At 32.8% G+C, this 144,179-nt stretch overlaps 1 protein-coding gene across 1 annotated transcript; it reads left to right on the plus strand.

The window, feature by feature from the left end:
* Nucleotides 1–29,712: 29,712 nt before the first annotated feature.
* UNC7_2 (Innexin unc-7) lies at nucleotides 29,713–111,132 on the plus strand (the record flags this gene model as incomplete). Its single annotated transcript, XM_035734035.2, has 3 exons — nucleotides 29,713–29,863; nucleotides 87,924–88,563; nucleotides 109,863–111,132. 3 exons carry the CDS (start codon nucleotides 29,713–29,715, stop codon nucleotides 110,257–110,259), a joined length of 1,188 nt encoding a protein of 395 aa, XP_035590126.1. The 3' UTR covers nucleotides 110,260–111,132.
* Between the last annotated feature and the right edge of the window lie 33,047 nt (nucleotides 111,133–144,179).

Below are 144,179 nucleotides of genomic sequence, written 5' to 3' on the forward strand. Positions count from 1 at the left end.
GTTATAAAATGGCAATTTCGAATTAATTTACTCGGGATGTAAATATTGCATCAAAGACTAGACAAATTTTAGTCCAGGATGGCAACAGCCGGAAAATATAAACTCTGATTATCAGCTATAAGTTGAATAGTATATTGGTATAGATGCAATCAGTTATCATTGCACACATTATAGAATATTCTGAGTGCATTCATTTTAAAGACGAGGAAATACATTTAAGAATGTTTCTAATTTTTAAAAAGTAAGTACTGTCAGTGGAGTTCAACCATATCAGATGTGAGAAAGTTACTTACCTCAGAAAATGGAAAATAATCTCATAATCCCCCGAATCGATTGAAATTAGACATGTACATCACTAAATCTAGATTCGATGTTCCAGAGGTTAAGGGTTCGCGCGTGTGATCAGCGTTCTTGGTTGCGGTTCCTTTTGGCAGAGTCGTGAATGTCCACTGCTTAGAAGTCCCATACTAGGACGAAACAGTCTTACTGGTGTTTCTGGTTTTTAATCGTAGTCTAGGTAAGATCAAATCGTGATTTAGACCATGAGAACGAATAGTACTCAAAAGGTTTTTGTTTTTCATTGGTTCATCAAATAATGTGTTTCTCTCGAGACGAACTTTTACAAAAGCAAATGAATGGTTCTGACAAAAAGAATATTTTATTGGTAACCTCAAAGAAACGATAGTTTAGACGATGCTGGTATCATATTTTATAAATGTTATGCAGAAAATCATGCAAATTAGAAAACGTAACTGGGTGATAAGAACAAAATATTTAATCGTAGGCAGATGGAGAGTAATGTGAAACTTTAAAGTTAGTTGTCTAAAGTATTAAAGAGGCTCCACTTTTTTTTTACTGTGCCAAAGTATGACAAGATTGCTTGACAGCTAGTAGAGTGCCTCAAAAAATATCAAGTTCAGTATCAATGCGGAATGTTTACTAAACTAATTATTTTAAAGAAACCGTTCACTGATAAAACCTCGGGAAGTAAATCCACAATTTGATTGTAAGAATCATAGTGTACAAATACGTTGCAATTTTTTTGGATCAACTAGTAAAGCCCATTACCTCCATTAGCTTTCTCAGGACGGCAAGCAATATTGTACATCCAATCGATTAAAAAACAACATATGAACGATACAGAACATATCGACATGAATTAGAGACTGAGAGTTTCGATAGTCTAAATGGAGTTTAGTAGAATACAAATAGGATTGCTGGTATGTTATCACATGATTATAGTGAAAACTCAGACTGAGTGATTGAACAAATGTTTTAATATAATTGCCCCAGATGAAGTGATGATTTATTGTCGAAAAATACGATCTGAAAAATAGTCATTTCGTGAGAGTATCTAATTGGATCACTACAATATTTGTTATTATTTAGAAATATCTTTGACCAGCGAAAATTCTTCCTCATGGATAACTGGTAGGCATACAAGTGTATTTTAGAAGTATGGTCACATTCATGAAATAATAGACTTCATTTTACTGACTTTATACAAACCACGTTGGAATATTTAAATAACTATTTATTAACCTATAAAGTCTCCCATTTATATCATATAAGTGAGTGACTTGATTGAATCTTCTGAAACTTCATGACAGAAAAGTCAATGAACGACCTGTGAAATTTTAATTATTCATGCATAACATCAATTCTTGGATGCAATTACATCCAACTGAAGAGTCCCGAATGGGACGAAATACGAATCCTAGGTTCCACTCCTAGCCACATTTTGTCTATTCAACGTTTGCTTGTCCCATTATGACAATATGAAGGCAATTCTAACCGGAATCACATATGATAACGAAGATTGATTAAATTTCGGTCAAAACATCAACAACAGTATAATCCGAACCATGTTAAATTAAGGTATATACTTTCTAATTTCCTTCTGTATGTTTTAAATTAATATCAACTGTTTCTAGTTAATTTCAAGCAAAAATGGATAGTGCTAGTAGTGGGATCCAGGACGCGCGTTCCGTCCCATTTGGAACTCATCATCTGGATGTGCCTACATCTCAGAGTTGATGATCACTCTGGGACTCGAGCCCAGTACCGTTTGCTTCAAACGCTATCGCGTTATCCACTTAGCTACTGAGTCCTGATAGCCATTCGCTTGTGCAATGGGGTGACGTTTAAATTCACCTGGTATTGTTTGCTTGTATCTTCCCATTGTTATTTAGGACTGCAATCGATCACTTTCATGTTGACATATGTGCGCGTCCTGGATTCTACTGCTAGTCACTATCCATCTTTCCTTAAAAAGCTTGTGACTTAAGGATATATTGAGGCAATCCGCACAGTATCCACGTATACCAATAAGAGATTGATCAATTACAGTCCTATACATCAATGGGAAGTTACAAGTAAAACAACACCATGTGAATGTGTTTCTACTTGGCTGAAGAATAAGTGAAAACAATCACCCTTGGTCATTTTGATAGTTGCTCAGGGTTATTGCATCAATGCAATTAAATAATTCAGTAAATCCGACTTTATCAGAAGGGGTTTTGTGGAGATTTTAGAAATCTCATTGGTTAAAATCATGAGTCAATTGAAGCTAGACCACCATGGAAAACCTGGAAACACTGGACGGCCGTTTCGTCCTAGTATGGGACTCCTCAGCAGTGCGCATCCACGACCCTGCACCCCACAAGATTCGAACCCACCAGGCACCAGGCGCTTGACCACTAGACCACTGAGCCAACATCCAACGGTGTTAATGTCTAACTTCAACCAATCCACGAAGTTGCGTCACCATATACCATTGTCTTCAGTGAGTTCCTATCTCACAACAGACCTGGCTGAACTCCACTGGTAACGGCTTCTCACTAGAACTCCAGGAGTATCTCTTGAAGTCAATCACTAGTGAGCAGATAGTATACGGTGGCGCAACTTCGTGGACTGATAGGTCCTTGGTTCGAATCTCGCAGGGGGCTGGATCGTGGATTCGCACTGCTGAGGGGCCCCATACTGGGACGAAACGGCCATCCAGTGCTTCCATGGTGGTCTAGCTTCAATTGGCTCATGATTTCAACAAGTGAAATCCGACTTTAGTGATATAAGGTTATCTGATGATTTGAAACGGTTTTCTCATTACTTGTTAAATTAATTTACTTAATAAATTGAAAGTTACTTGTTACTTGTTGGATCCAGTATACTAATGATGTAGAAACAAAACCCATCACAATCCACGTTATCAACTCATTTCTTACTCATCTATCATTTTAGTTTCTTTTTTCAAACTTTCTTACTTTCTATAATATTCAGATAAAGATTTCTGAATATATTGATTTGACCTATATATTCATTGTTGATAACCTAACACTTTTTCAGGGGGATAATAAAACAACTAATAATTAATTCCATTTTGTATTGTTCAATATCAATGTGTGTCATTGTGTTAATGTAGGACAGGATTAATTACTTATCTTTTATGATGAAATAGACAGTAGCTAGGGTTAAGCAAGCATAACGATGTCAATTGTATTGAAATTTACATATTAAAACTTAACTACTATCATTTATTCTATCTTATTTAACAGAAATCTCCGCTTATAGCTATTCTAGCGTTACTGCCAGTACCAAGCTCGGGTATAGGAGGAGGGTTGAACATGGAGTTAGTGGCCACGTCTCGTAGAAAACTAACCAGCTAAAAAACCATAGTCAGAAAAAATTATCAATGAACAAAGAGGATCAGATGCAAATGTAAAGATGAGAATTGGCAAAGTAAGAAAAGCATTGCTACAATTCAACAACATATGGAACTCAAAACAACTGTCTGTCAACCAATATCAGACTCACAATATTCAATACAAACGTCAAGACAGTCCTACTGTACGGAGAAGAAACTTAGAGAACGAATACAACCATCATCAACAACGTACAATTATTCATAAATAGTTGTCTACACAAGATACTCAACATCCATTGACCAAATACCATCAGCAACAGTCTACTGTGAGAGAGAACATATTAGCTTCCAACTGGAGAGGAAATTAAGAAAAGACGATTGAAATGGATAGGACATAGATTACGCAAATCATCAAACTGCATCACGAGGCATGTGGTGTTTTGGAAAACTGAATGGAAACGGAAAAGTGGAAGGCCAGAGAAGACATTGCGTTTGGAAATGGAAGGAGATATGGGAAGAATGAATAACAACTTGGAGGAGGTTGAAAGTATTGTGCAGGATAGGGTTGAATGTGGAGTGTTTGTGTGTGTCCGATGCTCTTCCACCAGGAGTAACAGGAGTAAGTAAGTCGGTTAACAACAAGGACTGAGTAGAGTTCTAGTTAATTATTCTTATTCCATTTATTAATGGCCCTCCATTAGAAATAACTCGTTACATTAAGTGTTGATCATTATTTTGAACTACAATTGAACATGAGAACTGATTAACAGCCTATTCCGATTCTCATTCGCTGTGATCATTGAAATGCAGTTTGATAGTTTATACGGTTAACTTCATAAACAGCAGATATGCAAAATTCATCTCAAAGCTATTTATTAGTTATAATAAATCTACTATCTAACAAGTCATTCATTTTTCGGATACTGACAGATTAGTATCATGTACACCAACAGACTTGAGGATCCATTTTACGTACATCTACATAACGTTTGATTTAAACAAAACAAAAACTCAACCGCCATATTTTATAATCTAAAGTATACCTTTAAATCTAAATCTAAACTATTACATTTAATGATGCAAACTCGAATCAATTATCAAACAAAATATATTTGAATGTCAAGACATCAGTAAACTCCGGGTACTTTTATAAAATGCATAGATTAGGTGATTAATTAAAATATCGCTTTTACTAAACATATCGACTATGTAGTATAAAGTCTATTATATCACTGAATTTGACAAGAAAATTAATCATTTCAATTCGATTGAATGACTTAGTTTTACTATTTACAATGATATAAGTTTAATGATGTACAATATAAAATGATTAACATTTGATGAACAACTGATGTGAATACTTTGTGTAGATGATGATTATATTGAACAACATTTACATACTACATATCTTACTTATAAGAGTGTTTTTATAAATGAAAGATTTCAATAAGACGTCTTGAAATTCTAGGGGAAAATTGTGACTACTAGGGTTAGATAATAGTAAGCATGGGACACTTGTCATCGATTACATCCTACTATCATAAAACTGAATTACCTATTAACTGTTATATGGACCAATAAATTCTGATTTAAAACCAATGTACTCTTCTCATTATCTGAAAATTATTGGTTAAATCTAGTGTTATTTAATGGTTCCACATTATTGAAGGATCGTACAGGTAGCACGAAACAGTTTGGTCAATAATACCTGATTACTAATAGTTGTTATTTTGATGTTAGATATCAATGAAGTCCTTATGGTAATGAAATATTTCAACAAATCTCTTTTTAAATGTGGAACTGTTGAAAGGTTATATGTTAGAGAAGTTATAAATGTCTTCAAAATAAAGAGAAAAAAAACATTTTCACGATTTTTTGAAATTCAATATGGTTTAATCTAAGTTTGTTTAATCATTGAAACAATGAACTTGAACCATTGAAAGAAATTGCTTAAATAATATGGAGTTCTTAATTTGAATACAGGTACAAGATTTGATTCACTCACATTGGAATTTTGTATGCAAATGTTACATTCATAACGTTTTTATGCTTGGAGGATGTATTATCTAATGCTATCACGTAAATATTGCATAAATCCTGATCTTCAGATGATGGAGAAGATTTGTAGCCCAGGTGGATGATTTTGATGGAGTTTTGTTCTCTGAGCTGGATGGTTTGGTCGTGGAGCTTTCACCGTTCTTCTGAACGACATCTTCAGCACAAACTTTAGATAGAAGTGAAGTGTTCAAATTTCTCCATATGCGTTTCACAGCTTGTTCTGTACACTTCGACGTTGATTGGTTCTTATTGAACTCCATCAAAAAAATAAGAAATTCTGATCTTTTCAGTTGGTTGACTGATGGAAACTTTACTACAACACATTTGAATGGTGTCAGTAAATGATTGGTCTTTGAATGAGATTGATAGGAGGGGATGAAAGTTACTTATTGTGGGTTTTGTCCAAAAATTACTTCCGTTTTTAACTCAATATGATGATTACTTAGTGTAGGATTTGTTTCTGTTTACCAGTATGATATTTTATTCGGTGTAACATACGATATTCTTGTATTAAATTAACATAGACTATACTCAGCATGACATGCAGCATGTGATTTAATTAGAACTCGGAGTATTTTTTCATATATGTGGTTTCATCCTTATTAATAATCAAAATGAGTGTACAATCAATACATAAATGAGTGTATTTTCGACTAGGGTCATCGTTACCTTTTGAGGTTAATAAATCTTCCCTTGTACCAATTTTGGTGTTCTCACTTAGCGTCGTGGAAATTGCAATGGTTCCTTGTTTTACAACCATAAGTAATAAGCAATTCCAACATAACAGCGATTCATAAGGAATAGTTGTGAAAATTATCATATATGTTTTAATTGACTTTAGACTAGTCATTTGTACGATTTCCATCTTTATAATACTACTGAAAACGTTCATCTATCACCCGAAATAATTTAATCGAAACAGACTGAATCCAACTGCTTTGTCATTTTGATTGAGATTATGTATCGATTAATGTTAGACCACCGCTGAAAAGCTGGAAGGACTGGACAACCATTTCATCCTATTGTGAGACTCCTCAGCAGTGAGCATCCACGTTCCCACTCACGAGATCCGAACCCAGGACCTTCCGTTTCGCGCGCGAACGCTTAACCTCTAGACCATTGAGCCTGCATTCAACGATGTTAATGTTTAACTTCAACTAATCATTGACAAATGAACAATAGAAGAATACAAATTTTAAAACTTTTATAAGATAAGAGATTAATAACTTAAAATGAAATCACCTTATCATTGAAACAATGTCACTAAAGGGAAAAAAGATAATAACACATCTTTGTGTCAGTATTTATGATAAAACTGTAAACTCAGTAACGGCCTCTTCAAATCCTAACGTGTTATCCATATAATTATTTTCTGATTATACTCACTGACATATTCAGTCAGAATAGTATTAATTATTGTTTATCTGAGTTCACATTATTCTGATCTCATTTTTTTAAAGATTAAGTTCGATCACTCAAGAAAACCTTCATATTGACTATAGTTACAAAGTTTTTTTGTATATTTATTGTTGGTACCTTTTACTTTAGGACATGGTTCAAAATCGTTTGCAATGGTGCAGGTGCATCAGCTCTTTGTATCCTCCCAAATTCTAATCTTTTGAATTCTTCATGTCCCTTTTTTCCCCTTTTCCAAATTTATTTCACTGCATTATACTTCTTGAATAACATTTTCAAACCCTAATCTTTCCATTTATTGCTTATACTATTACTACCTCTACCATTAATGGGATTTGAATCGACAATTGTATCTTTGTGCTAATGTGATATGGCAACTCAAACTGATGTACGTAGGTGCGTACGTACGTACAAATTTCTACGTTGTTGATGACTGACTGATGATGACTGACTTGAGGAATACGAAATGCATGATTCCAACTATGTTTTTCTTAAAAAAAAGAAGAAAACAAGTGTCATTAACAAATGAATAGTTTCTATCCCATATTCTTGTTTAATAATTCATAAACTAAATTACTTGTGTGTGTGTGCGTGCCTTTTTTCTTTTCAAAAACTTTGAATAACCGTTTTCTTTTTCAATTAATGATGTAATACTATTAATATAAGAGAAGAAACCCTACTAAAGTATGTTTTAAGGGGAACAAAAATACTAAAAAAGAAAAAGACATTTTATATTTAAACTATACATCATTCACTGTACTTAAATTTTGCTTTGGTTAAAGGAAATCTTAAGCTAATCAACTAACAAACTAACTAAAGTTATGAATAATTCATCTATTGTGTAATACACTTTTTTTCCCTGGTATAATTTACCTATATATCACCTTATTATTATTATGATTATTGCTATTACACATACATTTTGTAGAAATCAGTCAAATGAAACAACCTGTCACAAAAAGAGAATAAAACATATTGAAGGGGCGGGGGAGTAAACAAAGAGATTGAGTGAGTGAGTGAGCGAGTGGATGGATGGATGAATTTGACAAAGTAGAAAGAAGGTATTGATAGAAAGAGGGATAGAGAAAGTTTGTTGTGTTTTGTTTATTGTTTTTGACTGAGAATACAAATGACTGGAACTAAGGATTAGTTTTTTTTGAACTGTTTAAAGACTATACAATTGTTGAATGATTTTAGTTAATACTATTGTTCTGATGTTTACACACTTAAAATTTTCTTTATGATTAATTGCGAATATTTTCCATTTTGTTAATACTCTGGATGTGTTTATGTTATAACTTGTGGTTTGTACCCTTGGTTCTATGTTTTTCACCCTTAGCTAATTGTTATAACGCTTGGTTTTACTTCGTCTAATGTTATAACGGTTGGGTTTGCACGTTTACACGTATGGGACGGTAATTTACCTCAGACGAATATCTACACTAGATTCCCTCCCAGTGTCTATTCTACAGGACTTCAACACAACTCAGATCAAGAACATGTGATTAGCCTGATCACAAAGTAAATATATTTCCACACCAAAAAACCCGACACAATACAACAATCAATAATAAGTGAGTAATAATTATAATAATAAGGATAGGGGAATATATAACTCATCTGACACTTGTCAGACTATCTACATATCTGACTAAGCAGACAATCAATCATTATCATTATCGCCCACACCTCAGTTTATTATCGAATAGGTTTTTTGAAAAAAGAATGCTATGTAATTAATAAGCTTATTACATCAGTCTTTAAAACAAATCATGAATACAATAGAGCTCAATTGTCAGTTCTTAAATTATCAACATAGCTGATGTAAGTTTAAATCTCACAGAGAACATTCTTTAACTTAAGATTGTAGTTAGGCTTTGCTGATAAATACCAACTAGCATAAAACGTAAGTCATGTAATGCTTTCTGCTAACTACCTCCAACTATTTACCATCTCAATATAGTGTAGGTTAGTGAGCACATTGCAACTCAGTCTCAAGGAATATACAAATATGGTATTGTTCGTTATTCAATAAATAATTAGTTGGAAAAATCATTTACTTTGAGTATGATATAATAAAGTTTGAAGTGACAGTTACTTGGTTTAAATCCCAGTGTTATCGTCAACTTCTAGATATAGCAGATACATTTAGCTCACGAATCTTAAATGGGAAAAAATGCACATTTTTAAATACACTAGTAGTGACTAACTACAAATACAATAGTCATACTGATTGTTGTGTACATGTGTTTTCTATAGTGCTTACTTACTTACGCCTGTTACTCCTCGTGAAGGAGTATAGGCCACTCACCAGCATTCTCCATCCAACCCTGTTCTGGGCAATCCTTTCCAGCTCCTTCCAGTCCCTTTTCATCCTTTTCATATCTACTCCTAGTTCTCGACTTAATGTGTTCTTTGGCCTTCCTCTTTTCCGCTTCCATTCAGCATTCCAAGTTCCCACTTGCCTCGTGATGCAGTTTGATGATTTGCGTAATGTATGTTCTATCCATCTCAATCGTCTTTTACAAATTTTCCCTTCAACTGGAAGCTGAGTTTTCTATGGTGGTACTAAATTAAACAGATTTTATTCTTGGACAACTTTATACCAATGGCTATTAATTATAATTATTTGTAGTATTTAGTAAGTCGATATCATTCATGCCTATTGCATTAAACAAATCTAAATCTGAACATTACATGGACTGTATGGTTTATGATAAACAAATGTAAGGTGTTAAGAGTTACAGTCTCAGAATTTTTGGTCTTACTGTTTTGTAAGATCATAAAATGGTCATAGAAACGATTTTTCATAGTTTTCTCAATGCATATGTGCAACCAAACTGAAAAGTTAGGGGGAGTAACTTTATAAAACACTGGTTTATGAACTACACGCAAATGAAAATCTGATGTTCATAAGCATTTGAGTAACATAAAAGTATATCTTGCTTAATGAATCATTAATGACATGAGAGAATGTAAAATAGTTTAAGGGAAAACAGAATGAATTCTTATTGATCAGTTATAGTTAGGTGTTGAATGTAATTATGCTTTCACAACATGTTACTTCTGCTGCATTCTACTACAATAAGCCTTTCTTTATCAATTTTATTTCATTTATGGACTGTATTAATTATTAGTATAGGGGGATGTGGAGATTATTAAGTTTTTGATTAAGATCATGAACCGATTGATGTTAGACCACCATGGAAACCCTGGAAATCCTGGACGGCCGTTTCGTCCTATTGTGGAACTCCTCAGCAGTGAGCATTTACGACCCCACTCACGAGATTCGAACCCAGGGCCTTCAGTCTCGCGCGCGAACTCTTAACCTACTGGACCACTGAGCCGGCATCCAATGATGATAGTGTCTAACATCAACCAATCCACGAAATTGCGCGACCATCTTCCATTGTAGGCTTATCATAAGTTGACTCCTATGTGCTGTGGTTATTCTTCTTGTTTTTAGTGTTCCATTATTATATCAGTATTTAGTGAATGAGTGCTGTATATTTTATTGTAATTTCTATTAGAGATTTCATTTCAAGCTTAACTTGATATGTCATAGTGTTTTACTTTTGTGTATTTTAAGCTAAGCCACACTGACATTCATAGCATATAGTTACGAAGAAACAAACCTAAGCGCTTGATATGAAATATGTTCTAAAACTCACATTATCATAATAGGCAGTATTTACTCAATTAATGAATGGGAAATGATAGAAAATGTGCAAATCTTGAAATCGTCAACTTGATGCAGATTGGTTTACTGCAAAAAAATTGAACGAATGAATGAATGTGATAGTTTTATTCATCAGCTTAAATTCATTCCTCATTTTCCTATTTAATTCAGTCATTCTATAGATAAAACTGAAGACTTTATTGCGCTTCAAATACTTTTAATTGTGGAATTTGTCATGTTTTTCTTAACTAACATAGTTCATTAGGCCATGAAATGACATTTTAGTATGTCTGAGACCGATCATAAACATATAAGCTTTTACATATATCATTAGAATTGATGATAGTTATGTAAAAATCTAGTTTTAAAAAGTCATGACAACTGATTATATATATCAAACAAACTATTCCTTGTAATGCAATTAGTTATACATAAACGCTAGTAACTGACACCTAAACTCAAATTATCATTAATCTTCCCTTGTTAGTAGGTTAATAATGTCACAAAACTGTTGATATTGAAAGCAAATAAGTTTATTTTTATCATAAATTCATTGTGAAGTTGACATCAGTGATTTGTTACCTTGGTGAATATTTTGAAAAAGACCTATATATTATTAGGTTGTTGGATTACAGAAACTAGTGTTTGATTTAAAATAACATAATTTGGAAAAAGTGTACCTAAAATTGATTTGTAATAAAAACTTATTGTGAGTTACTACTGTGCATATAATTATCCTCTAAACAGATAGATGAAAAGCGAGATGGTGAATATCAAAATGATGCGGTTCAAAACGAATGAACACCAACTTTTTTAAATGTGTTAATTCAAGTTTAGTTCTATTCCGTGTAAATAGTTCAGTATCAATCTGCTTCAATAATATTCTATTGCTAGTTAAAAGCGTTGTTATATTTCTTATATTTCACTATGATACACTGCTGTTAATTTGTTACAATGAATTATTCGAATTCCATTCCATTCGGACCGTGTTCTCTCTTCAGAGAAACAATGAGTTCCCATATACCTGATTAAAGGATACCAATGGGTTACCTGAAGCCTTTAAATAACTTCTACACCAACTTGCTTGGTTTTTGGACTCTATCCTGGACTATCTTTCTCAGTTATTTCCAATTAAAATCCATTTGTTCTTTAGTCTGACTCTTATTTCCCTTAAGGATTGCAAGTTAGAGTTTGCCTTTAGATACATACATCTTATCCACTCCTATCGTTTTCTCCTAATTGCCTTCTATACTGTTAACTGGTTTGTTTTCTACCATGGTAGGTTATTGTCAATAGACTTTGACCAGAGGATCTGGAGTATCTTGTATAGGCGGTTAATCATGAATACTTGCAAAACTTTTTTTTAGTGATAGTGTTAATAGTTATTCAATTTTAAACCCCATGCTATAGAACTGTCTTGACATTCATATTGAAAATTCTAGTTTTGTTTTAGTTAACGATTCTTTTGACTTTCAGATATTCTTCAATTGTAGGTTCATTTTAATAAGACCGATAAAAGATTAGAATTGTAATATAGTTTATTGCCTTCAAATATACTTTAATTATGATCATTTGTTGTTAATTGGTACAGTAATTAATCGAATTTGTGTTTTAAATTTTCTTCCCTTCAGTTCATTTAACTAAACGTAAATGTCAGATTTCTTTCGATAAATCAGACATGTAGAAAGTTTAACTACAGTGTAAGACTAAATTATGTTAATGAAGTAGTCAGGTTTCAATGTGCTGTTTCAAGGTATCAGTGTATAGTTTAGATAGATATGAATATCGACCATAAACTTCCTAATCTTGATGACAATGTAACAATAACTTTATTATAATAGAGGAGATTGTTTCGGAAAATTATCTTTCGCAATTCTGTTGAGGAAATAACCCCAATGAAATGTCAAAAGCATGGTTAGGTTATATTTCGATGTCACCTATGTTAATATAAGAAGTTTAAATGAGATGAATTCCTTTTTACTCATTACGAAGAGACTCTTAGATAACTAATGTTTTTATTAATGAATTAAATAGTATAAATCACTGTATGCAGAACAGCTAACCGTATTGATGTGAACAAAGTCATAATAATGTAATCGCATCAGTATTGTATGAACGATTGATCAGTATCCATGTTGATAAAATACTCACTAAAAATAGCCATATGAATATGTTCATCTGAAACATTTCATCCCAATATCAAGTATGTAAAATAGTCTTTAATTATCCCTTAAAACTCAGCATTCAAGGAAGAACAATCTGTACGTTTAATGATGATTGTTTTTCTAGTGCCTTCATTGCCTGCTTTTTGATTAGAACAACTAATATAAGCGAACGATATCTTTCTTTTAACTAGATCCTCATCAGGCATTATATTAATACACACAATTCTATCGGCAAGACTCTAATTTATGGACGAGTCAATCAGAAGCGTTTTAGAGATTTCAAGGTTACGGCGCCAACTTCAATACGTAATGCTAACGTACGATCGGTTCACAGGAAATTATGTACAAAACGCGATAATTGAGCGGCTATAACAAATAAAACGGCAAGACTATAATTTGTGGACGAATCAATCAGGTATAAGATAATAGATCTCGAATTTTGGCACGAACGTCTTGCATCCATTTGGCTAAATAAATTTCTGGCATTATAGCTGATGTCAATTCGTGGTGAAAACCCTATGTATAATTCCCAACTAAGGCAAATTACGACAATTATTGAGAATTCGATAATAAAAACACTAGTAACACTGGCTGCAGCCAGGTAGTACAATATATACGGATGTTTGGAGGGCGTACAGACTCCTACATAGGCTTGATAATGTGCATCGTGTCGATATCCACAAGTAGCATTTTGTGCACTCAACAACCGGAGTGCGCAGAAGCAATATTGAAGCAATGTGGTCGAAGCTGAAAGAGTTTTTGCGACCTAGTCATGGCTCCAGATGCTGACTATTCTGTAGTCATATGGATGATTTCTCCTATTGCATGCATTACGATTTTAGAACCTCTGAACCTCTTTCTAACCTTGACAAGTCCTTAAATCACGTATCGGAAGTGTATCCATTTTATTTCCTTGATTTTGTATAATATATATTTTACTCTATACTGGCTAGTTGCTGATTGGCTAATATTTCTCAAGGTCACTGAAGATTCGTTCATGGATTATCCATAAATGAGTCTCGTCCCTGGAAACACTGGACTGCTATTTCGTCCTACTGTGGGACTCCTCATTGGTGCGCGTCCACGATCCCGCCTCGCGGGATTCAAACTCAGGACCTATCAGTCTCGTGCGCGAACGCTTAACCATTAGACCACTGAGTCGGCCGTCATCCAACGGTGTTATTGTCTAACTTCAACTAATCCACGAAATTGAGCGACACATCCATCACTGTCAACAGTGAGTTGATACCTCACAACAGACCTGGTTGAACACTACTGGTCACTGCTTCTCCTGGGTCCTGGGTCCGAATCTCGAGAGGCACGACCGTTACTGCGCAGTGCCTAGGAGTCCCACAATAGGATGAAATGGCCGTCCAGTGCTTCCAGGTTTTCTATGGTGGTCTAGCTTCAATTGATTCATGGTCTCAACTATTAAAAATTACTATAATATCCAAAAAACCCTATCTAATATTAATTATACTACTGTTTCGATAATCTGACATAATTTACCAATCTACTTATAAAACAAATTCACTTTCATTGTTTGCACAAAATATTAATAATTTTCTCGCTTTTGATATTACCTTAAATTTATGTAGAATAAATCAGTTATTTATAAGACACGTTTTTCTAATCATATTAAACACTTTTATTACGTAATATTACTGATTGTTTACAATTAGTTAACAATATAAACAACTAAGTATACGTTTTTATCATTAAAACATAAAGTTAAACATTACATTAGTATATCTTTCTGTATATTCATTATGTATATCGATGTGCAGAGTGAATATGTATATACATATATACTCCCACGTTGGTTCAATATTTAACACCAGCGGCGTTATTTACGTATGCATAGATATATAAAGAGAACAGGTGCCCTTTACCCATAAATCACTTTGAATCGGTCGAATAAACAACTGTCTTGTTTTGTTTTTTTTTGCTTTTATACACTGAAACGGAAAAAAACATAATTGATTAAGCTAACGTAGATCATTGTATTGTTTTATATACAGAACAGAAATAAAGGATAATATAATAAATAAATATAACTTTTCTATTAAACTGAAATGAAACAAAACAGACTTAGAAGAACAACACCTCAGATGTTTATTAATCAAATGATGAATTCTTTCATAAATGAAACAATGATGTATTGAAATAGGGATATATAGAGATAGTAGAATTTGAAGACGATTCCCCTAATTACACACTGATATCAATCAGAAAATGATATTAGTATATCTTGTCATTCTTTATCTACGACCGTACAAAAATAGGATCCAAAACACATCAATTGTCATAGAGAGGCTAATATGTTCAGACTAATCAAAGGTTTCGGTGTTTTCATAACTTATGATGCCCTTTGATATTGAACTACAGTCATCCAATGTAATCTAGGCTGATCGTTCCATTAGATTTAGATTCCTAAGATGCGATTGGTGCTAAATTTCAATTTTAATTAACTTTAAACTGAGTAGTGACAATTACTAATAGTATTGATATACACTAGGGTCGATTCAGTGAGGACTGAGTAAACAGCTTCTACATTCTCAGCAAAAACTATTTCAACAAGTTTCCTTTCCTTATTTCTTGATCGATCCTGACGATAAATATTGAGTGGTAACCAGTTAGATGTTCGGCAACCGACATTTCAATAGTATACATTCTTTTCGATTCACATAGACAGCAACCACAATGTCTCTGATTGTGCTCTTTCCCAACTTGTACAGCGAAACGACGTAAACGTTTCACAAACACAGGTGAATAGGTTATGCAATTAACTGATATAATGATTTGTTAAATGAAACAAGGAAACAGATAACTACTTGAAATATCTAGATGGCAAGAGCAGGTAGTCCAGATATTCAAACAGGCTGTTTTGGTAATTGGTGATGAACGTCAGTAAAGTATAGAAATCGTGATCTGTGATTGAATTCTATCATTCAACAAATTGTTGAAATTGATTTGTTCAGAATTATACTATGAAATAATAACAGTGAAATACAAGTCTGTTGTTTCACATTTCACATATAACTTATATAAAATAAAGAGTGAGAACATTTCGTGCTTCCTGTTGACATTCTCATCGTATAACAGATATTAAGAATATGTACTGGTTTTGGATCCTATGTGTGTGTTCGTTGATGCTCACTGCTGAGATGTTTCATAGTAGAAGGAAAGGGCTCTCCAATGCTTCTAGATTTTCAGTTTTGGTGTAACATTGATCGGTTCATGATGTCAATCAAAAGATTTGTGACTGTTTTTATGTACTATATAGAAGTATTTTTACATGGTGTTATCTATGATGCTAGATAAAATTCATTTATTTATGAATTTCATACAGAATGTAGAAGCTGTTTACTCAGTCGTAAAATTGTCACAAACACACCTGAATATCTCATTCAATCAATTAACATAATGATTTGTTTAAACAAACAAGAAAACAGATATCTAGTTAAAATATCTAGATGATAAGAAACAGATAGCCCGGATATTCAAAGAGGTCATATTAAATAAATAATAATCATTATTTCATTGCTATTCAGTCTACATGGGATAATAACACTTAAGTTATAAACAAACATACAAAGCAAGTGGCTATTAGGACTCATTAGCTAAGTGGATAATGCGATGGCTTTCAAAGGGAACGGTACTTGGTTCGAGTCCCAGAGTGAACATCAACTCTGAGATACAGGTACATCCAGCTGACGAATGTCAAATAGGACGAAAGTCGCATCTTAGATTCCACTAATAGCCACTATCTTTCTTTGCTTAGAAATTCTGTTCCCTTCCACAAAGAAAAACATTTACAATCATCCTAATGTACATTAATAATTGAAGAATAATTTTGTTTTAACAAACTACTTATTAATAAAACTTCAATTATTTCTTGATTAAAACAAAAAATGCATGAAAATTTTAAATAAACAAAGTTAATAACCATTTCTTTTCTTAATAGACTTATCCATTAGTAGTGAATTATGTAAATAATTTATAATTGAGTCATTCTATTCATGATCTTCACTATTTTAACAGGTAAATAAAAACAAAAACAAACAAACAAAAAAGAGGGAAATAGGAATTGAAGTGTATTTGTATCTTAGTGAATAAGCATTGATGAATACATAACGAAGAAGTTAGGTAGGTAGATAACTATTTCATGTCCAGCTTAGATATTGTGTGACTGAAGTAATTATTCATACCAGAACCTTATTATTACTATTATTACCATTATTATTACGATTACTATCATTACTATTATTACTATTACTGTCATTACTATTATTATCATTATGATTATGATTATCTATTGTGGTACATTGAACATTGTATCCATCCAAATATGAATATATGAGCCATAAACTATATTTTTTTTACACTAATAACTAGTAACATGAATATTATCTTATTGATAAATACTAGAAAAACAAAAGAAAATAATAATGAATGATGCCTTTCGTTAAAATTTATCATGTTATTTGCATGTTTCTATAACGTAGGGATAGTTAAAGTGACACTCTATAAATTGTACTGGCCATTTCTTTTAATAATTTATTTACATAAAATCTTTTTTTAGCTTTTATTATCCTTACTATGGTGGTGTATGCTACTGATATCGACAGATATAAGTAGTATATATCATCAATCGAAAGTGAAATATTTGGTGGTAGAAGATTAAGAAGATAGAACAGTAGAGATTGAGAATAGAGAATGATTAGTGTGGAAATGAAGGAACAATGAAGTTTGAGGCGATTGATTAACATTTTGTAAATGAAGTATTTACTGTATGGTTTTCTGATTTTATTAAGATATTCTGTAATTTTGTACTCGAATGCATTTGATAGTCACCACTTGTGTACTCGTTTACTACACTATTATTATAGTTGTCATTATTATTACGAATATACGTTTGGGAACTTAATGAAGTCGCAAAACAAGGTATAATTCTTTAGGAAAGAATTCAAGTGAACTATTACATACGAAATATATAAAAACATATGGGAGGGAAGCTAAGTAACTTGTTTATCACATATTAAATACTTATCCAGGACGTCAAATAGTTGTTTAAGAATGACCCATTATAATATTTGGTAAATGAATTGCTGGAAAAATCAATTGTTTTCAAGTCAGCGTTCATTGTTCATGTTTACATTCAACAAGAAAAATATCTCCGTTGATGTACGTGTATAATGACATTAAGTTTTTGGAAGTAATATGTGGGAAGTTTTTCAATTAAGATATTTATCGGTAAAAACAAGTCTATAGATTCAAGTTGAAATAGTTTAGATTATTGTGTTGTTGATATTTTTATTGTCGTTTCATCAATCTTGGTTGGCATATGTACATTCGGTGAGAATTGTTTTGATATAGCCATTGTTTAACAAGCTTATATAATACAGATAGATGTTGGCTGTCTTAACTCACCAGTTAAATGGATAATGCTTGGGCTTTTGAAGCGAACTATACTGAGTTCGAACCCCGTAGTGATCATAGCTTCTAACTAGAACTTCGGATATTTCATTTCGAAGCCAGTCACTAGTGATCTAAACAATTAGAACAATCTCCATAACTACACACTGACATATAATTGATTTTTTGGATTCATTTCTGGTTTTTAAGTGATAACTGAATCTGTCTGTAGCTAGAAATCGCTAGTTGATCCAAGTTTGAAAGATAGAAAACTGGATGCACACTCAGTAGTCTGAAGGTTCAGTGCCCACCTGAAGATCCTTGTTTCAATCCTTGGTGGGATTTCGGATGCATATTGTCAATTAGGAGTCTCACACTACAACTAAACAAATTTCTGGTACTTCTTGTTTTTCACTGATTGTTTATCTGAAATCAAATTATTATATAAAAACACCGACACTCAGTAATCTCTAATAATTGCCCTTCATGATGCTTGCGAGTACTGTATTCAATACCTATCGATTGGTATATACGTACTGTAACTAAATAGTCTCATACTAGGACTGATGGGTTGATCAGTGCTTATTGCTTTCAATCATTGTCTAATTATTTTTCCATTGATAATGTAAAATTTCTTCAACATTATCCTATCGCAAACACAAATAATAGTCTTAATACTTTACATATTTATTTTTTAAATTATATAATGAAACAAATCTGGATAATTTCACTAGTTGAAATCATGAGTCAATTGAAGCTGGACCACCATGGAAAATCTGAAAACACTAGACGGCCATCTCATCCTAATAAGAGACTCCTCAGCAGTGCGCACCCACGATCTCGCCTCGCGAGATTCGAACAAAAGATTTATCAGTCTCACGCGCAAACGCTTAACCACTAAACCACTGAGCCGGCCCGCATCCAACGGTGTTAATGTCTAACTTCAACTAATCCACGAAATTGAGCGACACATCTGCCATTGTCTTCAGTGAGTTGATACCTCACAACAGACCTGGTTGAACTCCACTGGTAACGGATTCTCACTAGAACTCCAGGAGTATCTCTTGAAGTCAGTCACTAAATAAACTTTAGGTCCATATTGATTTTGTTTGCATTAAAGTGTTTTACATTCTGATACTTTTGTTACTCTACATTAATGACCTATTAGGATTTTACATGTGAATCAATTTCTATAGATAAAATATAAACAAATTACTATGATTTTTCACTTTCAATATTTTATGAATCATTTGTATATTAGTATAATGTAATTTGTGTATTTGATTACATGCTGTTCTGTTGTTGGTCTATTTAATATAACATTAAGCTTAACTAAACGTCTATCATAGAAAGAGTAGTCAACACCTAAAGATTCATATTTCTTACAAATAAATGTTTACAACAGCTGACAGTATATTGAGTGTAAATATAAATATTATTAAGATATTCGAAATGATATGATAAAATCACTAAGGTATATTACTATATGATATGTTGTGTACATAAACTTAATATAAAGGTAAACACATATATATATATATGAGAGGTGAAAGATCATTTCTATTGAAATGTTGTAATCTTGAATGCACTTTATTGTTAAATAGATGAATAGGTAACCTTAACCAAGGTAATATAAATATATGTTTATAAGGAAAAGAAAGTATAGTTTTCAAGGATGATGTTTTATTCAAGTGATATATGATTATACTGATTCAATATTGGACTATATTTAACCTAGAACAACATACATAAGTGAACAATACTGTTTCCAACTAGATTCTCATCAGACTGTACTCTTAATATACAGTGATATTTATATGCATATACGAAATTATTCAACCAATCAAGGTAGCAGTGATGGATAGTGGCTAGCAGTGGAATCCCGGACGCGCGTTTCGTCCTTTTTGAGACTCATCAGCTGGATGTTCCTGCATCTCAGAGTTGATGTTCACTCTACAACTCGAACCCAGTACCATTCGCTTCAAACGCCATTGTGTTATCCACTCAGCTACTAAGTTCTGGGATGCAGGTACATCCAGTTGATGAGTCCCAAATGGGACGAAACGCGCGTCCTGGATTTTACTGCTAGCCACTATCCATCATTGTTTACAAAAAGCTTGTGAATTAAGGTAATATAGAGGCAATACGCAGAGTATGGACATATGCCAATAACAGACTGATCAATTACAGTCTTAAACCTCAATATGAAGATACAAGCCAAACAATACCAATTGAACAATCAAGGTAGTTTATGGGTCAATGATAACAATAGAATAGATTACATAACTAAACATAATAAATGAAACGTGCAAATTGGTAGTGTGATGACAGATGCATTAGTTTGGATAAGAATAATAAAGGCTTAAATCAATGTTATATAATCAGAAATAGGTCAATAATTAGATACAAAAATAACATTCATAGAAAGATTATAGGATTACGTAATAAGAGGTGTTCAAATAATTGGACCGTGAAGAGAATACCTGAGAAAAGAAAAGAGTGGGAGAGTGTGAAGAAAAACAAACAAAAAAAGAGTATGGAAAGTAATAGTAAATAAAATTATTTATTAAGGCCAAGGGTAAGATAAGGGTGTTACAAATTTCTTATGAACACAGAGACTTGGTTTGTTGGCTCGAATTCCTATAGCTTTTGGTATGTGTAAAAGACGAGATCGAACACCATAGGGTAAATTAGTAAGAATACAATTAATAACTTTAGATGACTTATTTCTGTCTACTACATGACAACTATCCATCAAGTGTGATACAAACGAGCTACCTATTGTCTTGACAGTATCTCTTCCTAACTATGAAGGTAAGTGTTTACTAATTCTCTAGTCCTGTTGTCTGATAGTGCACCCAACATAGCTTTCTCTACAGGACATACAAACTGAGATTTTAAAAAGTTTATTTTAAATCATTTCAATCTATTTAATATCGAACTACATTCAGTTTGTTATTTCTGTCTTAGGTATTCATGACACTTAAAATATCTAATCAATCAATTTAATTGGTGCCAAGTACACCGTACAATCAATACAAACACAAATAATAATATAATGAAATAGATTTCCGAGATCTAAACCACTGATTGATCAGTCTTCTTTGTAACGTTCTATTTGATATTTATCAAAATAGTATATTAATATAAAAGCACACAAAAATTATTTTGTTTTATCTACTAGATAACATCCATAACAACAAATCACAATCAATTAACAGTAGAGATGAATAAACATTATCGTATTCAGCAGTCTTCTATAACTGTTTACAATGTCTTCAGGATTAGTATTACCGTTTAATACTACTACTACTACTACTACTACTACTACTACTACTACTACTACTACTACTACTACTACTACTACTACTACTACTACTACTACTACTACTACTACTACTACTACTACTAATGATCATAATAATGTGTTTCCTGCTTTTATTATTCATTCATTTAACAAGTCAAGAATTTAAACAAATCAAGAAACAATACAGGAAACAAGCATTTCAATGTGATGATTTTACGTGAAAAGCAATTTGTTTATAATGTTTAGTTCTTTATAAAGTTAATTTGTTTGAATCTAATAAACATTTTTTTTCTCTCTGTATATATGTATGTTAAACAATGAAGTACTTGATTTCCTTTGTATAAATATATATTCACTGTTCCATTCTACTTATAGATTATGTTATATTGATTCAAATTAGTTAAATCATTCAGTAGTAAGCTATAAGAAAGAATAAGCATAATGATTCTTTATCACTAATAACAGAGATCCTAAAGGTATACTATTTTCTTCCCCAAATACATCAAAATTACCAACCATTTGAGCTATCTTAAATATCAGTCCAAAACGTTACACAGTTATTAGTAAACAAACATTTAAAGTATATACTGGACATTATTAAAGCATTCTTACCCCACCCCCATTTAAGTAACACATTAAAAACGATACTGTTTGTGATTTTAGTTTATAATACTGGTGTGGATTAGTTGAAGTTAGACATTAACACCGTTGGATGACGGTCGGCTCAGTGGTCAAGTGGTTAAGCGTTCACGCGCGAGACTGATAGGTCGTGGGTTTGAATCTCGCGAGGCGGGATCGTGGATGCTCACTAATGAGGAGCCCCACAGTAAGATGCAACAGCCGTCCAGTGTTTCCAGGTTTTTCATGGTGTTCTAGCTTCAATTGATTCATGATCTCAAATACTGAAACTTCTATTATCATCCATTCTTTTCAATAATTCATATTCTCATGGAAAATCAGTCTAGTAAGAATTGAAGTCATCGGTGTAATCTGTGCCGTTATTCATTTTTTTCCTGCCTATAACAAACTAAAAAAATGAATGTCCATGACATTTCAAATTACATTGATGAGATTATAATTTCTGGACGAACTAACCAGGTATAAAATAACAGGTCATGGATTTGGCGCGAAATTCTCTCATCCATTTGGCTAAATAGAGTTTTGGCATTATAATTAATGTCAGTTCGTGATCAAAATCTTAAATCTAATTCCTAAACCTAATCATCAACTGCAAATCATAATTGTAATTCCTCACACAGCTGTATAACCCTCATTTTATTCTAGTTATTACGTGGGCACTCTCAAGATCACTCCAGCGTCGCTGAAAGTTCATCCGTGAATTATACTTTCAGCAATATACTTAATAATTGTATTTCTGGTGCTTGGAGACTTTTTCGTAGTTATTTTTTCATAAAACATTTGTTTACTTTTTTTAAATTATTAGAAATTTCGTACAATCGTTGATCAGGAAGAGAAACAAGACAAAATGACGCTCAGTGGAGAAGGTTAGTGAGCCAGCTTACCTTAACTCAATATTTATAGTCAGACAAGAATAAATTACAGATATGTGATGAGTAAAATAAGAAACGCATACATATACGCTTACATAAAAACTGTCAAGGTTGATAAGCAAATAGTTAACAAGATTAAAATGTGACTTAAGAAGAATAAATAAATTGGCTTCTCCAGAAGCCAGAATAAGCTATGTGGGCTTAACATAACAATTGTATTTATTATTTATTTATTTTAACACGTAGATATTAGTACAAGGAGGCACCAAATACATATGCGCCACACAAATCTCATTTGATTTGTGTGAGGGCTGTGATACTGCTCGAGTCACCAGACCGAAGCACGTGGTCTTCTTAGGGGGCCACACCCGGAGCCTTCGAATTAAAGATCTGACCCAAAAGGCAGTGTAGCATCGTAAGGAGATGTAGTCCCATGTTAGCCGGTGACCAACAATTGGTTCATACTCCATTTGTTCCCTCAGGATACTGGAGCCCACGTGCACCATTGGTTTGGAATGAGGATTTTTCAACTCCCCTAGGTGGACTCACTGCGTCCACCAACCCAGTTAAAGATCCGGACATTCGCTTTTCGTCCTCTCAATTTCGTAAACAATAGTAATGCTACGAGAAGGCAGTGGGTAGGATTTCCCTGGCAGAGGCTATATACGCGTGACCATGTGAGAGCATTTGGAGAGGGAGAGCGGACTCTCCCCACTCTTGGCCGTACCAGGGCATTTGGGGGCAGCATAACAATTGACACTACAATATAAGTAAGAACCATAATTATACATTTTGACGTGTGAGGTTTCCTGTTCTTGATATGAAGGGCTAAATTCAGTAGTCCTTTAATGCACACCTAATTGTTTGAATTTGTAGGGATTGGATTTAATTCCTGACGTGAAAACCATTACAAAGATCTGACAGCAACATTCATTTGATGAGTCCTGAAGTAGGACAAAATGTACATCAGGAATTTCATTACTAACTAAAATTCAAATATATTAAAGTATTATACATACAATCAAGAAAATTAGATATCATTTTATCATTCATTCAATAATTGGTCTCACTTGAAATTGTTAAGTATGTTTCATCTATTAATATAAATGTTTATCTTGAGTAAAAACGATTGAGTTAAGTTACTTGTATACTTAACAATTTTGAAGATAAACTATTCTACTTCAATAGCTTTGTCTCCTTATCTTTTACACACACGCACACTCACTCATTTAATCATATATTGTAGATATGAATTTAATCAACTGGAATAAATAATATAGATAGATAGATGGATGGATGGATGGATTGATTGATTGACTGGTTGATTGATTCATGTATAGTTCATTAGGTTTATTTGTATTACTTAACTATACCACACAAAAATACAAAGAAAATCTACTCACTAATTATGCCCCATAGAACCAGAAGAGAAATGAAAATCTTAGTCAATAGAAAATAACAAGAGGAAAAATATCAATATTTACGTCGATTTAATTTGTATTTCCAAAAATTATATGAAGATTCAGTAGACATTTAATAAATCTACTTTTATGTACTTCAATCAAGAATAGATCTGAACATAAACTAATCACTATTCTTTCGTATAAATTCTGTGTCTTCATAGGTCTTTTGTCATACTACAGTATTTGTTCATGGTATTCCTTTACTTTGAATGCCCGCTCAGTGGTTTAGAGGTTAAGCGTTCGCGTACTCGAGACCGTAAGTCCTGGGTTTGAGTCCCGCGGACGGGATCATGAATGTGTTTTGCTGAGGAGTCTCACAATAGGATGAAACGGCCGTCCAGTGGTTTCAGATTTCCCATGGTGGTGTAGGTTTGATTGACTCATGAACTCAACTATTAAATTAATAAACAAGTGTTTGTGGTTTGGAATACTTATAGTAGAATCAAATTAAATCATAAGATGCTTATTATTTAATTTATAGAATGAAAAAACAAATGAAACAGGATTAAACAAAATCACAAACTTAATATCCGATGGTAAACATTTGTTACTGTGGTCAATTTATAAGGAGCCTCATAAGAGGAAAAGAAATACAGTCTAGTTTTTTATACTTTTCAATGTTACCTTAACTGATACATAATCAGAAGGGGTTTTGTGGATACTGTAGTAATTTCCATGGTTGAGATCATGAGTCAATTGAAGCTAGACCACCATGGAAAACCTGGAAGCACTGGACGGTATTTCCGTCCTATGGTGGGACTCGTGAATAGTGCGCATCCACGATCCTGCCTTGCGAGATTCGAACCCAAGACCCATCAGTCCACTAATTCCAAGTTTTCCACGGTGGTCTAGCTTCAATTGACTCATGATCTCAGTCCTTAAACTTGATACATAATCCTTGATGCTTATCAATTACAAATTGTAGTAATCTTCAGAAAATTAGTTTATTTTAAAATATCCAGTAGTCGTTTATCATGCTAAAATAAATGAATCCAGACAGTAGTGTTCTGAGTTAAACTATTGATCTTGGAACTGAGTTTAATTAAATGGTAATGATTATTTCCTTAAAATATCCTCTACATACATACAAAGTCATGATAAAGTGTACAGTTTCATTGTTATTATATGTAAAAATACAGTACTTTGTCTGGAATTGTTATCTTTTTATAAATAAATAAATTCGCCAACTCAATTAAACCTAAACTGTTCAATAACCCGTACAAGTTAAGCACTAGCATATAACAGATAGTAATTTTAACAATCTCGATAGGTATGTACTGTCAGAATGGGGTTTTTTTGTGTGGATGTTATAGTAATTTTGATAGTTGAGTTCATGAGTCAATCGAAGCTAGACCAATATGGAAAACTTGGTAGCATTAGAAGGTCATCTCGTCTTGATATGATACTCCTCGATAATGCGAATGCAAGATCCTGTCCGCTGGGTTCGAACCCATAACCTATCGGTCTAGCGCGCAAGTGCTTAATCTTTTTTATATGGAGTGAACAATAACTTAAATGGGGACAATCAATTTACTGTGTAGTGTGAAATTACACAGTTCTTTCATACAATGTGAAAAACATAAATTCAAATTTTCATTTGCAAATCTTTCAGCAATTGTCTAAAATTTTATTGTCTCTTCATTGCTATTACTCTTTGTTTACATTCTTGTTCCCTTCAATTCCATCTTCTTAACCTTCAACTGTCAAGTATTCCACTTTCGATTGGTGTTACATACTATGTATGTCGAAAGACACGTGTAGCATAAACCATAGACATATCTCAAGCACGATTTTACCAAAAACAACAGTAGCATAATTAGAGCTTATAAAGTACAATTTTTGAGTCAAGCAAAAATACATTATCAAGACTACGTATAAAAATATCATCAAACAAGAATATAATTCTGATATGAACATAACGTCAGTTAGGCAAGTTAGTAAGTAGCTAAAATTAGTAGCTTGGTAAATGAAGCGTTGGAGTTCAAAACAAAAAAAAACTAATTGATCCGAGTTCCGATATGCATATCAACGATTAGCTGAAGCTGGTATATCTAGCTGATGAATTCTGAATAATACTAATTATACGTCCAAGATACTTCTGATAAACCATAATCCGTTCATTTCACAAGATAACGCGAATTAATCATTTTGAAAGAAAAGTTTCTTATTTTTCATTTCTCACTTTTAAATAATAAAAATCTTTAACTAAAAGTCATGAAATTTACAAAAATTATTAAATGAAAATCTTTTTTTCTGGATAGCTCTTTTTTAGCGAGTTCGTTCTCTATGAGATCGGGTCGCTAACCTCATGCCCAACCCTCCTCCTTTGTTTGGGATTGGGACCGACAGTAGCCCCAGGGGGGGCCTAGGAGGACTTAAATGAACATCTATATTCCAGATGAAATTTTGGAAATGGGTTAGTGAAGTTTAATGATTTAATAAAAACTTATTGAAAATAGTAATTATTTTTTAAATGAATAACTAATGTCTTTTTGTAAACTGTTGAAAGATTGAAAAAGTGTTTGTAAGACTATAATTTATGGATAACTTTCAAGCTACGCCATAGTGATCTTGATAGTGTCTATTTACTTACTAGGGCTAAATGAGGGTTATAAAGGTGTTTGAAGAATATTGATTATAATTTACAGTTGATGGTTAGGGTTAGGTATTATATTTAGGGTTTCTATCACAATATGACATCAGCTAAAATGACAAGACGCTAATTGACTAAATGGGTGAGTGAATTTCGTGCCAAAATCTAAGATCTGTTATCTTATAAATTATAGACTCATCGTGTTTCTTTTTAATTCAAGATTCTTCAGTCAGAATATGATCGCACTGATTTTTGAATGTTCAACATGCTTTACATATAAGTATCAATATGAATAGTAGAAAATCATGTATGTTAATAAACCTTTGATGTAATTGTGATGATCCAGTGAAAGTGAATTTTGATCTGTCCTTGTTGATATTTACGCATTATAAGTAAGCAACTTGATCTAGTTTTGATATATCTATTTCTTAAACTTATACATTATGATAATCATTGAAATTCAAGATGTACATTTGATCATATTTAAAAATCATTTGTCGAAGGTACTTACATTTCATTTCCTAATTCTTCAAATGTTACTAATATTCTCTATTAATTGAATACATTCAGTTAGGCAGTAACTTGTTATATTAAGTTTTAAATCGAATCAAAATGATCATTATGAATCTCAATGTTTCTCATTATTTCAACAAGAATGACAAAAAACTATTTCAATAGTAGAGATCATGAGTCCATTGATACTAAACCCCTATGGAAAACCTGAAAGCACTGAACGGCCGTTTCATCCTATTGTAGGACTCCTCAATTCACTCATGATCCCAACTATTAAAATTACTATAATACCCACACAACCCCTTCTAATAAAGGAAACAAACTATACTTCAAAGTTATTTGCTGAGATTTTACAAATACATTCTTCCTTGTTCATGTGTCATATTAACTTGGCGCCTATGTGACGACGGACCACCAGTGAACTCGAGGAAGCTGTAAGAGGCTCAGGAGGAGCCGAAGACATCCCATCCAATCACCTTTCCGAAGAATGTTCTAGAATTCCAACGTGTAGCTTCCCGATTGGATAGTGCTAATAACCCCCTGTATGCGGATTGGAAGACTGTAATGATGATTTCGTTCTCACTAAAAACTATAAATACCTGACAATTTTGTACTATGATTGACACTGTTTGGAATAATATTCCTTTCATTAGTCTTCTGTCTTCTTATTGCGACTTGGAAGGGTTTTGGTGTTCTAGTGCTCTGTTATACGCGGTAGTATCAAGAAAAAGTAACTTTTCAAGATATAACAGCCTAAAATACTGTGAAATGATTCAATCACATTTAGGTAAACATTTGTCATCAGTTATAATAATTTTTTAATAGAAATATAACAATGATTAAAATACAAATGATAATTGACATCAAAATAACCGATGCCAATAATGATAACCGATATAATTAAAATAGTATAGAGAAATTATTAGTTCATTGGTAAATGGTGAACAGCAACAATATAAAAAACAACCAAGCAAACAAACAATCTATTAAACAGTAAACTAGCTATTTTATTCCTTTTATATAAATATACATTTGACAAGTATATATATATTTACAAGCGATAGCTAGACACATACGCACTAGAGGAAAAAATAATTGTTACAAAGACTTTTAACTTGAATACAACATACAATTGGTTTGTTACCAATGTCGTTGATGAGAGAAACACATATACACCCTCTATATAGATTCATATATGTATATAATACTTACCTTTCTATAGTTATAGATGGTTATGTAAATGAAATTTTAAAAAAAATCTGTATCTAGGATAATCCATGTTGAAAGGATAAAATAACTATGGGATATTTATTGTTTACTTTAATTCTATTGTAGTAGCTTCTTATTGTTTGAAAAAAAAAATCGGTTCTCAATTTAATGTTTCATCAGAGCCAATGGAATTGAATAGCTAAACACAAAAACACGAATAAGAATCATCTTAGAGATTAATAAAATTATTATCATCATCATCCCCATTAGTGCTCAGGGTTATCAATTGGTGATTTATACAATCAATAATAATAATATGCATATTATGCAATCGAATAAATATCGAAAATTTATTTTATTATGCGATAATGGATAATTGATTTGATTAGTTACAATCATAAACTTAACAAATTGCTTTGTTTTCACACGTATACTGTATATCTTTAACGGATAAAGAAAATCAAAGGCTTTAACATTATTACATTCACTATTGAATTATAAGACCGACGTTTAATTCTATTTTGATGATATTACCCAGAAATTATTTCGATCCAAAAGGAGTCTATGTGTGTGTGGGTGTGTGTTTGTTTGTTTGCACTTTTCTTGATTCGTAATTTATGCATGAATGAATGAATGAGATAAAACAATGAACCGATTAGTTTAGTGAATTATAGCCAACTAAATTTGAACTTTGTGCTATACATCCATTTAACATATAGATACATTATATAAACATTATGGATGCTAATAATGCATTGAAATTAGGAAGATTATTTCGTGTGCCTTATGGTGGAGAAGGTGTGGATTTTATAGATCAATTAAATTATCAATTTACAAGTGGTATAATTGTATTATTTATTGTTATGATTGGATTTCGTCAATATGTTGGTAAGTCCACATTTTATTTGGAAGGTTTCTTCTGTTATTCATCCAATTATTAACATATAGAATATTTATAAAGATTGAAATGATTGTGGAATAACATCAATTGTGATATCATTGAAAACCATTGAACATTCTTTGACGATTTCAATAAATCAATTTTATATACACATACGTTTATATGAATTTTGGCAGTTTATTGTTTTCACAAAATTAAGTAACCTACTAAAAAAGTGTTATAAACATATTAGTGAGTAGATTATAAATAGAAGCTGTGACCTATGATGACTGAAGTTTTCCGTATTCAATAAGTTTGTTGTCTTCGGCGTTTTCAGTCACTTTTCAATTCATTTAGTGAATGAGTACCGAGGATTTCGTTTCAAGCTTTTACTTTTAAAACATTGATATTTTTGTTCAGGCATGGTTAGCAAATAAGTGCAAATAACTTCGGACAACTAAAGTGAAATCTTTAGTAAGAATTACATTTCAATATCTAATATCCGTACATTAAATAAATGGAAGTGTTAGATAGAGCACATTCGTTAAACAGGGAAAACGTTACGGATAATCTCAGCCACCTGTAATCTTGGATACAATTTAAAAACTAGGTAGTAACTAATAGTTGACATTTATAACGTCACATTTCGAATTCGGAGAAACACGTCAAAAAAATTAACAACATACGATTTCGATTCAGTTCTTTAATGTTTGAGTAAGTTTCTAACGAGTTTGTTTAGGTGATAATGAATTATGCCAAGGAATTATTAGTTAAAATATACAAAAACTTAATCTAATTTAATTTCTTTAATTAGTTGATCGTAAAAATGATGCATTTCTCACAGATAATAAACATCACCTATGAACTTGTTCAATATTCACAAAATACACATCAGCTGAATTATAATATCCAGTTCACTAGTAACATTTGTATATTCTAAGAATTCTGGTGAAAACCTGTGATATTTAAAGCTCAGAAATGTTATGAATGAAAATACTGTCACCAGTGATATTCACTGTTCATCAACCTATGTAGAAAATGAATTAAAGACGAAGGTCATCTCACTGGTTTTAACAGTGACGGGTTCGTCGCGATAATCAGGTATGATTATGGATTCGCACAACTTATTAGTTCCATACAAGGGCGAGAAATTTATCATTCCTCTCTGGTTTTTAATGGTACTCCATCATGGGTCAACTTTGCATACTTGTTACATATTGGATCCAGGTTCATAATGTTATCATAATTTTTGTTATTGATGACTAAGGTACTTTTAAAAGTTATGAATTTATTTATAATAGATCCAATTAGGCTTCACATACTTGCCACTTTGAATTATTAATCACTGTAAGTGAAATCAATGTAATAATCCATATATCAAGATATTGTACTACGTTAGTATTAGCGTTACAACAAATTTTCACCTGTTTAGATATGCTTTTGTCCTTATGTTGATTTATAAACGTTTGTGTAATGTTTTACGAAATAGAACTGAAATGATTCTTGGTGTGATCAGAAACTCGATTAAGTAGACAATTATTATGTAATAAATAAACTAGATTTTTCACTTATATAAACAAAGAAACTATTCATATTATTAATCCTGGGAAAATTACTTTCGTCCACTTAGATTATATTTAAAGCATGAACAACAACACTTTTTATCAGGATGAAATGAATCCATTTCATTAAGAAAAAATGAAGAATATTTGAGCGAACAATTGTTCTCAATAACTTCATCATCAGGCTCTACAGTTATAAGTCCATAATTATGATATTTTACAAAGGCCAAAAATAAGGCATGTATTAATGAATTTGACAATGTTAAGTGATAGATGGTGAACGTTTGGATCTGTTACGATATATATATGCTTCAAAATTGTGTTATTTGCAAATCAGAAAGGTCATTTATTGTAGGTCAGAATGATTTGGAGTAAAGTGTTCAGTCACAATCAGTAAAATAGTATTATACTGACTGAAATCATGAGTCGATTGAAGCTAGACCACCATGGAAAACCTGGAAGCACTGGACGGCCGTTTCGTCCTAGTATGGGACTCCTCAGCAGTGCGCATCCACGATCCCGCACCCCGCGAGATTCGAACGCAGGACCTATCAGTCTCGTGCCAGGCGCTTAACCAACTAGAATAGTGGTGAAATTTCTAGAATCTCCACAAAACCCCTTCTGAAAATAGTATTATAGCAAAACTGAAAATGCGAAAAAATCGCATGAATAAAATACATAGTAGGAGAATTTCATCTTGTCAATTAAGATAATGATAATAACAATAATAATATTGTTGTGTGAATATAATATGTGATAAGAGGGGTGTTACCAAGGTAATTACGATAAACGAATTGGGAATGATGGATGTGAAGACAAAGATAGAGGTAATAAAAAAGAGGGTAAGATGTTTATAATATTCAGTTTAGATATCCGGTGACCCAGTCGTAGGCCAAGGTAAACATAGAGGCTGGATATACTTTTTCTGGATACATAAGTTTGGTCTTCTGGGTTTGATCCAGATGGCTTGGGCTATGTAGAGCAATCGTAATGTAGATAGATATTTTGGAACTTGATATAAAACAGAGAAAGCTTCCTCTATTTCGATATGATGTTCACTATCTACCAAGTGTGAAAGAATAGTGCTGTTAATCGATTTAGTAACTCTGTTTACCAACCATGCTGGTACATGTCCACAAACACGCAAGGATAAAGCCCGTTGAGTACAGCCTATGAAACTAGCTCCACAGGAGCAGTTGAATTGATATACACACATGGAGGAGCCCATCAGTGGTAACCTATCCTTGATTAGTTGTGTGAGTACTGGTTTAGTTGAGAAAATTATGTGTAGCTTGGCGGCGTGAAACGTCCTTTCGACAGATCTTTTGAGTCGATGTGTTAAAATATCACCCGCTATGTCCCCTTTAAAGTCTAGGTTTTTTACTGACTGTGTCACAATTTATTCTTTTTTTAGTATTTTTTAACGAAATTATCTGGATAGCCATTATTTCGTAATGTGTTCTTTAGTATATCTATTTTGCCATCCTCACTGTCTTCAGAACATAATAACTTGATTCAGTGGTTGAGACATTTAACCAAATTTATTTTATATTGAAGAGGTGTGAAGCTTTTAGTTAAGTCATATTTAAGAAGTAACTAAAAGCTTTAAAGGTATTCTAAAATCATTTATTGTTATATCCCAATGAATAGAAAAATTTCTGGCGTTTCGTAGCCTAATATAAGCAACTTCTTCAGAGTAAATAAATAATTATTAAGTTCCTAACCAATGTTAGTCTCAGATTGATCTCAATTGGGGTACCATTGAAAACCAGAAAGCATAGAAGAGCTGTTTTGTACTATTATAAGACTTTTCAACAACATATTCAAGGGTCTAACTTAGAACCTGCTGGTCGTCTAATGAAGGTGCACAAAAAGTATCGACGAAAAATACAATCGTTTATTCTTTAGGTTGTACAAACTTTTTCCCTGACCAATGTAATTAGGTTAATTAGTTTATATTTTTTGATTAATCCCTTCCCCTTCGATATTATTTTTTTCATGTCTGATTTATGTAAAACATCTATATATTATGTTGTATTTAGCGTAAATTAAGCAGAAAATCCAGATGATTAGTTTCTCAAATGTAAACCCTGGTGTGGAAATTACATGATATGTAACATTACAATGAGTATTGATCTTGTTCAAGAATATTCTCACCTCAAAAAAAAACAACAAAGTAATTAAGTGTAAAAATGTTTACCTTATTAAATAATACATCTTTAATATCATGACCATTCATGATCATAAAAAGAAATTGGATGTAAACGGATGCGAAATTATTTAGCCGTTAAAGTATCATTGCTAATGCGTGTCATATCTAGATAGAACAGATTTTCAGTACCTTTTCATAGTGTTAATTAGAATCTCAATTAGTTTTGAACTTCTTTGTAGTTTACACGTTACTTTCTAATCGAAAATGAACTGAGAACACTCAGTGTTCATTGAGAGTTAAGCATTAAATCATGATGTGTTTCGTATTTTGTATTTTAAATAATTGCGAATATTAGATGACGCCCATCTAATACTATTTCTATACTCTTGTGGTTTCCCTTAACCAATCTTAGAATTCAGCTAGAACTTCAAAAATTCATCTAAAAGTTGGCTACATTAATAGTTATGCGTTGACTGTTTTGTTTGAATACAGGCGATATGTACCAATGATAAGTTCTACCTCACCATAAAGTGGTTGTTTAGTATTCCCTGATTATCAACGATACTTTAGTCTAGAACCGTTAACAACAAAAACCGCTTACAAACCAATAGGTTAATCATGGAAACGTGCCACCTAAGTACACGGATAAAAGTAATATACGTATAAATTTCTAATTAATCCAAAAGACTAAGATGAAGAAATGGTCGAGAAAAATACTTTTAGACACAAAAATTGCACTTATTCATTTGGATTGAATTGTATATAAGTGAAAAGATTTAGAAGGAAACCACTCTAGTTTAAACTTGATAGGTAGATGTATTTCCCTTAGGTATTTCTCTATCAAATGGGTCACTTGTATCGTTTATATTGAGTCTCTTACAATTCATTAATTGTCAGTAATATATGTAAATACGATGATAAATATATATCTAGTTATACAAACAGGGTTACTGGGTTCATAACAGACCACTGGAATTTTAAAAATAACATAGTTATCTAACTTGTAATGAACTATTCGTTGATTGTATTATAAACAAATAACATCCTTAATGAATAAAAAGTCCAACTACTATACAACAGAAGAAATTTAAAACGTATTTCCCTAGTTTAAGACAAATGAAAATCAAGAAACACTGAATAGGTATTTTGTCATAGTGTAGTAAACAAGAGCACGAGTGGAGACAATCGAACAAGAAATTACAGAATATCTCACTAAAATCTGAGAATCACACAGTAAACAGTAAATTTACAAAATATCAGTCATTCGTCTCAAACTTGACTGTTCCGTTTGCAAGTCTCATTCCATCGTCTCAGATTTCACTGTTCGTGCATTTTAATATCAATTCCTTTCTGTTCCCGTTGTTACCTTCTCGAAATACATTGTACTCCTGACCGTCGTTATATACTACTTATATGAATATAAGTAGCTCACACCACAATAGTATAGGAGTCCTCAGTTGTCGGACACCACGATACCATCAAAAATTGAATCCACAAAATTTAGGTTTGTCTGTGAAGATTTAACCTTTTGATTACTATTATTGTTACTAGTTAGACATATAAACCACTGAATTTTGTCTCAATTATCAGTGTTTGACGATCTTCGTACTATGAAAAAAATTGTACTATGCCTTCTGGTTTATAACAAATCTCTGACTAAGATTATACAGCTATGCAAAATATAAAATTCAACAATTCTCACAAACACCTTTTAATTATAAGGTATATATTTTTCAATAGTTAAGACCATGAGTCAGTTGAAGCTAGACCACCACCGAAAACCTGGAAGCACTGGACGGATGATTCTTCCTACTGTGTGACTCTTCAGCAGTTCACATCCACGATCCCACCTAGAGAGATTCAAACCTAGGATCTATCAGTCTCGCGCGCGAGCGCTTAACCACTAGATCACTGATCCGTCCGGCATCCAACAGCGTTAGTGTTTAACTTCAGCTAATCCACGAAATTGAGCGACACGTCCACCATTGTCATCAGTGAGTTTTTATCTCACAACAAACCCGGTTAAACTCCACTGATCACTGCTTCTCACTAGAACTCCAGGATATATTCATTTAAATAAATAAATAAATACAGATTCTTATTAGCCAATTCTTCATTTTACTTAGATGATACAATGGAAGAATTCATTGAAAGTCTCATGTTTCTCTTTACTTCCTTTAAACATTGATACTTGAAGGTATAAATGACAAGTGATATGAAGAAAACAGTGTTTATTATCACATGGTTACTGATAAAAACGAAACTATATAGGTGAACTATTCTAAAAAATCCCACACTTCCGATATTTGTAATTTTCAGGTCGATAACTGTTAACTCTTTTTATGAAATAAGCAATGACATTTTGACTGATAATTAGAGGTAGTGTAGTGTATGCTACGGAAAGCGTGGCATAGACTATAGGAAAGGAGAAAATAATACGGAGAGCAGGACCACTCCAATAACGATTGTTTTCGAAGGAAGATGAATATGCTGTGTGCTACTAATGTCGATAGATGTAAGTAGTATGTATCATCAATCGAAAGTGAAATACCTGGCAACAGAAGGTTGAAATGATCGAATAAAATAGAATGAGAACACTGAATAATTGCTCTGGAAATAAAGGAATCATGAAGTCTGAGACGATTAATTGACATTTTACAAATGAAGTCTATAAAATATGGTTCTCAGACTTTACTAAGAGATTCTGTAATTTTATATTCAATTACATTCTATTGTCCCCACTTATATTCCTGTTCACTACAGTAGGATATTATTATTTAGTTGAATATATGTGATAGGAAAATAGACTAAGCGAAATAATCGAAATGTAATTCAAGTAAATGTCATATTTTTTTGTATTTTTTAAAAAAAAAACAACAAAAAGAACAACGTAGGGGGGGGAACATTTTTATTTCTCTCAATCAGTTCCATATTAAACATTTTTGGTTTTAAGTTCACAGATAAAAAATACGAATGGTCCCATACATTTAGATCTTTTCAACACCAAAAAAACCAAAGTTTAACTTTTTTTTTCCAAAATTTTTTAAATTGAACTAATGGACAAAAATTATTTTCCATATTTCATAAAAGGAATGTTAAGTTTGAAGGGTTTTATTTTGTATAAGCCGATATGTACAACGTAGTGAGAATTGATTAAAAAAGATTTGTAATTAATGAAAGTGATTTTTTATGGAGTTGTGTTCTCTGAGCTAATGGAATTTTATCAGAAGGGGTTTTGTAGAGATTTGAACCCAGGACCTCGTGAGGAGCGGGATCGTGGATGCGCACTGCTGAGGTGTTCCATACTAGGACGAAACAGCCATCCAGTGCTTCCAGGTTTTCCATGGTGGTGTAGCTTCAAATGACTCATGATTTCAACTATTGAAATTACTCAAACCATTTAATAATTCAACTGTATCAATCTATGTTTATCTATACATTTAATCATCATAAAACTATATAATTAATAATAATAGTCGGTTATTATCTTACTGTTCTCATTACAATTTTATTTATCTATTATAATAATGATAGATTATCAAATTTATTTTACCAGTTATTTTTATCCCACATCCGCACCCGCACCCCCACCCGCACCCCCAATCGGTTATATTGATTATTCATGATCGAGAACTTGTTTTATTTCCCCCTAATTTCGTTTTATTCACTTTTGATTTATGACCTTGTCGTTATATTATTTATTTTATTTTTTTCAAAAAAAACAGCGTTAATTTTGTTCAAGTAACAATGAGCAAAATAAAAATCTAACCTAAGCAAAATGGCATAGCAATTAATAATTTTTTTTTGTAAAAAAGAGAAGATTTTGACACTTTCAGGTGTTATTCACCATCGGATTGGATTCAATTAGAGTAACGTTATAAAGGATGGAACTTTGAAAATTTGTATCATTTTTATGGTATGGGACTTGTTAAATAGTGACTTTTTAACCAAATTTAAATCATACTATAGTTGGGAGAGATTAATTTTAGGATGGATTGTTATGATTTTAATGTCAAGTCTTGATTGGATAAAAATCATGTTGTATCGCTAAATGAGAAATGTGAAATATATGGTTTTTATGATAAGGAACCTCTATGAGGCCTTAAATTACCCAATCCGATTCCTGTCAAGTTAAAAAGTGTGTAATGATGTATGCAATACAATGATAAGATAGTTGTTCAACAGTCTCTGGTCTTCAACCATACTCTAAATCAATGTCAATCCCTTAAGACTACCACCCATAAATCAAATTTATCTGTCAAAAATGCTTTCCAGAAAATGTTCCTGCCTGCTGAATGAAAATCAATAGTGATGTATATCTGTTTGATTATCTTTATCTTTTTATTTAATTGAATTGTACTACCTACTACAGTCTCTGAAAAAAACACATCCATAATGACTGCCTAATTAAGCGTTTATATTTCTGGAAAATAATCATTTCAATTAATTGAGATAATTTTAATAGTTTCGTAATATACAATCAACCGTTTACATTCAAATACACATTTTCAAAATAATCTACATACCAATTTATTTATTTTAACCTCACGAATACATATTGATCAAATCATAATGGAATTTTAATGTTTTCACGTAAATAACATGCAGTTCTATCGTCTGTACGGATCTTAAGGATATTGTTGATCTCCAATGGACCCCACTACGGCATCCCTCAACATTACTACAGTAAATTTATTCATTCAATGCAATATGTATTTAAGCTGTTAAGCTAATTCAGAGAAAACCGATTCCCTAATAAATGTAAATGCTCATTTTTATTTCGTGTAACATCATCTATGTATCTGAAGTAGTAGCGATCCTACACATTTCTACAATAGAGTGTTGAATTTAAAGTTTTACATCTAAGACAAGCCTTGGTTAGACAGTCATTGCGAATCAAGACATTAGAGTCCCGAATAGGACAAAACGCGCGTCCTCAATTCCACTGCTAGCCACTAACCATCTTTGCATATAAAAAGATTATCTAAACTTTATATGTCACATTGATATTAGAAGTATTACTGGTTCTAGTATAATTTTTCATGCATGAATAATAAGAATTCATAAATAGAGTGTAGTTGTTGATTCTTTGTCGACCCCACATTATTTATTCTAGCTTCCGGACAAGCCAATTTATCCATTCTTATCAAGCTACATTTTGATTTTGTTAATCATTTTCTTATCAATCTTGACTGTTTTTATATGAGGGCATGTGTGTGCATTTCTTATGCCAATCATCACATGTCTGTAACTTATTTTTGTGTGAATATAAATATCGATTAACGCTTGATTAAACAGAGTTGGCTCACATGCCTTCTCCACTGCGTATCGTTTCGACTCGCCTTCTTCGATCGTTTGTCTAGATCAACGATTGTATGAAATATACGTATTCAAAACTTCATTGTCATGTTGGACTTATTTAATTCCGTTGTTCACTAACGCTATTTAAGTCGATAATTTCATACGAGGGCTGAAGATGTGTATATTTCAAAAACAATCAGAAACGATCCAACTGGAGTCAGATTAAGGGCTACGAAAAGGGTTTTTAAACGCTAAAAATTTAAAATTAAACTTCAAGTGTTAATGATAATTGATTGACTATTTTTGAATTTTTAGTTACAGAGGCTTTCCTCCCAGTGATTTCACTTTTGTCGCTAAATCATACTCAAACCTATTCCAAAACGTGTGAGTAAAGCGAATGATACTTGCTTTAATTGTCATCAGCTTGACGCTTAGTCATTTCTATATATTAAGTACAGGCGGAGGGGACTTATTGATGATCTCAGGTTTACTGTTAATGCAAAACCATGTAAGTTCAATAACCAATCAAAACCTAGAAGCATTAGACGACCTATTCGTCTTAATATGCAACTCCTTAGCAATGAAGAATGTACCCACGGAGGACAATGGAAGATGATCGACTTATGCACCATTGAATCTCAGCGCTGTGTTCATTAGGTTAAGCATCCGTTTGCGATATTTCATATCCCTCAATGGATTTCTGATTCATAGATGTTCATTGCTGAGGAGTCTCATACTGTGACGAAACAGTTATAAAAAGCATACAGGTTTGTTTATTTTCGATCGCTTTATGAATCTTGGCATAGTTCGACAATTTTCATAAATCTATACTAATATAGTTTAACGTTGATTATATATCATTAATCTTCCAAGAGAGTATTTGTTGATGAAACGATGATTACACTCTAAACCTAAATTTTTAAAACTCAAACCGTCATAAATTAACATTTAATTTTAAGACAATTAACTGGATTAGCTAATGTACTAACGTTCATTCAATGAAGTAAGATATTTATGCAAATTTATGTGATTGACTTATCATAATAAGAAGTTACGTGCAATCATAGGATAGTAATAATATCCGATAGTTACTGAATTTTATATACCTTTAATAATAATAATAATTTTTATATTCCGAAAAATAATAATTACAGAATTCACGCCAGTTTACAGGCATGATCAATTTGATATAAATAATAACGTTAGACGTGCATAACAAACATGTAATAAAAGAAAGTTTTAAGTATACTAGTTCAGTAGTTGTTTAAGTAGTACTTATATTACAGCGATCCAATGCATCAGTCGGGAATTTTTAATATTTCTTAAATGGACAGCCTGTTGATTTATGAACGGTGTAATTAAGGTCAATTCGTGTGACAGATCGAAATAATGATAATTATCTACAACTAAAGAAATTAAAACGAAAACAGAGAGCACGGAACAACAAAAAAGTAATTACCAAAATATATCAATCAGGTGTACCTAAATGCGTGTGTCATGTGACACAGTGATATACTGTTTATGTTATTCAAATTAGTTAAAGTTGCTAGGGGCGGTGTTAACATATTGACAGCAAGTGGGTGGTTTTACTAAGGGAATTCACTAATAAAGATGGCTAAACATTTAAGGTTCCTAAAATATCACTTGTGGAATGAGATACACTCAAAGGCGCTAGACCGTTCAATGCATTTTCAGAGGAGGAGCAGTATGCATTGATGCAGCGAACAAATAATGGGAGTGATTTTATCGTGCGGATAGATTGTGGTAGGTTATTCCAGAGTCTAGAAAATTTACAGGTGAAGTAATTCATATAAAGAGATGATTTAGAATGAGTTTGTTTCACTAGTGCCAAGGAATTACGGATGTGATAATGAGAAATTTCTGCATATTGAATCGCGTGATCGGATGTAAACGATAGTTTATTAAGTAGTTTGAAGAAAAAGATAAGATTCAGTTTGAGTCTCCTCCTCCATACTTGATGTATTTGATCCTTATTTATTTGATATTTTCAAATATGTATTAAATATTGTACATAATACAAACTATTTTGGGAATAATTTATTGATTTTCCTTATGATGTTCACATAATATCTAAGCTAAAAATTATATTAATATATATTACTTGGTTACTAAATTGTTACTTTTTATAATTAGCTACAATGTATCTTTCATTGCATGTGCAAAATTCTATCAAGATGATCTAGTTAAATTAGTTTACTTATCTACTTATTTACCTACCTGTTTACTTATTTACTTGCTTACTTACTTATTTACAGCAGTTACCTTTTATGAAGATTTAGGCGTAAATAAACAAATTGGTTTCACTAGATTAACTCGATAGGATATTTTGTGCCTAATAATGGACATTCTGGAGTTGTTTTTGGAAAAAATATATATGACATTATTTTTCAAGTGTTTGATGATTTTTTTGTCTTTAGATAGGTAAACTACAAGTTTGATTTGCAAGTTGTATACAGTTTGGGGGTTATTTTGAATCATAACGATTTTCAAAACTATGCCTTTTGATCATATTGATTTTCATGAGCTTATTACCTTCAAATTCATCTCAGAACAAGCTTAGGATCATAATTTCATACAGCAAGTGTGCAATCTTTAGATCTTTTAGACTAAATCCAAATTTCTGTGGTGAATTGATTAGCAATACTGTTGAGTGACCGTCAGTAATATCTGATATGTGAGCTCCACTGTCTCTGATATCTCATTAGGATTTCAAGAATCTATTAGCTGAGAGTCAATAGTGACAATGTGATAAAATATCATTTGTGAGATTTGAATAGAAAAGCTTTCTATTTTGAATTTATCAACGCCAAAACCATAACCGTACGGTAGAATAAATTTTGATTATTAATTGCAAAATGTGTTGTTACGATTACCAATGTATATCCAGTTGTTCTAGCATAACTAATTAACTTGAGTATGATCTTAATTCATTTAATTTTTTAAGAAATAACAAATTGAACTTCTTAATGACTTTGTTTTAATTAATTACTTTTATGAATCTAAATTAAGGCGCTGGATTGTAATCATCGTCATATGAGATGTGTAAGTGTTATGCATAGTTTTTGTTTCATTATGGTGACATAAAATTGTAACTAAGGCGAGAACTTTGATTGATACGGCACCAAAAAAGTAGAGTAAGAATAATAAACTACATTATTTTTTAACAAGACATACGTAAATGTACAAATATATCATGTCTCATTTGCCCGTAAACTATGACATATATAGCGATTTTACTAATTGAACACAATATTTTTTCTAAGTACACATTTTGTATTGTTCCAGTTAAAATGAGGATATATTCATTTATACGTGGCTAGTTGGTTCTCTAAGCTAGATGGTTTGATGATCGAGGTTTTCATCGTTGTTCTCGATCACATCCTCAACGTCCACTTTATAAATATCCACATGAAATAGTTCTCAGTGATGTACAAAATGTCAACAAAAGCCCTGTAATAAAATCATCTGGTTTAGAGAACTCAGGATCACGAAAAATAACCATCCGATTCGCGAATCCCCACCATTACGCTATACATAAAAACATTTAAATATTAATGAAAAAAATCAATATTAATTCTTTGTTCACTATGTAAAATACTGTGTATTAATTTGTAGTGTCCGTTACTATGTTAAGCCCATATAACTTCTGGACAGTCCAATTTATCTATTCTTCTTGAGTCCCGTTTTGACTTTGTTAATTATTCACTTATCAGCCTTGACTGTTTCTATATTAGCGTATGTGTGTACTTATTTTTGTGTGGCCATAAATATTGATTAACTCTCGGTTAAATCGAGTTGGCTGACATGCCTTTTCCACAACCCATCCTTTTCTTACGCTTCGCTCTCTTCTCTTTGCTTCGTCCCTCTGATTGTCTATCCAGATCAATGAGTATACAAAATCTCTGTACTTATTTAATTCCATTATTCACCAAAGCGAGTTAAGTTGATCATTTTATACGAGGATAGACGATATGTAAATTTCAATAACAGTCAATTATACGATCTAATTGGAATCATATCCCAGGTTGTATAAAAAGAAAAAAGAAAAGAAACCGCGTATATATCAGTTTCAATGGTTTCATCATCTATCTAATTAATTGTCTTCTTTCATAACTCATACTATTCATATGAGTAGTATCGTACATTCATTTCAATTTATTCTCATTATGAGTTTATTTCTATCTTTTGTTTTATATATTCCAAATAATTGACCCCTGTCTTACAGAAAAGTAGTTTTTATCTTTCATATAGATAAGAATAAAAAATTTTACACCCCCTTTCATTCTCTTTCTAGTTTAACTAAATTTAAAAATAAACTTAATATCTAACGTAACTTTTTAAAAAAATATTTTTTTAATGTTCATTTATTCTTGTGTGCTAATCACCATGGTAGCTAAACTTTTTTAAAAAAAAACAAAAATAGAAAGAAATTTTTGATAGTGATAATAAAAACGTTTAGGTTTATGATTAGTAATCACGTGGATGGATTAAGTGTCACGTATCATTGAAAAAAACAAAGGTATATAATGTCATTTAGTGATTTTCTAAAACATTATGAGAAAATGGTAAAAACAGTTGTTGAAATGAACAAGAAAAAAGTGTTGAAGTCTAATTAACGGTTATGTCATTTGATTAGTCAAATATTATGGGATATAAGGGATAAGTAGTACACCGACTTATATGACTTTGTCACTGTATTAAATCCATGACAAATTAATCAGAATTAGAGCGTTGAGTCAACACTGAGTTCTAATTGGTCTTCTGTGTGATAGCTTCCCACCTAGATCATCCCATTCAGTTTAAAATACAAATATCAGCCTTCGATATATCAGTCGTACATATGCGGTTTATAAACAAGTAGATCAGACCGCATCATATCACGAAATGAAGAATAATAAGCCAAAAGCGGTTGAGACTATAAGAGATTGTAAATAAAAGATTGGAAAATGGTATGAAAGTAGCTTACAGAACAAATGAAAGCCTATGATTAAATGAATATAAATAAATATGTATTCTAGTCACTTAATGATTACTCAATAAGAATAAATGTAAAAAAATTGTCCATAAATAATTCTAAGCACCTACCACCCACTTATGGCTCGTTCCAATGGAACATTAACAAGTACATTGGTTTAAACACTTATAAAATATATCGAACCTACGGTAATATTTCACCTAATCGAAATATCACACGAAGCATATTAATCATAAAGATAAATTCTACATACTCTCCAAATGATTTAAAGCAAGAAAGCAATTATATTTAGAAGGTTTTAAAAAGTATACCATAACTTCTTTCATCAAAACAAACTGATAACTCATAAAGTTATCCAGTTCATAAGTATTCAATTATCAAAATATATCATTCATTCATCCATTCAATTCAATTCAACTCAATAACAACTATCAACAATATATAATTCAACATTTACAATTCACGCAAAACAAACACGATTACAATAACAACTTCAAAATCACATCATCTCATCAATTCTACACTATCACAAATCTAATCATACTCATAATATACAAAATACAAATTCATTCAAAATTATATCAAACTGATCACAGTGACAATTTACGGAAGTGACCAGTGTGAACACAGATACCAGTCACAATTCCAATCAATCTCAATTGCCATCGCATCAATAACACAACATTCATCACTCACTAATGTTCATTGAGTCAATTATCATCAACACCAACATCGATGCAAATCAAATCATCACATCTCTTCACTACACTATGTAAAAACATGAATGAGAAACAAATCAATCACAAGGTCACTTCACATACATTTGTGGTAGTATCTAATACTCTAATCGTTCAACATTCACAATGCTGACGTCACAGTCTCTCATTATTTCATAAAGTCAGAGAGTATGGATGGTAGAGCATTCTCAAAGTAGCAGCATCTAGTTGGTCAGTCAACAATCCGTATTCAATGTGTGTTCATTCACATGTCAGTCAATAAGAAAAGAAATCAATTCATGCCTAATTGTTGACAATTCCTATTATATATGTCTGATAATCATGTACTCACAAATGATCAGATTCACATGAATATTCGTGAATTGGTACAGTTGACTGTCTACTCACCGATGAATTGTGGTGTGTTCAAATGATCACGAGATTAGTGAGATTTGGAATGTTGCCAATCGTGTAGTGACGAATTGTGAAGTGTTATTCTGTACTAATTGTTTCCAGTGATTGCAAAATCAAACTGATAGGAAATCGAACAAACTGCGTGAATATGTGTGTATTGAGTTCACTATTACACGATGTGAGTTTCGGTGTAATTGTGAAGGATTCACAGAAAGTCTCAAGAATTCAAGGATCGCAAGCATATCTGCAAATCGCACGAACATGAAATTCTGCTTGTCATTCAATATTTGTTTTGTTTATCAATATTAATGACTAGTTGAGTGTCAGAGATTATTTCTACCGACTCACTCGATGTTTGCCGCATTTTCAATAGCAGGAGGATATTTATTATTTCAAATTTGATTTTGACATTCATCGCGCATTCACTTTTGGTGGACTCACAAATGGATTTCTATAGTTAAAATAAATTATATTGAATGAGTTACACATGAATGACACTGAATGACTGTTATATCACTGAATATCAGTGATGAGATATCAGACTAGTTGCTTAAATTATAATTCACTCAATATTACACCCTATTGTCCTATTCTCCAACCGAATACTACAATAATTTATATACGGATAAAAAGTAATCAGAAGGAATTCTGTACTCTGATACAATAATCTATTCGAAGCAACATCATTTTCACCAAATCCTTATCTGTTGCAACTCAAACTATCTGACTTCATCATCGTCTGTAATTCATTTTAAACTGTAATCTCTAATTTATTGGTAAATTTGTTCCACTTATTGACAATAGAGAATACATTCACAAAATTAATTGATGTAAACATAACCACATTTCTAAATTAAAAAAGAAACATAATACGACCTTATCGTCAGTAAAAGTTGCTCATCATCTGTCTTTCTCCAACATCTTATTTTCCATGAATCTTCATTGTCCCACTTTAGTCTTGAAAAGAAACCCAGCACCTGCATTGAATATTCAAATAGGTTCTCAGTAATAAACCACACGGACAAGGATAGAGTGTAGTAGGAAGTGAACAATATTATTGATCATTTATTCTTCTCAAATATTAGTTTCAAGCATTGGAATATCACACATTATCTGTGTATGTTTGTAGAAGGAAGAGCTGAAAATAGTGAAAACAGAACTAATTGGTTAAACACAGTTGTGAATGTGTTCTCCGTAATAATGAAGTAGGTTATATGATTTCCTGATAAATTTCTTTTGTTAGTCAATCATTCAGAATTTATCAGAAAAACGAAATAAAAACTGTACATTGATATCTCAGGTATATATATACATATATATATTCACGTATGATAATTTGTCACATGATATATTCAGTAAACAGTATCAAGAGTTAAACTGATGGATTCATAATTTTATGTTATTCACTATAAACCTTCTGTATCTTTTGGCTAACCGATAATCAAATATGTATAGTGACTATCAGTGGAATCGAGGACGTTTGTCTCGTTCTATTCAGTACTCATCAGCTGGATGTACATTCAAAAATTTTCAGTATAGTTCTACATGTTAGCTACTGATAATATTGAATTGATCGATTTAGGATGTATTTCTGTAAAACATTGACTGATCAAAATTAGTCATTATTATCAATTAATGAAAGATCCAGGAAACCCCTTTTACAAACAAACAAAAACAATCATAATTAGTACTTGTAACTGTAGGCCATAAATCTAGACCTATGTTCACAAGGAATGTACTACAATAAGAACTAATCAAATATTTCGATAATGCAATGAGAAGACGTAGTTTATCAGAATTATGTGATATATTTGCGCAATACATTTCGAACAATCTGATCACACATATATACTTGTTAAGAACATTTATATATGAAAAATTAAAAGGTCAACTAGACAGGTTAAGGGTAAGTCATAACAAAGGAAAAAATATTAAAGTACACAAAAACAAATGTGATTACCACTCTGGACAGTAAATCAGTACTACCAGGGTAGGTTAAGTTTAAGTACAAATTGTTTTTGAACACATAAAGGGGGGTTCAATTTTCGTATAGCCAAGGCTTCAATAAACCTTAGTATACGTCCTTGAAGGCTTTTGTACAACACAACAAATGCTGATTTGATATCAACCTTATGACCCGTCTCAATCAAATGTTTCGCAATGGATGATGATTAGATGGTGGTTGGAGGTAGTCAACAGGAAACCCTGGACCCGGGTTTCGTGCTACTTGGCACTCGTCAGCAAGGTGTACCTGTAATCTTGAGGGAACTGGTGCTCCCTGGCGGATTCGATCTCGTGTCACCCAGCTTCACAGTCAGACACGTTACCACTGAGCTATCCGAGCCGTGACTAACCTCCTGTAGGACTGAGATGTAATCACAATTGATTGATCACTGGGTGGTGACCACAGTGTCGAGTCACCTAGACTGGTGGCCACATTGCAACATGATCGATAGCATTCGATCTGCACTAATAGGGACTAGACAAGCATGAGATTGATCACCACCCAGTGATCAATCAATTGTGAATGGATGATGATGTCTGTCTATCCTGTGGTCTTATTTCACCATTGGAATTCATCTGATTTTGCAACCATTTTGGTATGTGTTCACCCACCCTTATTTCTTTACAAAAAAAAATGTAAAAAACAAAAAATTTTTTTTACAGTTTTTGATTATTCTAAAAATAAAAAAAAATTTATTTCATTTTTATTCATTACAAAATCCCTGCTAATTGCATGATAATTAACCATAAATTATTCAATCAATTTAAGTCTTAAATTACACTACAATTTTGTTATTACTATTTTCACTGTTTTCCTTCAGAATGAAAACAAAAAGAAAGGAAAAATATACCTTTCTAACTGGTCACTAGTAGGAACATATCAATGTCTCCATGTGTATATAAAAATTTATGCATAAAACCGGTGTTAGGCAAGGTCGCTTACTCCCACCCTTTCCCTTTCTCCTGATGACCAACTGGATCATGAGGACGTCAACATCTGAGGAGAAGCATGGGATACAGTGGACAGCTAGGATGCAGTTAGACGATCTAGACTTCGCAGATAATCTGGTCCTTCTATCCCAAACGCAACAACAAATGCAGGAGAAGATGAACAGTGTAGCAGCAGCCTCAGCAGCAGTAGATTTCAACATACACAAAGGGTAAAGCAAGATTCCCCAATACAAAACGGCATGCAACAATCGAATCACAATTGACGGAGAAGATTTGGAAGACGTAAAATCATCTACATATCTGGGCAGTATCATTGAATACACGGTGGATCCGATGCAAATGTCAAGGTGCGGGTCGATAAAGCAAGAGCAGGATATCTACAACCGAAGAACATCTGGAACTCAAGACAACTCTCAACCAACACCAAGGTCAGAATTTTCAATACAAATGTCAAGACAGTTCTACTGTATGGGGTGGAAACCTGGAGAACTACGAAAGCCATCATCCAGAAAATACAGGTGTTTATTAACAGTTGTCTACGCAAAATACTTCGGATCCGTTGGCCAGACACTACCAGCAACAACCTACTGTGGGAGAGAACAAACCAGATTCCAGCGGAGGGAGAAATCAAGAAGAAGCGCTGGAAGTGGATAGGACACACATTGAGGAAAGCACCCAACAGTGTCACAGGGCAAACCTTCACATGGGATCCTCAAGGCCAAAGGAGGAGAGGAAGACCAAAGAACAGATTATGCCGAGAAATGGAGACAGACATGAGAAGAATGAACAAAGGTTGAATCGAACTAGAAAAGCAGGCCCAGGACAGAGTGGGATGGAAAATGCTGGTCGGCGACCTATGCTCCATTGGGAGTAACAGGCGTAAGTAAGTGCGTAATAAGATATGTGAATTTTACTCTTATCAAATAAACATTACACGTCATGATCATGTTCTCTGGGAAAATTTTTAAAATATAAACCACCAAATATTTCTTCCTCATCAATCCCTTGTCGTGTTTGTATTAAAATTTATTTAGAAACATAATAAAAATACTATAACTTTTTGTAAGAAATGATGGATAGCGGCTAGAAGTGGAATCCAGGTCTCGCGTTTCGTCCCATTTGGGACTTGTCAGCTGGATGTACCTGTATCTCAGAGTTGATGTTCACTCTGCGACTCGAACCCAGTACCGTTCGCTTCAAACGCCATCGCGTTATCCACTCAGCTACTATATCTCTGTAAAAAAGAAAATCGTTTGTTGTTGGGATTTTTTGATTTCATTGGAATTACTCCCTCTAAATAAACTTAGTTCAAATTATTGATTAAAATATTTCATCTAATAAGCCTAATTAATTAATGAAGTATGTTTCATCAAAGTGGATTATTAATTCTGTTTTAAATATGTAACGATGTATACAAAATATTGACTAAAATTCATGCAAAAATCGATTCGTTTAACAGAAGTACAAATTTAATACTAAATAACATTGTGATCATGAACGAATTAAGGTTAGATAAGCATTGAAAACCTGGAAGCATTGGACTGCTATTTCGTCTTACTATGGGACTCCTCAACATTGTGCATCCACGATCTCACATGCAGGATCGGAACCGAAGACCTTCGGTTTCATGTGCGATTGTAACAAACGGAATTAAACAATTGGAGCTTCTCAATAACATACATGAAAGACTTGATTGGAGCTCGAAAATGCAACAGTTAGATGTTTTTGTCAACATGTTACATTTATAATACTGAGCTATTTCTCAAACATCTAGCATCTTTTCAGTATCCATGATCTATGCATGTTATTTTGTTGTCCACTCTAATTATTAAAGTTCATTAATTGAAATATTCATAAACTTTCTAGTAATCAGGGAAAATCTTGACTTTGACAAAAGTATTTATGATTTTTTTATTACGATAGTAAATAATTATGTATAGATAAAAATTTAGATCTATTGATTGTCAAGAAATGGAAATACATATATACTTACTTAGGCCTGTTGCTCCCGATGGAGCACGGGCAACGGAGAAATACATACACGGAGAACAAAATTAGAACTGATTATGGGTTAAATTCACTGGATATTGTTTACTTGATGTTTAAGACAGCAACTCTTCAGTCTCCTATTATCATATATATATGCGGTGCGTATTAGGTATCAGGACTCAGAAAATAAGTGGATAAGGCGATAGCGTTTGAAGCGAACCGTACTGGGTTTGAGTCCCACGGTGAACATCAAATTTGAGATGTGGGTACATCCAGCTGATGAGTACTGAATAGAACGAGACAAACGTCCTCGATTCCACTGATAGTCACTATACATATTTGATTATCGGTTAGCCAAAAGATACAGAAGGTTTATAGTGAATAACATAAAATTATGAATCCATCAGTTTAACTCTTGATACTGTTTACTGAATATATCATGTGACAAATTATCATACGTGAATATATATATGTATATATATACCTGAGATATCAATGTACAGTTTTTATTTCGTTTTTCTGATAAATTCTGAATGATTGACTAACAAAAGAAATTTATCAGGAAATCATATAACCTACTTCATTATTACGGAGAACACATTCACAACTGTGTTTAACCAATTAGTTCTGTTTTCACTATTTTCAGCTCTTCCTTCTACAAACATACACAGATAATGTGTGATATTCCAATGCTTGAAACTAATATTTGAGAAGAATAAATGATCAATAATATTGTTCACTTCCTACTACACTCTATCCTTGTCCGTGTGGTTTATTACTGAGAACCTATTTGAATATTCAATGCAGGTGCTGGGTTTCTTTTCAAGACTAAAGTGGGACAATGAAGATTCATGGAAAATAAGATGTTGGAGAAAGACAGATGATGAGCAACTTTTACTGACGATAAGGTCGTATTATGTTTCTTTTTTAATTTAGAAATGTGGTTATGTTTACATCAATTAATTTTGTGAATGTATTCTCTATTGTCAATAAGTGGAACAAATTTACCAATAAATTAGAGATTACAGTTTAAAATGAATTACAGACGATGATGAAGTCAGATAGTTTGAGTTGCAACAGATAAGGATTTGGTGAAAATGATGTTGCTTCGAATAGATTATTGTATCAGAGTACAGAATTCCTTCTGATTACTTTTTATCCGTATATAAATTATTGTAGTATTCGGTTGGAGAATAGGACAATAGGGTGTAATATTGAGTGAATTATAATTTAAGCAACTAGTCTGATATCTCATCACTGATATTCAGTGATATAACAGTCATTCAGTGTCATTCATGTGTAACTCATTCAATATAATTTATTTTAACTATAGAAATCCATTTGTGAGTCCACCAAAAGTGAATGCGCGATGAATGTCAAAATCAAATTTGAAATAATAAATATCCTCCTGCTATTGAAAATGCGGCAAACATCGAGTGAGTCGGTAGAAATAATCTCTGACACTCAACTAGTCATTAATATTGATAAACAAAACAAATATTGAATGACAAGCAGAATTTCATGTTCGTGCGATTTGCAGATATGCTTGCGATCCTTGAATTCTTGAGACTTTCTGTGAATCCTTCACAATTACACCGAAACTCACATCGTGTAATAGTGAACTCAATACACACATATTCACGCAGTTTGTTCGATTTCCTATCAGTTTGATTTTGCAATCACTGGAAACAATTAGTACAGAATAACACTTCACAATTCGTCACTACACGATTGGCAACATTCCAAATCTCACTAATCTCGTGATCATTTGAACACACCACAATTCATCGGTGAGTAGACAGTCAACTGTACCAATTCACGAATATTCATGTGAATCTGATCATTTGTGAGTACATGATTATCAGACATATATAATAGGAATTGTCAACAATTAGGCATGAATTGATTTCTTTTCTTATTGACTGACATGTGAATGAACACACATTGAATACGGATTGTTGACTGACCAACTAGATGCTGCTACTTTGAGAATGCTCTACCATCCATACTCTCTGACTTTATGAAATAATGAGAGACTGTGACGTCAGCATTGTGAATGTTGAACGATTAGAGTATTAGATACTACCACAAATGTATGTGAAGTGACCTTGTGATTGATTTGTTTCTCATTCATGTTTTTACATAGTGTAGTGAAGAGATGTGATGATTTGATTTGCATCGATGTTGGTGTTGATGATAATTGACTCAATGAACATTAGTGAGTGATGAATGTTGTGTTATTGATGCGATGACAATTGAGATTGATTGGAATTGTGACTGGTATCTGTGTTCACACTGGTCACTTCCGTAAATTGTCACTGTGATCAGTTTGATATAATTTTGAATGAATTTGTATTTTGTATATTATGAGTATGATTAGATTTGTGATAGTGTAGAATTGATGAGATGATGTGATTTTGAAGTTGTTATTGTAATCGTGTTTGTTTTGCGTGAATTGTAAATGTTGAATTATATATTGTTGATAGTTGTTATTGAGTTGAATTGAATTGAATGGATGAATGAATGATATATTTTGATAATTGAATACTTATGAACTGGATAACTTTATGAGTTATCAGTTTGTTTTGATGAAAGAAGTTATGAGATAAATTCGAATATCCTAAAATTAGGTTTTTTTTCCACACCAATTGAAGTTAATAATCACCAAATTTATGTTCAAGTAAGTAAGCTATATATTTCGACTAAATTTTTTGGAATTTTATGGCGAGTTTATTTGTCCTATATTGTTTTCCAAGTCAGTGTAGGATTTAGGAAGCACTTGGGTTAAAAATTGAACAACCTTTATCTGTATTTCATTCGCGTTCTCCAGTCAACCTGAATGGACAGATAATTTAGGTCCTCCGACTCTTTATGAAGTTGAAAAAGCTATCGGTTTGACTAATATAGTGTCTAAAATATTAGCTTCAATAATACTTCGACGCCTAACTAAAGCTCGTGAAGAGCAGACTAGAGAAAACTAGGCTGGTTTTCGACCTGGACGTGGTTGTATAGACCAGATATTCACACTACGTCAGGTTCTAGAACACAGACACACGTTCAGACGCCCCACAATCGTAGTATTTCTCGAACTTAAAGCAGCATTCAACTCTGTTGATCGTGAGGTTCTATGGCAGTGTTTGTCATTGAAAGGAGTACCAAAGAAGTACATTAACCTTGTAAAGGCTCTCTACTCGAACACAACTGGTCGAGGGAGAGCTTATGGCGAACTGTCATCAGAATTGATTACCTCAAGTGGTGTTCGTCAGGGCTGTCCACTCTCTCCATTCTTGTTTAACTTTGTCATTGACGTACTTTTAGAGATAACACTCTCCTCATCTAAATTTCCAGGGGTTGAACTTCTACCAGAAGATTCACTTGTTGACTTGGAATATGCCGATTACATAGTTTTATTTAGTGAAGACGCTGACCAAACTGCAGTCTTCTGACCAGTATAAACAACAATGCATGCGTGTTCGGCATGCGATTCTCCCCCTCGAAATGCAAAATGTTGCTTTAGGATTGGTTCGCATTGACACCTGAACTAATGATAGAGAGTGAAGTAGTTGAGCGTGTCGACCGCTTCACTTATCTTAGAAGTCTCATCAGCCCTTGTGGTCCGGTGTGTGACGAAGTCTCAGCACGGATACAGAAGGCTCGACTAGCTTTTACCAACTTGCGTCATTTATGGCGTAGGCGAGATATCCGTCTATCAACCAAAGGACGGGTTTGCTGTGCAGCAGTTCGTTCCGTCCTAATTTGTGGCAGTAAAATATGGCCGGTAAGAGTAGAGGATATTCGTACGTTACTAGTATTTGATCATAGGTGTCTTCGAAACATTGCTCGTATATCCTGGGACCATCGAGTAAGTAACGCAGTTGTTAGGAAACGGTTACTAGGTAAGGCTGATGAAGTAGTGAGCCTTCATCAGTTGAGATGGCTGGGACACGTGTTACGTATGCCCAACGACCGACTGCCTCGACGTGCGATGTTCAGTGGTATAGGAGTAGGTTGGAAGAAAGCTAGGGGCAGCCAGATCAAAACATGGCACAAGTTCATGAAGTCACTGACAAGTCGACTGAGTCATATTGGTAGGTGTAGACTACCTGGTTGGGGACCGCGAGGTGATAGCAACCGATGGTTAGAGACCCTGAATGACATGGCTCAAAATCGTTTGCAATGGCGCAGGTGCATCCACTCTTTGTGTTCTCCCAAATTCTAATCTTCTGAATTCTTCATGTCCCTTTTTTCCTCTTTCCAAATTTATTTCACTGGATTATACTCTTTAAATAACATCTCCAAACCCTAATCTTCCCGATTACTGCTTATACTCTTATTACCTCTGCCACTAAGGGATTTGAATCGACAACTGCACCTCTGTGTTAATGTGGTATGGCAACTCGAACTGATGTACGTACGTACGAAGTTCTACGTTGTTACTGACTGACTGTTTGTTTGAATGTTCCCGTTGACGATCAGGACTACAATCGATCGGTATTTCATTGATATATGTACATTCTGTGCAGATTGCCTTGATATTGCCTAAATCACAAACAATATGAACAAAGATGGACGGTAGTTAGCATTGAAATCCAGGACACGCGTTTCGTCCTATTCGGGACCCGTTAGCTTTGTGTAACTGAATTTCAGAGTTGGGGTTCACTCCTAGACTCATTTTATTTTCTTCAAACGCCGTCGCTTTATCCCGTTAGATACCAAGTTCAGATGGCCACTAGCTTCTGCAATTGGATGAAGTGTTAATTGATATCTCTATTGTTTGTCTGGATCATCCCATTGATGTTTAGGACTGCTATGTGGATAACGTGATGGTGTTTGTAGCGAACAGTACTGATTTCGAGTCTCATAGTGAACCACACCTCTGAGATGCAAGTACATACAGCTGACGAGTCTTAAACAGGACGAAACGCACGTCCTGTATCCCACCGCTAGCAACCATCCATCTTTGCTTATATAACTATAATTGCTGTCATGTGTTTAAGCAATTGCATGCCATAAGAATGTCTTATATTTAGTTCATTTATTGTAACATGATTTACATTGGTGAGTTAACTTTCGTATAAAGAAAAATAGATCATAGTGATCAATATATCAGTTGTATTTCACTTTAAAATGAGTAGACATTTCACTTGTTCTTTGAATTAAATAATTTCTCCTAAATGTAGACGTAAGAGAAACTTTCTTATTAATCTTAACACCGTTACACAGTAAATTTATCATTTTCATAGTTGGTGATTAGTTAGTACAATTCAGATAAGCAGTCTGTCAACATTCATTGATCAATGTTTTATTATACGGTTTCTAGTACCATGTAGTTTCTTCCGATCACGTTCACAATGTAGTTACAGAATTGAAAAAATAGTGAAAATTGATTCTTTATTGTGATGATTGTTTAGTTTTATTTTAATCATGAACCAATCCCATACTAATTGTTTTCATGTACTCACTAGTAACTAGATTTGAGAGAAAATTTCAAGTGCTCTAATAACAAGTCATGACCAGAGGAACTTACTCGTGTCAGGTGTAAGGATGGTACGCTAAGAAAACAATGAAAAGTTATCTCTCAGTAATGCAGATTGTTTGAAATTAGGATTTGAACTATTTAATCCCAGCCTAGTGGTCAACAACTTAACTCTCCGTTCGGGATATCGGAGATCTTGCATTTGAGTTTCCATAATCAGTTCGTGCACGTGCGTTGCCAAGGATTCCGAAACTAAAGCCATCCAGCTCAGAGAACAAATCTCCATAAAAAGACACTAAGACTAAATAGTATTCCTGTGCTTCCATGTTTTTAATGGTTGTCTTTGATAGGCTCATGACTTCACTTATATTCTTTATTGTTTGATGTCGTTGAGCACAATTAACATAAAGGCTTAGACTGGAATTTTGTCATAATTGATACTCTTCATGTACTTCAAACTTGTGTGACTAAATATCACATCTGTGTAGTTTGAGTATTCAGGAAGTCATCATGATCTGACCAATTTTCTTCAGTTTTAAGTTTTCATCATCATTTCTATGATACAAACTATACATGTGTTAGGTTGGAAACTAACAAAAACAGTTGCAATTTCATACATATAACTTGATAGTTCAATGAATTTATTTGCAAATAGGTCTATCATTATTGTAATGAACAAGAACACCAGTGGGGATACGAAATTGCAGAGCATCTCAATAAAATCTGAGAACCATATAGTAAATAGTTAATCTGCAAAATATCAATCCATCATATCAAACTTGACTGTTCCTGTTGCAAACATCAATCCATTGTCTCAGATTTCATTGTTCGTGCATTTTCATACCAATTGCGTTCCGTTCTCGTTCTTTCTTTCTCGATCATCTACTGAAATACATTCTATGCCTGACCACCATTATATACTACTTATGTGGATATAAGTAGCCCACACTACATTATTACAATAGTAAATGATGAAAACTATGAATAATTTATTGTTTGAATTAATTTTTTTTGTGTGGACTTAAGGGTTGTTGATATTCAAGATTGAAATTCTATCGATCATTCCTGGGATATAGGTGGGTACCTAATCTATCAAAATTTTAATCGGCACTGTACCTGTCACATTCTAGCGGCAATGTCCACACTTAGACTGAAAACCAGAATGTATTATCTCCAATTAATAACTGTGATAATATAACTAATAACCTATTCAGGAAATATAATACATGTTTCTCAAGTTGCAACCGTGACCTAATTTTATTCATAAATGAAGTTAGGAGACAGTGAATGACCAGGTAATATTATTACGTGAAAATTACTGAAGTCACGCGAGTACTATCCTGAATTGTGTATATAGATATATATGAATTCGTGAGATCGTATCGCTTAATTCTGGTGGCGTCATTAATTACGATCTCACCAATGTTCATTACACCATATAGTTACTTCAATTCGTCAATTCGATATTATCTACTCTAATTTTTATTTTCTTTCACACATTGTATAAAATCTGATTGAATTATATAAAATTAAAAAATATAGTTTCCCTAGCATGATTGTAATCCGATTTGTAAAACCCGCTAAAAATGTTTCTCTCTCTCTCTCTCCCATTCACTCAAAAAACAAAACAAATTGAATCTTGAATAACTTGTCACGGAAAGCAAGAGTTAACAAAGAAACAGAAAAACAAACTTTAATTCTTTCAGTATTGATAAGTTAAATCTTATTTCATCGATTTAAGGCTATCTGAATATAGAATAAGATTAAATTTCTACTGTTTCGAAATATGATACGTAAAGATTTTAGAACATGCAAGCAATTATGATAGTAATACATACTTTGGTTTACATCACCATGTTTTCTTTTAGTTAATTGAAATTACATTCAAAGTGTAGTTAACTCATTCATTAAACTTGATTAATGTTATATAATATTGCTTAACATTTTATGTTTAAATTATGGATTATTCAATAGTAATTCAATAGTTCTTTTATGAGATTCGAAGGTTTTTAGACTAGACTATCATTTATGGACGAACCAATCAGATGTAAGATAAAGGATCTCGGATTTTGGCAGGAAATCCATTTGACACTTGACTTGACACACATGACATTGATTACATCTCAGTCCTACAGGAGGTCACTCGTGGCGCAGATAGCTCAGAGGTAACGTCTCTGACTGTGAAGTTGAGTGACACGGGATCGAATCCGTCAGAGAGCACCAGTTCCCTCAAGATTACAGGTACACCTTGCTGACGAGTGCCAAGTAGCACGAAACCCGGGTTCAGGGTTTCCTGCTGACTACCTCCAACCATCATCTTACCTCAACATAGTGCACGCCATGTCGAGTCACCTAGACTAGTGGCCATATTGCTACTTGGTCGATAGCATTCGATCTGCACTAAGATGGACTTGACAAACATGACACTGATCACCACCTAGTGATCAATCAATTGTGAATTCGCTCATCCATCAGGCCAAATAGCATTTTGGCATTTTAGCTGATTTCAGCTTATGATGAAAAACCATAAATTTAATTTCTGACCTTAACCATCAACTGTGAATTATAATTCTTATTGTTCAAACTGCTTTATAGAACTCAGCTAGCCCTAATAAGTAGGTAGACACTCAGCGTCGCTCAAAGTTCGTCCATAAATTATAGTCTCATCGGTTTTCGTTCTATTTTTCCGCATGATTATGAATGTTCATTACTGAAAAAACTCAAGACAAAATCTTGTTTTAATACTGAAAGAAATGAAACAAGCTTTATATCGATATAGAAATTTCCATTGAAAATTTCGAATATCAATTTAGTTACTAACACCATCAATGAGAAACAAATAACAACTTAAAACACCTCATAATCCATATATAATCCGGTTTGATATAAAGTATTGATTAAATAACTAACACAACGTTGACAAATAATTGTCCTGCTTAGTCATCAAACTGATTGTATTACATAGATACATACTATATATATATATATCATCCGGTTTCCAACTCTATCTACATTAATTTACATCAACATGATATCCTATGATCTAAAATTAATCAGTTATATAGTAACCAGATTGGTTACAGTCCACAAACTATTCCATACACAACAAAAAGGAAATATTTTAACCTTGCATTATATATCATGATATGAATGTAAAGTAATGACTGTGTTAAACAAAATAAGACTTTGGTAATGTACATATCAGACATATTTTGACTAATATCAACATATTGATTTTCTTGCTTCAATGCCCAAGATAGCGAATGTCTAAATGGAACTGATATGAACAATAATTTGACTAATGAAATCCTGTTTTCCTGTTCATGTTCTACTTGATAATAATTATGTAAAATAGGCTAGGTGAATAGTCGATGATTCGTTTTGGATGTGCATAAATATATTCTATTTTGTTTTTAAGTAAATGTATTTAATGGGAATAAGAAAAGCGTCAGAAGAGATGATAGTTACACTATGAGATTAATGGTGACTCTTCAGTTTGATGTTATTATACACTTTGTATTGATTTGAAGTGAAAGAGAAAAGTGTTTTGAAAAACTTTTTTTTCCTCTTGTGGAAATTCTTTTCATAGTGTTTATTCGTGACTCATAGCAAGAATGTAATAAAGGACATTTCCGTTTAAAGAATAACTTCTATAGTTCAAGTGATAAGTAGAAGTTAACAACGTCATGAGTAAATAGTCATCATTGATAAATGATCATTTTACATTATCATGAATTAACTTCAACTGGAATTCTATACTACTGAATGGTAAATTTTTTTGGTTTGAAGATCAGGTGGCGAACGAATAACCTGGGGAGTCTTCGTTTTACATCAATATCCTCATTACCGCTCATTGTTAGCAATTTTTAAACTGGAACAAAACAACTGTCAAGGTTTTATTTATTATCCTAATGAAATTTATTCTTGACGTCAACTGTGTCAGAAAAACTTCAGCTTATATCATTCCATAGTAAAAACTATTTCAAGTATGGCTGTTATGACAAGTGAATATCTATGATTCACTTACTTTGATCTTTACAACTATGACGTGTGAATGTTTTAAAATATATTTATATTCAGATTGTGAATATACATTCTCATTTAATGTTAGGTTACCGGAGGTATTCCGTATGGTTTTATGCCGGCTATCACTCATCAGAAAGTTGTATATGTAATCATAAGGGACCAGATTTTGTTACCTAGAATTAACTTACTGTCTCCTCATGAACAAATCGTTCAAACTAGCTGGGACAGTGTGACCTGATCGATAGAATTCAGTCACCATTAAATACTAGATGAAAACGACATCAGTCAATACTCACTGCTCGATCATTGTACATTTTAATCACTTAAACTTATTCTTAAAATAAACCAGTCAATTGTTTCACTGAAAAGGATTAAAGTGATGACTGGGTAATGACCTTTTAAAGTATTTACACATACCAACAGACAAATTCCTCAAGACTATCGTCTCATTTTCCATAACCTTCAAGTCAGTGAAGTTTATTTTCAAACTTCAATACAAATGTTTCATGAAAATCCTTAATCATAAACCATTTTTCAAGTACTTAGAATATTTGAAAATAGAATCTCCTTTTATAAACACTGATATAAATTTTCAACGTTATAGCCCTTTAAACGAAATCCATACAAAATTGTTAATTAGTCCAACGTTAGTCAATATTATAAATATCAGAAGAGGTTGTTTGTAGATATTGTAATAATTTTAATAGTTGAGATCATGAGTCAATTGAAGTTAAACCACTATGAAAAAACTGGAAACAATGGACGGCCGTTTCGTCCTAGTATGAGAATCCTCAGCAGTGCGTATCCACGACCCCACCCCGCGAGATTCAAACCAAGAGTCTATGGGTTTCGCGCGCGAGAGCTTAATCTTTAGTCTCAACTACTAAATTTACTATAATATTCACAAAATCCTTTCCGAAGTTACTCTTATCATTTAATGTTATTATCAGAAAATGCATAACCCTATTCAGTTTATTATTCAGATGAATTACATAGTTTTTCGACAAGTTCATTCATTATTTGTAAATATTGTATACATACTGTATTTACAGATAGGAAGACCTTTGGGAATAATAAACAACCAAGATATTTGACTGATTACTAGTTGAGTGATCTGTTCATTGATTTGGTACTTAGTAATCATATGATAGTTTGTTGAATTATTTTACTTAAGAAAATTAAACATCATATTTAGGTTGATTTTATAGTAATTTCAGTAAGACAATTTAATACTAAATAATATAATATGTATTCTATAATCGGTTTAAGCTAGATCAACATTGAAAACCTACATAGCATGACACTACTCAGCAGTGCATATCCACGATCATTTCACACAGGACTCAAACCTAAGACATTCGGTCTTGCGCACGAACTCTAAACCTCTAGACCATTGAGCTGCCATACAATGGTATTAATGTCTAACTTCAATCGATCCATCATGTACTCACTAGTTACTGAATTGAAATGACTCGATTCCTGAATTTATGATGAAAGTGAACAAATTGGTGGAGTTTGATCATGTAAGAACTAAGGTAGTCGAAATTAGTATAGTGGTGTGGTGTATTCTACGTATGTTTGTCGATATAAGTAGTATGTAACACCAGTCAGATGTTGAATGTCTGTCAAAAGAAGGTTGAGACGATTGCAGAAAAGAAAACGGAAAGAGAAACATAAAGAGATTGGTAAATGAAAGAATCATGAAGGGTGTAAAGGACAATCGATGGAAGACTTTCAAATGGAGTGTTTTTTGGTATGGTTTTTACATTTTATGAAAAAGCTCTGTCATTTCCCACCAAACAGTAAATTGGTTATTCTCATCTGAGTTCTCGTTCACTAAAGTGGGATAGAAATTGATTAGAGTGGAGAATATGAAATATTGAAATCCGAATTTTCACTTTAACTCTTTCTTATTTATGTTTGCAAGATTTTATGAATATGAATGCATTTGATTGTAGGGTCATGAGTGAGTATCACATAAAAAGTATAAACATGAACGAAACGATTTTTCAGTTTACTTGGATTCTAGTTATCACAATTTTACCACGACACACAATCCAAATAAAATTTTATCATGTACACCATGAACTGTGTTTTAGTTAAACAACTATTGAAAAATGAGAAACACCAGACTGTTGTTTCGCTAAAGTGCAAGGGCTGCTTAACATTGCGATTCCATCACCATGATGTTCAGATCTAACAGCGATTGCTAAACATTCAGACCACTTAGTTGATAAACCAATCGTTTCCAAGTTTAACTTTGACCAATCTAAGCTATTAAACTACCATTATTCAATAGATTTCGGGAATATCCATCTCAAACCCAATATAGTTGAATTTCACTAGTCATGGTTCCGAACTAGTGATGAAAAACGTACTAGACCGTTTTTAGTGATTGTTTAACAAATATCAGTTCGTGATGTAAACTATAAAATTTAACAGCCGTCACAAACGCCTATAGAAACATGAATTGTTTAATCTGAAAATAACTGACTTATTTACTGAACAAAAATGTCCGAAAAATGATTAGCGACAATTAAAGTTGGACATTTTTGTATATCCACTGGCGTACACTAGTTTTTTTAAATGTTCACCAGCCAACACCAGTTTGTGATATAAACTACAGTTATAGCTTAACTGATTATTTGTGTTTACCATTAAGTAATCAACTGACTTGTTGCTAAAACATCACCAATAAGTGTGGATGAAAATCTACTTTTGGGGGGGGGGAGGGGGGAGGGGGGGAGATTAATATCTATAATTTACTATTTACTGAACAATTAGTTTAATGAGATTTTTATGTTTTCCAGATTATCATTAGTAGCACGGCCATTTATGTTGAATCATTTGAATTTATATATGTGGCTTAATTGTATTTGGTTGACTACAAACATTCTTAGTTTTCATTATAAGATTAGAAAGAAAAACATGCAAAGAAACATTGACGATCTACAAACTATATGACAAACGTTTACAAGTTCTTAAAAGTATTTTACAACTTAAATTGAATTATTTTTAGATAAACATTATGGTCTGTTGTAAGGTTTCTAAACGTGATCAATTCGAAACACAGTAGAAGAAAGTGATACTCTTAATGTAATTTCATTCTTCACCATCTTATTAGACAGTCAAAAAATTAGCATTAAACTCTTCAGATCTTGAGTAACCAATTATAGAACTGAAATATTTACAGTGATTAATAACCAACACTCTGTTAATGAATATTGTAAGTATGCTATCCTGACGAAAGCTAACTAGTACGAAACTTAAATTTTATAATTATTCCATTTGATCGCATGTAGTTAATTAACATCCAAATATATTTCAAATAATCTCTAGTCATTTGAACAAACGGTGAAACTGAAACTTGATCAATAGAATTCTATTTGCACTAATGAATGAATAAACACATCATTGGTTACCACTAGATGAAGTTATCATGTAAACTGTGAATTAATCACATTGGGGAATCTTTAATCTCATAACTAGGTGATACATTTTCTGACATTCTAATACATTTAATAAGTTTAGTACTGTAGTGAATGAGAACGCAGGTGGGGACAATCAAATGTATTTGAATAAAAAAATTACGGAGTCTTTTAGTCAAATCTAAAAACCGTACAGTAAATAGTTTATTTGCAAAATATCAGTCAATCGTCTCAGACTTGATTATTCCTTCGTTTCTACATCAATCACTCTGTTCTCGTTCTCTTTCCGTTGATCTTCTTAACTTTCTGCCCCCAGGCATTCCACTTTCGATTGATGATAAATACTATTTATATCCATCTACATCAATATCACACAACACAGTACTACCTATTTGATTAGGCCTTGTCTTTTTGGCAATCAAAATTAGTATCAGCTACGTTTGTGCTTAAAGTTTCAATTAAGGTGGGTACATTTCTGAATTCTATCTGATAAAACCATTGATTATTTTAAATCCTCCATTATTCTATATGTCCCAAGTGTTAGACCTTAGACCTATAGATATTATAGACGTTTATTATCGACACTAGTCTTCAAAATTTTCGCCAGCGAAAACACCAATAGTCCGTGGTGTGATACCTTCATGCTAATGGCTTTTTAATGCCGTGAAAAATGTTTACACACATAATTAGCTGTTTCTTAGTTAAGCTAACATAAATATATATACACTTACTGATAATTGGGTTGTATCTTATTAAGTATTTGTCTGTTCATTTGTGTTGATCAGATGCTTTCAGTCAAATTTGTATTCTGAGCACTAATTACGTGTATATTTTAGATTAGTGGTGGTTGAATGTAAACGACATGAACCACTGGTTTTAGATCTAATGCATGTTTCACATTCGTGTAACTCAACCTCTAGTTAGGACCATATTATTAATCCATCATGCTGATAATTGTTAAATAGAGGAAAAAGCCTCAATCAATACTTTCTTCTTTCAACTACTTAACATCTAAACATAATCTAATTAGTGATCTAAAAGACACAGGTTATGGATATATTCTATTATTATAATCATTAGTAACAAAAAGAAAAGTCAATTATTGAGATTACTAAAATCAATATACCAAGGATTACAAGTAAAGCTGAACTATACCATCGAACAACTTTGAAAGCTTAATCACTTTACCCAATTAGGAAATAAGAAGGATACATTAACGACTCATCATATTGAGAATTAGGACTAGAATACTAGCAGTGTAGTTTGTTCACATTACAATTGGTGTCACTTTATTATGAAAACTCTGAACCAAACTCTTAATAACTAACATCATTTCCAAAATGAATTTTTTAAAAAACGTTCTCCGTAACCTTGGATTAATTTCAATGTTCATCAATAACTTGATGGTATAGTACAGCTTTATCGAATTCTAGATTAATATTGATGAGTTCAAGCATGATGATGAACTTTTCATAAAAATGATTTAATTCAATTAGACGAATCGATCTTATACTTTAATCAATCGATTTGTTCACCTGTCGAATTCAGCCTTTATATACATAGATTATGAATAAACAATGATAAATATTCATTATATAATGATGGATTAATTCAAATATGACCTTAAATGATGATGATGATGATAATAAGATTGGAGAATACTTAGTAATGTTTTATCTATCTCGTGTATCATTTAATTTTTCGATATAAACTTTCATACAAATCGAAAACAATTAGTCTTATTTATATAATGCCTTTAGGTTAGATTTCTTCAGAAGTCTGTATTACTATCTTTATTCAAATATTGGAAATTATTGACTAATACAATAATATGATTCAAATTTCAATGATCGCATTCTCGAAATACTCTCAAATGGCCATGCGTGTACACAGCCACTGTCGGGTAAAGTCCTACTCACTGCCTTTTAGCGGCATTACTGTTGTTTATGAAATTGAGAGGATGAAAAGCGAATGTTCGGCGCTTTAATCGGGTTTGTGGACACAGAAACCACCTAGGAAAGCTGGAAAACTCTGATTCCAAACCAATGCTACACATGAGCTCCAGTATGGCGTATGAACCATGGGACTGCATCTTCTAATGTTGCCTTGTGGATTAGACCTTTAGGTCGAAGGCTCCGGGAGTGGCCCCCTAAGAAAACCACATGTTTATCTCTGGGCACCCGGACAATATCTCATCCCTCACACATACCAGTGATATCACCGTTATTGTGTGGCGCGTATCTATTTGGTGCCACCTTTTACCAATGTTTATGTGTTAAAATATATAATTAAATATATGATTCTAAGTATAATTTACTGAAATGTCAAAATTGATCTTATACTTTATCATATAATCTAAATGTTAGACTACATCAGGCCATGATGATACTTTGAATTACGTTCCTGTTCAAAAGGTTAGAAAAAACAATTAAATTGAACATTGGCGGAAGGATTTAAAACTATATTTCGTTCTAGTTGACACTTGTCTGGGACTATGTGAAAACAAATACTGACATGTTAACTGAAATATAGGTCAAGTAATTTTCAATAGCCCCTTATCTGACTACAAGTAGATTGGACAATGTTATCGATGGACCCACCGCATTAGTGACCTCAAGATCTGAATCCAGTTAGATCGTATGATTGATTGCTATTGAAATAAATAAGTCAACTATCCTCGTATATATCATCGACTTAAATCGCATTGATGAATAATAGAATTAAATAAGTCAAATATGAGAATGGATGTTTGGATAGGTATATTTTGTACACTTGTAGATCAAAAGAGACAATCAGAGAATCGCAGCGAACGAAGCGAAGAAAAGAGAGCGAGGTGAAACAAAATGTCACGCAGTGGAGAAGGCGTTTGAGCCAACTCCATCTAATCAAGAGTTAATCAATATTTATAGCCTGATAAAAATGAGTTACAGATACGTGATGAACAGGATAAGAAGTGTACATACACATGCTCATATAAAAACAGTCAAGGTTGATAAGGGAATAATTAAGAAGTTCAAAATATAACTTAAGAAGAGTGGATAAATTGGCCTGTCCAGTGGCTAGAATAAGTTATATGGATTTAACATAGTAACCAACACTGCAAATTTAGAATATTAGATACAGTGACTCAGTCAATACGATTAAAGTAATCTAAAGAACTAAGCAGTACGGCACCAATTACCAAAACCGATGAATCAATTTAAATTGTCTGTATTTTTACACAAAATCAACCAGTGGTTTGAATAATTCAGTGATAATTTTTATTGATTATGATAGTAATTGAGACGGATTTCAGTCATACAGAAAGTAATAGTTACCTGAAAATTACAAATATGACTCATTGACGATTTTCAACTGTTACATACAAGATTTCCTGATGAATGGTTTAGATTACTTTATGTGACAGAACTATGGAAATGGACATGAAAATACTGTGATAAAATATCAAATGTATTTGAACATAAAATTACAGAATCTCTTAGTAAAATCTGAGAGCCATACAGAGTTATTACTTCATTTGCAATATATCATTCAATAGTCTCAGACTTGACTGTTCCTTCGTTTTCACACCATTCATTCTTTGTTCGCATTCTATTTTCTTCGATCTTCTTAATCTTCTATTGCGAAGCATTTCACTTTCAACTGATGATACATACTACTTATATCTATTGACATCAGTAGCTCACATACCACACGGCTATTTGTTATATTGTGATGAAACAAGTGGCTATTTGTTTTTAAATATCTAGACAAGTATTATTACGGTTCAACGTAAAGACTTTAGATGAATATTTACTTACGAACCAACAATATGGTATTACTTAATTGATTAGTCAATAAATCTGAATAACAGCAGCTGAGATTAATTGGTCGGTGATTGCATTTGTGTATATAATTTCTAATATAAAAAAATTAACCCCTTTATCAAGCTAAATTAAATTATTGAAATACATTTCTGCTTTTAAAATCAATCAAAAATAAAACTAGTTTCAGCTTTTGAGATTTGAAAGTTTCTTCAGATGACAGAAATCAGCGTTCTTTTGTTTTTGAAACTTTTGTAGAAAAATGTAGAAAATTAGCGATTATGCCTATCGTAGTCTTGTTAGACAGTACTTTCATTTGTTTTGGAGTTCAACATTGTCTTCTAAAGCTTCTAGAATCTTAAAGACTCTGGTAATTCTGTACATCCATGTGGTCTGAGAAATTTCTCACATTTTTTCGTTCCCCATAAGAAGAGTTTGAGAATAGTTAGGGTTCATGTAGTTCAGAGTACTAGACTTATTGTTATCTACTGTGCATACATCACGAATAAATAGATTCATGTTTTTTAACTGTATATTTCAAGTTCTGGACAATAATAATGCCATTAAATCGTTCTCAGTACTAAGGATAATGAAAGGCCTAATTTGTATTTATTACTTTCAACTTGTATCAAATAACATGTAACATGTATTGTATAGTTTCAACATGAACTGTTTACTAGTACAATCTTAGACTACTGAATTGCCTGAAATGAGATGAAAATAAAAAAATAACAATATTGAGGTTTCATATTGTATATAGTTAATGAGTGATTTACAAAGAAATAGTGACCTATAATTATTTCCTTTTCATACAGAACATTTATTCAGATTTATTAACTGGAAGTACAGTTCTATGAATATTTCAAAAGGTTTCTATAAAATACAACTGTTTTATATTGTATCAGAAGAGGTTATTGTGGATATTGTAGTAATTTAATAGTTGAGATCATGGGTCAATTGAAGCTAGATCACCATGGAAAACCTGGAAACACTGGACAGCCTTCTCGTCCTAGTATGGAACTCCTCAGCGGTACACTCAGTGGTCTAATGGTTAAACGCTCGCGCACGAGACTGAAAGGTCCTGGGTTCGAATCTCTCGTGGGGGGGGGCTGTATCGTTGATACGCTTTGCTGAGGAGTCACATACTAGGACGAAATGACCGTCCAGTGCTTCCAGGTTTTCCATGGTGGTCTAGCTTCAACTGACTCATGATTTCAATCATTGAATTAACTTACTAAGCAGAAAAATGAAAATGTATATAGAGTATATACATAAACACTATGTATACTGAAGAATCGATAGGCTAGTAAATAACATTTCCCAAACTCAAGACAATGGTGCTTTATATAAAGATTTCAGTAAAAACTACAAAAAACGTTGATGCAAGACACTCCAAATGAAGATGGAACATTTGTCTTAGATTTCATTGCTAGTCACTCAGTCAAAATATCACAATAATAATAATAATAATAATAATCAAAAGTTAACCAGTCGTATCCAAGATCTAATTCATCAGATAATGAACTATGTAAAATATGAAAATCATAATAATAGTGTAATAGTACTTTATTAAAAGTGACATTCGATTAATTATCTGTCAGATTTATAATTGATAATAATAATAATGCTAAATAATATCATTCAGTATGATAAGATGGATTGAACAATATAAGAGGAGAATATAGTATTAATGATAATAAATTGAATATAGAATAGAACATGTATATGATTGTTTTGTTACGTTTAAATATACTACAGTTTGTTCCCTTTTTTCTTTTTTGTTAGTTATTTCAATGCAAATTGGCATTTCATATAAAAAAATGTAATCATGATGACAATGAGTCCTATACAGACAAAACATCCATGTACTCAATATAATTCTCAGCTATGATAGAAAATATTATTGTGTGATATATGTGAACAAGACTATGGCATCATGTAAAGTTGTCAGATGAAATAATGAATATAGTTGTCAATAAGACATTATTAATGAATGTGTGTCGGGTGCAAGATAGTTACTCACTTCATACAATAGATGAAGGTTTGCGCAAGATTGTAAATCAATCAAGGTTAAATATTAACATCGTTCGATGTTAGTTCAGTGATCTAGAGGTTAAGTGTTTGCGAGGGATCGTGAATGAGCACTGTTGAGAAGTTCAATACTAGGACGAAATAGTCGTCCAATGCTTCTACTTTTTCAATGTTGGTCTGGCTGAGATTGACTATTAGAATATGTAGAGGTTAAATCATATTTGTTTCTTCTAAGTTAAACAGCTGGTTATGATAATAGTGGATTAATCTATTTATAAATCTCATTATTGATTTCTAGGTTAAACAATAATTAGACATGGAAAAATCAGGTTCATGAACATCAGTTCATGCAACATTCTTTGTATGAGCAAATTTAAACAAAAACGCCAGCACAATTATTGAATATACTAAAAATCTATACTATGGTTTGAATGTGTAACTTACTTACGCCTGTTACTCCAATCCACTCTGTTCTGAGCCTTCCTTTCCAGTTCTATCAAATGTTTGTTCATTTTTCTCATGTCTGTCTCCATTTCTTGACGTAATGTGTTCTTTGGTCTTCCTCTTCTCCATCGGACCTGAGGATTTCAAGTGAGGGCTTATCTTGTGACACAGTTGGGTGCTTTCCTCAATATGTGACCTATCCACTTCCTGATTTCTTCCTCCACTGGAATCTAGTTTATTCTCTCCCACAGTAGGTTGTTGCTTATAATGTCTGACCAACGGATCCGAAGTATACGTAACTACTGAATATAATTTGTTTAACCTGTAGAAACGGATGAGAAAATAACTGAAAATATTTTATAATAACGTTCAAAATTTAAAACCAATTTTCCTAACTTCTATAACACAAACATTAATTGATTGAATAATTCATTTTGCATCGTATGTTTGAATCTTCCTATTGATGTTTTGGGAATATAATTGATCAGTCTCTTATTGGTTTATGTGCATTCTATGCAGAATTCCCTCGATATTGCTCTATATCACAAGCATTATAAGCAGGTACATCCGGCTGATAAGTTCTGAATGGGGCGAAACACCCGTCGTGGTTTCCACTGCTAGTCATCATCCATCTTTGCTTATAATTGCTTGACGAGTTATCATTATTTGTAGGAACTTGTACATGCAAAAAAAACAAATCTGAATACGTAATTAATATGGTTAAATTCATTTTTATTCAAAATGACTTCTTGATTATAATCAACTAAATTGTTTAAGGTCAAGAAATTTAATGAGGCATTTTAGGACATGGCCGAGTTAGTCGGTCAGTAATATTCTTTTTTGTCAAAAACAAAAAGAAGAACCATATTGTTAAACAAGTAGACATGTTTTATTATGTATGAAGCCCAAATGAAAGAAATTTCATCCAGTTTGTTTAATTTACTACTTAATCTACTACTTAAATAATTTACTGTGTTAATGATCAAATTCAACAAATTGATGTTTAGAAATACTTAGATAAGTTCAGGATTTCCTTTATACATGAAATACATGCATGTTATAAACAATTTAGATAATTATGTATTATGAAATTCATAAGTGTTTACTTGTATAGAGGTCATGGATCATGCAAGAGAGTGAAACATTAGATAAATTAATTAATTACTCATATGTATGCATATGACTATCCATAGCCTCAGTGGAAATTGGAGATTGTGATATAATCTTTTTTTTCAAATGTAATTTCGTGGATGCGCAATGCTGAGGAGTCCCATAATAGGATGAAACAGCCTTCCAGTGCTTTCATGTTTTCAATGGTGGTCTAGCATCAATTAGTTCATGATTTCAATCAAAAACTTAATAATCTCCACAACACTGTACTGATAAATACCATGTGCTCAATAGTGAATAGCTTCGTGAGGGAATTCTAGGAGTCCTAATGAGAAGCCGTGACCAGTGGAGATAATCCGTGTCGGAGAGAAACAGGTATCTACCTCCGTACAATGGAAGATGGTCGCACAACTTCGTGGATTGGTTGAGATTAGACTTTAACACCATTGGATGCCTAATCAGTGGTCTAGAAGTTAAGTATTCGCGCATGAGGCCCTGGGTTCGAATCCTGCGGGCAGGATTGTGGATTTACACTGTTGAATGGTAGGACGAAACGGCCTTCCAGTGCTTCCAGGTTTCCAATGGTGGTCTAACATCAATCAGCTCATGATCTCATAAATCTTCATCTGCCTGTAGGTTGTTTCATTTCTCTGTGACAAAACAGACCAATATTTCTAGGTCCTAACAATATAGTATCAGAAAACATTCATTTCTCATGTAGTGAATGATAGGGTAAATCAGTTTGTTTTTTTAGTGTAAAATTACATAATGGGGTTAGAAAAATATGAAAATCTTACATTAAATACATTATTTTCACATCTTCTTTGTGTTATACTTTACATACTCCACCATGCCTCTAATTCTGTCGTTACTTTAATTGCTCTTCGATTTCTTTCCTGTTCTCTTCATTTTAATCTTCTTTTGGCAGGCATTCCACTTCCAGTTGGTGCTAAATAATACTTATATCTGCCAGCGTAAGTAGCATACACCTTCTTCATATAATATTATTTATTTAGATTGTCTTAAATCAATTAACAATGTTGTGTTCTTTTATTAGACTCATTAGTGTAGCGTATCCACAACTTCACTTGAAATCAAACTCAGAATCTTCTTAATATATTGTAAATATGATAATATTAGGTCTTTTAGTTGAGTATTCAATGAAGTACGTTTTAAATTTTAGTGGACCTATATCTGACTTCAGTTATATGTTTGATTGTTATTAAAATATACATATTACTAATCCTCGTATATAATTATCGACTTAGTCCACGTTAGTGAATAACGAAATTGAATAAGTTGAATACAAGAATTAATTTCGAATACGTATATTTCATACAATCGTTGATCCAGACAAAAGATCGGAGAATTGAAGAGAAGAGAGAGAAGGTAAAATGACGCACGGTAGAGGAGTGTGAGCCGACTCGATTTAATCAAGCATTAATCAATATTTATAATCACACAAAAATAAGCTACAGACATGTAATGAATAGGATAAGAAGGGCACATATATACTCTTACATAGAAACAATCAACGTTGATAAGATAATAATTGACAAGGTCAAAATATAACTCAAGAAGAATGAATAAATTGTCCTGTCCAGAAGCTAGAATAAATTATATAGCCTTAACATAGTAATCAACATTATAAAATATTCAGTACAATAAGCTTATAGTCCTCAAATACTTATTGCACAATAATAATGGTCTGTAATACTATCAAATTCATCTTTTTAATACATTTCAATAGGTTAATAGAAAGACGTTATGCTTCAAACTATTGAATTGGTTATCCCAGTGTTTACATTTCATAAATTTAGCCCATTTATAATTTCATGTATTCACCTATTCAATCATATTGTGCTGATAATATCTTTCAAAAGAATGATGAAAGCTCTACGACTAAACCATTCAGCTCAAAGAATAAAACTCCACCAAAATCATCTACATGAACTACAAATCTTCTCCAACATTGCATTAAAAATACCTTTTTGAATAGTCTTTTATATTCATGTAGATGTAGACAAATAGGCATTAAATCCCTTAGTGAACAGTGTTTTTTTAATTGAATACATCATGGTTCTGAATATTATAACATAATAGTTGTAAAATTATAGTATAAAGAAGATTTTGAGTAAATAAACCAATACTCTGTATATATATCAAAAGTAGTTCTTAACCGAAATAATAAAACCCATTATAGTTTAATGATTTTAGATCCATAATGTCATTATACAATCATAGTAGCTTGAGGTTTCCTTCTGAATCTTTTTCATAGTCAAGTAGTTTTATTGAATCTATCTATCTTACTTACATAGTTTCGCTTGTTGCTGCTCATAGAGATGCATAAGCCGCCCACAGAATCTATCTATCATCACCTGAAAAAAGATTTCTATCATGAAGTTATCTAAAGATTTATAGTGATCAGATTATAAAATATTCAATACTGTCATGATATTGATATATGTTGTTACCTATTTCAACATTCTTACTACAATAGGTAGTCGACTATTCGGTGAGATATCGATGTAACGACTTATCAAAACCTTATTATCAACAAAATCAATTTAAACACAAACTAATTGATTCATGTGTTATTCAGTATCTGCTTACATAGAATAGTAAGTATTTGATGCTTTAAACATTGTAATCTCTACTCTGTGTTAACGAAGCAGATATTTTCCATAAAAATGTATGGCGATTTAAACATTATGCAGAAGTAGTTCAACTGAACATTCTGTGTAATCAAAGATAAAATATTATTCACTTTAGAGTTTTCCAAAAAAAATCTCGGAAATAATCCCATCGATTCTGATTAGCTTTTCGTAATTCCTGAAAAATATAATAATTCTAAGGGCTTTGGAGATTTTGAAGTTGTGCTGAATTCATGAACCAGTTAATGCTAGATCATCAATGAGAATCTGAAAGCATTGTACTACCGTTTCTTCCTAGTACGGAAATCCCTAGCAGTATGCATCTATTGATCTCTACGCGGGATCTAACCGTGAACTCTATGTCTTGAATAAGAATGAGAAAACGTTTTGTAAAAGACCTAGTTGATTTTGACTTATTGAGATCGATTCATACGGAGAATGAGTGAAATACAATGCACCCGGGTGCCATTTATTTTATGATCTCTTTCATATTTGACATTTTTACAATCAAACCGACGAAATTAACACCGAATACATTTGTATATAACATTGATGTAATCTGACCAATAAAAGACTATGGACCTCACCATACTTCTGTACGATTTCAGTTCTCAAAGACTTTCTAGTTGGTAGTTGATTAATGAATGGTCGTGGAATCCAAATGAATTAAGGTAGTGTATGTCTAATTTCCGTGTTGACTGATTTTCGATGGTTGTGCAATAAAGTCATTTAGTGATGTAAAATTTGGAATTCTAAACTTTCTACAAACCACTATATCATACTATGACTAAAAAACAGACCCCATAAAATTTCGGAAACATGAAACATAAAATGTTAACACGACGCTGCAATGATGTAGTGGTTATTCAGAGACCTTCATGTCTAAAGTTTGATCTCTGGTATGTTCGTTGGTGTACAACAGGAAGGTCTCTAATTCTGTTCAATCCATGCAAGCTAACATCGATCTCTGGTGTAAATTATAAAACACTTTACCTAGGATACTGAAATATATGTTTTAACGATGAAAATAACCCTTAGTAATTTCATTGTCACTTCACTAATGAGATCACCAATTAACACGAATATTATAACCGTAAAATATCTTGCTTTTCGTAATGTATAATGTATGATTGTAAACTTGTATCCATTAATTACTATCCTATTCTACACTGAATAAGAGAAAAAGAGCTTCATACGTTTAAATCAGTTCAGATTGTGAAACTTATTATACCAGACATAAGTAAAATCTACCTAATATTAAATCCTTAAAGTGTTTACTCATGTTATTAAAATATTGATGTTGTAACATTTTAATATGGAGATCATGATTAGCTTCCTCAATATCAAATAAAAAATAAAGACCATGATCTCACCTATTGAAATTTCTATCGTTGGATGCCGGCCGGATCAGTGGCCTAGTGGTTAAACGCTCGCGCGCAAGACTGATAGGTCCTGGGTTCGAATCTCATGGGGCAGGATCGTGGATGCACACTGCTGATGAGTTTCATAATAGGAATAAACGGTCTCCAGTGCTTCCAGGTTTTTTATGGTGGTCTAGCTTCAATTAATTCATAATCTCAACTCCGGTGCAAAATCTTCATATCTTCTTGAGCTTTGAAATCTAGATACAGTATTCCTGAAAGAATTTCAACTGGATCATTTGTATGCTTCATACTTGATAATAAGTGTCAAGTTAATCTTTTCGATTCATTTAACCAATAGATTAATTATTAGTCCCAAACCTATATACAATTTAAAAAAAAACAACCCCTACTTCCCTATAACATGAATTGAACTAGTTTTATCCCAAATTTAATTATAATCAAATGAGGAATTGTACAATTTGTAATTGACTTCCCGCCAAATAAATAAATCACTAATCAACTTTATTTATTTATTGTCCAAAAATATGATTCATTTAATTTGTAAAACAACATTTTTTTGTTGTTGAATACCTTGAATGCTCTTATAGTTGACTATCACAAAAAAGCAGAAAGAAAAAGAACTGATGAATGATGCTTAAATCAATAAAAAATTTCTTTTCCCAATTGTTGTACAACTTAAACTAATTCCTTTTAAACGAATCATAACATCACTTTGTTATTGTAAACATGGTTGTTATAACTAATAAAACAAAAACTCTCAAACGATTTACTGCCATGACCAGTGAAGTTCAATCTATGTCGAGTGTAAGATAATTATCTACCTTATACAATAAATGAAAGGTTGAGCAAACATATGGATTGATTAAATTAAGACATTGATATCATTGGATACCAACTCAGTGATCGAAAAGTACAAGTATTCACATGTGTAATCGAGGATCCTTGTTCTGAGTCCTGTGTGATGGGTTGTAGATGCATACTGCTGAGTAGTTCTATACTATGATGAAATGATCGTCCAGTGCTTTCAGATTTTTAATATTAGTCTAGCTTACATTGACTCATGAATCAATTGTTAAGGTTTATTGATAGTTGAATAATTTTGCGGTCAGTTAAAAAATGGAGTGAAAATTTATTGTAACTCATCCGTTTTTCAATGTTCAAAATATGTGAGGTATCAAACGTTTTCAGAAATTTTCTCTCATTTTTTTAGTGATTGCTGTGTTTAATAACGGAACTTCACAGAGAATTTCGTTTAAAGTATTCAACTTCCTTATATATGCTGTTCATAGAAAAAATACGTGATTGGATGATTGGATATTAGACCGAGAGTAAACGATAGTTAGTCTGAAGTATTTAAGTGAATGTATATTATAAATAAATGTAGCATCAGATTCGACTTATGAGATATATCTTGTATTTGAACGCTTACGCACTGATTTCCCGAATGCTCTCGAGTCCACAGGTATCTCCGCTTTCTGAATGTTTAATAAGAAATAGAAACTGGGAAGTATGGATTGAGCTATATTCCTCATATAGTGAAGTGTTTTATCCACAAAAATTGTATATTGTTGAAATATCGAGAGAAATTTCATTACTTTAACACAACAGACCAATTCAACATATAAATACATATTCCTGTAAAGTTAAATAGACACTTAGTCTATCGAAGCCATTTCTTCAGAGTATGTAAGAGCTTTTATGTAATCCATTTTAATAACTAGTTTCTTGACAGACTTCCCTCTCTCACATTCTGTATTCTTCATAAAAGTAACCGAATGTCAATCCATTTGTTATTGTTTGTCTTGTATCTTCGCATTGAGGTTTAAGACTGCAATTGATTAGTCTGTTATTGGCATATGTGCATACTGTGCGTATGCCTCGATATTACCTTAATTGAATGTTGTTTATATTAAAAAGGTAGAAGTCAAACATTTGGTATTTTGTTCAACAGATAAGTATAAATCGGTGATTAATAGAATTCATTATGCAATAAAGGCTATAATAGTAATTATTATTACGATTATTACAAATAACGCACAGCTCATGATGATTTGATATGCAAAAATAAAATATAGAGGATTACGTTATATTCAATTGTGTGCATCAATTAATAATTACGTGTGAATATAAGAACAGAGATGAGTAGTCTAAATTTGCAAAAGAAAGCTGTACAACATAAACTATTGACTAGATAAATAGATTATAGTAAATAGTAAAAAAATTATCGTGCTTTATAGCTGGTTGGTTTTTTCCAGCAAGATGTTTTGCTGCGGGATAGGGTTGCGGATCCCATGCCCAAACCTCCTACTTTACCTAATCTTAAGACCAGTAGTAACGCTAGGAGAGCTACGGCCGGACATGAATAAATGCAGATGAAGATAAATTGTATAGCAGCAGCCTCTGCATTAGTGGGCCTCAACGTACAATAAGGGAAAAAGCATGATCCTCAAATACAACACAGAGAACACAAACACAATCACACTTGATGGGGAAACTCTGGAAAAGGTCGAATTCTTCCACGTTAATAGACAGCATCATCGATGAACAAGGATGATCTGATCCAGACGTAGTGGTATGGATTGACAAAGCAAAGGTAACATTCCTACAGTTGAAGAAAATATAGAACTCAAAACATCTCTCTACCAATGTCAAAATGAGGATCTTCAATACGAACAACAAGACATTTTGATGGAATTTCGTTCATCCAGATCAGAGAACAAAATTCAACCAAAATCATCCACTTCAGCTACAAATCTTCTACACCATCAGAGAACACCAAGATAGTTCTACTATACGGAGCTAAAACATGGAGAACTACCACTACCATCATCAAATATGTGCAAGTATTTATAAACAATTGTCTGTACAATTTACTCAATATTCGTTGGCCTCATACCATCAGCAATAGTCTACTGTGGGAGGGGACAAACCAGATTCGAGACGAAGAGGAATTTAGGAAATGACGATGGAGATGGATAGGACATACATTACATAAATCACCAAGTTGTATCACGAGGCAAGCGCTTACCTGGAATCGTGAAAGGAAACGAAAAATATGAACGCCAAAGAACACAATTTTAACTATATACCCATTACCTACACATTTCTTAGTTGTTTCCTCCTCTTAGATTACAGTTCTTAACTCTATTCCCTAATGACTTATAGATTGGCTGAATTTATTGATATTTGATCAAAATGCCTGGTTTCTTAAAATTACCTGTCTTTTTATACGATTCCTCGTCGTAAGTTAACTTAAGTTTACATAGCTTTATGTTGATAAATGTTAATTTTATTTGTTAATCTCTTGCTTAATTAGCAAACTTTATTCTACCAAAAGATTATGTTTAATAGCTGTATATACAGAGTTGTTCTGTTTTAAATTTGACTTCTTGAATATGAAAACTTTCTGAACAATGTGCTCCCCTCTATGCTTCATTAAATTATAGATAATTTTTGAAGTGTTGTGTGTATTCGAGCAGATGCAGTTTTGTAATAAAAGGATATCTCATTTGTTTCTAATTAGAAACTACCTTGAGTCAATGAGAAAATAAAACATTTATGTTCAATAATTTAATATTTTCTTAGTTGTACTCCACATGGATTAATATAAACGAAGTTGTGCAATGAAGTTTAATAGCTCGTTCATATTTATATAAAAGAAGAAGATAAAGTGGACAACCACTTTGTCTATTTTGAGGCTCGTTTTGTTTTGAAGTGTTCTTCGGAGACATTATGCAGACAGATAATTAGAGCTTTACTAATAAACCATCCAGCTTGGACAAAAAGCACTTCCGTAAGCCTCATCCTCAGCAACTGATATTTTTTTAACATAACTTTAGAATACTTAGAGCTGTACACACACACGCACAACTCTGTTACGATTTGAATATAAGTACATTAAATCTCATGGTGAATGATAGTAAACACTTGATAGTCAGATTTTTATTTCATGATGGTGGAAATTTGTAGCTCAGTTGGATGATTTTGATGGAATTTTGTTCTCTGAGCTAGGTGATTTGATCATGAAGCTTTCAAATTTCAATTAGAAGTTAGTTCGTACTGATGATAACGTTCAGAAGAACGATGGAAAATTCCACGATCAAACTATCCAGCTCAAAGTATAAAACTCTATCAAAATGATTTTTATCTCCTCTAAACTTCTCAACTCAATAAAGTTTATAAAACATTGTACATAGTTCCAATGAATGTATCTTTTCATTACTCTATCTAAACATTATTTTTAAAAAATATATCTCTAATCTTAAACAAACATAACCTCAATCAATTGGCTAGGTTTACAGGTATATAAGCAAAATGATGAATAAATTAATAATCTAATTCATGATATTGTTTTAATTGTCTATCACATTGACTTAATAAATAAACCGCCCATAATTAACTATTCATTACTTGTTTCCTTTAAAAAGAAAAAAAAATGGAAAAGATCACTCTTTTGTATTTCACTTTTGATAATTAACAATAAAGTAAAAGAACGGAAAAAAAAAGTTAGAATAATTCAATGTTCAATATTTTTTTGAAAAAAAATGGCGGCAAAATCTTGTGAGTGAGAATCATTCCATGATTAATGAAATATAGAATTGAATATTGAAGAAAAAGAATAATATTGATTGTATTTTTAAATTAAAACAAACAAAACATTAAAGATAAATACAATAATAATAACAACAACAAGAACAAGAAGGAAAGAATGTTTAAAGTTTAATTCACCATGTCAAACTTGACAGTTTAATGCTTTATTATTCAAGTTGAAATGATGTTCTGATGTATATTGATGCATGTATATATGTATATATAGGTATAGGTATATTAGATTAACACTGAAGATGTTTATGAGAGAGAAGAGAGAAGAAAGAGAGAGAGAGGAAGAGTATAGATTCATTTGAGTGTTTATCTATTTAGTATTATCATTGATGTCTATTTCCTTTGCTAATTGTAAAATGTTAAATAAAAATTTGTTTGTTTATTTGCTGTCTTTGAAATAATACATTCTTAAGTTCCATCTTTATCTCATTTTAGGTAAATGTCACTTGTCAACTAATGAGATAATTGTAAGATCATTCCATTAATGACTCTGTATTGAATAGTGAAGCGAATTACGGTAGTGAGTCGTAATAGTGCTACTACTACTACTACCACTACTACTACTACTACTACTACTACTACTACTACTACCACTACTAGTAGTAGTAGTAGTAGTAGTAGTAGTAGTAGTAGTAGTAGTAGTAGTAGTAATAGTATTAGTAGTAGTAACAGCAGTTAAGGTTGTTTAGGAATTAATTTCTTCGATCGATTGTTTTTCTTTTTAGCTTTTCTAATTGAGAAATACAATCAACCTCTTTATTTTAGTCAATGATAAATCTATAAAAGCATTCACTGTCCAAATAAGAGTAAACAAACAAGAAGGGAATTGATAAACAGTGAACTGCTATGAAATATAAATGACAATAAATAAATTTATCAATTATCAAACCAAATCATATATATATATATATATATATATATATATATATATATATATATATATAGTGATTATGGTAATGGTGGATTGGTTGAGGTTAGACATTAACACTGTTGGATGCCGGCCGGCCCAGTGATCTGGTGGTCAGGCGCTCGCGTACGAGACCGATAGGTCCTGGGTTCGAATCTCATATGTTGGGATCATGGATGCACATTGTTGAAGATTCCCATACTAGGACGAAAAGGGCTTCCAGTACTTCCAGGTTTCCCATGGTGGCCTAGCTTCAATTAACTCATGAACGTAACTATTAAATGATTATGGTAATATTTAAACGGATAATTGTGAAATATATGATCAACCTTATAAAATATTTCAGTGCATTTTTCGTGCACATTTTTCTTTCAAGCAGATTATCCAGATATTTCTGAGATTGTAAAAATTTTAAAGATATCCACACATAAAACCATCCATTATTTTCATCATGTATTTCATGGAAGCCATGAACACATTTTGCTTACGTTTTCGTATGTCCTTCATCGCCGATGGAAACGTTTGAAGACTATGAAGTGTTAGACAATCATTTTATTTTAATATCAGTATGTATTAAGTAGTTTGCAACTGTAACCTCACTAGCTATCGTATCTAGGACAATGTGTTCTTGGAGTCAGTGTCTAATTATTAGACTGTTAAATTAGCTCCATATTCTCACTGTCGGTCAAATCATAATAATACCCAATTGTTATCCAGGGATATATATGATATCTGTCTCAGTCCTTCCTCCAAATAACTCAGTGTTAATAACTAAGATTCGAATTCACAAACTCATTAAATGTGCTAAGTGATTCTTGTTAACAAGTGCCAAATCATATAAAATCCAGTTCAAGCTGGTTCCATGTCAATTACTTTCAATCACTTAATGCCTCATTTCGTGAATAAATAAATTCCACCTGTCATCAATTATAAATAAAAATCTTAAATGTTCTCTTTTAACTAGTCACTAATGTGTAGATTATCATTATTACTATTCTTAGAAAAGAAAATCTGTACACATTTTATTTTTTTAGATTATCTATTTGGATTAAATTTTATGTATATAGGTGAATTTTGATAATCCAATTAGAAGACGTAGTTTATATAGGTGGAACAAGTACTCATACTATGAAATACTAATCAATAAGATAAGGCCATTCAAGCAAAGAAAATTTTCTTTTCGACAATGTCAATAACTAAAACTATGCATTTTTACAACTAATTTTCACCCATAATCTTCTGTGGTAAAATAGGATATTGTTAAGTCATTAAGGTAGGGATCAAGAGTCAATTCAATGTATTTAACGTCTCAAAATAGATTGATTAAAATTAAATAAAGAAACGAGATATGTAAAATTGTTCATACGACAAATATAAGTAAGATAGAAGAAAGAGGACATTCGTCAAAAAACACTGTGCAAAATAAGAAATGTTTGGAAATCATAGTAATATAAAAACTTGTATGTACCACTTCTGGTTAGGCTTGAATTACGAAAGAGTCCACTGTGAACAAGTTCCTTAACCATCTCTCCTTACTTACTTTACTTACGCCTGATAGCCCTCGTAGACAAGCATAGGCTACCCATCATCATTAGCCATTCAAATCTGTCCTAGGAAATCCTGTTCAGTTCTTCCTAGTTGCTATTCATCCTTTTGATATCTGCTTCCAATTCCCGATGCATTGTGTTTCTTGGTCTGACTCATTTTCGTTTCCATTCAGGATTCCAAGTTAGCGCTTGCCTCGTGATACAACTTGGTGATTTATGTAATGTATGTCCTATCCATCTCCATCGTCATTTCCTAAATTCCTCTTCGTCTAGAATCTGGTTTGTCCCCTCCCACAGTAGACTATTGCTGATGGTATGAGGCCAACGAATATTGAGTAAATTGTACAGACAATTGTTTATAAATACTTGCACATATTTGATGATGGTAGTGGTAGTTCTCCATGTTTTAGCTCCGTATAGTAGAACTATCTTGGTGTTCTCTGATGGTGTAGAAGATTTGTAGCTGAAGTGGATGATTTTGGTTGAATTTTGTTCTCTGATCTGGATGAACGAAATTCCATCAAAATGTCTTGTTGTTCGTATTGAAGATCCTCATTTTGACATTGGTAGAGAGATGTTTTGAGTTCTATATTTTCTTCAACTGTAGGAATGTTACCTTTGCTTTGTCAATCCATACCACTACGTCTGGATCAGATCATCCCTGTTCATCGATGATGCTGTCCATTTATGTGAAAGAATTCCATCTTTCCCAGAGTTTCTCCATCAAGTGTGATTGTGTTTGTGTTCTCTGTGTTGTATTTGAGGCTCATGCTTTTTCCCTTATTGTATGTTGAGGCCAACTAATGCAGAGGCCGCTGCTACACTATTCGCCTTGATCTTCATTTCTTGGTGTGTATGGAATAGAAAACCTAGATCATCTATGAAGTTCAAATCCATTTCCCTTCAGAACCAAATAATATTATTATGAATGTGAATCTTGTTTGATATAGATGACCGAAATTGATCAGACATTCAATGATTAAACTGCTGATTAATTTACATTCATGTTTCCATAAAGATACAGAACATTGTTCGAAGATTTTTTTGTCAAAGTGTATACATTGTGCAATTAATAATAACATACTGTACAGGAGCGAGTAAACAAATGAACAATCCTCTATCTTATCATAGACTACAATATTTAACTATAATTATAAATACAAGTGTATACCTTTGTTAAATGACATAATGGAAAGAAAACATACTTTCTACATTAAAATTTCTTTATATCATTCATGACGCAATAAGCTTCTTATGTTGAATTAGAATAAACAAGAAATTATAATTAATGTCTATATATAAACTATGTTAACATTTTGATACAAATCTAAATGACATAATTACAGGTATAACTGAGTAGACAACATAGTCAATTGTTAAATTCAGTTATGTTCACATGATTGTTTTGATAAAGTATTATAGGATTTCAGAGAACAAAAATATAATTGAGTAAAATCTTTTTGTTTTAGTCATTTATTATTTCAATAGTTGAGATCATGAGTCGATTAAAGCTAGACCATCATTGAAAACCTGGAAGCACTGAGAGGCCGTTTCGTCCTATTGTAGGACTCCTCAACAGTGTACATCCATGATCCTGCCTTGCGAGATTCGAACCCAGGACCTATCGGTCTCGCATGCGAGCGCCTGACCACTAGATCACTGAGCCGGCCGGCATCCAACGGTGTTAGTGTCTAACTTTAACTAATCCACGATATTAAGTGACATAACCACTACTGTCATCAGTGATTTACTATCACAAGAGACCCGGTTGAACTCCTCTGGTCACTGCTTCTCAATAGAACTCCAGGATATACCTCTTTAAGCCAGTCGGAACGGCAGTTCAGTGCTTACAGGTTTTCCATGGTGATCTAGCTTTAATTGACTCATGATCTCAACTATGGAAATTACTATAATATCCACAAAATAATCGTTTAACTTTTCTCCGAATGTCATACAATAATGTAAATAATGCTATTTACCATCATGGTTTCGGTTGAATATCCTACTAATCAGCTTCAACTAGCATTTTATAAAAGAGCATGAATGCACTATATGGTTAACACATATACACACATAATTAATTAGTTTGAGTAAATCGGAATAAATGAAACAATATTGCAATATGTGTATCAATAGAAAGTAAATATTATATAGAGTGAAGTGAAGGATACCTTTGTTTGTAATCGTTCTTGCCTGATTCTCCATATTGTCCGATTTTAAATATTTGTAGAGCAATATACATACACAACATCATATATAATAATAGTCTAGTGTTTCAGTATATTGACATTTCAGGAATCATTCTATTCAACTCCTTAAGTTTACTTCAGATCCAATCTATTCTGTCATACTTTTTTATATGGTATTCTGATGTTCTCTTTAAAGAATAATAGATCTACCTATGTCTATTGTTGTAAAATCCGGTATTAAGAATTCCACTTAGTCACTAATTATTAAAACTGGTTAATTAAAAATTAATAAAATTATTCAATGGTAAGTATATCACTTCTCTCAGATACTTTAAAATTGATTCCCCTGTAAGAGTTTCAAATTAATGGGATGTATAATATCAAAAGGGATGTTTCTAGAGATTTTAGTAATTCAATAGTTGAATTCATCAGTCAATTAGAGCAAGACCACCATGAAAAACCTGGAAATATTGGACGGCCTTTTCGTCCTAATATGGAACTGTTGGTTTCTAATCTCGTCTATGGGATTGTAGATGCGCACTGTTGAGGAGTCGCACAATAGGACGAAACAACCTTCAATTGCTTCCAGGTTTTCCATGGTGGTCTAGCTTCACGCATTCAACTATTAAATGTAGAATAACTCATGTTTTTTTATTCATGAAAAAAGCGATATTATCCGCTACACTTTAAACTAATATCTATTTTTTATCCAATAATGATTAATCAGCTATGCAAATTATATGAAATGATTCAATTGACTAATTAATATATATATGATTAGAATTGTTTGTCGGATCCGCTTCTCTTCATCTCTTCTTTTGGTTTTCAATTAAAACTTTAATGATTAGTTACAATATGTTACATATCTAGACTGTTTTTGTTTTATTTTGTCTTTTGTTTCATTCCTTAACTAATTGTACTTTTCAAAGTTTAATTTTGATTTAGAAATTTATTGTTTAAATAAAGTTACTCCGTTAAAATAGGATGTTATAATAGTAACACTTGAAATAGAGTCAATATTCCGACATGATCTATTCAATAAAGAAACAAATTGATCTAATATGGGTTGGTAGCTATGACATATTATTGACTTAATTTGTTGGTGAAAAGATCGTTTGTTTGTTTGTGTGTGTGTGAGAGAGAGAGAGAGAGAGAAAGGGAGATCGTTTGTGCTTTCCGATAGTTGATTTCCGGTTACGATATATGCTAATGAAATGAACATGGAAAAAGAAATCATCTACCGATATGAATATTACATATGGTATTAATAGAATTCTGTGTGAATTTTTTTTTCTGAAATTGCTTATTCCTGACAATAATGTGAGAGGAACTCAGTACTTCATCAGTTAGTCAGGTATAATCCACATAGAGCCTGAAATAAATGCTTATTATTCTAAAATTCCATATAGTATTAGCGCGATGATACGAGATAACTAAATATGAACATCAAAGTAGTCAGAATAGACATGTTAGTGAGAAAAAGTAAATACTGGATGTTTCGAGTAGACAGAATAAAAAGATAAGCATGGAGGATTGAACGCAAAACTTTAGGTCGATGACAAGATAAAGATATGATGCTTTGATCAAGTCTTACCGATTACGAGTCACATCGCTCAATGTTTCCAATCTCATTAACCCTAATAAGATAGTCTGAATCTATCAACGTGGTTGGACCACGTATTGCGTATGACTTAACTGCGATTACCACGACACACAATGCTGACTAGTGTTAGAGACGGTTAGAAGAAAGTTAGGGGTGGCCAAACAAAAACGTGACATCAGTCCTTCAAGTCACGCACTTCTAGTCTTAACCATGTTGGTAGATGCAGACTACTTGGTTGACCTCCACGTAACTATCGTAACCAATGGTTGGAGACTGTGTGTGACATGACTCAGAATCGATCAAAATGGTATCGGTGTCAGTGTACATATACACTCTCTGTCTTCCCTTAAACTATGAGATTAAGATCGCTTCATATCTTCCTTTCTACGAACTAGTTCCTTCTTCCTGTATTATATCCTTATATGCAATCTTTCTTTCATATATTACCATCAGTGAATTAACTACTTCTATGAATCCGGTGTTTATCTTGTAGTGCTAATGAGTGAGGTATGGCAACGTGGACAGATGCATATATGTTTCTGGTCCTCCGTTGTAGCTGACTGACTGACTGATTAACGTGACTTAGTTCGGCATGCAATGATCTCATGGACTGATGTTACTCATTCTTTTGGCCTCTTCTATTTTTTTTCAAATGACGCCTACATGTAATATCGCATTTCCAGATAGGAGGTAGGTGGACATACATAGCACATGTTCAAGATAACTTAGTTGATAAAATTTCACAACGACGCCAACCATTATATCATTTTCACCAATTATTCTATGTCCAACTTCAGTATTCTCAGCTAGGTTATTTCACGATAAGTGATAAATGCTTGGAAGACACATGTTTTCAAATTTCTACAACTCATGCATCTCCTAAACATAGTCGCATACATTAGTCTCAATAAAAAGACAGACATATTTTTCAAATTTATTTATGCGTTCCAAATTACTCTACAAGTAACAGACTTTCGACCCAGTGATTCGAAGATAACTAACGCATCATCAGAATTTTATATTCCCACTCAATGCAGTGTAAAATATCGCCTGTGTGCATCTAATGATCTAAAACCAAGCAGTTATTCAAAGACTTTTGGTTTTAGCAAATCTATGAATGCTCTTGTTAATAATTATGAACTCTTAAAATATCATACAAAAAGAGTTTGTTCAATCAATTTGTATTTGAGCAAGTTTATCTATCAAATGTATCATTCTTATTTGTTCAGATATTTTGTAGGTTTTCATGTGTATCCATCTTATCTAAGACCTTTGTAAATTATAATAATATACATTTTGTTGTGTTCTTGGCTAGTGAATGTTTATTATCCACACTCTAGTTTTTCTATTTGTAGTTTATACATGATTTACTTAAAGTAAAGATTGAGTCTTCGTGTATTCACTAGTTTCAGCTGTAGTACCAATATCTGTATCTACTTTATTTTTCTCTACCTGGCTGCAGTGTATTCACAAGTATGAAATGTATGTTTGTATAGCTTCGATAAGGAAAAACACGAGGAAACTTATTTATGCGTCAGTATTGTCGAATTTTTTTTGTCATTTTCACAATAACTATCTTAATATGTTGAAAACAATGAAAGTTAGATTTACATTCATCAAATTATGTCAACTTTTTCTTTTTTTTAATTGAGATTATCAGTGGTTTAATATATATACATTCCACTCAGTTGATGTTCGTTCCGGAAATACCATACCATAAATTGACATCAGAATATTACTTTAAGTAGAAGGAATCATTTTATAGTTTCTTAATATATTGAAATAGAATGATATTTGATGGGGATTTGCTCTTAAAATAGCATTAGAAGAATGAACTTTGGTGTAAATGAATAGAAAAGTCTAACAAGCATTAGTGTTATGATTTAAAGTTACAAGTCAGAATTAAGATTTAGGACTAAGAGTCAGGGTTAATATTAAGAGTAGTGATTCGGAATTAAGTAAAAGAATGTTTTGTATTCATATGGATGAATATCTGCTCATTGATCTTTAATAGTAAGAACGTTGAAGTTATCTATAAAATTCTGAAATCAGTATCCTTATTCTTTAATGTTTTCATGTTTGCCAATTTTAAAAGTTAGTTTTGATGGCTGTTCATGCGAAAAATTGGTTTGCCGGTTAACCGATTTCATTCATACTGGTGGCTGCTTTTCACTGTTTTTAAGGGCCATTGTTATTGGGACATTATAATGCTAACACTAACGAGTTTGACTGTCGTGTAAGCGGAATAGGTCAACTTCGGCCCGTTCGTGCTATGCATAATTGAATCACGCGATCATTGATCGGAATAACTATACATATAACGTGAATGTGTATATGAATGGTGCGAATGGTCCACTAGGGTGCTTGGTAACTGTGTGGTTGCGCCACAGGATTGAGCTGTACTATTCAGATTGTAACGTTAAAGCCTATACAGTGTCTGGTTCTCCCGTTAAATGGGATTGAGCTGTCCTGTTTCGGTTGTCACGTGAAAGTCTGGATGGTGTCTGGTTCTCCTGAAAACCAATGTAAAATTACCCTGGCCCACAAGGGTACATTATATCTATGAGTATTAGTGGGTTTAATTTAACTTTTTAATAAGATACAAACTATCTGCCAACGCACTTTTAATTATGAGCTAAAATTCACTAGTCTCTAACTTGAATCCGATTGGCTCTTCAGTAAGATATACATTTCTATCTATCTTTTGAGTTTGTAGTTAATCGTCGTTGTTAAATTATATTATTATTATAAGCATTAGTATTTTTTTTGATTTCCTAGGTAAACCATTACATTGTTGGGTACCACAAGAATTCACAAGTTCATGGGAAGATTATGCTGAAAATATTTGTTGGGTACAAAATACTTATTTTCTTTTACCAAATGAAGCTATACCAGAAGATGATTTTGAAATGTTAAGAGTACGACATATATCATATTATCAATGGGTAGCAATTATATTAGCTGGACAAGCTATGATGGCATGGGTACCGCATGTATTATGGCGAGTTTGGTCAAAACGTGTACCTGTTCTATTAAAAAATGCACGTGAAGCTGCTGTACCTGATAAAGAAGTACGACATAAAGCTATTAGTTGTCTTGTAGCTGCATTAGAAGAAATTTCTGAAGCATCAAAACGTTATCGACGTACTCGGGGAATATTTCAACGTTGTTTAGGTGGTCCACCACCGACTACACGTATTACATTATTATTTCTAATTGTACGTATATTTTTTATTGCAAATAATATTGGACAAATTTATGTTATGAAACATTTTATTGGAACAAATGATACATTATTTGGTTTACATGTATTTCAAGAATTATTAATCGGTAGTGAATGGGAAGTTAGCGGTTTATTTCCACGTGTAACATATTGTGATGTGAAAGTTAGAAAATTGGGACAATTAAAACCTGCATCGTAAGTTCTATTAAATTACATTTTATTTGATTTCATTTATGTTTTTTGTGTTATTTCTAATTTAGTTTGTTAAAGTTCAAATGAGACTTGAAGTGGAATTTATGAAATACATATTGTCCTTTTTTATCATTTTGATGTACTTACATCTCAGTGTAGATATTCTCAATCTCACTTAAACCCAGAATGTTTCCAATAGCAGGAATAATCCAGCCATACTTGAATTTGTGGTTTAATGATAATATCAAAGATATCCTTTCAGAAAGTACGTATCCTGATAGAGACAAATAAAAAAAACCATACAAATCAAATTGTTATAGGTAGTATGTTATGTTTCCAGCTTGCACGATTATTGTGAAATACGCTTGCCAAATTTAGATACGCTGAGTTATACGACTTAACTAATGACACATTTACCAGTACGGACAGCTTAGAATTCCGATTGGTCCTCTTTTCGCCTTGCCCTGCCTGTTAAGTCCAGAACACTAATCTCAACCTTTGCGATATTAGTCATATATTCCAAACATACTGGGTTTATATACAAGTAATATCAGACCACATCACACCATAAAATAGAAAGCAACATCTGCATAAGATCAAGATGAGAAGTGTCTGTGATTGTGACGGACTGTTACTGATAAATTGGGAATATCTTTGGAATAGTAAATAGTGGAGTTCAACCAGGTCTGTTGTGAGATATCAACTCACTGAAGACAATGGTATACGGTGGCGCAGCCTCGTGGATTGGTTGAAGTTAGACATTAACACCATTGGATGCCGGCCGGCTGAGTGGTCTAGTTGGTTAACCGCCTGGCGGGAGACTGATAGGTCCTGGGTTCGAATCTCGGGGGAGGCGGGATCATGGATGTGCACTGCTGAGGAGTCCCATACTGGGACTAAACGGCCGTCCAGTGCTTCCAGGTTTTCCATGGTGGTCTAGCTTCAATTGACTCATGATTTCAACCAGTGAAATTTCTAAAACAAAAGATCTCCACAAAACCCATTCTGATAGTATGATAATAGTCAATAGGTCAAATAAAAGCTTATAATAAGAGGAATATCAGTATGAATAGTTTAGTATCTTAACAGTTATACAATAATATTAGTTCATAAATAAATCTTAACATTTACCATTCATTTATTCTCGTCCGGATATGACATATTACTTAGGATTTTTTAAAGTTTAACATGATTTAGTGACAGTGGATAGAATTAATTTACACTATGGAACGATTTTAGGTGGATAAATATTAAAAACAAGGAAGAATCAGAAAGCGTATGAGTGTAAGAAGACTTTGATAATTCCTACAAACAGTAAACGGAAATCCGGAAAATGTTAAAAATACTCCGGCTAATCAACATTTTTCAGAGAGTTTCATTAGATTTGTCTCATGCCAATTCGGTAGTTAACAGTTTGTTATACTTTCCAGAAGCTTCTACAATAAATAGATTACATAGAGTCCTAAAATTAATCACATTTTTTTTACATAAGCTTGCTTCCGAAATACGTTTCCACCAAGATCTCACAATTTCAGTTTACTATTTAAAGACATATATGAGGTTGGGAATTCAATGCATTAGCGTTCAAATACAAAGTATATCACCTAGTTTTATAAATCGAATCTGATGTGACATTTATTCATAATATACATTCACTTAAATACTTCAGGTTAACTATCGTTTACTTAGGGTCTAATATCTAATCATCTGTACAAAACAATACACTAAGTCATATTTGAATATTTCACATTGGAAATACAATAACAAGTTTCAAAGTGTAAATACATAACGGGTTCTAGATATATCGACCAAATATCTTTCTTCTCAACAATCATGTTTTTTTAATCGAGAAATATTTATTACTGATAGGTTATATTGTTCATGATGAAATAACAAATTTTATTCACCTATCATTAACATTGTGGGTTGAAATGTATTGAAATATTGTAATGTTGCTTGATGATGAGATGGATTTTTGTGTGTTTTGTTAATCAGAGTATGTTTATAATGTACAAAAATCTACTTTTACAAGTGTGTCTTTAGGTAGTTTCTACAGTAATAATGTTTGCAAACATTATAAGCGATGAATAATTATCATTATTATTCACTGGTGAATTGGATTGTCATTTTCATAGGAACCATAATCATAAGAAGAACATTTATGAACTTTTCACTTTTGAAAAATACATAGGTCTATTCATGGACAATGTTTGAGCTTACATAACGAAACATATATTTAATTTATGCTTGTACAATACTGATAGAAATTGTGATTTATAGTGAAATGCGGGTTTATTCTTGTTAGTTTTATGTGTCTGGATACCAATGTTCATATTGGAAATCGAATCCCACACGAACGAGTTGTTTATTTTACGGGCATTTAATCCAAATAAATTATTCAAACTCTATAAATATGTTTATGTAACAATTTTAGGCACTGGCTGTATAGACAATACTTTAACGCTTGATGCAGTTGATATCAGATTCGGGTACCCGTTGCTAGTTACCATCACAATGTTACAAGTTTAAAATGTTTACTGAATTGTGTTTCTTTCCATTCACTTCGACTAGAGACTGGCTTTGGATTATTCTTGAATATCTTGTTCTTTGCGGCTAATTTATAAATGTATAACTATAATAGTGCCTTCTTCATAAGGAATACACTTTCTGCCTGCCATAGTCTTTATTCCTATTTTACTTATGAATAGATACAAATACTTGACCTGGTTTCTTTATGATTTCCATTGACTATTACATAACATGTAATTAATCTCTCTTCACTTATCATACCTGTACTATCGCATTAGTCAAATCAAAGGTCTGCTTTATTCTTCTACTCAAATATAACACTGATTACTAATCACTATAAAAAACATAATCATACAGATGATCGCTCACATTCGGTGTGGCTAAATGGTCATGTCCGTGAATGTTGACCAAATAGCATGAAGTTGGTATATAACAAGGAACACTCATGTTCGCACTCTTACAAATATGCCTTCAAGAGTTCACTTGATATTAATAACTGACTACAATAATAGATACTATTTAACTTACTAGCCAAATTAGATATTAACACCTTTGAGCAACCGTTTAGTAGTCTAGACGTCAAGCGTTAGCGCATGAGACTGGATTCGATTCTTGCACGAGGAATCATGAGTGTTTACTGTTGAACCGTTCCATACTAGCACGAAATGACTATTCCAAGCTTCCAGGTTTTCAACAGTGGTCTAAATTTGATCAGTTCATGATTTCGATGAAAGTTAATTTGTAGTTGATTGATCCATGAGTAGTGATCTATGTAATAGTTGTCTAAATTTTTAGCGTTCCAATTCTATCCACCCAATATATTTCGACGTTAAGTGTTTCGTTAAGGTTTGAGATAAGTCATGTCAACAAACTTTAACTACCATGAAAACTAGATCCTTTACTTCTGTTTTACTATTTCAAACCATGTAACATGTCAACACACGTTAATCTATAAGTAAATCAGTCAATACATCATTAATAAAAGATGGTGATATTGTCTTACTGTGCGATAATGCCCAAGGCATGCAATCCGCACTTAATCAGTTGGCAATCAGTGTCCGTAGGTATGGTATGTACTTTGCACCTTCGAAGTGTAACGTACTTCTACAAGACTGGCAGGATTCTAATCCTGTACTCACTCTGGATGGTGAGCAGATAGAAGTAGTCGAGAAGCTCGTGTATCTAGGTAGCTGCATAAGTGCTGGTGGGGGTGTGAGTGATGAGACCAATGCACGTATAGTGAAAGCCAGAGCGAATTATGACAATCTGGGCCACATTTGGTGCCTTCGTGATGTTAGTCTGGCTGTAAAAGGTCGGATCCACAACGCGTCGATGAGAGCAGTTTTGCTCTATGCTTGTGAAACCTGGTCTCTCCGAGTTGAGGACGTTAGACGACTTTCTGTGTTCGATTATCGGTCTCCGAAGGATTGCTGACATCCATTGGCAACACCATGTCAGTAATGTAGAGGTTCGGAATAGTGTGTTCGGGCACAGAGACGATAATCCAATTGGTGTCACCATCATGAAACATCGACTGCGGTGAATTGGACATGTTCTATGAATGTCGTCCCAGAGAATTCCACGTCGTGCATTATTTGCCGACGATGGGACTGGTTGGAAGAAGCAGAGAGGTGGTTAGTGCATGACATGGTGTCGTGGCATGAAAGAAAGTTGCAAAGGACTGGCTTGTGTTGGTCCTTCACGACTCCCTGTCTAAGGTTCGAGAGATGGTGCTACATAGTGGCTAGAGACGTTATCAGATATGGCTGGCTGTGCCTTTCCGTTCCCCTATTATTAATATTATTATTATTGCACTACATTACACCAATCTGTTCGTTATTGTTCTCTTTTTCTTTCACACTCCCTACCTTTTTTCCTTGTCTTTAAATTCTCATTGTTTTGTGTGGTGCATATATATTTGGTTCCCTCTTGTACCAATATTTATGTGCTCAAATAAATAAATAAATAAAAGATGAGCATTCAAGACTTTATTACCGTCATTTTAATTTAGTTCAGTACTCATTTCACCAATCTTCAATGGTAAGAAATTATGGTAGTAATAATAATAATAGTAATAACATTTTGTCTTACAATCAAAAGTGATAGCAACAAAAAAGACGCAGCAAATGTTTAGGTCATACTGATTTGTATTTATTAAAAGGAAATGATAACTACACCAAAGAAATAATTTGTCTTTTTGTCTCCCATCTCTTACTTATATCTAAAATGTACCAAAATAAATTTTTAAAAAAAATTACTTTCATCTTTTCTGATGTTCTACTAACCTTGAATTTTTATGTCATATATGTATATTACAATATGTTTACACCACCTTTCTCTTTTTCTTCCCCCCCCTCCTCTTTCTTTTTTCATTTACTCTATAATTTAATCTATATGATATTCATCTATTCAGTTAACTTTTGGCCTAGTTACTATTCCATCTTCGGTTGTATCTTACCACACACACAAAATAATAATAATAATTGGTCCATTGTATAATGCTGAAAAGGATTTATTCAAATAGGAAAAAGTTTTTTTTTCTTTTTCGATTGAAATAAGAATAATGTCAACGGACAAATAGTAGGAAAACAAATTACTTTTCTAGGTCAATGATAATAATAATAATCATAATAATAAATGGTGAAATTTGTTAGAACTTTATGAAATGGTATAAAACAAATTTCCGCCAAATTTCGTTGTTGTTGTTGTTGTTTTGTTTTCATTTTTCTCATGAGTTTTACGTTTCAAAAGTGATTTTATGAAAGTTTATGCCTGATAAAATATGTTTATACTGGGATTTATTTAAAGTTGGTTATCAGCAGACATTCATATGATGTTTATAGTTGAGATTATGTGTCAATTGAAGCTAGACCACTATGGAAAACCTGGAAGCATTGGACGACCGTTTCGTCCTATTGTGAGATTCCTCAGTAGTGCGCGTCCACGATCCACCATTGTCTTCAGTGAGATAATATCTCACAACAGATCCGGTTGTATATTTACAGTTGATGGTTAGGGTTAGGAATTAGATTTGGGGTTTTCATTACAAACTGGCATCAGCTATAATACCAAAACTTTATTTAACCAAATGAATGACAGAATTTTGCGCAAAAATCCAATACAAATTATCCTATACCTGACTGGTTTGTCCAGAATTAATTGTCTCGCCTTTTGTTTTCAACATTCTGATCACAGTTTTGCATAGTTTATTAAATTTCAATTCCACTATCAAATTCATATTAATGCATTAAAAAAATGGTTGACTATTTTAATTTTTCCGTTACTTTGATTGATATCATGAACTGATTGATTTTAGGCCACCATTGAAAGCCTGGATGCAGTGGACAGTTGTTTAATCTTATTATGGGACTCCTTGACAGTGCGCATCCACGATTCTGCTCGTGGTATTCGAAACCAGGGCCTCACGCGCGACCACTTAACTTCTAGACCACTGATCAGGAATCCAACGGTGTTAATGTCTAACTTGAACCAATCCGTGAACTTGCGCGACCATCTTCCATTGTACTGAGATAGGTACATGTCTCTCCCCGACACGGATTATCTCCACTGGTCACGGCTTCTCACTAGAGCCCCTTGAATTCCCTCACGAAGCTAGTCTCGAGTGAGCACATGGTAACTATCAGTATTGGGCTGTTATTCTTGTTATCGTTGAACCGTAAAAAGTAAATCCGATGATAAGATTGAAATTTTCCGGGTATTTTTTGTTGTTATTTAAAACAAATAAATCAACTAAACAATATTCTTTATTTTTCGGATAGAAAGTTTCTTCATTGATAAATAATTAATAACATTGTACAATGTGTAATAAATGAATGATCTAGCTAACTGATAATTATAATTCCTAATTTGAAATTGTTTTGACTCAATTAGTTAGTTACTTAGTTACTTATATATATTACTCAATGTATAACGTATTACAATCCACATGAGGACTAATTTTCTTCTGTCAACAGAATTGGTTTGATTAAGATAAGGTAAATGAAGATTAGTAGAATATAAATTATACAGTAATATACCAGAGAACGTTTGGTACGTTATTACGTCATTGTATATTGTTTTCCAAAAAGTGTAGTTCTACAACTGTGCTGAGAGCCTAACCAAAATGTTTTTAAGTTTATTACACTTTATTATTAAAAATGACTGTACAAGAGTTTAGTGAACTCCATCAGTATTTTTACTGATTGGACAATATAGTGGAATTTTTTTGAGGATGGGATATGTTCATCAATAAAATCTCTGGTTTACGTGACTCGAAATTGGTCACTAATGGTTAAACAATTGGTTGTAAATACATTTGAGTCAGATGAAAGGTTGGTAATGATCTGAATAGCTCAATGTCAACGTCTCCGACCATGAGTCTAGATGATACAGGATGGAATTTACCAGAGAGAGCCAGTTCCCTTCAGATTACAAGCACGAGTACTCAACAGTGTGAAATCTAGGTCTAGGGTTTACTGTGAGCAATACTCAACCACCTTAAATTAATTATATCTGCTAGAAATATTTTTCATTGGATGATACTTGTATACTAACGATAAAAGTTATGAATTATGTATGTGTATAATCCATTTAACTATTTCCGTTTTTCCCCGGGTACACTATGAAATAGAAATGTAACATTCATATTGCAATACTAAAGACAAAAGAATAGAAAGTGGCAACAATTGACTCAGACTTAGCAATACTCATCTGGTCTTGATTCTTCAGACTACTGTTACTATCCAACTTCATTTCATTCATTTAAATTCATTATGTACATTTTTAGGGTTTTCTGGAAACTTTACAGTTCTACCAGGGCTAATAACTTTCCTCCTTGTGATGCAACTTGATGAAGTCTTCATGTAATACCTAATTAGTGAATATAGTATGGCGATTCCTACAATGTCGTCGTTGAATGGTTTACTGGAAATATCACCAATTAAAGATATATCTCTCAACTAAGCAGCTTTCAGCTGATTAAGTCTGACTTTTTGTTGTTTGTCACACTTGTAGACAGCATAGTACTTTGACTCACTCTTCAGAATTATGTAAGGTCTTTGAAGAATATACTCAAGACATCTACTTGTTAAATACTATGTTAAAAAACGGTAGGACGTGCTGGATAAAGATATATTCTGACTAGAATCATGTTAGAACAGACATACCTGAACTCATAGCATATGAAAGTCAGATCAATCCCACATCTTCATGCCCATTTGGTACAGAGATATATTTATTGGTTTTGTAGATTAAATTTCATTCAAACGAACATGATTACTAAATTCAACCAGTTTAGATTTCAAGTAATTTTGACTAGATATTGTTAAATAAATCTGAGCAATTCTTAACAGATTTGTTTGTGTATTATATATTTATGTGAAAAACAAACTTCAAAGGCTTGAATTTGGAATTTTAACGCCAATTAGTCCGAAGTATATGCTTTTTAATATTATTATATTTGCTACGATTCAAACCAGGCGTCTTACTTACTTACGCCTGTTACCCCTTGGGAAGGAGAATAAGCCGCCTACCAGTATTCTCCGTCGAACGCTGTCCTGGGCAACCCTTTCTAGTTGCTATTCATCCTTTTGATGTCTGTCTCCGATTCCCGACGCAATATGTTCCTTGGTCTGCCTTATTTCCTCTTCCCATCAGCATTCCAAGTTAGATCTTGCCTCGTGTTGCAACTAGTTTATTTCTCCAAAACTCATTTTGTAATAAGTAAGTCTACTAAGTTATGACGCTTAGTGTTTACTCAAAAGGTTTGAGTTCAACTAGTTCTATTATAGGATGTTGGATGATGTCATTGAAGTGTTGTGATATACCTTAAACAGATAAAGTGAACTGTTAGGTTTCGATCCATATATTCAATACTATTTCAATTTCCGTGAAATTTAAACGTAGATTAGATTCAGTATCATGGCCACTTTTGAGTACCCATTGTTAAAAATCAATAAATGATCCAATTATTAAATAGACAGCTTTATCTAGTTTTCCTTTAAATTATCTATAACGTCTTATACCTGACTTTTGAATAAGACTGATTATTTAATAAGGTCGGTTATTCAATAAAGGTTTAAAACATCTCAAATTCGGTAACAGAACTCCATATCATAGTATTCAGTACTAGTATATTTTTTAAATTATCGATGAAACTTATCTAAAAACTAATATCAAAGTATATATAAAAGTCACTTCTTTATCACATTTGAAAGTATCTATGAGAATTAACGACTAACTAACAAGGAATAATGCAAATCAACTATAGCATCTGCTTTACAACATATACTACATTCATAACATTCAAATCCTGTTGAATGATTTCTAGATATATACTTCACATTACCAAAGCTTTATCTGTTCAGAATTTCAACTCCGGTTGCGTGTACAAATATCCATTTCCTGGATTTCTATTTGTATTGTGATTTTGTTAATATTTCTCTAAAAAATAGTTCTGTTAACAGTCAGTATTGATGGAGACCATATTAATACTAATAGAGAGTGCTAGCTGCAAGTAATTACCGCAGTCCTACAGATCAGTTGTTGACTGAATAGCTCTGACGTAATGTCTCCATCTTGAAAGTTGGGGTAACACGGGTGTAAATCAAACTGGGTATATCAGTTCCGTTAAGATCTCAAGTGTGACTAGCTAATTGTGGCAACTCATTTTTTCACCAGACAAATATTAGAGTTACATCAGTCATTTATATTAAGATTTGTTTTAACTTTCGAAATGAGTTCTTTGGACGATTTTTCATCATATATATATATATTCCTGCCTCTAACAATTCCAAAGTAGCTTTCTTCTTTGCAAAAATGTGTTTAGTTTATGAAAGCCGATAGTTTACTCAATAAGTCTCGTCAGGCATTTATTTGTTAGGATGATGGTTTTCAAATTGGAAGCGTTGTCCTGAAAACGATTAAATGGATAAATGTTTTAGTAACTTAGAATAAATGACATTTCGTTATCTTGTTGTTAGAACCCAATTGTGAAAACTTATCACTAAACTATTTCACACTGGTTTTTCATAAATATCGTGTTTTGATTACATATATATATATATATATATATATATATATATATATATATATATATCATTATTCAGTACATAAGCTTAAAAATTAGTTGCCATGGTTATAGATAAAATTAAAACTTCGGTTTGTCAAGTATTTGGGATGACCGTACAGTTATTGTACCTTGGTTTGTAGCTATAATTTATCCCAATATTTTCAATGTTCAATAATTCTGTTAGATCCAACACTTCCATTTATTTTTTCATTCATTTAGTGAATGTAATTTTGATTAAAGATTTTATTTATTCTTTGTAAATGCACGTTGCATTAGGCATTTAGGGGCTGCGCTACACTGACACGTTCATAGCAGATGGTTTTGGATAATTCCCAATTGTTTAAAAATGAAATATTCAGTGAAAATCAGATTTCAACCTATAATAATCATCAACTAAATATATGGAAAAAAGACCTAAAGTGATGGGTACAACATAATCAATGAACATTGGAAACACTGAAGAAAATTTCAACCCTGGTTTACACATCCCTAATAATTTTCACAATTATTCACATAAAAGTGGTCGACTGAGATGTTTGGGCTACGTGTTACGTATGACTGAACTCCAATTACCACGACACGCAATCCTGACTAGTGTTGGGGATGGTCGGAAGAGAGTTAGCAGCGACCAAACCAAAACGTCGCATCAGTCCTTCAAGTCACTCACTTCGAATCTGAGCCATGTTGGTAGATGCAGACTACTTGGTTGACCTCCACGTAACTATCGTAACCAATGGTTGGAGACTGTGTGTGACATGACTCAGAATCGATCAAAATGGTATCGGTGTCAGTGTACATATACACTCTCTGTCTTCCCTTAAACTATGAGATTAAGATCGCTTCATATCTTCCTTTCTACGAACTAGTTCCTTCTTCCTGTATTATATCCTTATATGCAATTTTTCTTTCATATATTACCATCAGTGAATTAACTACTTCTATGAATCCGGTGTTTATCTTGTAGTGCTAATGAGTGAGGTATGGCAACGTGGACAGATGCATATATGTTTCTGGTCCTCCGTTGTAGCTGACTGACTGACTGACTCACATAAAAGATCAAACATATGCTATTCGAATTTTGTTTATAGTACATTATTGTTTAGTTACTTAGTTAAAACTGATTAGTTTTTAACTTCCAAAGTTATTCATTGAAGAGTTTATTATAAAAATCTTTAAATATCAATATCAGTTTACATCTATTTTCACTGTCCAAACCGTTTTGATTTAAAGCTAGAAACTTACTACTTACTCAATCGATATTGTCTAACTAATGTCAATGAAAATGGTAGAAGTATTTATATCTACTTGTTACTGATAAAATTGACATCTGTCAATTGTCAAATTACCAATGACAATAAGTCATACTTACCATTAACCATTTCCTATCACTCTGAAAACCTTTTTGTTTGTTTTATTATTGTTGTTATCGTTCTTGGAAACTGTGGCTGACGATAATTGATAACTTTTATTCCACATTTTTATTGTATACGCATAAACTCGATAAGATTTATTATTTGATTATGTGGTGGTGGAGATTTATAGCTCAGGTGGATGATTTTGATAGAGTTTTGTTCTTTAAGCTGGATGATTTGATCGCGGAGATTCAGGTGGTTTGTACTGATGTTGTCGTTCAGAATAACGATGAAAGTTCTACGGTCAAACTATCCAGCTCAGAGAAAAAAACTTGATCAGAATATTTGATTATGCTTTATAGATTAACTTTCTATTATTATTATTATTACTATTATTATTATTATTATTATCATTATTATTACTATTGGTTTTGTAAGATAGAACGGAGAAAATTGGAGAACTAGTGTTTAACATTGTTGATCTTGGTAATGTGTATATAAGCGTGTAATTGAGGTAAACAGTGAGTATCTATTTAATTGAGTATGAATTATTATAATCATTTCTGTAAAATGACATAAAATTGAATTTTATGATAAAATTTCAGAGTCAAATGATGAATATTCGTTTTACGCTCTGAACTACCATATTATCATTTTTGTAAAATATTCCATCGTTGATAAGCCGTCTACATTGTTATCATTTTAGTGACTATGTTGTTTGTTTGTCGTTATTCAGGTCAGTATGAATAGGATTATATTTCGTAATTTCGGATATATATATATAGCATATTGATGAATACTAGTTGAATGATAACTATATTTAAGAACAAAACTGTTCAAGATCGATAGTTTTAGTAACTCAACACAAATGAAAGTTTAATATAGGCCGAATCAATAACTAATATTCTTTTCGTTCGAATAGAAGATCATCATTGGAATGTAGTATTATTTGTATTGTTGTTCATTATAATATCTTTGTATGTTTGTTTTTACTAAACTCTAATAGATAATTTATATTTTAATGTATATATGTATTATATAGTTTGAATCAAGGTTTAAAATTAGTCAGATCAACATTGAGAAAATAAGGAAATAAGTAAAAGTTGTTTCATCCCAGTTCAGAACATCTCATTAATGTTCTCTAGCTGGAATTGAACCCAAGATTGTCTTGTCAACAAAACTTAAGATCTCTGAGTCATCATTCAACAATGTACGTTCTTAACTTGAATCAATTTCTAATATTGTAAGGCGATTATCCAATGTCACTGGTGAGTAATTATCCCACTTCCTACGTTGTTAGGCTCCACTAATAACTTCTTCATAATAAAACTTTGAAAATTATCTCGCGGAGTTAACGATTAGTGAATACATGATTATGATTAGTAAAAGATGTTTTATAAAGAATTTCGAATTTCGTCACTTACAATAAAAGTTTCCACAAATCCTCCAACATTATTCATAAATCCATTAATATCCCAACTAAGGTTATATAGTTTCTATTTTATCAAATTTATGATGCATCAATCTTATTTATCCTCTTAATAATGGTTTCTGTTTCTAAAACTATTTATATTTCCAATTATCATTTTGATTGTGCAAAATATCACTAGAGTTCGGAACAAGCAACGTCCCACAGTTTCTTCATTATTTCATGACTTATTATCTACAAATTATCCTATTCCCGCCCTTCATTTGGTCTACTTTGTGTTTCAGAACAAGAATATTTCAGGAGAATACATTTTGTGAGTAGGGATCAGGCTTTATCCTAATGACCGAAACAGAAGATTCCTGCTGAATCCAAGATCCATTATCATAACGTAAGAATTATTCGTCAACACCACACATACCTTGTCATACACGGCACAAACGATCTTTCAAAAATTTTTTTTACAAAAAGCACAAGACTACCGGGGACTTCTCTAAGATTCATTCACCAGTTTTATCAAAACGTAGTTGCGGATCACCTGTCTCAATCACCGACACAACCAAATCTTAAAACATAGAATGTTTCAAAGACTTTATTTGTTTCTACCTGAAGTTTGTGCTCATAATGTCGTTCAGAAGAACGATGAAAGCCCCACGACCAAACAACCCAGCTCAGAGAAAAAAAAACCCATTCAAAAAATATAATACACAGGCTGATAATATGTGTAGTCAATCAGAAAATAAGCATATAAATGCAGATAAAAGGTACAATAGAAAAGGAGTATCAGTATGGGGTTGTGGAGATTGTTAAGTTCTTGACGTAGATCATGAATCGATCGATATCAGAACACCACTGAAAAACTGGAAGGACTGGACGGCCGTTTTGTCATAGTTTGGAACCACTTAACAGTGCACAAACACGACCCAGCACGAGGGATCTAAACCCAGGTCATTCGATCTCGTGAGCAAACGCTTAACGTCTCGATCAACGAGACACCATCCAACGGTGTTAATATCTAACTTCAATCGATCTATGGTCGTACATAACCCTCCATCCATTGTCTGAGGTGGATAACTATCTCACATGCAACATGAAATGGACTGCATTGGTCAATGCTTCTCACTAGAAATTCGTGAAATCCATGTTGAATCTAGTCACTAGTGAGCACATGGTTGTTATCAGTGAAAATAGTACAATCTCCACAAATCCCGGTATTGATAATAAATGAAAAAAGATATGATATGGCATTTATTACCAGTAATAATAATAATATTAATTTTTTGATTGAGATCATGAACCGATTGATGTTAGGCCATCACAATTGAAAACCTGGAAGCACTGGACGGCCGTTTCGTTCTATTGTGGGACTCTTCAGCAGTGCGCATCCACGATCCCTCGAGCGGGATTCGAACCCGGGGCCTTGTCGGGTAGAGACAGGTATCTGCCTCAGTAAAACGGAAGTTGGTCGCGCAATTTCGTGGATTGGTTGATGTTAGAAACTGTCACCATTGGATGCCGGCTCAGTGGTCCAGTTGGTTAAGCGTTCGCGTGCGAGACCGAAGGCCCTGGGTTCGGATCCCGCGAGCGGGATCGTGAATGCGCACAGCTGAGGAGTCCCACAATAAGACGAAACGGCCGTCTAGTGCTTCCAGGTTTTCAATTGTGATGGTCTAACATCAATCGGTTCATGATCTCAATCAAAATCTTAATAATCTCCACAACCCCTATACTGGTAATAATATTAATTGTTGTATTAATAATAGTACTAGCAATTTTACCTGAAAAAAAACGATTAAATGTTTACACATTTTGCACTTTAGATGATTTCGAATAGAGGAAAAAATGTGTCCCCATATATTCCGTTTTATGATTTTATGAAATGTTTTAGGTATTATTCTCAATTGTTTACCATGATTTGATGTATAATAGTTCACGTATATGTTGAATAAACAATGAATGAGCTAAGTGAATGGTTCATTAAAACACAAACCCAGAAACAATAAATTGAGATTAAGAAGAATATAAGTGAAAATTAATGAATTATTGGTTTATTTACACAGTTTCGTTAAAGAAAATTGTATGATTTAGAAGTGTTTGCAATGACAAATAATTGATACCTGATAGTTTTAATAAAATTTTTAAATGTTCCCGTTGTTGATATTCCGGACTAACTTTTAATCAGTCTTTGTTGGCATACGTGTATTCTGAATAAATCGCTTCAATATAGCCATTTTGTCACAAACTTTGTAGAAGAGGTGAATTTCCACTCGTAGTGCAATTCATAGTGAATGTTTCATTCAATTTAGGATGCGAAAACTGAATGCACTTGCATTCCGGTAGTATTGTTCAGTATTAATGTTCATATTGCCGATTGAAATCAGTATCTTACGCTTCAAACCCCAATACATTATCGACTGAGTTAGCGGTTCCACTGATAGTCACAGTTCATAAATTTTGTAAAAAGTATGCTTAGTTCTAATTCGGGATTCTTCTACAGTGAACGAGTGTTGTAAAGTTTCAGAAATTGAAAAACATAACTTTCTAGACCAATGAACCTCAAACTCAATCATTCCAATGTATACCAACTCCCTTACGTTCAATCCAGTCCAGAAAAAATAACTATCCAAGCTGGAAAGAATTACCAATTATTTAGTAAATATTCTTACCTAAGTTTCTATAAATTACGATTACACTCCCAATGGAGGCGTAGATTTTTCTGTTTTATATATTGATATCTAACTATTGCACGTATAAGTCAATTTAAAATGTCTGTAACTTGAATTGTCAACGAATAAGTAATTTAAACGTAAGATGGAGGTTGAAGGTAGCCAACAGGAAACCCTGGACCCGGGTTTCGTTCTATTTAGCCCTCGTCAGCAGGGTGTACCTATAATCTTGATGCTCCCAGACGGATCCCGTGTCTACCAGCTAGCTTCACTGCTGGAGATGTTACCACTTGGCTATCCTGGCCTCGAGTGACCTCTTTTAGGACTGAGATGTATTCACGATTAATTGGTCACTGGGCACACCTTACTGACGAGTGCCAAATAGAACGAAACCCAGGTTCAGGGTTTCCATTTGACTACCTCCAACCACCATCTTACCTCAACATAGTGCACGTAATGTCGAGTCATCTAGACCAGTAGCCACAATGCAACTTGCTCGATAACATTCGATCTGCACTAAGAAGGCTTGACACACACGACATTGATCACCACTCAGTGATCAATCATGAATACCCCGTTATTTACATTTTATTGTTCCAGAATTTAGAATTTGGGACAGTATGATTTTCTATGTTGAATTTGAATAGTACTTATTAGGTCATTTCATAAATAGTATAGAAATTTGTGCCTGTTATTCATACAATGCTTGATACTTGGTACGAAGTTGAATTAAAAACTGAACTTCACTCAACTAATCAATAAAAAGTCGGAAACAATCAACAACTGTGTACCAACAAATCCTGCCATCGATCGAATCCCAAAGCCTATTAAAAATAATATCACCATACATTACTACCAAGCTTCAGTTTAATGTAATCCAATTACACTTATTTGAATCATAACCACTGCAGTTCCTCTAATACGCAGAATTATATTAGGGTTTATTACCTAAATGTATTTGAACAAATTGAACGCACTGCGCTTTATAAATTGAAAAGTCGGAATAGAAATCAACATCTAGCACGATAACTAACTAATAGTTTACCCATAGAAAAACAGGATTTCATTCCATTTTTTAGGTGATAAGATGAAACAATTGGAACCAAAATTCAGTGAACACTACTTTGTATTTGAATGATGATTTTACTGAGCATTACGTTTATTCCATCCGTAGTTAGTAAATGAATTTCTTGTGGAAGTCTTTCTATGTTGCCCATGATTGTTACCTCTATTTTCTGCTTCATAAACTGATTAACAGTGGAATTGAGGATACATATTTTATCCTAATTGAAATTCTCAGTTAGATAGAATTGCAGCTTAGTACCAATGTCCATGGTACGAATTAAAAGTAGCACCTATTACTTCAAACATCAATGTATTGACATTTCAGTTACTAATTCCAAATAGTTACTGATTTGTTCATCATTTATATACTTCATAATTGTTCTTAAGACTCCTAAAAGAACGAAACACTTGTGGTGAATTCCAGCGCTAGCTATTATTTAAAAATATACTACCAGTTGAAACTAACAGTAATATTGAGACATTCTTTTTGACAAACCAACATAAACTGGTTAAAATTCAATTTTATTTATAAACAACGGGTTACTATACGTTTTTATGGATAAACATCACACACATTGAATGAATTTAAAGCTATCTAAACTCATTCGCTTGATAGATAAGATGTTATTGTTTGAAACGATAAGTGTTATATTGTAGTCTCGGTGTAAATGTCATGTGTATCCGGCTAACTAGTCCTATAATATCAACAAAACGCATGTCCTGGATTTCATTCCAACTCGTTACATTACAACTCACTCTTTTGTTTGAAAATTGTTTTTAGGAAGATGCCATTGACGCAGGTAATTCATTATTAGCAATACTATAAATGTCACGTTGTTTTTATTCCTTGTTTAGTTTAATAAAATCTCTTCAGGACATTGTACAATAAAATACATTATGAATTACATAAATCAAAATAAGATCACATTGTTCAAATTGTGTATATGAACTGATTATGCCATAGTGTATAATCTTATATAATACAATCATATTTCATTCTGTTTGATATTACCATTACTAAATACCTATGGATTGTGTATGTTTTTTTATCCTGGACCTTAGAATATTGAAAAAATTGTAGAAAATACTGGGAAAAAGAAAGAAACTAGGGAACTGAAGGAACAAACAAATATTTGTAACTAGGGTATAAATAAGTGGATAAATATCTATATGTTTCATACACATAATTCCCCATTATCATTTTGAATAAAGATCCTAACAGAATAGCATGAATTATTTATTTTTTAGGTTCTCGTCAGCTGCTCACAACCAGTGACATTTAAAAACATAATTACATATTGGCTTTAAATTACTTACATGGGAGAGTTTGGTTGGAAGTTATATTGAAGACATATTAGTATAGTATAGCAAGGGTGTAAATAAATTTAATAGACTGAATATTGTCAATATATACTTTATGTGAAAGAACATTCGACAACATTGATTGTGACAACAATTCAAACGGCTAGAAACAAGTAATTACATAATGAGTAAACATTGATAGGAATGAAATGAGCCGAGCTCAGTTGATAAAATAAGATTAATAATTTGGAAGATAGTTGGAATATAACTCAATGATGTAATAAATGAGAGAAAGAGTTTGAAGAAAAAGAAAAAAATATGTATGAAGATGCAGTGAAGGAATGTTAGTCACCAAAGCAAGGAAAGATTAATAACCATCTCCATTTGAACACATAAATCAGGTTTTTGGAGTCTGATAGCAACTGCTTCAGCAAACTTCAGAAGACTGGAGTTTGGCTGCTTACTAATCACCTTGAATGATTGTAGGGTACCGACCTGATGTCCTGTATCAAGATGTTTGGTGATTGCACTATTTATAGTCTTTCTTTCTGTTTTGTTCTGAGGCTCTTTGAAACATGTTCAAAAATCTAAGATGTGCCCTTCTTTCTGTTCGGCCAATATAGCAGCTACAAGTAAATTTATAAACACAGTTGGCGTCAACACAAAAGGGGTGCATGTCAGCCTTTGATTGAGTTATTGAACATGTTGTTTTATACAGAATTAAGAGTTTGACCGCCGGATAAGTTTTGGCTAGCGCAGTGTTCAGTCTCCTGTTAATTGTGTTTGCGACATTATCACCTTTGAAGTTAAGATTCATAGATATTGGTTTTTTATTGACAGTAATTACTTCCGTCTCGTTTTCTTTAGGCCTTTTGTATTTGTCAATAAACTTTTGTGAGTAAAAATTGTTTCTTAGACACTTTCCCACGTTCATCAACTCTTCTTCCAGTTTGTCGGTGGTGACGAGAACATACGAAATAAAATGAGTTAATGATACTGTGCTAGAATCTTTGTTCTTACTCTTTTTAAAATATGTATGTAATGGTTACATTTAATATGAACTTTATGATGGCTTCGACCTCATGTAGGTTTGTCACAGTCTATTTAGTTCCATGATTATTTTCTGTAGTTTATGCTTGTTAAGGGTAAACCTTAGATCTGTATACATTTCATTTGTTTTTTGGCTCTTTTTCAAGCATATATCTTATACTAGGTCTTATTCTACAATTCGTTCATATTATATTTATGATATTTTAGTAATTACTATCCGTTTATATACTGATCACATCTTTGTGCTTATTGAACATATTTTCGTTCACGAATTTAATCATTCTGTTACTTGGATACCTGATACAGACTTTTTAATCATTTTTCAGATTTCCCAAATATTCTTATACTTAGTGCCCAAATAGTATATAAAGGTTGCTAAGTAGAGATAAGATCTATGCATAAGAAGCTGGGTTATTTACTTATGAGCAGTTCTGAAAAACACATTAACTTTAGTAATGTCGTAAGTAATGATCCAGGAATAACATAAAACGTTTCATTTTCTTAGACTTTCCTCGGAAGTTTCTATTCGATGTCTTTTCTAGGCTTCTGAAAGCTTTTTTGGGGAAATTCTTGAAGGTCTTTAATTATTTGATTTCACTAAGGTTTATGCACTCTCTACACATTTTATTGCTCTACATTACTAATTTTGTCAAAAATCCTTGTCTTGATGCAACTTAGAAAGTTTTTGGAAAGTCTAAGTTCAAATTTTTTATTATTACTGTTGCCAAGCAGTTTGTATCAAACCGAATATACTATTATTAATATCATTGTTTGAATATGATCTGAACTGTGGACTGTTTCCAAAGAGATAATCGTTGAACATTTCGAAATATTAGACATTCTTCTCAACTGAACATGAGATTTATCATTGTCATACGCTCAATGCCACTATACCACCTTTAATTAAAATGAAACTTGGAACTTAAAAGTTTTGCATCAGGTATGATGTGGTTACTAGTGATTTATCACCGAATGATCTACTTAAACCTTATATGTATATGTGGTATGGTTGTATATTGATTGTAACATTTCCATGTAATTGAGAGGTTATTTTTCTGTACAAACAAAATGTCCGTAATCATCAGTTAATCATTAGTGAATATAGAGTCTAAGATTATAATGAATAATATTCCTGAACAAGTATTATCAAATTGTCTTTACTAGTATAGGGGTTGTGGAGACTATTAAGTTGTTGATTGAGATCATGAACCGATTGATGTTAGACCACCTTTGGAAACCTGGAAGCACTGGACGGCCGTTTCGCTCTGATGTGGGACTACTCAGCAGTGCGCATCCATGATCCCGCTCGCGGGATTGTTTGATCGCTGTCATGTGTTTGCCCAATCTTTTAGTCCTGGTCTGAGTTACCATTTGAATTCTGTCATCGCTAAAAGACCTGACAAACATGACCTTGATCATGACTCAGTGAGCTAGGACGTTTGTTTTGTATTGTTAATTTGACTAGCAGTTTTTAGTATTTAACATCATGTTTTTTATTAAATAATGTTAGACTTTCTTTCAATGAAATTAATTCTAATAGAGTAGAATTCGCACTTTGATAATACCAGACATAGTGTGCAATTTCATTTCGCCTAGTGACCGACTACATTGCTATTCAACACATACATATTCCATTAACACTTGAAGGTCCAGACAAAAACATGGTATTGATAAATAATACTCAGAAGTACATCGTGAACTAACAATGGTTAGATGACCACTAAAAACCAGGAAGCACCAGACAGCTGTTTTGTCACCCCATAATTCTTATCAGAAATGTGCATTCACGACTTCATTACAGATCAAACCCAGAATGTTTTACATATCGAGGTGAGCGCTTAACCTTTAAACTACTAATTTGCCATCGAGTGGTTTACACATCCAAATCCACTCAACTTCTGATACTGCTCAGTCATTTTCCTGAACTAATTGTGAGCAACTCCTTCATATGGTTGGATTCTAGTGATTTGGGCTTCTCACTAGAGTTCCAAAAAATATCCAATGTATTTATTCAAAATGAATATCCGGTCAGCCAATGACGTAAACTATGACTTACGCCTGTTACTCCTAATGGAGCATAGGCCGCCGACGAGCATTCTCCAACCAACTCTGTCCTGGGCCTTCCTTTCTAGTTCCATCCAATTCTTGCTGTTTTTTTTAATGTCTGTCTCCGTTTCTCGGTGTAATGCGTTCTTTGGTCTTCCTTTTCTCCCTTGGCTTTGGGGATTCCATTTGAGGGCTTGTCATGTGATGCAGTTGGGTGATTTCCTCAATGTGTGTCCTATCCACTTCCAGTGCTTCTTCCTGATTTCTTCCTCCACTGGAATCTGGTTTGTTCTCTGCCACAGTAGGTTGTTGCTGGTAGTGTCTGGCCAACGGATCCGAAGTATTTTGCGTAGACAACTGTTGACAAACACCTGTATCTTCTGGATGATGGCTTTCATAGCTCTCCAGGTTTCCACCCCATACAGTAGAACTGTCTTGACATTTGTATTGAAAATTCTGACCTTGGTGTTAGTTGACAGTTGTTTTGAATTCCAGATGTTCTTCAGTTGTAAATATACTGTTCTTGTTTTACCGATCCGAGCTTTTACATCTGCATCAGATCCACCCTGTTCATCAATGATGCTGCCTAAATATGTGAATATTTTTACATCTTCCAGACCTTCTCCATCAAGTTTGCCTGTTGCATACTATATTGTATTGGAGAATCCTGCTTTACTCCTTGTGTATGTTGAAACCTACTGCTGCTGTAGCAACAGCCTCAGCAGATTTGTTAATTTTCCAAATTATTTTCATTATTATTTCTTCTTATTATTATTTTTTTCTTTTATTCATTACAGATATACACTACAATGTGTTCTTCCAGTAAATTATTTTATTGAAAAAGTCTATATATTTCTATGGTTTTGGTATATATTAATGGCATGTTTAACAATATTAAATACATTTATATGGATTACAAAATTATGTTTACCATATCGTCGTGTCCAATTTATACGTCAATATTTAAAAGCATTAAAACAATTATCACATACAGAAGAAACAGAATGTGCCCGATTTGTTAATAATAATTTAGGTTGGGATGGTATATTTTTATTACAAGCAGTAAGTAAAATCTCAAGTGATTTAATTGTACTTGATGTCACTGGTATGTTATGGAGCAATTATCAACGTGCAAAAATTACTGGAACTGAAGAAAATATTGGACGATTTATTGAAAGTATTAATCGTGTTTAAAAAACAAACTTCTTCTTTGTCTTCTTCCCCTTTTTCTTCTTTTTCTTCTCGTTTTGTTCTTTGATAAACAATATATAAACATATCAAAATGGATTCTTTCTATAAAAATGATATTCACTAGCCTGTGATTTACTTATACAGATGACTAATGAATCTCTCTCTCTCTCTCTCCTTACCTCCCTCCTTCCCTCTCTCTCTCTCTCTCTCTATATATATATATATATATATATATATATACCTAGTGAACAATTAGTATACATGTACATATATGCCTTTTATAAACGCAGCAAATCCTAATGAATTATTTGATCATTTTGTTTTACTAAAATTAATTGCTCAGCTCTTCAATGAATTTGAATCTTCTTCCTTAGTTACAATTATTATTATTATTAATACAATCAATATTATGTTAGTAACAATTATTATTTATTGATTTTTTTGCTCTTTCTAATGATAATAACTAATAAACAATACTATAAATGTGAATATATTTATAAATGGGGTATCAAATTACCCAATATGTAATACTTTTGAATGATATAAAACTAAGAAATCAATATTTGAAGATACACTTTTTATTCAGTTATTTATCAATATCTTAATCTTATTCCCCCTTCATTTTAACTAATCAGTATCTATTGAATATTGTATAGGATATTTGTGTATACATGAATATTTATCAAAAACGAATTCTATTGTATAATTATATTGGTGTGTATTTATGTATATCCATTGAATAAATGGAACTATATATATATATATATATATATATATCCTAATTTCCCATACAGATTGAGAAATGTTCCCCCCTTTGGTCAGATTTTTATTTAACGCATAAATGCAAAATTTATTTATATAAAAATTCAACTGATCTTCGTTTCTTTTTTCTTGATATTTTTGTCATGGTAACAATTGTTAATCAGTGGGTATGATATCAAACTCATAGACATTATTACTTATCTATATGTATATGTGAATAATAAATAGAATTATGGTCTTCCTGTAATTCAGTTGATGTTATGTATATATATGTCGAATCATCAGTTTGATGAGTTTAAATAGAAGCCAGAATAATATTTGTTGCAGGATATCGAGATAAACAACAAGAATAAATTCACTTGGTGTTGTTTTACTTGTATCTTCCGACTGTTACATAGGACTGCAATTGATCAGTCTCATGTTGGCATATGTGCATCTTATGCAAATTACCTCAATATTGCCTTAAGTCACAAGCTGTTTAAACAAAGATGGATACAGGTACATCCAGCTCACGAGTCCCAAATAGAACGGAATTCGCGTCCTGGATTCCACTGCTGGCTACTATTCATCTTTGCTTAACAAGATTGAAGTTTTTTGAACAATGCTTGAATAATGCTTGCTTTCCTCGTCATATTATTAAAGCTATCCGTGCATGTAAAATACCTTATTCATTAAAAAAACTTCAACGTGTCACTAAATCTCAAATCGAATGTACCAAGGAAATTATCTCTAAACTTAAAACAGAATCCCTTGGTTATGACAAGTGTTGTTTGTCGAATATCTGCATCAAAATTTGGCCTGGCTTTATTTAACTTCATAAAGGGAACCAAATGCATGAAGTTTGATGAGTGTTGGAATGGAAACAGAAGTATGAAAATCTGTAGTTTGAATAGCTAGATTCTGTTAAATCCGTTAGTATATTCTGTCAGACTATAATTTACAAATGACCTTTGAGCGACGTTAAAGTGACTTTGAGAATGTATACTTAATAACTAGGACCAAATGAGAGTTATAAACCAGTGAGAGGAATCAGAATTCTGATTTACAGTTGATGGTTAGAGTTAAGAATTTGATTTAAGGTTTTGATCACGAACTGAATCTTGCACCAAAATCCAAGACTCGTTATCTCATGTCATGTTGGTTCGTTCATAAATTATAGTCTTTCCATAGACTATTATCTTTTAGCTTTCGTAAAACTATTAGTCAGTTGATTATAATTCAGTTTCGCAGATTTGCGTTAAAAATATCCATGTTATATATCTATCAAGTTCTAGAAATTAGGATCCATTGTAGTCTGATATTGTTTTAACTGAAGGTTAGAGAAGGAGTTCATATGGACGATACATTGATTGTGTGACAGATATACTAAACGTGTTGACAGGCTTGTTGTTTTAAAAGGAATAAAATTAAAATTTTCACATATACAGTGATTCATTCTCTTTTTTTACGCATTCCAACCACTGAACTCTTTACCCCTTTAACCTATTTTTAGTGGCTACAGTTCCCATATCATTTTACATTTACCACCTTTATAGTTCACATATAAATATAATGACATACTGAGCAACCCTGTACTGACCACACGAAATCGTATGGCCATTTGGTAGGTGAGATATTTAAATCTGAGTGAATGTATTAAGTGGATCATGTACGTAGGTTACTGCACTGTGTTCACATCAGGATCAGTCAACTAACCGAAATATATTGATCGGTATTCGGACATATAGCTTCCCAAATACTTTATGCCTTTCTATTGTGAATGGATGGTTTGGTAAGCGTATTGAATTGTTCAATAGAATTGGATCCGACTGTTGACGGAAAAACCTATTCAGCAATTTCGTCGGTATAGTATCCCATGATTTATGAGAAACAGTAAATTTGATAAAGATAACCTCTTGTGCATATTTCGTTGAGTGAGAGAGTTTTATTGCAGATTTTATCCGACACTTAAATGATACCTATTCTCTAATTAAATTATTTTGCCTCATCCTTATACCAGACACTTGAATAATGTACAACTATAAACCTTACCGAAGAACCAAAATTAAATACCATTAACTTTGACAGCAAACCCAAAGGCTTTAAATCGCTGTTTCAGAATCCATCTACATCGGTAACTTTTAATAAGAGGATCATTCAAGATTCTAATTCATTTTTGAATAACCCAATTATACCCGGACAGTTCACAAAAGGATTTGGGCTACTAGGAATATATGAATCATTTATTTATCGAATGCCACACCTCACACGCTCTTGTCTATGTCAATTCACAAACCTCTATTTTTAATTTGACTACATTATTATTAAACTCTAGTCAATAAAGTTTCCCATACAATCTACGCCTTGAAAATATTCATTAGTGACTAAATCAAACTAGGTAACAGGTTTGAATTGTCTTTTCTGGTTAGCGTTTTTTTAGCGAGTTAGTTTTCTACGGGATGGGGTCTCTAACCCCATGCTCAACCCTCCTCCTTTACCCGGGCTTGGGACCGGTAGTAACTCTAGAAGAGCTACAGGCGGAGTTAAACTAGGTAACAGGACGTGTTTATACATGCTTTCTATTAAGCTCCGTTTAAACAAGGAGAAAACAGAAAACTGGCTAAGAGGAGACCTGGTGTTCTTGGTTTCGAACTCCATTTTGGATCGTGAATGTACGCTTGGAATGAGTCCCATACTGAGATGAAACAACCATCTATTAATGGTTGTCTAATTGCGTAAATTATGAAAATCAGCAAATACTTACTACGTTTCAATAATTCATATCATATCATTTGGAATTTACAGTAGAAAACATTTCCACAATTGTGATACTACCCAGAAAAAAAGAAATACGATGATAAGGAGATGATTCAATTATGATCAATTCAATTAAGCGTTGTGTTTATTTTACTTTTTTGTGAAACGCAAACGTTTGTCAATTGATTCCATTCAGTAGCAAAACTTCTATTTATTTCAATATCTTCTTAACAATATTAACCGAGTGAAGCAAAAATCAGGGGGAAGAAAGGAGACTGTAAATAATAGATTTACGGACATTGAAGAAGAGAGTAACGGTGGCAAGAAATCGGTGGAATCTTGGGAATTACCTATGTCTAGAAATAAGAGAAAATTTAATTTAGCCAAAAAATTGAAGCAAATATAAATGTAGCGGTAAAATGAATTAGTTGTCTAGTTTGTATTCATTCAAATTGTTGTAATATTATTATATAAAACATTTGAGTTGTTTCTTTGTTTTTGGAGGGTGAACAAGTGAAAAAATATTTCCAGTGGTAACTTATATCAAAACAATAGTCGTGAATGGAAATAATAAGGAATGGAATTTTAAAAATACTTGAAAATGTGGTAAAATGCCCGAAGCAAATAAACTTTATCGTTCGTATAGGAGTGTTGTAGAGATCACTGAATTTGTAGACTGATTTCAATTTGATCACCACTGGATTTCAGGAAATACTAAACAACTATTTCATCCTAGTGTATAACTCTTTAGTAGTACCTATCTACTAAACATTAAGCATAAAAACTGGGTTTATCAAGTATCCCAGAGAGTGCTCAATCATTATGTTACTGAGTGAGTGAACCATACACTTAACCTTAAATAGGACGAAATCTAGAACTGATCAATTTCATGTCAGACAAGATATTTTGTATTCTTGAGTCATCAGGTGTCTCAATGGAGTTGGTCGATTTTTTTCGCGACTGCCTAATGCATCCAATGATAAGGTACCTACATTCGTTACAACTTAATTAACAGAATTCAATCAAACCTAAAAGAACACTTAATACATGAAATTAATTACCATTCGGTGATCAGTCGATGTAAATTGTCCAGATTTACTTCTGAATTCAGATAAAAAAACTTATGTTTTATTCAGTTTAGATAAACATAAAAACCAGGCTGTAAAGAAATATCTGATTTTCATTGTAAAGTAAACGGATTTCCATTTGTATTCAAAAGAATACTTTGCGTGCCAGTATTTATATATATATAACTCGACAAAATACCATAGTAAATTAATGCATATTTAACAATTTTTATAACTACAAACTTACACGAATCGGTCAATGTTAGACCACCATTGAAAACCTGGAAGTACCGGACGTCCGTCTCGTTATAGTATGGGACTGCTGAGCAATCCGTATCCACGATCTTCTGCGCGAGATTCGAACTCAGGACCTTTGATCGCGTGCGCGAACAGTTAACGTCTCGACCACTAAGCCAGCATCGAACGGTGTTTTCAATGGCGGTCTAACATCGATCGGTTCATGAGCTTAGTCAAAAACACATATATTTGCCCTTGTTAGTTATTCGCGTATCTCCTTTATCATTTTTTATACATGTGTGCATGATAATATGTAGTCATATATTCACTTCATCTATTTTCTTAAATGACTGATAAAAACTTTGTCACTTTATTAATCATTGTGTTTGTCCTAACGAAAACAAATGTTTTATACAATCCCTGTATCTTCTCTTTGCTTATCTATTCTTCATTACCAGCGTGTCTAAAATATACTTATCAGAAATACAATTCGTATTTGACTATTATTATCTATGCTATACCAAAATCATTTGTCGACAGAACATGTACGAAGTAAATAGGATAAACATTTCATTAGCGTCATTGTAGTGTGAGTTATTTATATCCACATAAGTAGTATATAACGGTGATCAGGCATAGAATGTATTTCAGTAGAACATCGATAAGAAAGAACAGGAACTAAACGCAATTGGTATGAAAATGCATAAACAATGAAGTCTGAGACAATAGACTGATATTTACAAAGGAACAGTCAAATTTGAGACAATGGATTGATAATTTTCAAATTAACTATTTACTATATGGTTCTCAGATTTTACTGAGATGCTTTGCAACTTCGTGTCGAATACGTTCGATTGTCCCCATTCATTTTCTTGTTCACTATATCATTACCGTTCCATCAGATCGGTAAACAAAACTCAATTTCAGTTTGTGTTATGACATAGGCAATGATTCTTGCATGACTTATCATTTAACAGTGTCAAAGTAAACAGAAAGTTTACAACGAAATGTAAATCTGATATCTATTTAGTGTTTTTTTTTGACAAAGAAACGTTAAAAATATTAGCAAAAGCATAAACGGGAGAGAAACATTAAGGATACAGTAATTAAAATGTTACAGCTTTGCTTTCAATTCCACCAGCTTTAAACGATTTTAATTCAAAACGCTCCTTAATATAACTGAAATTTCGTATTTAAACGGTAAACTAAATCAGCTTTTAACATAAAGCCTATATTATTTAGTTTTCCATTCAAGAAAACTAAGGTTTCAGGTAGACAAAATGGAAGAACTAAACTAGAACTATTGAAAACCTGGAAGAATTAGATAGTTGTTTCATTCTAGTTTGGGATTTATTATCTGCTCGCCTATACTAGGTAAAGTCAATAAGTTGAGCGAAACTTCAAACGCAATAATCTCCATAATACTTCATTATAACAAATATGTTATTGTTATTAGTGAATAACTTCGAAAAGTATTTTTCGAAGTGTTCAGCTATGTCAAATGTGAGACAGATATTACCAACCGAAATAAATCGTAATCGTTTAATATCATCAACCGATTAAAATGAAAATATAAACCAATGAATGTCAAATCAGAAGTCTCAAGATTAACCTCTCTCCATGTAGTCTGAATGTCTTGTGTTTCCTTCCTGATGGAGTAGAGAAGTATCATACTAAGACTGATCAGCTGTTCAATCCATTCTAGCTTCTAATGTTTAGCTGACTAAAGTTAATCAAAGATACAAATCATAAAACTAAAAAGTCCCTACAAATGATTCATTACCGATGAATTGTGTTTAGTTGACGAGATGCTGTTCAGTTCTAATCAACTGATTGTCATCCTCTTAACTAAAGGTTTAACTACTGGGTAGATAAATATACATTTACGATTTAGATAGAAATAACTAATCATGTGACTTGTTTAACCTTTAACGTCCTAAATTAATCAGTTTGCAAATGAATAGAATAATCTTAGGCTCCTCATACAATGCATCTTATATATACCATAATCATGTAGCAATATTTCAATTAACCATTCAAAGTACAATGTACTAGACATAAATTAATAAAATTTGTATCAGTTACATCTTATTCTTCATTAATCCATTGTATAATTACATTCATAGTCACGTTATCATACAGAAGATAATAAAGGCCTACTTACATAATAATGATAATCTCATTCAAATGATCAAAATTGCACGTTTTCAGATCAAATGACCGATTTATATCCCATGACCTTGAAAAAGGAACAGTTTAATATTAATAATAACGGATTTCCTAAATCGAAAAGTTAAATAATAGTTCATGATAATCTGTACTGAAAACAAAAAAATGCAAATAACATAACAAGTCATGATCATAAACAAGATTTTCAAATAGGGACAATAATCAAGTTCAAATTAATTAATTATCATGCGTATGTGTGCATGTTTGTATGTTTCTGAAGGAAAAATATTCTTTTTTAATATCAGGTTATATATCAAGTTGCATAACATTCAATGTATTTTTCTGTGTTAATCACAGGACACAATAATAATAATAATAATAATAATAATAATAATAATAATAATAATAGCAATGATAATAATAGTAATAGTAATGATAGTAATAATGGTAATAGTAATGATAATAGTAATAATAATAACAGTAATAATAATAGTAATAATAATTAGAACGTTGTCTGTTATAAACCTTCATTGTTATCCAGTTCTTTTTTCCTTTTTTCTTTCTTTTTTCGCTAAAAGTACATACACTAGTTATCTCCTTGTTTTTTAGGTGAAAGGATAAATTTATCATTAAAATATTTAAAAAAAAAATTAAAACACAACTTTCTCATTAATGAAATTTAGAAACATCATGAAATAGGTCACTAGTGAGTTGTTCACTTATTACAGTTTTAACTTAAACAGGGGTTTTGTTGTTGTTGTTGTTGGGAAGATTGATTAAACGTGAAATAATTGTCACTTGGGAATATTTGGTTTATATATTAAATTGAAATTAAAATTAGATGATAACTTATTAGAAGATAAACTTAAAGATCTTTGATTTCATTAATGATTAGGCCTTGTATACTCACTAATGAAAGTTCATATACAAGGATTAAATAACTATTAAATGTTTCTATATTTTCAATAGTTGCTTGGTTAATATCAGTTAGTGATAATTTGAAAAAAACTTTTAATTTCAGTAGTTGAGATCATGAGTCAAGTGAAGCTAGACCACCATGAAAAACCTGAAAGCACTGGATGGCCATTTCGTCCTATTGTGATTCCTGCAGCACAGCACTGCCACGATCCCGCCTCGCGAGATTCGAACTCAGGATCATTCAGTCTCGCATACGAGCGCTTAACCAACTAGACTTCTGAGCTGGCCGACAGCCAACGGTGTTAATGTCTAACTTCAACTAATCTACAAAACTGGGCGACACATCCACCATTATCATCAGTGAGTTACTACCTCACAACTAACCCGGTTGAACTCCACTGGGCACTGCTTCTCACTAGAACTCCAGGATATATCTCTTGAAGTCAGTCACTAGTGAGCATATGTTGACTATTATCAGAAGGGGGTTTTGTGGAGATTGTAGTAATTTCAATAGTTAGTGTTATAAGTATGTATAGTGCTCATTTTTTGATGTTATCCGTTTTAGTTACTATGGTTTGATTTCATGACAGGTTATTCATTGAAAAATATTTAAGCAACGGACAAAGTATAACCATATTGCAATTATAACAAAACACAGAGAATCAGAATCGAAGAACCTACATCATATTTTCATTCTATCTATGTAATTTTATATTTTCTTAAGTTCATATTCTATTTTCAATAAATATCTCCACAAAACTATGCCTACAATAATCATATTCTCACTAGTGACTAGTTTCTGGATGTGACTATTTGAATTCTGGGGATAAATTGCAGTCAGAGGAGTTTAACCATCTCGGATATGAGTTGTCCACTGCAGGGAATGAATTGATTAAGGTTAGACAGATACTCTGTTGGATCTCGATCCAGTAGTTTAGACGTTAGACATCTGAGCGCGAAACCGAAGATTCTGAGTTGGATTCTCACCCGTACTTTCATGAAAAAGCATAGTGAAGAGTGCCTCACTAGGACGAAACGAATGTTCAGTGCTTTCAGGATCTCATTAGTCATCTAACTAACATCAGAAAATCTATGAAAATACAAAAATATTTAAACACAATTTTAGAAAGATGTTTTTATCAATAATTTTACAGTCATAATTTACCTTATGAAATAAACAAGTAACTATCACATTAAAACATAAAATATGAGCGAATTGATACTCGTTGACACCTTAGATCGTGTGAGAACTGCTGTTCGTTGTGGGACTCAAATCCGGATCGTAATCATTCACAGTCTAAAACATTATCACTAAGCTATTTGACCAGTAAGTTTCCTGTCTATTACATCCGACTACCTAACAAACGGAGCTAATATTATTTTACAAAAACAGATAGTTTTTTCTTATCCTTATTGTCATCATAATCACATTTTTTGAGTAATAATTTATATATAAAGTTCAACAGTCTAAATGTATTAGCTTTTGTCCACATCACCACTAACATATGAAAACAAGAAGATCTAATGTTTTTAAAACGTGAAGCTCGTAGATTTTTCCCACGTTGTAAGTAACTTCTAGTATTATAGTTCTTTAGATACTCTTTTCATAACTGTAAAATAACCTTTATTTAATATTCGTATATGTTATTGCTTACTGTAACACTCAACTGTTGGGAATTTTCCATACCTAACCTGGAACCACATGTTTTTATTTGAGAAAATGTGAAGAAATTTTCGTGTGTAGAAATTTACAAAAATTGCGGAGAACAAGATAGAATTTTATCGCTAACGACTTAACAAACTTACAGAAGCATTTTGTTGTTCAGTATTGAATTTACTTACTTACTTAGTTACTCCTGTTACTCCTCGTGGAGGAGCATAGGCCGCCCACCAGCATGAGTCAATCTAAACTAAAGCATCATGGAAAATGTGGAAGCACTGGACGACTGTTTCATTCCAGTATGAGACTCCTCAGTAGTGCACATCCACGATAGGTTTTAGGTTCGAATTCCTCTGGTTGGGATCATGGATATGCACTGCTGAGTAGTTCTATACTAGAACGAAACAGCCATTCAATGCTTCCACGTTTTCCATGATGATATAGCTTCAATTAACTCATGAGTTTAAAAGTAAATATGTTTGATACTTTTTCCTCTGATTTATGATCAACAACACCTCAAAAAAATCAATCTCATAACTCTTTATTGTCTGTAATCAATGAGACTTTTTTTCTTCTTAGAAATCGGATCTTACAATTTGAACATGATTTTGTAATTTTGAACAACAAAATTAGTTTAGAAAGGGAAAAAAAGGAACAATCTCATTACATCATATTAGTTACTTTACATTAAAACATACAAACATTCATCAATAACAGTAAATTAACTCTTATGAAATATGCATAGATACCCATTATTAAATTGTTAATGTATGCGAATGTATGTGTTTTGATTCTGAATATTCGATAGAATGTAATTATTACAAGTACTTAGAGTTTCCTTCCGTTCATATCATTTCCTTCTCATATTAAGGTGTATTTTTGCTGTTGTTCATATGTCGAATGGAAAACATTTTTTTTTCAGACTTTTTATTGATACTAAAATGGCTATGATTATTGATTACCAATTAACGTTAATCAGTATGTCATTATTAGCATAGGATCAGACATAAATGTGTATCGGTACAAGTTGTCAAAATACATCACCTGAACTAAATATTCTGACAGGATAAATAGTGAATACCTATATATAGTATGAATTTCATATAAATGAATCAAACTGGGGGTAAAATAACATTGAAGTTATATTTCATTAAGTTTAAGTATATTGCCAAACTGGTCGGAATAACAGAAGTAACTTTAAGATGATGACGAATATATTAGTCTAGAATAACAGTTATTGAACATTATCAAATTGTAACATCGACCGTATACTATATTATGATACATTTTTGTGAAAAAAACACCTATAGATGCTTCTAACGTGTCAGATTATTGAGGATAGCAATCACTGTGAATGTTAGAACGAAATGACTATGAATAAGTTTAATGAAATCCTAAGTGAAGTGATACTTCCTTTCCATGTTCGTTTGCGTCAAGATTAAGGTTAAGATTAAAATCTAGAGTTAAGATTAGAGCTACAAGTTTTGTTTAGGGTCAGGGTTTACACTTAGTGTATATATACAAACTAACCCAAAATCCTAACCTATAATCACGTTAATAACACAAAACCCTAACAGTTAAGAAAATATAGCAAACTTGGAGATATTCATAAATTTTTCTACAATTAACTTAGGTATTTTGAATTCTTTCACTTCTCTACAATAAATTTACTATTTATATATTCTGACTTTTGATTAGCTAGAATGGATCAAGATCTAAAGATCATTTCTCATAATACTTGAAATTATCTCATAGTCCGTACATTAGTGAAGTATGTATGTATCTTCTTCACTGTGACCATTTTTGAACCATGTTACTTAAGGTTTCCATCAATTAAATACGATCGTTTCACAGACTGTAACTCCGCCTGAAGTCCCTCCGGGGGCTACTGTCGGTCCCAAGCCCGGATAAAGGGGGAGGGTTGGGCATGGGGTTAGCGACCCCATCCCGTAGAAAACTAACTCGCTAAAAAAACGCTAACCAGAAAAAATTATTCGAACCTTTTAAACTCTGCCCTGGGAGTCAGAAGGTCTTCATTTAGAAGAATTATGACGCCTCATGATGAAAGCCGAATTCCTTCGGAAGTTACGAGGCCGATGTCCCTTCTGACAACCAGAGCGACCATTTATTTAGGTACATGGAATGTTCATACAATGTGGGACACCGGGAGAGTCTTCCAAATTGCCGCAGAAATGAGGAGATACAACCTAGAGGTGCTTGGGATCAGTGAAACACATTGGACACATGTTGGACAACAACGACTAACTACAGGAGAGCTTGTGTTATACTCCGGCCATGAAGATGAAAATGCCCCACATACACAAGGAGTTGCATTGATGCTGCCCAAACAAGCACAAAATGCACTTATAGGATGGGAATCTCATGGACCAAGGATCATCAAAGCCTCGTTCAAAACAAAAAAAGAGGGCATTTCAATGAACGTCATCCAATGCTATGCGCCTACCAACGACTACAATGAAGACATTAAAGACCAACTTTGCGACAGGCTGCAGTCAATCCTCGAGAAGAGCCCAAAAAAGGACCTGACCATTCTGATGGGAGATTTAAATGCCAAGGTTGGAATGGACAACACTGGATATGAAGACATAATGGGACGACACGGACTGGGAGAATGGGACAAAAATGGTGAGAGATTTGCAAACCTATGTGCCTTCAATAAGCTGGTCATAGGCGGCACCATATTCCCACATAAACGCATTCACAAAATCACATGGACTTCACGGGACCACACTACACCGAACCAAATCGACAATATCTGCATCAACAAAAAGTTCAGGAGGACAATGGAGGATTTTATAACCAAGAGAGGAGCTGATATAGCTTCAGATCATCACTTGCTGGTTGCCAAGATGAAATTGAAACTCAAGAAGCACTGAACAATGGGGCGGACAATATCACAAAAGTTCAATACGGCCTTTCTTCAGGATACTGACAAACTCAACAAATTCAAGATAGTCCTCATCAACAGATTCCAGGCCTTTCATGATCTACTCAATCGAGACGGATTTACTATGGAGAGCAACTGGAAGGGGATCAACGAGGCAATCATTTCAAAATGGGCCACAAGAAGCACCATCATAAGGAATGGATCACTGTTGATACACTGGATAAGATTCAAGAAAAGAGGAACAAGAAAGCAGCAATCAATACCACTCGAACAAGAGCAGAGAAAGCCAAGGCACGAGCTGTATGCACAGAAGTAAACAAACAGGTGAAGAGGAGTATCAGAATCGACAAACGTAAATATGTGGAAGATTTAGCAACGACGGAGGAAAAGGCTGCAATAGAAGGAAACATGAGAGAACTGTATGACATAACAAAGAAACTGTCTGGAAATCACCGTAAACCAGAACGACCATTGAAAAGGAAGGAAGGCAAGGTAATCACCAACAATGAAGAACAACGAAACAGGTGGGTAGAACACTTCAAAGAACTCTTGAATCGACCAGCTCCACTGAACCCACCCAACATTGAAGCAGCACCCACGGACCTCCAAATCAATCTTGGCCCACCAACAAGGATAGATCGTGTGCAGACCAAATCGCGACTCTACGGATCACTGTGGAACAATCAATTGAATGGAATTCATCACTCTACATCAACTTCATTGACTACGAAAAAGCATTTGACAGCGTGGACAGAACAACACTATGGAAACTTCTTCGACACTACCGCGTGCCTCAGAAGATAGTCAATATCATACAGAATTCATATGATGGATTAAACTGCCAAATCGTGCATGGAGGACAGTTGACAAACTCGTTCGAAATAAAGACCGGTGTCAGGCAAGGTTGCTTACTCTCACCCTTTCTCTTTCTCCTGGTGATCGACTGGATCATGAAGACGTCAACATCTGAAGGGAAGCACGGGATACAATGGACACCTAGGATGCAGTTGGCGATCTGGACTTCGCAGATGATCTGGCCCTTCTATCCCAAACGCAACAACAGATGCAGAAGAAGACGAACAGTGTGGCAGCAGCCCCAGCAGCAGTAGGTCTCAATATACACAAAGGGAAAAGCGGGATTCTCCGATACAACACAGAATGCACTAATCCAATCACAATTGACGGAGAAGATTTGGAAGATGTACAAACCTTTACATATCTGGGCAGCATCATTGATGAACAGTGTGGATCTGATGCAGATGTGAAAGCGCGGATCGGTAAAACAAGAACAGTATATTTACAACTGAAGAACATCTGGAACTCAAAACAACTGTCAACTAACACCAAGGTCAGAATTTTCAATAAAAGTGTCATGACAGTTCTACTGGATGGGGTGGAAACCTGGAGAACTACGAAAGCCATCATCCAGAAGATACAAGTGTTTATTAACAGTTGTCTACGCAAAATACTTCGGATCCGTTGGCCGGACACTATTAGCAGCAACGTACTCTGGGAGAGAACAAACCAGATTCCAGTGGAGGAAGAAATCAGGAAGAAGCACTGGAAGTGGATAGGACACACATTGAGGAAAGCACTCAACTGCGTCACAAGACAAGCCCCTACATGGAATCCCCAAGGACAAGGAAAAGGAGGAAGACAAAAGGATGTTTTACGCCGAGAAATGGAGACAGACATGAGAAAAATGAACGAGAATTGGATGGAACTAGAAAAGAAGGCCGAAGACAGAGTGGGTTGGAGAATGCTGGTCGACGGCCTATGATCCATTAGGAGTAACAGGCGTAAGTAAAGTCTCTTTGTTTTTCCACGGTAGAAACCAAATACTGGTCTTAGCTAGACTGCCACTGAAAGCTTGGGAACAGCGGTCTGCAGTTTCGTACTTGAGTGGGACTCAGAAATATCTATCCACGACCCCGCACGCAGGATTCGAACCCAGAACCACCAATCTCACTCGAGTGTACTTTACCTATAGACCGCTAAGCCGGAATCCAACGGTGTTTGTGCATAGCTTCAATTCCATTACTTTCATAGATGAAAAATTTTCTGGTATGCTGAGTGTTTCCTCTATCGGAAATTTCAAAACTTTTCTAATCAAACTTCTATCTACAATTGTCCTTTTGTATTGATAAAGGCGAAGATATATAATGGCATTTGACAGCTAGTTATTATTTATACATACACAGATGACGAGAACGTTCATTTTGTGTAATGTTGTGTTACTCTCAGTGATAACACTAAATGCATCACATTTGTTATCATTAAACATATATGTACACATAGATACTCATTCAACTTAAACAGGAAACAAATATCGAACATATGATAGAGCTTTATGTCAAACTGTCAATAGAACTCAATAGAATGATATACCTATAAGTTTCATAATGATCATATAGTTCAGATAGCTAATAATTTTTTTTATCAAAACTGGACAATCTAATTATTCGTAAATTCACTGATATTACAGTGTGAAATCTTATTCATAAAGAGTTGGAAACAAAGACAAAATACCTATTCAATACTTAATCCTTTTCAATGAATGCATGTATTGCATATCAATTCGCGATGTAATTTTTTTTAGAAAAGACATAATTAGCAAGAATGTATTGTACCCCTTACTACGGTTGAACAGCAGGTGAATATTTGCGAAACTAATCGATTGGATATAGTTTACTTATTCGGATCATCTTAATTGATCGTTAAAACCTTTCGATGACTTAATATTTAAGACTTACGAATTTATCAGCGGGATCAATAATGAAACAATGAGTTGCTTAAAGAGTGAAATGAAATAAGAAACATTTACGTTTTTGCAAACAACCAACCCATATTGACTTTCATAAGTGATAATATCCCTTGAAAGTTTTTATTTTCAAAAGTTAGGACAGTGCTAATATTCTTTCTGTCAGTCAGAATCTTCTAGAAACTTCCAAGCAAATTTCAGAAAACAATTGGATATGTATCCCAACATCTGAATAAACAATTACTAATTTTGTTGCCAGTTTTAACATGTTCTCTAGAAGCTTGTAGAAGGTCAAGTTTATGTATGGGACTATAAATATGGTTGTTTTCTGTACTTAAACTAACCTACCAAGTAACATGCCTCCATATTTGTCGTCTGTTGTTTTCTGCTGAGTATAGAAGAGTTGAAGATTCCTGTAGGTTAAGAAGCGGTTAAAGTGTCTGTATTTAAACAATCAAATAAAGGACATAACAATCTTGTTGACTGTTCCTTTATTAAACAATATTTAAGTGCATGAGTCTTGTGCATTTACCTAAATCAATCATACTGAGTCCACTAATGCTAAAGCTCAACTTATCACACAGCTTCAAGAAAACATTTCCCGTGTAAAGTGTTATCGATGAATGAACCCATCACTGATAATATGAAACGCCCACAGTCACAATAATCTTCTTTGACCTTGTGTGACCATGACTTGTTTATTCACCAGTCACAGTTTTATGTTCATTATAAAACATTATTCGCTTCATTGACTCATTTTCCTATCCTCTAGTTTACTGTTCGGTACTACTTATGTCTCTTCATTTCCCTGTTAAATAGACTGTATTTGTATACTAATAATGTTAATTTACATTTTAGAAACAGGAAAAGTTTATCAAGGCAAATAGCTTACTCGTTCTGATTTGGACTAAACCAAGACACTATGCTTGACAGTCTAGAGAATAGCTTAGAACTACACCTGTAGAAAATTACTTACTACACTCCGTCCCTAACTCTCTCTTAAAAAAATCCAGTGAATTACTATGTATAGTTTAAAAGACCAGACTTTGACCCACTATAAATAAAAAGTCACAATATTTTATAGCTATGATAACTTCAATATAAATCTAAGTGACACATTCACTGGTGAATAGACTATGACTTGTGAACAACAATTAATGGACCAATTTAACATGAATTAATTCTTGAATGAATCTTCATAACAAACTTATTAACTAATTCCCTTTATCCTAAAAAAAAAGTACAAAGTAGTTTAACAAATATCATAAATTCCTTTTCTTCACTGTTTTCTAAGCAATAAAAATTTGTACTGGAAAAGTTAAAGATGATCAGAGTTAAACTTCATATAAAAGAGACAAGCTATTGACATTTCTTCGGAATATATTCCACTAAATAGTAATGATGTGATTGTTGTGGTCCAAAGCCGCCAATCGGAAGCAGCGAATTACCGATCGGACCAAGGACGCGTTAAACACGTTCGAGCAGCCTAGAGTCCTGATTGATCCTGCTTTGCGCCTAGCCCAGCCTGTTAAGTCCAGAACACTAATCTCAGCCTCTGCGATATGAATCATTATATTTCAAACATACTGAGTTTATATAGCAATCAAACAGACCACAACGTAACAATAAAATATGAAACAACATTTGTACAAGAATTAGCCAGATGTGGCTGTGAATGAGGGAGGTAGTAATTAATATACTGGGTATAACTCAATAATGGTAAAACGTTTAATAATAGTTTATGAGTCAAAATAAAGCTTATAATGAGAGGAATATGAATATGCATAGTTAAGTTACTTAATAATTATACAATAGAAATATACGTTTAGTATTGGTCGATCAATAGATCCCAAAAGTTACCATACATTATTCTTGTCCGGACATAACAGTGATGTATTGAGTTTTGACAATAAGAGATGGTTACACATCAAGTTGGACATGCACACTGCTGAACATCAAACCACCGGTCTAAATGTTTAAATATGTGCATTCAGATATGAAGGTCATTGATTCAATATTATGCGGTGAAGTATTGGATGTACACTCCTGAGGAATACCATACTATGATGAAATAGTTGTCCAGTACTTTCTAGATTTAAGAGGTTGTCTAATTAAGATCAGTCAATGATGTAAATTTAAAAAATCCAAAAACCTTCACAAACTCCTTGTAGTAAAATAAAAGAATAAATGAAATCTAGAAAACGAAGTTTACGTACTACTATGGTGTGTCTTTTTATTTGGACAGATATAAGTAGTATGTATCAGGAATAGGAATTGGAATGCGTACTGGAAGAAGATTGAAATATAGAGACGAGGAAGAAAAACAGAGAGCGATCGGAATAACAACAGAATTAAAGAAATTATGGATTATATAAAGGAAAACTGAAGGAAGGTGTACAAATGATGTATCTAATGTATGATGTTCATATTTTACGGTGATACTATGTGATTTAACACAAAATTACCAATCAATTAACCATACTTGAATTTTCGTTCAATATACTGTAGTGGCTTTGCTTTGTTAACCGATCACCCTTCAAACCGCTATTATATAAACCTCAACGGTGTTTGCAATCAGAAGGCAATGAGAAGCGGCAACTACAGTTTATTAGCGGATAGAGCAGATCACATAGCTATACGCACATCGAAAGAATTTGAAGCAGAGAGGCGAATAAGTATATGCGATCAATTACATAGGCAAATTTATAGTCAAACTGCCTAAGGGAGCAGCAAAGGAAAGCAAAAGCTAATAGTATGATTTGAGCACATACATACATGAGGAGGAGGAGGAATCATCGAGTAACATTTAAACGATCAATTTGTTAACTATAGTCTGTCATGTACTCTAGTGATCATTGTCTGTTAAGTAAGTTAATAAAAGGGTTTAACCAAAATTAACCATATTTGAAGTGGATTATAGGATAGTTGTTATAATACTACTATTATTATATAACCAATAATACTCTGGACAGGAAATCTCATTCGTATTTATTTGTTCTATTAGCTGATTATGTATACATATTTTTTCTAAACTATCTTGGTCATCAATAATTTATTCTCGAATAACATCCTTCCAAATATTGATGACCACTTTGTGAAATGACCTATTTTACTTCCGGTCTTTCTTAAGTTTATTTTTTTTTATTGTCATTTATGTTTGTCATATTATAACTGGTCGGTAAGGCAAAAAAAGAAAGAAAAAAAAGGAAAAGGAAAAAAAGATAAATGAAATGGAATAATTGATAAGTTGTTTGTTTGTTTGTTTTCGTCAACCTTGTTTGATTCATATATGATTATAACCATTAACATATAAGTTGAACATAGAAGGTCATTGAGTGTTAAGGGCAGGTCCTAACATATTGAAAGCGCAAAAATGTTTTTTAAAATGTTTCTTTTTTATAGGAAAATATACTTTCTTACCACTGTATTATTTATCTCTGATTATAAATGTATTTGTTTTATATTCACTTGGTATTGTTTACTTGAATCTTTTGCATTAATGTTTAGGATTGCAACTGAGTCCCAAATAGGACGAAACGCGCGTCCTGGATTCCACTGTTAACCACTATTCATCTTTGCTTGGAATATTTGTTTTATAGCTTGAATAATTAAGAGTAAAATTCAGACGTTAGGTTTTATTTGGATATAGGTTTCATCAGTTGAATGTATTTGTATACAAGTGTTGACGTTCATATTAAGTCTAAAAATGTAATCCATATAGATTAGTAACTAAGCTATTGAGTAATTACAGACACTTATTTGTTCAACGTGCGTTTTCTTTTTTACTTGTAAAGCTCCTTATTATTTCATTGTTAACAATCAGGTCTCAAATTTTGATTATTTTTTGTTGACATATAAGCTCCTCTAGGAAGTATCTCAATATTGCTGGTATTTATAAGTTTACTATACTTCTGTATATCGACTACCAGTGAAATTTTACCGGGGATATTATGTACAATGATAAAATTCAACTGAACACTATTGATAAGCTTGCAATTAAACGAATAAACAACTGACAAATACATACTTTGGTTTTCAGTGTTTTTCATGACCCCAGCTAACGCTAGTTCGTTATCTAACTTATAATTGCATCAAATATTCACTCAAAGAATACTTGTTGTGTAAAATGAAAAGAATCAAACAAGTGGGGGGTAGAATTCAACTAATTGTTAGTTACTATAATATTTAACAATATAGGAACAACAATAATCAAATTCAATAATGTAAGTCATGAAAGTTCAGAGAGCAATAAAAATGGGTTTAGCATTAAAATGAGCTCTGCAGACTCTCAAAATAATCGAGACGATTTTTAGAAAACGTTTATTAATAAGTGTGCGGTATGTGCTACTGATGTTGACAGATATAAGTATGTATCACCAATCAAAAGTAAAATTCCTGGAGGTAGAGGGTTAAGAAGATCAAAGAAAAGAGAACGAGAACGAACAATGATTGGTGTGGAATCGAAAGAATAATGGAGTCTGAGACGATTGATTGGTATTTGCAGAAGGAACAGTCAATTTTGAGCTAATTGATTGACATTTTGCAAATCAAGTATTTACTGTATGGTTCTCAAATTTTACTAAGATATTCTGTAATTTTGTATTCGAATACATTCAATTGATCGAGTTGTGTTCTCGTTTACTACAGCAAACGCCTTGTGAGAGATAACATTAATATCATAAACATTTTATAGAACTAACCAATCTATTGAAGTTTCACTGCAAGTTTTACCGCCAGTGGGTTGAAAAAAACCAACGACGCAAACTTGTCGAAATTAGTGTGGTAAATCTATCTTCTTGAACCCTTATAACGACGTCTATACGGGATCAAATTTCCTCATATTGTCTTTGGTTAGGATTGATTTGCAATTTGCATACAATATACATAGAGAGAATTGAGTATTTCATACGTTTAACTAAGTTTTTACTCTAAGATTACAGAAAAGAATTTCCCAATTTATATCTGAATATTTTATTTATTATACAAAGGTATTTCCGGTGCTTGTTTTGTTCTCGTTATAAGATGAAAGCAAATCTTTTTTTCAAAATTTCACGTAAATATTCAGAAGTCGTTTCCTCGACTTTGATTGGCTTTTCTCTATATTTTACTTTACTGTGTTGGATTTTGCTTGGTTTCTTGGTTTATTCAAAGAACTGGAAATTAGTTTAGTTTTGATAAGTTAATTCTGCCATGATAGAATATTGAAATGTGTCACTGATAATTTATTTAAAGTTCGTTAAAGGTAAATGTGTCAAATTCTGACAGTTTATGTTATAATTTTTGAATCTGTGTGCCCTGTATATTGGATAACGCAACGATACCGCCAATCAGAGAGCAGTGAATTATCGATCGAACCAGTGACGCGTAAAACACGTGCGAGCAGCCTAGAATTCTGACTGGGCCTGCTTCCCGTCTAGCTCAGCCAGTTGAGTCCAGAACACCAATCTCAGCCTCTGTGATATGAATCATTATATTTCAAACATACTCGGTTTATATACCAACCAGACAGACCACATCGTATCATAAAATAGAAAACAACATTTGTACAAGAATTAGCCAAATGTGGCTGTGAATGAGGAAGATAGTAATTAATAGACAGGCCATATCTCAAGAACGGTAAATCGTGTAATAATAATCTGTGTCAAATGAAAGCTTATAATAAGAGCGACATGAATATGAATAGTTTAGTTACATAACAATTATACGATAAAAATATACTCATAGCATTGGTCCATAAATGGATCCGAAGAATTACCATTCAGTATTCTTATCGGGATATAACATTATAGCCTCAAACATAGAATGATTTAGCTAAAATGAAAGATGTTCACGATTCCTAGAGTACTAACCACTGTAGTTTACACGATAGAATCAGTTAAATTCATGAATACTACAAAGTAATATCTAAATTCACTTGATATTATTTGCTTGTATCTTCCCATTGTTATTTGGGACAGCAATTGATCAGTCTCTTGTTGACATATGTGCATCCTATAAGGATTGCCTCAATATCGCTTTAATTCGCAAGCTTTATAAACAATGATAGATAGTGGCTAGCAGTGAAATCCAGTTTGACGCGCGTTTCGTCCTATTTCAGACCCATCAGCAGGATGTGCCCAAATCCCAGAGTTGATGTTCACTTCAGGAATTGCACAAGCAAGTAGTTATCAGGACTCAATAGCTAAGTGGGAATCGTCAGCTGAATTCACCTGAATCCAGCCGACGAGTCAAAAATAGGACGAAAAACGCGTCCTAAATTCCCCTGCTAGCCACTATCCATCTTTGCTTATAACGTAATATCTAGTCTACATGCTTCATTTTTCAGCCATTGCATATAAAGTAAAGAATGTCAGTTTGTAATTTTTGTACTTATATTCAGAGCTCTTTAAACCAATATATTGACAAAAAGATGAATGGTGACTAGCAGTGGAATCTAGGACGCAAGTTTCATCCTATTTGAGACTCATCAGCTGGATGTATCTCCATTCCAGAGAGAATATTCACCCCGGGACTCAAACATTTCACTTCGTAAACCAACTCAAAATATCTAAATACACTCAAACAATTACCAAATAAAAACTTTACTACATAATCATCTTAATAATAATAATAATAATAATAATAATAATAATAATAATAACCAATAAAACGAACATTTATAGTAGTATTCTAAAACTAATAATAAGTTATCTCTATGATGAAAACAAAACAAAAAATTAAAATTTATTGATCATATAAATATCAAAACTTTCTATTTTCTTTATACGAATGAAAACTATGATAATCCATCTAACAACAAATATTACAACATAAAATTCAAGGGGGGACGTTCTTTTTTTCTCTTCTTTTTTTCTCTTTTTTTCTTTTTCTTCCTTTAAATAGACATAAATTGTCATTGGATTTGGTTGTTTAATGACAATTTAATTGATTACCTAATGAAGTTTCTTTTTTTTCTTTTCGTCTTTTCTTTTTATTTATTGTTAAATGGGAAAATTACTTTACAAAGTTATTTTTATTGACGTAAACAAGGTAACAAGTTAATGATTAGAAATATTTATTTATTTTAACAAATAGATATTGGTACAAGGAGGCACCAAATACATGTGCGCCACACAAATCTCATTGGATATGTGTGGAGGCTGTGATACTGCACGGGTGCCCAAACCTAAGTAGGTGGTTTTCTTAGGTGGCCACACTCGGAGCCTTCGACCTAAAGGTCTGATCCACAAGGTAGTGGAGCAACGTAAGGAGATGCAGTCCCATGTTAGCCGGTGACCAACGATTGGTTCATACGCCATTTGTTCCTTCAGGATACTGGAGCCTATGTGCAACAATGGTTTGGAATCAGGGTTTTCCAACTCCCCTAGATGAACTCTCCATGTCCACCAACCCGGTTAAAGTGCCAGGCATTCGCTTTTCGTCCTCTCAATTTCGTAAACAACACCCCCACCACGAGAAGGCAGTGAGTAGGACTTCCCTAGCAGAGGCTATATACGAGTGGCCATGTGAGAGCATTTGGAGAAGGAGAGCGGACTCTCCACACTCTCGGGCGTACCAGGGCATTTGAAGGCTAGGTAACAAGTTAATGATTAGAAATATTAATCTATAGTCGATATGGTAAGCATAGTTGTACATATTGTAAAACATTTCATAGATGAATAATATAAAATTGATATTATGAAATCTATAAAATAACATAAAAATTCCTTCTGATAATGTAGATTCCCACTTTGAATTCATGTGATAAAGTTAATTATGATCAGTTACTTAGAAATTCATTATACGTTATTATAGTGAGAAAGAAATCATAGTATACCTTTATTTCCCATAAAGATGATAAATATAATGACATAATCATGTTTATCACAAACTGATTCTCTTTTCAAATTGTTCACTTATATTTAATCTATATAGATAAATTTTATGTTGACAACTATAGGTATGAAATTGACTAAGTTGTGGGAATCCTAATAATTGTACTAATCAGTAGATATATCAACTTGAAAGTGATTTGTTAATTCATTTGGTAAAGGGTTAAACATTAACCAGACAAAAAGTCAAATCAATAAAATAGTCAACTTGAAGTAAACAGATGAAGATAATGAAATCTATGAGAATGAAATATTATGATCAAGGCCACCAGAACAAACATATCTGAAACTCGTGGAAAAATTAAAAAGCTTACCTATATGTAATGTAGCAGTTAACAATGTTGTCAAACTGTGGTGTTTGAATTAACTAAGGATTCTATTGTACTTGTTGAACGCTCGGTTTCGAATTCAAAATACAGTACATTCGTTAGTGCTTGTGTCGTAGTTCTTGATTCATTTGAGTTAATTCTGGGATTCCTATTTCATTCTACAATTCAAATAATTCAAATATTATACCAACCTAACAATGAAAGTTCCTTTAATCTAACACTTAAAATTCAATAGCACCAAAAGGTTGCGCCTGAGCTAAAACATTCAAAAATCTCAAGTCCTTTGTTTGATATTTGTTATATCCCGATAAGAATACTGAATGGTAATTCTTCGGATCCATTTATGGACCAATGCTATGAGTATATTTTTATCGTATAATTGTTATGTAACTAAACTATTCATATTCATGTCGCTCTTATTATGAGCTTTAACTTGACCCATAGATTATTATTATTATACGATTTATCGTTCTTGAGATATGGCCTGTCTATTAATTACTATCTTCCTCATTCACAGCCACATTTGGCTAATTCTTGTACAAATGTTGTTTTCTATTTTATGATACGATGTGGTCTGTCTGGTTGGTATATAAACCGAGTATGTTTGAAATATAATGATTCATATCACAGAGGCTGAGATTGGTGTTCTGGACTCAACAGGCTGGGCTAGGCAGGAAGCAGGATCGACGAGGACTTCAGACTGCTCGTACGGAATTTTAGCGTCATTGGTTCGCTGCTCTCTAATTGGCGGTATCATCACGTTATACATTAACATAGCAAACAAGCCACATAATATAACAATATTAATTTTTATGATTTCTTCCTTTCCCTATGATTTTGTATTAAGGACTAATTTTAGTTAGATATTTAAGACCAGGAGGCACTAGACAGCCATTTCATCACAGTATAGAAGTTTTCAGATGTGTGCACCCACGGTCCAACCACATGGGATATAACAGAGAACTTTCAGATCACGTCACAAACGTCTAAACCTTAAGACCACTGAGTTGGCATCTAACGATTAACACTTTTACCTACAATAAATCCACAATATTACTAAACCATCCTTGATTGAGACTGGCAATATTTTTCCCAGACACGACAGTTTTAAACTGGTCACGGTTTTATACTAGAACTCTCTCAAAGTTAGTTACTAGTGTGAACATGATCATTATTACAATTAGAGTTTGAAATGATCAGTTAAATCTCCTAGTATATATTACATATAGCAAAGCTTTATTTATCATGATATTACAATATACAAATTTAGACTGTATTGCAACTGATGAGAAGAAATGTTCAAAATAGAATGACAAATTTACTTTATTAAACAAAACATATCTACTCAAATATGTCAACAAAACCAATTGTACAATTTATCTTATTCAGGGACTAAGATTGGGTTTGATGATTTTTAACTTCTTTCGAATTAAATAATTATTGATTCAAATAATGAAAACAATTTTCCGCGCAGCATGAGTCACAACACTTTTTCTCTGCAGGCAGGTAGTCCTATGTAACACATGAACTTTGTTGATCAGACACCGATCGCTCAGCAATATCTCAGTCATACATGAGGACCTTCGCTACCATGATAACTCAGTGGTATAGCTTTGAACTATGAAGTTAGGTGATATGAGTTCGAATACTGCAGAAGAACATCACATCTCTCAAGTTTTCAGGTATGATTTGATGACGAATATCGAACAGAACTAAAGTTATATTCAGTGTTCCTTGACGACTACCCTCAACCGTATTCGGACAAACCAATGAATGTTACCTCAGCAGCTTTAATGGATTTGCTTAATATATGCTAATTAATGTCCCGCGACTCACAAATCTAAAGTTATGTAATTATGAGACATATGTAAAACACTTTATTTAAATCAAATAAGTATATACTAAAATTTAATGACAACTGAGTAAGCTATCTAAACAGTTATGTCTATTGTGATACTCTGTTCACTTGAGAGTCTTCTCGTGAGATTTCGATTTGTACGAAGGAACACTTAAGCTATATAAAAACACCTCCAAATAATCATGTAGAGCGGGAAAATCTACAACTTAAATTAAAATAGCGGTATATGCTATTATCAATAATCACCAAATTGATATTAAAAATATAAAAATGATTCAGAAAGGCTTTTTTCAACTATAAAAAGAGGCAAGAAGTTGAAGTGTGCTAAAGTCTTTTGTCCTTAGTAGAAATAAACGGCATGGTATTGTTACCTATAGTCTATCTAAATGTTTGAGTTATCTAATAATTGATTGAAATCATGAGTCATTTGAAGCTAGGTCACCATGGAAAACCTGGAAGCAATGGACGGCCGTTTCGTCCTATTATGGGACTCCTCAGCAGTGCGCATCCACGACTTCGCCCTCTGTGAGATTCGAACCCAGGACCTACTGGTTTTGCGCATGAGAACTTAACCACTATAATATCCACAAAACCCATCTGATATATACATATATATCTGATTTGTGCCTGCCGTGCTTGCTCGTGCTACCGGCCGCTTGTGAAATATATTTCCCCACTTACAACTTGAACTACTCATTCTAGTTAGCGGGGCTGGGGCGCATTAGAACAGTTAGGTTATTGGTCTTGGGTCACAGAGTTTTTGTTCCATTCTCAGACTAGGTGAACTCATAATCGCTTCAAACATAGTAATATAGTTACTAAGATAATTTTATGAATAATAAATAAATGTTTTAGTGGGATATAATACTTCATTTAGATTCATAATTCCTATGAATTAGTTTCATATATTTTTTATTATTGTCATATTTTGCTAAATTTTCAATCAATTTGTGTTATTGTAAAATTGAAGACAACGAAAACAAAATTTTTTTTGGGTCATAAAATTTTTTTTTATGGCTTTATAAATAAGTTTAAAAATAAGAAATTTGGTTGTACCCGGATGAATTAATTTCTTCCTTAGATATATTTCTGAAGTAATAAAATCTAGGAAATCAACTATAAATCTTTAAAACACTGAAGTTTAACTAGACAATAATCATGAACCTGTTATATCTTAGTGAAGATTAAGTTATGGATAACTTCTGAGAACTATTCATGGACTAATATTCTATTTATATATATTCCTATGGTTAACTAGATTGTCTATATCTATATTCGTCTTATCATAAACTTCATTTTGGCTTACAGATTATAATTGTACGATTTACTGTTCTTAAGTTATGTTCAGTTTATTAGTTACAGTCTCCCACAATCACAGCCACATTTCGGCTTGATTTCGTATAAATGTTATTTGCTATTTTATGGTATGATGAGATCTGTTTGGCTAGTATATAAACCAAGTATGCTTGAAATAAGTGATTTGTATAGTGGAAGCTGTTATTGACGTTCTGGACTCGACTGAACGGGCTAGGAGAACAAAGGACCAATAAGGACTCTGGGATGCTCATACCGGTCGAACGTCATTGGTTTAGCATAGTACTAAGACTTAATAAGTTGTATTTCGATTGGAGAATAAATCACGTGATAACTAGCAGGCCATAAAACCACAACAGAACCTATTTAAGTTTGTCTCCTTTTCTAGCAAAATAGCATTTATGCCAGATTGATTTCGATAGAATTAAGAATGGGGACTAGAAGCACCGGATATATGATGAATCCTAAAATGGAATTCCTAAACTGTACTTATTGACGACCCCATCAGCCATGGAACCGAGAACTTTTGAGTTTCATGATATGTTAAACTGTTAAAACAGCTTGGTCAGCGTCTGAGGGTTTCAAGTCAAATGTGTCAAGTGTTCCACTTACAATGTTTCGAAATTCAATCTCTACGAAATCCATTCACCTGAAATGCTAGTCATTTATACGGATTATTTAGTGATCGGTTAAAAGTGTCATTTTATTAAATATAAATTAGTGGAAAAGATAAATTTTCAAGGACGAAACGCACGTCTTGGGTTTTACTGCGAACCACTATTCATCTTTGCTTATAATGATTTTATACAATGGTTTATTACATATATATATCCTTATTGTATACCTGCTCAACATTTATTTCCTGATATTTTCATATTCTCTCAACTAGAAGCTTTCATTTAACTCATTAACTATTACAAGATCATCTTCTGTTAAGAAATTGTAGTCATTTAATAATGACCATACCTTCTAGTCAGTATTATTTCACAACTGACCAAGTTATGAATTGATTGTAATTTCTTAATTAGGATGCGTAATAAGTTGTATAGACTAATCACTATCCGCATGGTTAATGGTTAAAATGCGTAAAACAAACGTCATTAATGTTATTTAGTGTTAATTAGACTCATAATTAATAGACTCAATAAATTATTGATCCTGTTCAATAAGCATATAAGAATGAAGACATATCACTGACTTCTTTTAACTAGCTTATATGTAATAACTAAACTATGATACTAATAAATGCTGTAACAACCGGACTGTTGAGACAATGCATTAATTAGGATATTTTTTTGTCATCTTTATCCCGCAACAAAACACTGACACAAATAATATCTTAATAGTTGAGAGTCAATTGAAGCTAGATCACTATGGACGGTCATTTCGTCCTATTGTGGGACTCCTCAGCAGTGCGCATCCTCGATCTCACCTTGCGAAATTCAAACTCAGGACCTATCGGTCTCGCGCGCGAGACCGATATTGTAAGATAAGAATGCTATTCAATATCTGAATTTGACTAGACGCAACGTGAAGATTACAACTGATGATAAACTGTAAACTTGTGAATTTGTATTTACAAACTTATTTGTTAATATTTATACTTTTAATAGTTTTAAAAGACTAATTGAAATCAATTTTATTTAGTTACTCCATCATAATTTAATCATAGCTGAACACGGCAATATCATGTGACAGTGTATAGCTGAGATACAATTTCCTGTTGTCGAATTTAAGTACAATCTGTCATTGTTTCCTCAGTATGCTATTTTTATTACTGTAATTAATATAAGAAATAAATGAAAATACTTTCACTTGATAAAATATACTAATAAAATACAATAATTTGATCTATGCTTAAGATGATACTATCACTAAACTGAATACCCGATCGATACGCTATGCGAGGACCGAGATAACGTCACATCAGATGTATGATTAACAACCATATATAGAGAATCAGATTACAGACCAAACAACAGCTTCATTTAACAAAAATATTAACACTTGGCAAACACAGTGATTCTAGAATGCAATTCAGTGGTAGAAAAGGATTCAAATATTAAATTGTTAATAAGTTGTGTATCTGTCTATATATGCTCAGTCACTTATCACATTGTACTACTACTGGTCACAAATCGGTAATGTTTAGTGTTATTTCCGTATGCATAACTAATCCCTTTGAATAATATAAGCTTGTTCCTTTCATAACTGTTCTTTATTGCAAATCACTAATCAAAGAAAGATACGCTTCGCTATTCTTATGTTATCAGTTCAATCACAGCAATTATGATCTTATATTAGTGAAATTCTTATTGACAGATTATCAGCGGTAAATCGCAGGGTTCTTTCTTTGAAGCAGTCTTACCATACATTACTTCAGTATTTTCAAAATAATTTGAAATAGTATTTCTTAAAAGAGATAGTTGAATTGAAAACTGAAATCTGAAGCTAATGACCAACAAAGTAGAGTTTTTCTTGCTGATCCCTGGTCTGAATAATTCTCTTTGGATGATTTATTCTGTTGTTCAGTCAATCAAAATTATTCAATAAATCTTTTTTCAATTAAATGAGTTTAATGTTAACTGACAAACTTAAAGAGAAAATTTTCTTTTTTTCTAGCAAGTATAAACTTTTCGAACTCCGCCTGGAGGCCCTCTGGTGCTACTGCCGGTCCCAAGCCCAGATAAAGCAAGAGGGTTGGGCATTGCGTTAGCGACCCCATTCCGTAGAAAACTAACTTGCTAAAAAAACGCTAACCAGAAAAAATAATCCAAAGTAAGTAAGTAAATCAGTAATAGTTAGTCATTCAGCTAAAATGTAGGACCAGGCACATATATGCATCAGTCATTAGCACAGCATGATGAACACCGGATTCATAGAAGTAGTTAATTCAATGGGAGTAATATATAAAGGAAACGTTGCATATAAGCATATAGTACGGAAAGAAAGAACTAGTTGGTTGAAAGAAAGATATGAAGCGATTATAATGTCATAGTTTAAGGGAAGACAGACAGTGTATATGTTAACCGACACCGATAGCATTTTGATCGATTCTGAGCCATGTCACACACAGTCCCCAACCATTGGTTGCGATAGTTACGCGGAGGCCAACCAAGTAGTCTGCATATATCAACATGGCTCAGATGAGAAGTGATTGACTTGAAGGACTGATGCGACGTTTTAGTTTGGCCATCCCTAACTTTCTTTCAACCACCCCCAACACTAGTCAGCATTGCGTGTTGTAGTACTCGGAGTTCAGGCATACACAACACGTTGCCCAACCAACTCGGTCGATGCAGATTCACAACTTCATCAACATATTTAACATCATTCCCTAATACCCTGCATCTAACCTCACTATTACTTACCCGTTGAACCCAGCAGATGCGAGCAATATTTCTAAGACATCTGTGGTAAAATATTAATAGCTTACGAATATCTTCTACTCTTGGTGGACACGTTTCGAAGCAGTAAATAAGGCAACTAAGTAATACATTTTTTGCGGTTGCATACCAGGTTATGTTTTTCAGATTCTCATATAAATCGTTGATACATGAAGTACTTATGAGATTAATGTAATTCAACACTCAATTTCTTTGTTATTATCTTGTGGTGACCTACTTTTATCAAGAGAACGCGATTAATTTAATGGAAACAATTATTATTATTATAGCCAGTTGTACCAGTGATTGTTTTACTGTACTTGTTTGTTTAACTGTACTAAAGACATCCATTATTCCTCCATTCTTCCTCCCGTTGGTTGTGACCTTGCATGAACCTACGTCTGCTCAGTAAATCCTCTTGTACTTTTTCGGTATGATCTCGGTATTCTTTCGATACCACGAGCTCACCAACGAATATATATATATATATATATATCGCTACAACCTTCAGTTGCCTTATGATATTTTGGTACGCAACCTTCCTGTACTGGTGATCATAGTCAATTACGACTCGACGCCTCACTACAATCTCATCGATATACACATACATAACATCATTTATCTTATATTATAAAACTATCCGTTCAATTTTATTCATTTAAATCCATGAACATTAAAAAACGAAAGAAGAAAATTGAATTTTAAATGGCGCCTAAATGAAATACTCTAAGAAATTATTATTAAACGATAAAATTTAAAATGCAGCACATAAATCATATTTGGTTTTTAGGAAAAAAAACATTTTTTTTTTCTCTCTTTTTGTTTCTCCCTAATTCACTTGACTTTTTTGAAACGATTTTAATTAGTTTAAACAACAAAAAACAAACAGAAATTCTTTTTTTTTTCTTTCAATCTATTTCTCGTTTAGTTTTAGCTTATCTCATCTAAAACCGAATGGAGTAAAAATCTTTTCTCTATTTAGTTTTTTTTTCTTTTTTTTCAAAAAAAAATTTTTTTTAAGGTCAAATGTCTTAAAGAAAGAGAGAGAGGGGGGGAGACAAAACTTAAAAGTACCTTCATGACTTTCACTATTCTTATTAAAATTTACTGCGAAACAAAATATTTTCAATGTATAATATTCTTTAAATGAATATTTTGGCAAAACTATAAATGATGGATAAGCCAATCAGAAGTGTTTGTGGGATTTCAAGGTCATGCCGTTCATTCTAGACATATCGTGATAATTGAGCGATTACAATAAATAGGACTATTAATAAGTTCCTTTATCTGTGATTGTGATAATCGAATGATTTGCGGACCTTTTGCAGACCAACGTGGTTAGGTTGTCTTTCGATGTAATATGTGTTTGGAGGAAGAAGTCTGCTAGAAGAAGATTGAGACTAAGGCAAACTATGACAAGTGTTGCGAACTGGATAATAAAATTACCAATAACAATAACTGCAGCCAGGTACTACATTACATACGGATAATTGGAGACAGTAAAAATGCCTACATAGACTTGGTTATGTACATCGTGTCGTTATCCACATTTTGTAGACCCAACCACCGGAGTGCACACAAATAATATTGACGTTATGCGGTTGAGGCTGAAAGGGTTTTTGCGATCTTATCATGGCTTCAGAGGCCGACTATTATGGAGCGATATAGATGATATTCTCAACTGTATGCATCATGATTTTAGGACCAATGAACCTCTTTTTAACCTTGACAAGTTTTTGAACCATGTAAAAGAAGTGTATCCAATTTATTTCTTTAGTTTTGTATAATATATTTTTGCTCTATACAAACTGTTTTCGGATTGACTAATATTTTTCAAGGTCACTCAAGTTTCGTTCAAAGTTCGTTCACAAATTTCGATACAGTTTAATAAATTCATAAAACATTGAGACATGTTCTTTATCAAGTTAGCTTATTCATGACAACAAAGTTTTTCAAGTGAATGATGTGTTTCAGTGAATGCTGTAAAGACTAAAAAGCAAGACGTTTGGGCAATCAATCAGTTGTTTTATCGATGAAAACACTGGATGTATAATATTTCTTATGTTTTTTTCTCTAGCTAATCAGTCAAATAGAATCATAAAAAGTTGTTTGTTTAGATAACTTTGTGACTATGTGAAACAACGAATAAATAGTATTACAGTTAAGGATTTTCACTCATATTTATAGCAATCGAAATGAGGATAGATTAATTCTGTTGAAACATCATAAAAGAATACAATATCAATATGTTCTTGATACAGGACATCAGGTCGATACCTTGCAATCCTTCAAGGTGATTAGTAAAAAGTCAAACTCTAGTCTTCTGAAGTTTGCTGAAGCAGTTGCTATCAGACGCCACAATCCTGATTTATGTGTTCAAATGGAGATGGTTATTAATCTTTCCTTGCCTTGGTGACTAATATTCTTTCACTGCATCTTCATACATATTTTTTCTTTTTCTTCAAACTCTTTCTCTCATTTATTACATCATTGAGTTATATTCCAACTATCTCCCAAATTATTAATCTTATTTTATCAACTGAGCTCGGCTCATTTCATTCCTATCAATGTTTACTCATTATGTAATTACTTGTTTCTAGCCATTTGAACTGTTGTCACAATGTTCTTTTACATAAAGTATATATTGACAATATCCAGTCTATTAAATTCATTTACACCCTTGCTATACTATACTAATATGTCTTCAATATAACTTCCAACCAAACTCTCCTATGTAAGTAATTTAAAGCCAATATGTAAATATGATTTTAAATATCACAGGTTGTAAGCATCTGACGAGAACCAACGAAATAAAAATGAATTCATGCTATTCTGCTAGAATATTTATTCTTGCTCTTTTCAAAATGATAAAGGGAACTATGTGTATGAAATATCAATATAGCCCAAGTATTTTATCACCTTGATATTTAAATTATATATATATATATATATATATATATATATATATATATATATATATATATATATATCACTGCCGACGGTAATGCGAAAATTTATTCCCCATTTAAACGGCAGCTTAAAGAAATTTAGCGGTTTTTGGTTTAATTTACATCTAATGTTCTTCACAAATTGACGAGGCAATCTGTACAGAATGCACATATGCCAGTAAGAGATCGGCAGTCCTATAAAGGGCGGCCTGCTTGAGCATCTGGGCTACCTGTTCCTGCCATCTAGATATTTCAACAAGTTATCTATTTTTGTTTGTTTTAATATATCATTATGTCTATTAATCGCATAACCTATTCTGCTGCGTTTCTGAAAAGTGTACAACCTTTCGTTGTCAATGTTACAAAAAACTCAATAAGAGACAATGTGGTTGCTGGCAATATACAACGAAAAGAATGCACATTATTCAGATGTTCATTTACTGAACTGCTAACATCTAACTGGCGATCACCCGATATTTATCGCCAGGACCGACCAAGAAGAAAGAAACGGAAACTTGTTGAAATACTTAGCGCTGAGAATTCTATATTGTACCAAAAATATAATATTGAATAAAGCTGATGATAATAATAATAATAACATCAACTGGAACATTCAAATAAACAATATAAAATGAATAATGATAAATATCGGTATTTCTTATTGAAAGTCTTTATAATCTAAGAGATGTTAATGTTGGTTCATGAAGTCATTAACTAGTAAGCTAATCTAAGTCAAGAGATACATAATTCTAGTTTTTGATCACCGTTGATTATCATGATTAACGATCAGAGAACTTAGGAAATATGATATAGAAGAATTAGTTGTTACTAATCATAAATTGATTGTTCAGTGAACAGTGCCAAATTTCTTGTCTGTTTGCCCCCTTTTTAAGTGTTAATTAAATTCTATCGGTCAAGTTTTGTATTTCTACTATTCAAAATGATCTAACTTCGCGTGCATCATGTTAAATGTTAGAAAGTATCAGTCCCTTGAATAAT

Source organism: Schistosoma haematobium, chromosome 2 (genome assembly GCF_000699445.3).
Source record: "Schistosoma haematobium chromosome 2, whole genome shotgun sequence".
Classification (NCBI taxonomy): Eukaryota; Metazoa; Platyhelminthes; class Trematoda; order Strigeidida; family Schistosomatidae; genus Schistosoma; species Schistosoma haematobium.